Source organism: Staurois parvus, unplaced genomic scaffold, assembly GCF_062004578.1.
Source record: "Staurois parvus isolate SC_StPar_1 unplaced genomic scaffold, SC_StPar_1.0 ptg000414l, whole genome shotgun sequence".
Classification (NCBI taxonomy): Eukaryota; Metazoa; Chordata; class Amphibia; order Anura; family Ranidae; genus Staurois; species Staurois parvus.
The window spans coordinates 4,234,992-4,352,076 of NW_028318210.1; the positions used below are offsets into that span (position 1 = coordinate 4,234,992).

The window sequence follows — 117,085 nt, forward strand, 5'->3', positions numbered from 1 at the left end:
TGATGTCTCTGCACATGAAACCTGCGCATCAGTTTTTCTGCATGTATGGTGGCAACAAGGCCTTAACAAAATGCTTCCTTTCAAATATGAGGTTTTGACTAAGGTCATATTCATGGTTTTAGATTCCTGTTTTGTTTTTTTCTTCGCGTAATAAGCATGATTTTATGCAAGACTGCAACAAAACAGTATATGTACAATGTAAATAGGTGCCGTCTTAAAGTAGAAACTCTTCTGGATGCTTAGCCCCTGTAATAGTGATGCTGGGTGCAATTACTAAAAACAAGTCATATACACGCACACAATCAACATGCAGTCGTTCAGGTACTTTTAATCAGCATTTAAATGTTCTATGCATTGTGAAAGACCAACTACCAAAAGAATACCTGCCCTGGCACAACATAGCATTCACCCGCCACTCCAAGAAATAACAATCCAACTGCACTCTTTTCTTGTACTTGCATTGTCAAAACCTCCACTTTTATTATCACACGACACACAGGATAATATATCTTATATTCATCACAATCTGCATAATAACACACACCAATAATAATGTGAGCATTACAGTATGAAATAAACACATAATTTGACAGCGTCACAGCATAGAATGAATACATTACTGAAGCTATGTGGAAGGTGGGAAGAACAAATCCCATTGGAACCAAACTGCCCAGGGGGTCATGGAGAAGCCATAGGCGCGACCAGTTGATGAGCCCATATACCTTGGTAAAAATCCCAGCGTCAGAGCATCCTCTGGCTACTATCGGAGCTTCTACTGGTCTTGCCCAGACCTTCGCCTTATACACCCTTTTTCTGGAAGCAGTCCAATAGTGGGCGGTGCCACACCCACTATGGGAGTGGCTAGCAAAAGGGTTCCGTGAGGATAAACAGTCATGTTCAACCACCATATTCGTTAACTGAAAAGTCACACTTTTGCTTCTTATCTACCCCAAAACCTCTTTTCATCTCCCCAGACTTAAGGATTTCTAACTTAGATGTCCTTAAACAGGTTTTTATCTCCTAATGTGAGGTTACTAGATGTCATAAACACGGTTCATTCCATAAACAAGGTTTTATCTTGCTCTCAGCAGAATATCTTGTGACTCTGTTCCTTTGGCTAAAAAAATGACATCATCACTTCTCATGCCCCTGGCATTTGGGCGACAATGCTTTATTGTAAAAATTACCCAAGAAACAAAGGGTCCAAGGCCAACACGTTTCATATGCATTACAGCCCCTTAAAGTCCACCAGCACAGTAGAGTGTCACATGAAATGGGCAGGATGTGTCAGATTAAGAAGGGGTGCAATCTGTGTCAGACTGGCTTGTAGAAATGAGGGCCATTATGACAGATACAACCTCCCATCTTCCTCTAGAATTATGCTTACCCATTCCTACTCTTCCTGGGGTAGCATCATAATATTTGGCTATGGTAATCTTGCATTTGTAAAATAGGTTTACAGCCATTAAGCTCAAATCATCATGTAAGGCTGCATTATATAGTGTTATGAAATTCTTAAAAACGCATGCCACCCTTGCTGTGCCGTTCATTGTTAAGAGCACCGGAAATGCAGCAAGTAGGTATATGAAAAAAATTGTTCAAAAAGCGCAAAATGAGCATGAGCTACTTTGCCACATGTAGGACAGCCCATTGAAATTAATGGACTGCCTTATACTTGTAGCTCAAAAGCATACATATGCGCCATGCCTGGAATGTCGCATTATAGCATGTCTTTAGGGTCCTTTTACACTGGTGAGCTTAAAAGCGTATCGTTATTTTTCAAAAACATGTTTTTTAACACGCTTTTAATGTGTTTTCAATCCACTTTCTGGTTTCCTGACTCCTAGCATGCTTCTATAAAACATGGACATGTGACTCAAAAAAACACTCCAAAAATGTAAATGCAGTGCACTTTTGATGCCTTCACCTTGGCTTCCAATGGAAGGTGTGCTTTTCAAAAGCGCACCAAATATGCAGCATGCAGGACTATTCCAAACACAGCGCAGCAATGTGAAGTTATATAGAACTTAAGAGGGAATCATTTTTTATGTTCTTTTGTTGCACTAGAAATGTGTGATTTAGTTCAGTAAAAGCAGACCAGTGGGAGAAGGGCCTTAGGGACAGAGCATTGTCTATGGACTTCCATGCTGAGATGATATTGTACATCCACACTGATCATGTAACAGGTACATTGAAGGTGAGAAGGTAATATTTGGTTTTATACCTGTAACTTGTACAATTACGTATGATGCCTAAAGCTTTACTTGGCCTTCGTGTTAACAGAACTGTCGCTGCTGATTATAACAACCAGTAAACCTCCACCTTTTTGGTGTACGAGCAAGAATTTACAATACACAAAATGAAAAATAGACTGCTATGGCAGCACAGACTAGACATTCCATGATCTTTGTTTCCACAGCTTGTAAATTCACATACAAATTAGACTTTATGAAGAATGTAGACTAGGGTTGCTCAATCCGTGGCGCCCTCTGCGGCCCTTGACCTCAAACCAGGGAGGCAGATGCCCGGGGTCAGTAACTTGTTGACCCGCCATCACAAAGCATCAGAGTGCATCGATCCAGCGGAGGAAGCAGGCAGCCACAGAGGGAGCAGGAGCCACATATGCTTTTTTTTTTTTTTTTTTGTATTATATCTTTTTAGTAAATTTTTTTCATTACAAAAATCCACATTGTATCCAACAATGTAAAAAATACATAAATTCCAATTAAATTAAACCTATTCCTTTTCCCTCCCCCCTCAGGCCACTCCCCCCCCCCCCCCATTTTCCCCCAGTCCACATTCTTTCAATAACTTCCTGTATTTTTCTGTCTCCCATTTTCATACCTCCTCTCTCTCATTCCTTCATCAGAGGCCCCATATCTACTCTGTTAAACTCTCCCAACTCTTAATACCTCATTCCAATATCTTTTTAGGTGTTTTAAAGTCATACCATCTACTCCACAGTTTTCTGAATTTTTCCATTTTATCCTCCTCCATATTCTATAGCTCCTCCATCCTATTTATGTATTCAACTCTCTTTCTCCAATCCTTTATATTTGGGGGCTCTTGGGCGAACCAGAATTTGACCTTTAGCTGCGCTAATTAGGTGATATAATACACTATTTTTATATTGTTTCACAGATGTCTCAGTATTATAAAATACACAAACCCACGGCTCCTTCTGTATGGTAGTCCCCAATATCTTATATATATATTGGATTATTTCCTGCCAGAACTTCTGAATTCCCACCATATATGTTCCATTGTTTCCCGATTCCCACACCCTCTCCACCATAATGGTGAAACCTCTAATCGTTGTTTATGTGCCATATTCGGTGTAATATACCATCTAGCCAGACATTTATAGTTCATTTCAACAGTATTCATATTCATCACCTCATGTTTTAATATCTTATTTTTTTGTTTGAAGCACATTGGGATTACATCCAATATCTTTCCTGATATACTATATGAACATTTTTATGCCTATTTGACCTTATACTAATATATGAACATTTTTATGCCTTATTGACTTTATAACTCTATAATAGAAGTGTTATATATTAGCTTATTATGTATGGCGATACATTTTTCTGATTGATTTATATACTCTAGCGCTACATACCCCATTTATATTTTTATTTTTTTGTTGCTCATTTAATTTTGTTCCCAGCTCTTTCTCCCATTTCTCTAAGAACAGAGGCGGGTTAGATCCCGCAAAATCAATAAGGATCTTATAAATCCTGGAGGTCACATGTTTTGAGCTATATTTAAGCTCAACATTTTTTCCAATGGATACATCTCCTTCAGCGTCCTAAGTGGCTGTGGGAATGCTGCAACAAAATATCCTAATAACAAATACCACCATTCATCTAATGTGAAAAATAAATCTTTTTTTTTTTTTCTTTAAATCTTGAAAAGTGAACAATTTCCCCTTATCTATTATATCCTTTAAACATGCATTACTATCTTTTATCCATTTGCTTGTGCAATGCATCCCAAACTTTTAGTACCTTCCGTGTCAAAGTGCTAGTGTTTCCATCTAATATACGGAACTTATGTGGTATCCAAATAATCTTCTCTAATTGTGCCTTACTTTAAATACCTTCCATATTTACCTAACATTTCCCTTGTGAATTCTGTGCCCAATCTACGATTCGTGATAATATCACCGAGTGATAGTATTTCCTAAAGTTAGACAGGTGTAACCCCCTTTGCCTTATTTATTACACAAGACCTTGTATTAATGCTTTGTTTCTCATTTGCACATATAAACCTAAGTATAATTTTTTTTAACCTCCCTGGCAGTATTCCCGAGTTTAGCTCGGGGTAAAGTTTCAGTACCACAAGCGGTAACCCTGAGCTACACGCGGGCTTACCATGCGGCGCTGCTCCAGGATCTGTTCTTCTCTTACCTTGCCTTGCGCTCCCGCGATGTCCCTCCTGCAGTGTCCCCTGTAATGTCCTCCAGCAGATGCAGGCATATGTCTTCTGGGTTCCGTCCCCTGCGACATAAGGACGTACGGGGGACGGAACTGGCGGGAAATTTGAAAGTTCCAAAAGTGACATTCACTAAATTCACATAGTAAAACATTACTGTATCAAACCATTTCACATACATTTTGTCCCGAGCGCTTTGTCCTGTGCCCTGCCTGCATTTTTACTGTTGTTTCTGCCTGGAAACTGAGAAACATCCATGGCGTCCAAAAAGCGTACCTTTAGGTCAAAATTGGTTTTAGACCAGCTAGAGAACAGCGATAGTAAATTAGAACTACTTGCTGAATTGAGTGATGATTTGTGGGGAAATTCGTCATCAGACACTGAAAACGATTTTGCGACTTTGCTCAGTGATGTGCGAACTTGGCGCTATATTTCAAATTTCAGTGTTTTTGGTTTGATTATATTATTGAATTAAATGTATTATTATAATATTATTATTTTTTATGATTGTTTATTAAATTATAATTTATGATTTCGTGTTTCAAATTTTAACATACCCGGGATGTTTACTAGACTCTTGTTCGGACATATTTCAGTGAGTTATTCCTAAAAATTACAGGCCTACAATAAAAAAAATACATATTTCCATGCAAAAAAATGTACCGCTTTGAGCACAGAAATATGGACAGACCGAATCAGACCGCTAGGGAGGTTTATTATCCCAAAGAAGGACCCTGGTATATGCACTGGGAGCATATGAAACTTATACAAGATTTTTGGTACTATCACCATCTTTACCAGATTTATACGACCTATCCAGGAGGCCCATCCCCTTGAAAGTCTCCCCAATTCATCCTTTATTTCATTTATTAATGGGATATAATTTGCCTGATATAGGTTCTTTATTGATGACGTTAACTTTATTCCTAAATAACTTAATTCCCTATCCCTCTAAGTGAATGGAAATTCATTTTGTAAGGCCTGCTTCTCTATCTTTAAGAGGTAAATATTCAAGATCTTAGAATTTGAGGGGTTAATTTTCAGATTTGATAACTCTCCGTAATGTTTTAATAGTCTCAATAAATTTGGTAGCGATAATCTGGGGTTCACCATATAAAACAAGAAATCATCTGCGTAAACTGCTACCTTATGTTCCACTTCACCTATCTTAATTCTTGTTACATCTACACTCTTTCTTACCATCGCTAGTAACAGTTCCAGAGATGTTATATAAACAATAGTGCAGCGCTCAAAACTAATGCAAATGACAAAAAAACACATACAGCTGATAAATACTAGTGCCAACCCTTATTCAAAAATACGAAATTTAAGTGCCACTTATATATAAAATAGTGCAGCGCTCAAAACTAATGCAAATGCCAAGGGAAAAAAAACAAAAACATACAACAGTGATAAATATTAGTGCCAACCCTTAATCAAAAAATAAGAAATTGGAGTGCCAAACCATGACCATAAATACATTGTGCATAAATTAATGAGTATTGCTTCAAGAAAATGTCCAATAAGGAAAAAAAAAAAACTCTAACAGTGCTCACACAGTGCCACACAAATAAAACCACATAAGTGTTAAAATCAAGAACAATGTCCTATTAGTGAAAAAAAAATATTTATATTCATGCGATGTGCATCTGTGATGATGGATAAAACTGTGACTGTGTCCAAAAATCCTTCCGTGTATGGCTAAAATGCCTCCTCACCTCCTCCTACTGACCCCGAAGGGCCAACAGGCATGCAGGATCACCTGGATCCTTAAATTGTAAAGGCCAGCAGCTTCCTTTCTTTCTTGGATCTCCTCAGCAGGATTCCACATAGCCCCCAGTCAGTCAGGGCAGTCCTGGGGAGTAGTAGCTCACCAAACCGGTGAGCCAAAAAGAAACTCTCTAAGTGTAGTATTAAATTACTTGTGTTTATTTCCAAAGAGTAAAAAAAGGGGTTACACTCACATTGCAGACATTCTCCCTCCTCACTGATGTGTGGGTGTACTGCATGCGAATGGGACCTCTCGGGTGTAGCAAGATGGCGTCTCACGCCGGAAATGCGTCACCACGCACCGGAACTACGGACTCGCGTACCTACGCGTTACGTCACCGTCTACTCGTGACTTCATCTGGGTAATACCCTACGAGCGTAGTTCCTCCCTTTATATCGGACCCAAATGTAATAGCATCGCTGGAGGCCCGCCTCTCATACACTCCACAGTACCCACGCCATTTTCCCGACTACCTCTCACATTAACAACGGCGGCCATTTTCCCGTCTCCCTCCTATCGCCTAGCCTGCCGCACACTACAACATAAAATCAATGGGAGAATCTCCTAACAGGAGACTATTATAGGGGGACTGAATGCTAAATACTGCTGAATAATATTATACATAAATAAATAGTCCATCCGCATCACTAGGGGAAAAACAAACTAGAGGGATAACCTTTAATTAAAAACGATACATGAATAATCAATCTCTCTGGGGAATGTATTAAAATGATACCCATAAATAAAAAATTATTTTAAAAAAATTATTTTAAAAAACACTAGAGAAAAAATAAAATATATATATATCAACAATATATATACACATATGAGAAATGTATATATTAAAAAACATATATACATAAAAAGCTTTATATAAATACGCCATAATGCCCTACGTCATACAATCTACCCACACATTTACATAATAATTAAAAAAATATAAAATGCTATCAAAACATAGAATAACTATTAGAATCTAAACATGATTAATGATATTGAGAAATATTATCACAATAAATACTACTAATAGTAACAACTCACTAGGATATAGTGTATAACTATCCTTCACATATTAGTCCTCTAATTATCCTTAATGTGCAAACAAGGAGTGAAAAACAACCTCTCAGTAATCACTAATAAAGCTATTCAAATCAAACTCTACGTTTAGCCCTTTGGGGACTTGTGTATTCATAGAATAAATCCACCTAGACTCCGCCTGGCTAAGGGATTTAATTTTGTTAGACCCCCTCCAGTGTTTTTTATACCTTTCAATCCCCCAAAATTTCATTTTACTGGGATCTTTATTATGGCATAGTGCAAAATGTCTCGAAACACTGTGTTTTGGAAATCCTTTGTTAATATTCTGGACGTGCTCCCGTAGCCTTTTCCATAGTGGTCTCTTAGTCCTGCCTATGTATTGGAGCCCACATTCACATTCCAAGCAATAAACGACTCCCTCCGTTTTGCAAGATATGAAGTCATTAATCTGATACTCCTGGCCCGTTGTAGTGGCTATAAAGCTATTCCGTCTTTTGTTTGATCGTTTTGTAGCCACACATGTAAAACAATTTCTACATGGAAAAAAACCTTTTTCATTCAGGAAAGTAATGTGATTTGTCATTGGAGGATCCAGTACATTCTTGACCACCTTTGTCCTGATCGTAGGGGCTCTTCTATAAATAAATTTAGGGGAGTCGGGTAGCAAATTCCCTATGACCGGATCCAATTTTCAGATTTGATAACTCTCCGTAATGTTTTAATAGTCTCATTAAATTTGGTAGCGATAATCTGGGGTTCACCATATAAAACAAGAAATCATCTGCGTAAACTGCTACCTTATGTTCCACTTCACCTATCTTAATTCTTGTTACATCTACACTCTTTCTTACCATCGCTAGTAACAGTTCCAGAGATGTTACAAATAACAAAGGAGAGAGAGAGAGGACATCCCTGTTTTGTACCGTTATACATCTTAAAAAAACGTGAAAGGGACCCGTTAACCTTTAAAGCTGCTGACGGGCCGTTATAAAGCCCTTTTATCCACTTTAACATTTTGGGCCCCACTCCTAGAGTCTCTAGTGTGTCTATCATAAATCCCCAGTCTACCCTATCAAAAGCTTTTTCACTGTCAATCGACAAGAGTATTGTCGGCAGCTTATCTCTCTTCTTTTTGTAGGAGAAGTAGTGATCTCAGACCATTGTCCCTCCTTGTCTGCCAGGAATGAATTGCACCTGATCCAGGTGTTCTCTCAATCTAGTTGGTAATACTTTCGCATATAATTTTGTGTCTATATTAACCACCTCCCGTCCGGCCCATGTATATAAACGTCTGGATGGGAGCAGTGCAGGGGCGGGTGGCCTCCCCGCCCCCTGCTTGTGCGCGCACACAGCCCACAAGTAGTACAGTATCACCATGGTGACACTGTACTGCTAGGGTGGCAGTATGTAAAAAAATAAATATAAAAAAAAAATAAAAATGTAAAAAAAAAAAAAATGTTTTAAAGTATCATTTTTGGTTATAAACTAATTTGGGTTATTTTTTTTTTAACTAAAAAGATAACCGAATAAATTTTGGCCAAGATTTATGATGATATATTATTTATTTGCAAATTTTATAAGAAAAACACTTTTCAAAATGTTTGGACTTTTTTTATATAGCAAAAAAAATAAAAATCCCAGTGGTGAATAAATATAGGTGATATAGGTCTGTAGCTGACGCATTGAGCCCCATCTTTCCCCTCTAAGTATACTTGTTATGTATGCTTGCAATAATTCTTCTCTCATTCCCAGCCCCTCACCAACCGCATTTATATATGTACATATTCTCAGAACCAATAGATCTTTACATTTCTTATAATAGCCCACTCATCAGGGCCTGGGCTCTGTCCTGCTGCCATGCTCTTCAATACCAATGTAGTTTCCCCCTGGGAGATGACTCTCTCTAGGGCCTCTAGCTTTTCTTCTGAGAATCTTGGTAAGCCAACCTCTTTTAAATATTTCTGCCTTTTTCTCTTCCTTTCATCCTCTGTTTCTTTCTGGTTTCAAACTTTACATCATACAACCTGCTATAATATTTTTGAAAAGTGTTAGCGATATCAGTGCTGGAGTATAAATTTAAGATGATGGTGAAGAGCTATGCATATAAAACAATTCAATACATTTTTACACTGGGTATGCAAATATGCTGCCACTCGGCATCAAGGCCCAGCCGCTGAGAGGCCACATACACTATATTTCCAAAAGTATTGGAACGCCTGCCTTTACACACACATGAACTTTAATGGCATCCCACTCTTAGTCCATGGGGTTCAATAATGAGTTGGCCTACCCTTTGCTCAAAAAAATGTAACACTTTTTTAATCAGTGTAGCTGCAGAGTATAGCATCAAGTCAATTAAACTCCTGGGATTTTGATCTGGTCAGTTAGTAGCAGAGGGGGTTGTTAATCCGTTTCAGCTGCTATGGTGTTATTGAAATTTACAACAGGTGCAGTAGATGGGCAACAATGAGATGACCCCCCAAAACAGGAATGGTTTTACAGGTGGAGGCCACTGAAATTTTTTTCCCTACTCATCTTCTCTGACTGTTTTTCACTAGTTTTGCATTTGGCTAGGGTCAGTGTCACTACTGGTAGCATAAGACGAAACCTGGACCCTACAGAGGATGCACAGGCTGTCCAATTCCTCCAGGATGGCACATCATTACGTGCCATTGCCAGAAGGTTTGCTGTGTCTCCCAGCACAGTCTCAAGAGCATGGAGGAGATTCCAGCAGACAGGCAGTTACTCTAGGAGAGCTGGACAGGGCTGAAGAAGGTCCCTAACCCATCTGCAGGACCAGTATCTCCTCTTTGTGCAAGGAGGAATAGGATGAGCACTGCCAGAGCCCTACAAAATGAATTCCAGCAGGCCACTGCTGTGAATGTCTCTGACCAAACAATCAGAAACACTTCATGAGGATGACCTGAGGGCCCAACGTCCTCTAGTGGGCCCTGTACTCACTGCCCAGCACCAGAGAGCTTTATTGGCATTTGCCATTGAACACCAGAATTGGCAGATCTGCCACTGGTGCCCTGTGCTTTTCACAGATGAGAACATGTGACAGACGTGAAAGGGTCTGGAGAAGCCATGGAGAATGTTATGCTGCCTATAACATTGTTCAGAATGACCGTTTTGATGCTGGGTCAGTGGGGAGACATATCCATAGAGGGACGCACAGACCTCTACAGGATAGACAATGGCACCCTGACTGCCATTAGGTATCGGGATGAAATCCTTGGACCCATTGTAAGACCCTACACTGGCGCAGAGGGTCCTGGGTTCCCCTTGGTGCACGACAATGCCCAGCCTCATGTGGCGAGAGTATGCAGGCAGTTCCTGGAGAATGAAGGAATTGATACCATTGAATGGCCCCCATGCTCGCCTGACCTAAATACAATAGAACACCTCTGGGATATCATGTTTCGGTCCATCCGACGCCGGCAGGTTGCACTTCAGGCTGTCCAGGAGCTCAGTGATGCCCAGGTCCAGATCTGGGAGGAAATACCCCAGGGCACCATCCGTCATCTCATTAGGAGCATTCCCTGACATTGTCAGGTATGCATACAAGCATGTGGGAGCCATACAAACTACTGAGTACCATTTTGAGTTGCTGCAATGAAATTTCAACAAAATGGACTAGCCTGCTGCATAATTTTTTCACTTTGATTTTTTTGGATGTCTTTGAATTCAGTCCTGTGTAGGTTGATCATTTTCATTTCCATCAAATGATGGCTCATCCTTACGTTCCAAACATATTACCCAGCCCATAGCAGTATAGAAATCCAGCATGATATTTTTCCCCATTAAGATCTGATGTGTTTTCAAAGTGTTCCTTTAATTTTTTTATGCAGTGTATAACAGCATCAGGAGTGTGTCTATGGGAATGTTTGACCATTCTTCCGTAAGCAATTTGTCAGGTCAGGCACTGATGTCCATCGAGAAGGCTCGCAGTCTCTGCTCTAGTTCATCCCAAAGGTGTTCTATCGGGTTGAGGTCAGGACTCGTGTTCAGGCCAGTCAACTTCATCCACCCCAAACGCACTCATTCATGTCTTTAAAGACCTTGCTTTGTGCACTGGTGCACAGTCATGTTGGAACATGAAGGGCCATCTTCAAACTGTTCTCACAAAGTTGGAAATATGAAATTGTCTAAAATGTCTTGCTATGCTGATGCCTTAAGAGTTCCCTTCACTGGAACTAAGGGGCCAAGCCCAACCCCTGAAAAACAACCCAGCACCATAATCCCCCCTCCACCAAACTTTACACTTGGCATAATGCAGTCAGGCAAGTACCATTCTCCTGGCAACTGCCAAACCCAGACACGTCCATCGGATTGCCAGACAGAGAATCGTGATTCGTCACTCCAAAGAACACATCTTCACTGATCTAGAGTCCAATGGTGGTGTGCTTTACAATAATATCCATCTAAAATATTATTTTCAAAATTGTCAGCCTTTTTTTGTTTATAGCACAAAAAGTAATAAAAACATGCAGAAGCGATCAAATACCACCGAAATAAAGCTCCATTTGTGGGGAAAAAAGGACAAAAAAAATTTCATTTGGCTGCAGTGTTGCATCATCGTTCAATTGTCAGTTAAAGTAATACAGCGCGCTCAAAACACCATTCAAACTAGCTACCCATGTACTATTGGCGGCTAAACAAACCATAGCAACAGCCTGGAAAGAGAAATTCTTGATTTCTTTTTAATAAATGAAAAATTGTGTAGCATCCTCTCAGACACCCATGAAAAATTCCTTAAAGCATGGACTCCATGGATCCAACACACCCACCCTGAGCTAGCAGTAGACAGTTTCATCTCATTATAGCATTATAAGACCTCATAATCTGGACATTCATTCTCTGATCCCTCTCTACTCTCCTCCGCTTTCTTTTGGATTCTTATTTTCTGGCTCCTCCACAGGGATGCTTCATGAACCATGATATGTTCTATACATCTCCCATCTCAACAGCATACTAATATATCCTTAACGACATAATCCTTTTATTAATGTCGGCCGATGAGCTACAGATAGGCAGCCCTTCCTTTGTTCATTAACCGATCGACCGACATAAAATGACTGATATTTCTGTTCTCTTGATAAGACATTTATAACGTCACTTATTACAGTTATGCTTTATCTTTGTATGACCGCGTTTGATTGTTATCCTATATTACAACTTCTTGTTTATGTTCTAGACAGCGGTCGAGTTTGTACTCTGTACCTTATAACATCAAAACATTCAATAAAAATGTATTGAAAGGAAAGTAATGCAGCGCGTATCACAAAAAAATGGCCTGGTCTGGAAGGGGGGTAAATCCTCTGGAGGGCAAGTGTTTAAATTAACGTTTTCTTATAAAAAGATACAAGCTATGTACATGAATTGAATATGTTTACAATTCTCTTTTTTGAAAGAATATGGAAACCCAATATTTCATATTCCTGATATTTGCCTGCTGTACCATGTACTTGTAAGAAAAGGTATCCTGTTCTCTTTGTATGAAATATCTGATGATCCAGTCAGTCCCTTTGATTTCCTATTAAAAATTGAGCACACTAGGCAGAAGAGCACAGCATGGTCAGTTCTTTAGTTGTGCTGGGTACTCAGTTTGCTCTTCTCCAATGATCAGACTTCTGCTCACAAGGTCCCCCCCCACCACCACATACACAACCATTCACTGGGAAGGCCCCCCCCTTTCTCAGCTGCATAGGGAGCTTAGAGGGTATGTTATCACTTATGAAACAGGGAAGAAAAAAAAAAAAATCTATCTATATCTATACCCAAATGTTTTTCCTTTCATTTCTATTTTAAATTGAATGGGTTGTTTTACAAAGCGAGGATTTACATATATTTTAATTGTAAAAAGTTAAAATTCCTATCAAGAGTTGCAATAAATATTTTCCTTTTTTCCAAGACAATGACAGTAATTTAAAGGGAAACTAATAGTTCTAGGTCCGTTACTTTATTTTCTAGGTCTGTAAGATTTTAAATGGATGTTTAGATTTATTTTTACTTTTGTACGATCTTTCCTTTACAAATGTAATTTAACAAATTTTGAATTGAGCATTAAAAGTAGGCTAAAATTAAAAAAAAAAAAAAATTGAGTATTAGTATGCATATGGTTAAAGTAGTGACAGGCCATGTAAGGGCCAGTTCACGCCACAAAAATGCTTTCCGAATGCATTCCGGATACATTTTTGTTTACAGTTCACACCACAATCCAGTCCGATGCATTTTGCTGTTTTCCAGTAGAGTTCTCTTCAGAAAAAAATGTAGCATGTTTGTCATGTTTCACATGACTGTTATATGCCTTTAGGGGTTCTCTGTATTTTTTTTCTCTGCTCCTACCTTTCCTTTGGTTTAGTTAATGCTGTATAGATGACCCACTGTTTTTCCCAGTAAGGCATTGCAGTTTCTAGCCTCATGTCATGAAGCAGATCACATTATGATCTTTTGACCCATCAGATGTTCATTGTTGGAAGATTCTCTCAGTTTATGGAATAAACTTCACAAGATCTACAAGGTGTCATCCGATTGAGTCACTGCCTGTGGTATTCAACTAAGATTGGAGTTATCGATATCTCATCACAACTGTAAGTTACAGAGATCACACTTTCAATGCTTAGATTGGAGAGACAGAACAGTCAAAAGATCAGTGAAATGTCTTCATAGGATCCTTGCTAGCTTTGGATACATAGTGAGATGTTATAGGGACTGGATAAAGCAGCTAACAGAGTGCTGCCATCTCTACACAAGCCTGTACATGTCTGCAAGTATGTCTCAGCATAACACTCATCAGTGTCAGGACAAATTATTGATGTGAATGTCTTACAACTGCAAGTTTATGCACTGCATCTGTATGCATTAGCACATGGCTTGTCTGTGAAATCTTGTAAGAAAGTAAAAGAAAAAACTTTTCTGCAACCATTGCCTAGGAAACCTGAGCTCACCCACAGAAAAATTGATACATTTATCTGCAAACTTTCTATCAACCCCTATCCTTGCTAACATGATGTTTCAGGAAAGTAATATACAGTCTGGGGAAACTAATATACAACCACAATCAGAGCTTCATCCAGAGCAGGACTTATGCATTTTTCTCTTTTTTATAATTCAGGGTTTAAGAAAACCATCCTGGAAAATGCAAGAGAATCTTAATGCTGACAAGTTACAATTGCTGTCTAATATTAAAAGACTTATGGTGTAATATTGTTAAATGCATGTCTGCTCTCTCCCAACAATCTCATGAGCCAATACAACTAGAGGGCGCTATCCAGCAATTGAATGTTGCTTATGAGAATTATCAAAGACTGTGTGCTAAATATATTGCTCTCTTAAAGCGGTACAACACTCAAGGGTCATTGGAAGAATTAAGGAGTTTTGAGGAGCTTAATCTGGAAAGAGACAATTTAGTGGTGCAAACAAAGACAAAGGCAGAAGTGAGCATAACACAGCTCCATGAATCCAGATCATATCGCTCTGCATCTACTAGACATTCTTCAAGATCTTCCAAATCCATACAATCAAGGTCTTCTACACTCAGTCAACAACTAATAAAAGCCCGTGCTCATGTAGGCAGGCAGCTTTCGCCCAAACGAAAGCAGAAATGGAGGCTCAGGCCACAGAAATGGAGGTTCAGGCCGCACATAAGAAAGCAGAAAGGAAGGCTCAGGCCGCAGAAATGGAGGCTCAGGCCGCACATCAGAAAGCAGAGAAAGAAGCTGAAGCCACGCGCCAAAAGGCAGAAAATTAAGTTTTGGAAAAACAATGTGAGCATGCCTCAGCCATGGCAAGGTTAAGGGTCTTAGAACAAGTCGCTAGTGAAAACAAAAGAGACAACAGTTCCAGACACTCAGTTGTATCTTATGTCTCAGATTCTTCACATACCTCTCCAGAACGTCAACTCCGTCACAGCAGCCAAAGTACTCAAAGTCTTTTCTCTGCACCTACTGTACCTCAAGGCGATTTGTCCTTATATCCTCCAATGCATCAGACTGCAGCATCTCAGCTAGCCGCAGACACTGGTGTGTATTTAATAGACCGTCCATCATACTTTGGCACCAACAGAGTACCTCCTAGCAAACGCACTACTCTACACACCAACATGCCAATGGACTTGAAGCCAGTTCCAGCATTGAATGACTTAGCAGCAACAGATGTTCCCAAGTCACTCCACATAAGTCCACCAACCGTCACAACCAACTCCGTTCCACCTGCAGTCATGCACCCAAAATCCGAAAACACAGACATGTCACAGTTTGCTAAATACATGCTCCGAAAGAGAGCTTGTTAAGACAGGCCTCACCAAGTTTGATGACAAACCGGAAAATTACAGAGGCTTGAAATCCACTTTTAAAGCCACAATGAATGACCTAGACATCAATGCCACAGAGGAATTAGATCTCATCAGATTGCTAGGTCCCCAGTCCACTGAACGCATAAAGAGACTCAAAGCAGTTCATATTGACAACCCTGCTGCAGGCCTTAATGCTGCTTGGGGCAGACTTGAACATACCTTTGGCAGCCCAGAGGCTATTGAAGATACTTTATTCAAAACGTTGCCAAGCTTCCCAAGGATTTCTACTAGCGACAATCTAAAGTTTCAAGAACTCAGCAATGTTCTATTAGAGCTTCAACTTGCTAAGGCTGACATCAACTTACCTGGTCTCAGTTACCTTGACACCTCTCATGGCATCAATTCTATTGTTCTCAAGCTACCATATGGAGTTCAAGAAAGGTGGGCAGAGCGTGGATTAAAGTATAAGGAAGAACATAGAGTTGGCTTTCCTCCTTTTTCTTACTTCTGCAAGCTCATCAAAAGAATTGCAGACACTAAGAATGACCCAAGTTTTTCATATGTGGACTGTAACCTTCTCAGTACATTCTCTCCAAGACCTACAAACACACGTATGTCGCACAGAGACCATAGAGGTTCAGCGGTAGTGAAAAGGACCAATGTTCTACCTGCGCCTGCTACAGTTCTTGAAAAGACTGATCAAAACAAGAAAACTGAGGACCCAAATCGGCAATGTCCAATACATAACAAACCACATCCACTTAAGAAATGTATCGGCTTCAGAAAGAAAACCCTCCAAGAATGTAAGGAACTTTTGAAGAAATTTGGGGTTTGCTACAAATGCTGTGCCTCCACAGAACACTTTGCAAAGGACTGTAAAGTGATCATCAAATGTATAGAGTGTGACAGTGATGACCATGTGCAAGCTCTTCATCAATATTCGCACAACTCTACTACGCTCACAAACTATCTTCCTGAGGCAAAGCAAGGCGGGGAGCGCCCAGATCAAGCAGCACCTACCACCCCATTGTTCTCTACATGTACAGAGGTCTGTGGAAAAGGATTCTGTGACAAATCCTGTGCAAAGATATGCTTGGTCCCTGTATACCCCCAAGGTCAACCTGAAAAGGCCATAAGACTGTATACTATTCTGGATGATCAGAGTAACAGATCTCTTGCAAGAACTCGGTTTTTTGAACTGTTGAACATAACTGGAGATGCTCTGCCTTATACTCTAAGCACTTGTTCCGGCACTACAGAAGTCTTAGGTAGGAGAGCCAGTGGTCTTGTAGTTACTCCTGTGAATGACAATGTGGAAATATCTTTGCCCACTATCACTGAGTGCAACCAGATTCCAAGCATCAAATAGGAGATCCCTACTCCTGAAGCTGCTTTTCACCATTCTCATTTAAAGCACTACAGAAATCCACCAGAAATAACAGGGACTTATGCCAGCTGACCCTCAGACCCTTGTATCTGGAGAATGAGTTCATAAGGTGAAGGGCTCCCTGGAGGGAAGGCCCAGAATCATTTAGAAACAGTAGCAAGTCATCTGCATATAAGGCCACCCTTTCTTCCAGCCAGCCCACCCAGAGGCTAACAATTTCTGCAGAAACTTGAAGGGCTTCACCCATAGTATCCATCACCATAGCGAAGAGGGCTGGGGAGAGGGGACAACCCTACCTGGTACATCATTGTAATTGGAAAGAAGTAGAGAGAAGGCCACCCACCTGTATTTTAGCCAGAAGATTAAAATATAGGGTCTGTAGCAATTCTATAAACCATAAAGGGAAACACATCCAATGTAACACCTCCCAAAAGGTAAGCCCATTCCAGCGTATCAAAGGCTTTCTCTATGTCTAATGTGGCTATAGTCCTGAAGAGAACAGTCAGTATTTTCAGGTCACTATAAGAAGGGCTATGGGCCTGTATGAGGTACAAAGTTTGGGATCCTTGCCCAATTTATGAAGCAATACTATGTGCGCCTCTTGCATAGAAGGACGTAAAGAGCCTGTGTGCGGGCACTCCTTATAAAAGGATGATAATATAGGGGCTAAAAGCTCTATGTGAGTCTTGTAGAAGTCCATTGGTAGGCCCATCAGGTCCCGGAGCCTTGCTATTAAGAAAGGAGCCCACAGCCATAGAGACTTCCTCTGGGGTAATGTCCGAAACCAGCAGAGCACGCTCTGAGTCGGAGAGCCAACCAAGGGCTAAAGGATCTAATAAGGTGGTCAGACCAGAAGGGCTAAAATTAGGTGGTAAAGAGGAGGGTATAGAGGGAGGTGTAGTAATTTTAAATTCGTTCAAGATAACTTCTTGAGAGGACACTACCACCCCACCCGCAGCACAGATTTCAAGGATAATAATGAGAGGTCTATCATGATGAGCCATCATTGCCAATAACCTACTATTTTTGTCCCTGAATTCAAAATATACCTGCTTGCAAGCATGTACATCCAGCCTAGTGATTTCAGATATACAGGTGAAACTCAAAAAATTAGAATATCGTGCAAAAGTTCATTTATTTCAGTAATGCAACTTAAAAGGTGAAACTAATATATGAGATAGACTCATTACATGCAAAGCAAGATAGTTCAAGCCGTAATTTGTCATAATTGTGATGATTATGGCTTACAGCTCATGAAAACCCCAAATCCACAATCTCAAAAAATTTGAATATTGTGCAAAAGTGCAAAATTCTAGGCTCAAAGTGTCCCACTCTAGTCAGCTAATTAAGCCATAAAACCTGCAAAAGGTTCCTGAGCCTTTAAATGGTCTCTCAGTCTGGTTCAGTAGGAATCACAATCATGGGAAAGACTGCTGACCTGACAGTTGTGCAGAAACCCATTATTGACACCCTCCATAAGGAGGGAAAGCCTCAAAAGGTAATTGCAAAAGAAGTTGGATGTTCCCAAAGTGCTGTATCAAAGCACATTAATAGAAAGTTATGTGGAAGGGAAAAGTGTGGAAGAAAAAGGTGCACAAGCAGCAGGAATGACCGCAGCCTGGAGAGGATTGTCAGGAAGGGCCATTCAAAAGTGTTGGGTACTTTCACAAGGAGTGGACTGAGTCTGGAGTCAGTGCATCAAGAGCCACCACACACAGATGGATCCTGGACATGGGCTTCAAATGTATTCCTCTTGTCAAGCCGCTCCTGAACAACAAAAAATGTCAGAAGCGTCTTACCTGGGCTAAAGAAAAACAGACCTGGTCTGTTGCTCAGTGGTCCAAAGTCCTCTTTTCTGATGAGAGCAACTTTTACATCTGATTTGGAAACCAAGGACCCAGAGTATGGAGGAAGAATGGAGAGGCACACACTGCAAGATGCTTGAAGTCCAGTGTGAAGTTTCCACAGTCTGTGTTGATTTGGGGAGCCATGTCATCTGCTGGTGTTGGTCCACTGTGCTTCATTAAGTCCAGGGTCAACGCAGCCGTCTACCAGGAGATTTTGGAGCACTTCATGCTTCCTTCTGCAGATGAGCTTTATAGGGATGCTGACTTCATTTTCCAGCAGGACTTGGCACCTGCTCACACTGCCAAAAGCACCAAAACCTGGTTCAATGACCGTGGGATTACTGTGCTTGATTGGCCAGCAAACTCGCCTGACCTGAACCCCATAGAGAATCTGAGACATGAGACCGAACAATGCAGAAGAGTTGAAGGCCGCTATTGAAGCATGCTGGTCTTCCATAACACCTCAGCAGTGCCACAGGCTGATAGCTTCCATCCCACGCCGCATTGAGGCAGAATTTGCTGCAAAAGGAGCCCAAACCAAGTACTGAGTACATATGCATGCTTATACTTTTCAGAGAACCGATATTGTTCTATGTACAATCCTTGTTTTATTGATTGCATGTAATATTCTAATTTTCTGAGATTGTGGATTTGGGGTTTTCATGAGCTGTAAACCATACTCATCTCAATTATGACAAATCACGTCTTGAACTATCTTGCTTTGCATGTAATGAGTCTCATATATTAGTTTCACCTTTTAAGTTGCATTACTGAAATAAATTAACTTTTGCACAGTATTCACATTTTTCAAGTTTCACCTCGGCGAGCCAAGGAAAGTGGGAGCAGATGAGTATTGGTAGTTGCCTTTGACACTATGGACTGCAGCTCAGACGTGAGAGCAAAGTTACCTAACTTGATAGCGAAGATGACCAATATATAAAGCCCTCTACTATGAGCCGTAAAAGCATCCCAAACTGCAGCAGGAGAAGCTGACCCAGCATTGTGTTCCCAATAGTCTTGTAGGCCTGAGGGAACTTGGTCCTCAGAGACTGTATGGTGAATCTATTTGGGATAAAGCCTTCAAAGGGAGCCATTACAGGGACGCTGAGCACGGAGCATCAATTTAAGGGGACTGTGGTCTGATAATACTGCTGGGAGGTAACCAGCCTCCTGTATATCGCTCAGGAGAACAGGGCTAACAAATGTTAGATCAATACATGAGGCAGTTTTATAGGTCGAGGAAAAACAACAGTAGGCCCTATCGTGGGGATGAAGCCAGTGCCACACCTCAGAGAGGTTGGCAGTCTGCCCAGGTTACCAGATCGGGGGGGACTGGCCTATCCTGATATTATCAGAGGGCGGTATTGAAGTCTCTCATAATTAATATTATGGTGGGGCAATGCAAGGCTAGCTTCTCCAACAACAAATATAAGGGAGCCATATGGCTAGGTGGTGGCAAGTAGCTGTTAATGATGATATATTTTTGATTCCATAATAGCGCCACCAGCATGACATACCTCCATTGGGGTCGATTGCAACCTCTTCAACAACACACAGAACTTATTTACTAATCAAGATATACACCCTGCTGGAGTATGTAGAATAAGTGACGTGAAAACGTCTTCTGCACCCACGATTTTTTTAGAGCCATGATTTTGCTGCCCATAAAGGTGTGTCTCTTGCAGTAGGACTACAGTTGTGTTCAAAATAATAGCAGTCAGACATCACTAACCTGATCAATCACTGTTTTTGGTAGAAATGATATTTCTACATGGCAAATAATTTACTAGCAAGTTTAATAGAGTAATATAAATCCAACAGATCCAACAGTCATGACATGCATGCTGCTGATTCTGTGTAATTGAATCACTAATTGAAAGGGGCATGTTCAAAATAATAGCAGTGTGGAGTTCTATTAGTGAGGTCATTCATTCTTTGAAAAACAGGTGGCAATTATTGCCCTTATTTAAGGAAGGAAGGCAGCAAATGTTGTACATGCTGGTTACAGTGCATTTCTCTCTGAAATTCTGAGGAAAATGGGTCGTTCCAGAGATTGTTTGGAGAGGGGAAAACATATAAAGAAGTGCAGAAAATGATAGGCTGCTCAGCTAAAATGATCGCAAATGCTTTAAAATGGCAACCAAAACCTGAAAGACATGGAAGAAAGCGAAAAACTACCATTCGAATGGATAGAAGAATAGCCAAAAAGGCAAGGACTCAGCCAACAATCAGCTCCAGGAAGATCAAAGAAGGTCTAAAGTTACCTGTGAGTACTGTTACAATTAGAAGACGCCTATGTGAAGCCAAGCTATCTGCAAGAAGCCCCCGCAAAAGTCCCACTGTTGAAAAAAAGACGTGCTGAAGAGGTTACAATTTGCCGAAGAGCACATTGACTGGCCTAAAGAGAAATGGCGCAACATTTTGTGGACTGATGAAAGTAAGATTGTTCTTTTTGGGTCTAGTGGCCGGAGACAGTTTGTCAGATGACCCCCAAATGCTGAATTCAAGCCACAGTACACTGTGAAGACAGTGAAGCATGGTTGCGCAAGCATCATGATATGGGGATATTTCTCATACTACGGTGTTGGGCCTATTTATCACATACCAGGGATCATGGATCAGTTTGAATACATCAGAATACTTGAAGAGGTCATGCTGTCTTATGCTGAAGAGGAAATGCCCTTGAAATGGGTGTTCCAACAAGACAACGACCCCAAACACACCAGTAAACGTGCAACATCTTGGTTCCAGACCAACAAGATTGACGTTATGGAGTGGCCAGCCCAACCCCGGATCTTAATCCAATAGAAAACTTGTGGGGTGACATCAAAAATGCAGTTTCTGAGGCAAAACCAAGAAATAGAGAAGAACTGTGAAATGTAGCCCAATCATCCTGGGCTGGAATACCTGTTCACAGGGGCCAGAAGTTGGTTGAATCCATGCAACACAGATGTACAACAGTTCTCAGAAACAGTGCTTATACAACTAAATATTAATTAGGTGATTCAAAGGAAAGCAAAATCTTCCAACATTTTTCAGTTTATATAGTGAATGTTTGAGTTTGTAAAGAAGAATACAAACACTGCTATTTTTTTTTTTTTTTTTTTTTAACAGTCTAATATTCACTTTCCTTCAATTTTTTTAGAGGAACAACACAAATTTGATCTATTTTTCTTCATGTTTTGATTTGGAATAGAATGTGTAGTATTCCCAATGCATTTGTGTGTATGGAAATAAAAGCTATTAGAAGGATTTTGAGCTTCATTCACTTTTTTCAACACACTATTATTTTGAACACAACTGTATATCCGGGTTGTGCAATTTAAGGTACTGGAACAATAGTGACCGTTTATATTTTGAGTTTAGGCCCCTGACATTCCAGGAGAGGATAGAAAAGCGATATTTACTTGTAGATGCCATGGTGTTGTGTTACGGTGGACTTAACCACACGAATGCCAGGCGATATAGTAAAAGGGTCCCTATAGGCAGCAAAATCTGTCTAAGCCTTTGCATGAGCAAATCTAGGTGTGCATTACTATAGCAATACATAACTAATGTAACGAAATCCCCCCCAGTCCTCAAAAACAATTAAACCTTACCCTTGCACCATATAAAAATAAACAAAATTGGAAACTGGTGCAGGGTCTGTACCCAAAACCTAGAAATTGTCAGGGAGCAAGGAGCCAGACACACAAGGAGGTGCAAATAAAGGTAGGTTTATTAATATAAAAATAAGACAAGAGGAATCTATGCAAGTCCAACAGCGGAAATTGTAGCCAAAGCCGGGGTCAAGAGCCAGGAAGAATCGTTGCCAGAGCTGGAATCAGGAGCCAGGAAGAATCGTTGCCAGACCCGGAATCATGAGCCAGGAAGAATGGTCGCCAGACCCGGAATCAGAAGCCAGGAGGAGTCTTAGCCAAAGCCGAGTTGGTATCCAGGAAAGCAATGAGTAGCTAAACAGGAGCTTGCTGTTGTGCAACAGACAGGACACGAATGCAATGGACAGCCACAAACAGCAGACTTATATGTGATAAGCCGCCACCTCCTGGGGGAGGAGCCGCAGAGGGCTGAAAGCATAAAGGATCCCACAATGCTTTGCAGACACCTAAAATGGATGCCAGCACATGGAGCAGCACAAGGTCTGAGGAAAGGTAGGACCTTGACAGAAACAGATTGCGGACTCCAAATGTTCATCCGACAGGCTGCCTTGGGGAAGCTGACAATACTTATGCAGTCGAGAGTCTTCCACTCCTTAGATCATCATAGCGGGCTGGCGCGTTACACAACCCGAAGGGCATAACCAGGGATTCATAGTGGCCGGTTCTGGTGTTGAACGCGGTCTTCCACTCGTCGCCCTCCTTGATCCGTACGAGGTTGTACGCAGCCCTAAGGTCGAGTTTAGTAAAGACCGTTGCTCCCTTGAGGCGGTCGAACAACTCGGTTATCAACGGAATTGGGTAAGCATTCTTAATCGTGATTCGATTGAGACCCCTAAAATCAATGCAAGGCCTCAATTCACCGCCCTTCTTTTTCACGAAGAAAAAGCCAGCTCCTGCTGGAGAAGTAGACTTGCGAATGTGCCCCCGGGAAAGCGCATCCACAACGTACTCCTCCATGGCCTGATTCTCCGCAACCGAAAGAGGATACACCCTGCCACGTGGAGGAGTGGCACCGGGTTGTAAGGTTATGGCACAATCGTATGGACGATGAGGAGGCAGAGCACCGGCGCGCACCTTGTCAAACACGTCCAGGTACTCCCCATAGTCAGTGGGCAACACAGAGTCCGAGGAGGCGCACAACACCTTAACAGGTCCACGGATGCAACCGGCCCCACACTATGGAGACCACAAGAGAATCTCGGCCGACCGCCAATCAAAGGTCGGATTGTGCTTCTGAAGCCAGGGATATCCCAAAACCACGGAGTAGTGTGGGGAAGAAATTACCTGGAAACAGGCCAACTCCCTGTGAACAGCCCCAATAGCTACTTCCACCGGCAGGGTCTTGTGGGTAACCTGCGGCGGTTGCAGGGGCCTGCCATCTATCGCCTCGAGGACCAATGGAGTACTGGGCAGCAAACGAACTGTCCATAAACAACCCTCCAGCACCAGAGTCTACCAACGCCTGGGCTGTCACTGAGCCTTCTGCCCAAGAGAGGACAACGGTGATTAGCGGTTTATCTTTGCGGGAAACCGGGGACAAGGAAACTCCACCCAAGATCTGCCCCGACAGGATCAAAGGTGCAAGCGTTTCCCGGAAGGACCGGACAGGACTGCCGAAAATGCCCACCGAGACCACAGTACAGGCAGCGACCCTCCCGACGCCGAGAGGCCCGCTCCCCCTTGGAAAGATGAGCAAACCCCAGCTGCATGGGCTCACCACCAGACAAGCCATCCCCAGGAGGCGTGGAAGGAGAGGGAGGAATGGGTGGGACAGAAAACATAGACGCCAATCGGTTAGGAGGCCTCCGCAGATGCTCCTTAAGTGAAGGCCTCTCCCTAAGCCTGGTGTCAATCATGATTAGGAAGGAAATGAGTGCTTTGAGCTCCACAGGCAGTTCTTTGGCTGCAATCTTGTCCTTCAACGCATCTGAGAGACCATGAGAGAAAGCAGCCACCAGAGCCTCATTGTTCCAACCCACCTCTGCCGCCAGGGTACGAAATTCTATGGCGTACTTGGCAACGGTTTGTGAACCCTTATGCATGGACATGAGCAGCTTAGCAGCAGAGGCAGAGCGAGCAGGCACATCAAATACCGTACGGAAGGAGGCAACAAAACCGGCAAACTCGTGAATCACAGGGTTATTGTTCTCCCATAAGGGATTTGCCCAGGCCAAGGCCTTGTCCGAGAGTAGCGAGATTAGGAAGCCCACCTTTGACCTCTCAGTAGGAAGAGCGTGGGGTATCAATTCAAAATATATGCCCAGTGGTTAAGGGGGGCTGAACCAGTCATACCTCGGGGCACCGCAGGTGTGGCAGCAGCTGCGGAGGTAGCAACAGCGGGAGCGACCACAGGAGTGACAACCGGCCTAATAGCACCAGGAGCAAGGTGCGCTGTGCGTGCAAGCAGCATCTGCAACGCCTGAGCGAACTGAGCCAACAAGAGATCCTGCTGATCAAGTCTGGCAACCAACATAGGGAGCGGGGGCGTACCTGCACCGTCAGGATTCATGGCATTCGTGTAGTGTCAGGGAGCGAGGAGCCAGACACACAAGGAGGTGCAATTAAAAGGTAGATTTATTAATATAAAAATAAGACAAGAGTCTATGCAAGTCCAACAGTGGAAATCGTAGCCAATGCCAGGGTCAAGAGCCAGGAAGAATCGTCGCCAGAGCCGGGATCAGGAGCCAGGAAGAATCGTTGCCAGAGCCGGAATCAGGAGCCAGGAAGAATGGTCGCCAGAGCCGGGGTCAGAAGCCAGGAGGAGTCTTAGCCAAAGCCGAGTCGGTATCCAGGAAAGCAATGAGTAGCTAAACAGGAGCTTGCTGTTGTGCAACAGACAGGACACGAATGCAATGGACAGCCACAAACAGCAGACTTATATGTGATAAGCCGCCACCTCCTGGAGGAGGAGCCGCAGAGGGCTGAAAGAATAAAGGATCCCACAATGTTTTGCAGACTCCTAAGATGGATGCCAGCACATTGAGCAGCACAAGGTCTGAGGAAAGGTAGGACCTTGACAGAAACAGATTGCGGACTCCAAATGTTCATCCGACAGGCTGCCTTGGGGAAGCTGACAATACTTATGCAGTCGAGAGTCTTCCACTCCTTAGATCATCATAGCGGGCTGGCAGGATTATAGGAGAAAAACTAAAGTCATAGGAGTCCCAGTCCTATGCGGGAAGGAAATTTAATCGGTATAGAATAAGTTCAGGCATAACTCCAATCATGTAACGGTGTCTGACGAAAGATGAAGGGCACAGAAGAGAGGTCCGACCAGGGCATGGAATGTAGAGAAGGCAAGGGGAATAAGGGGAAGGTGAAAATAAAACAGAGTACTTACAGGGCTCTTGGAATCCGATGCCCCAGTGGTTTTCCAGCCAAGTATCCACCGCAGCAGGAGTGTCAAAATATCGGGTGCTACTGCCATCCAGGATCTGGAATCTGCTTGGGTAGAAGTGGCTTTACTTCAGGCTTCGGTAAAAGAGTGCCAGCGTTGCTGCGCTTCAGAAGAGTAAACAGGATAAAGAGAAATCTTGGTGTTTTCAAATGAAAGCTCAGGTGAATGCCACGCGGCCGATAGCAGCATATCTCGGTCCCAGTACATTCAAGAAATAATAAATTATTGTGGAGCCAAATACTTGATATAAAATAACAAATAAAGAATTAAATTGGTGTTTAATATTTACCCCCCAGAGGGTTTTACAGCTGCCCCTAAAAAGTGAAGGTGACACTTGTATGTGAATTAATAATGAAAAGAGAACAAGAGTTCACTCAAGTGAACCCAATGTAATTGCTGGATATTTGTTATCTGTGGGTGGATAACCTGTTGATGAACTGTTCATCAAACAATATAATCAATAACCGTATATTAATCCTATTTCCATAAAAAGTCCTTGTGCTTCCATGTGCTAAATAAACATAATGTGTAACAGTCCTTTTTCAGGGCTCAATAACGGTGACAAGATCTGTATATCCACACCTCAGTGCAAAGTCAAACGAATGGCTCACTCACCAGACCTATATGACCCCATTCTGGTGGTCATATATTGCATTGTGTTTTATAAGCCAAGACATTCTCTTAAGGTTCCTCCAAAAATGGTCTCCATCACCCACACTTCCTAGTTGTATAGCCAGAAAGACTGATGTAAAATTGCCAATAGATTTACCAAAAGATGTATAAAGGGATTATGACAAGTGATCCTTGCTGGTTATGCCATACCACTCAAAGGAATCAGAGATGGTAAAGCCGTTCTAAGTGTAGCATTTAATGAGGCAACAATAAAATCATAAACTCTGTACACTCACATATAGAAGTGCCTATGTAACAGGCACCAACATGTATTGCCTGTGTAATAAATTAAAATGGCCGACGTGCGCTCCAAGCCTCGTTTCTGCTCCGGCAGGATGTGACGTCACCGGAGACGGAAGCACATTTCTTCGACGTACGTTTCACCTGGCGGCTTCTTCAGGAAGTGCCGCCCACCATGTCCAGGCCAGTTTTATAGGGTAAACCCCTCCCTTTCTCCCTTCATCCATTCCCTCCCCTCCCTTCCCCCCATCCATTCCCTCCCCTCCTTCCCCCCCCCCCTTCATCCATTCCTTCCCCTCCCTCCATCCATTCCTTTTCTCCCCTCCCTCCCCATCCTCCCTTCATTCCCTCCCCATCCTCTCTTCCTTCCCTACCTCCATTCTTTCCCCTCCCTTCATCCATTCCCTCTTCTCCCCCTCCATCCATTGCCTCCCTTCCTTTTTTCCATCCTCCATCCCCTTCCTTCATCCCGTTTCTTCCTTCTTCCTCCATCCCTTCTTCCTTCCCTTTCTCCATCCCCCTCCTTCCTTCCTCCATCCATTCCCTCCCTCCTTTTTCTTCATCCATTCTCTCCCTCCTTTTTCTTCCTCCATCCATGCCCTCCCTCCCTTTTCTTCCTCCCTTTCCTCCCTTCTTTAAGCCATTCTCTCCCTCACTCCCTTCTTTCCTCCATTTCCATCCTCCCTCCATCCCCTTCCTTGCCTCCCTCCATCCATGCATTCTTTCCCTCATGCCTTCATTTCTTCCCCCCCCCCTTTCCTATTCGTCCTCCAACAATAGCATTCATGAGTGCAGCCAAAGAAGTTTAGTTTTGTGTTATCAGCCTATAGTAGTAGTTGGTCCCATGTGGGGACATCTGATGTAAGGGGGACTGTGATAGGGATGTGTGATATAAGGGGGTACAAGCTCTATTTATTCATTCCAATCTAAGGATAGCCCAATATATACTGGTGCTCCCTGTTCACTCTCCACTGTCCCCACAAAATCATTGTGTAAAAAAATATCCCAACCACAGCACCTTCTGCCTGGAGTTTGCATGTTCTCCCTATGCCTGCGTGGTTTCCTCCAGGTACTCCGCTTTCCTCCCACACTCCAAAGACATGCTGGTAGGTTAATTGTATCCTGTCTAAATTGTCCCTAGTATGAGTATGTATGAATGTGAGTTAGGAACCTTAGATTGTACACCCCTTGAGGGTTAGGGACTGATGTGAATGTACAACATATATGTGAAGCGCTGCGCAAATTGATGGTGCTATAGAAATACCTGAAATAAATACAAACAAAAAAAAAAAAAATTAAAATAATAAAAATTCTGACATCCACTCCATTGCTCTACTGACCCCATCCACTGGCCACCCAAAAGCATTTTGAAAAAATGATAAAAATAAAACATTAAATTGTAAAAAAATAATAAAATTGTAAAAAAATAAACTACTGACACCATATTGCACATACTATCCACCACCATACACTCCGCACTCCTCTCCCTCTACATACTACCCTCATACACTCCACGCTGTAAATTCCCTATTTAACATTACCACATTTGGCACTATGCAAGTCATCTCAGACACTAACCACACCCCTTTTTTGTGCACTTTAAACCACACCTACGCTTCATGCAATGCATTTTTTCTTTGACAATGCCTAGGGCCCAATTTTGATCTTGAATACAGGCCCACTGATTTCATGATATGCCCCTAGTTGATCCCCACACAATCCGACAAGGATGAGAGAGTCTCCCCATGCACAAACAAGGCATCCAGGTAGTCAATCACAGCCACCCTTTGTTGTCTCAGCAAGGCCAGGACCAGGGCCAAAACCTTGGTAGGCACTAAACGAAGCGGTGGCCTAAACGAAGGGTAACGCTGCACATGAGATTGAGCATCCCTGAAAAGAAAATCACTCCTCAAAAGAAGAAGATTCTGCACAGCCCTGTACAATGCCTGCAGATGAGTCAGAAAGAGCCACAGACTGGAGAGGGAAAAAAAAAAAATCTGTACGGCAGAAAGGGCAGAAAGCTACAAGATAGAGAAATTCTATCTTGTAGCTTGAGGGAATGCCATGGTGGACCCACATGTCAGGAACAAGGGAGGTCCAAGGGCCCAAAAATAAGCAAATGACCCCTCCACCCCACCCTGGAAGAGGGTGGATGCACCTTTGTGCTGATGGGGAGTAATCTGCGGATTAGAAAGCTTCTAGGGCCAAAGACGCTGGGAGCCACCCGTGGAGGTCTTGAAGGGTGTAAGTTTCTTGATAATATCCTCCCGTGTAGCTCCAAACAGACAGACACTCCAGAAGAGCAGGTTCGCCAAGACCAGCCTGGAAGTCTGGTCAGCCACACAGGAGCCAAAGGACCCATCTCAATCCCACCTCTGAAAACTGAAGGCTTAGAGAGAAACAGAGCTGCGTCATGCGATGCATCACAAACATTTTAGACCATGGACCATTGGTTCGCCAGCTCCGCATACGCTTGGGGCATCTGGCTAGAAACCAAGGCTGGTCACAAAACCTAGGCCCATTCAGTCAGCATCTGAAGTCCCAAGACCGTGACCAACCTAGGCCGAAGCACTGGCCCAGCAGTGGGGAACCTAGACTGAGCCTCCAATGCCAATTGAAGGCCCCCTCTGGAGCACCGAAGGCACTAGGGCCCAAGGCTAACCTGGCTGCAGCCCTTGCTTCCTGCCAACACAGGTCAGCTGGTCAAGGCACTGTGGGACTCCCGCAGTAAGAGACTGGTGAGGCATAGCTGCAGCCCCCCCCCCCCCCCACCATCCTCGACAAGCCACAACCCAGCCTAGCCTATTGGAGAAAACTGGGGAAAGTGCCAACAAGCATGGTGGTTTCCCAGAGCACCTCCACAGAGCCCCACCCCCTCAGCCCCACCCATCAGCCTACCCACTGTAGGGGTAGTATGGTAGTTCAGGAGCCCAGGCCTGTAGGGTAGGAGGGGACCCTGCAGGATCGACCACCCCCAGGGAGTACACGCACTTCAAACCGTGTCCGGGGAATGGAGGGGGAGGCATCTACTTACAAATCCATTGGAGCGTGCAGGTAAGGCTCCTGTGACAGATCCTCCTTTCCACCAAAGTGGGGGGCTTTCAGCCAGGGGTAACACTGTGACACAGACTATAGGCGCCTGGTCATACGTTTCCCCACGTGGCTATTACCTCACCGCCCCCCCCCCCCTGGTCCAGAATGGTGCTTTGTCGAGCACTGAGCTAGCAGTCTGCGCACGTCAGACTGGTTGACCACTGGATCTTTATTATCCAGCTCGACTGTTGACAGAAGATCTAAGGCTAAAGGACCAACAGTCCCAGCAAAAAAAAAAAAAAAAGTCATGTCCATATTCCTGAGACACTAGGTAGAATGACTGGAGTCTCATATCAGAAAGGGGGTTTTATGCCCAGAGAGGACTGCCAAAGCAGGAGGCGAATTTTTTTTTTCTGCCTAGTGTCCTACTCCTGTAGGTGGGACTATAAAACACTGTTTTGCTATAGATTAAGAAGAAGCAGCTGTGTCCATCAATGAACGCAAGAGAAAGCATATTTGCAGCTCAGTGGAGAAACCCTTTTAAACCAAAAATGCCCTAATTCACCATTAGCATACTAATACAATGGATGTTACAACCAAATCAGTAGTAAGCATACTAAAACAACATTGTTATGCGTTCTGAACCTTTATGGATGTATATCTGCAAAAGAAGGTGGAGAAATAAAACGGATGACTTTTCTCTTTACAAATTGCTTAAAAGGCACTTACAGATAAAATAAAACAATTTACTACTCCGTCATATATGAATAAAATGGATTCCAACAAGACAGTATGTAACAATAAATTAAATACAAGAAGCCACCTGTCATATCAAAACAGAAAGGAATGTTCTGATACATTTTTGGACTCCCCATTGGCCCAGACCACACATTCTAAAGCTTGAACTACAGGGATAGAAAAATAGCTTTAAAGGAAAGCTGTAAGAACGAAATACCAATGTAAGAAATTGGCCACAGCTAAAGAAAATTATAAGTCTGACAACCAATACATAGAATGGAGAAAATCAAAGAAGTAAGGCTTCAATGGTTGACAAGTCAAAATATGAAAAAAAATATAGTAATTTAATACAGCTCCCGCTTTAGACAAAAGATCAGTAACCGGCAGGCCCACTTTCTGGTCATGTGACCACCATGACAGTCACATAATCGCCGAGTGATTCAGAACGATTTAAAGGGATGCTGGGGTGGGCCGGAAGGGATTAATAAAAATTAATTTTTTTGCCCCATACAACTAGTATAAGCATCTGAATGGGTACTACTATCAGAGAACAGATTTAGGATTGTGTTGCTTTGTTGTCCAGTCAGCAGGAGGCGACACCGCTAAATGCCTCAAGGCAAAGAGTAAGGGTGTCACTCCCCTAGCTGTAGGACTCACAAATATAGCTATACAAAAATGACAAAAGCTTTGGAAGACAGCACAGTTCACATATATGTGTTTCAACTGTGGCTTTCTAGCCATTACCTAGAGTTAAAATATATCTAAATCCAAAAGCAAAAAATTTAATATATTGCCATTTACCAATCCTAAAGGGCCACCCCTTGTATGTAGCCATCACATCTAAAGGATTGCTAAGGTGCAATATATGCAATTGTTGTATTTGAGTTTTGATATACTATAGTCATTAGCATTTTCTTCCTTTGTTTTATTTAGCTACCCGAGTACAGTGTGGGATACGGTCACATTCTTACAACGCCTTAAATAAAACAAGAAATTTAAGGACAAAGACCACCTTGGAGTACATTATTACACTAAAAACCATGATTCAAGTAATTTTTTATATTTGTTTATATATTCTGGGAACACGGGCAATAAATATACATTTCTAAAAATTTGGCTTGATATTCATACATAGCAACACAAACATTCACCTGAATAATCCTTGTTACAATAGCTAAATGATCACTGGGGCAAGGCAAACTTGTTTTTTTTTCTCCCTAAGAATATTAACATTAATGGATAAAGCCTTTAAAATATAGCCCCCATGCGCACACACACGCGCACACACACACACGTGCACACACACACACACTGAACTAGAATTTCTATCCATGTGATCAAATTTAAACAATGTGATGCTGCAAATGTTGAAGAGGATCCTCTTAAAATGGTGATAAACTGAACCGGACAGTAAGGGTACGGTGATTCCAGCCTTCTTACTGAAGGATATCATAAGGGTATTGAAGATGAGATCCAGCATCCAAGGTGCATATGACAATTTCGTACTGATTACCAAGTTTACATTATACTTTATTTTTCTTTCAACAATAAAAAAGTGCAGATTATATGCTGTATTGTCTCCTGGACAGAGCGAGTTTGGCGCCATTTTGTTTAATAAGACGATACAGTCATGGGGGAGACTACAGCTGACAGGTCAAGCATGCAGTGGCACAAAAGCCTAAAGGAGGAAGATTGGATCCATTATGATCTAGCCCTGAGTAGGTACTGCTGGTAAGGGGAAGAAAGTGTTATAGATCGCCAGGCTTCTTAGTGCAGTTAATGCAGACACGGACAGGGTGGTCCCAACCGCGAGAGGGCACTGGTCTTCTATCATTTGAACAGTCACCACAGAAACCTTGACCACAGGCTCTGCAGTGGTGTTTAGAGAGTTTGACATTGAATTCCTTCTTGCAGTTGTAGCAATCTGTGATCTCATGGTCCGGAATCCAGTACGTAGGTCTTGCAGCATCTTTCATAAGTCCTAAATTTTTATTAAGAAAATGTTACAAATAATCAGCAAAAGAACTCTAAAAATTCAAAACAAATCTCTGGCCTTAAAAGTGATTCTCATTCAAAAATGTAATTGCTAATAAAATGCCCTCTGCAAAAAAGGAAATAAAAGAACCCCACAGTAGTAATATAGGATTTGCAGGAAGAATAACTGAACAGAGTGGGAACCTGGAAGTCTGAATTTTTGGGAGGCAAATAGGTGTGTGGGGGGGTTATTTCCCCCCATTTACTTTGCAGGGAACACTTACTAGCAGTTTGATTTTAAGGCAAGAAGTATGTGAAAGTATGATGAATCTACTTAACTGACAGCGAAAGATCTGATTTTGCAAGATTAAAGCAGATATCCAGCGAGATATAAAAGACACATTAAGGCCTGGTTCACACCTATGCGTCTAGTGCTTTTTGTGTTTTGCAGAAACTCACTACAGTTCATTTAAAATGTTACTAAACCCAAGACCCTAAAAAGTACACAGAACATGGAAGTGCAATTATTTTAGTAAATATAAACTGCTAAATAACTTTTCTCATCAGCAGTTAGAGCAGTCTTGTGACTTCAGCAGAGCACTAGTTAGAGCAGAAAGAAAACTCCTTCTACAAGCTTTAAGAGGATGTAAAACCCCTGACCTCTGTCTGGACAGTGCTGATTGGCCCTGTGCTGATCACATGCACTCTCCCAAGAAAAAAAAAAAAAAACACCTCTCTAGCAATGCACACTAAACTGAGCATGTCCATGTGGCTACGGGTTCAGTCTGTCTTATCAAGAGATGAGACGTGGACATTTGACCAAGAGGAGAAGCAGAGAAGATCGGATCAAACAGCCTTTTTACGCAGTGCAGAGGATTAACCCCTTAGGCTCCACAGTGAGTTAAAAGGCATGTTTTACTGCATATACAGACTGATTTTACGGTTGTGGGTTTAGTAACATTTTAACATGGTTTCCTATGGGACACGTTCACATATGTGTTTTCAGCCACTGCGTTTTTGGATAGGGTCAGGGACTTTTTCCCTGCAGCAGACTGCAACACGCATAGGCCTAAGGGCATTGCCATCCTGTACAGAAGCACTCAGATTGAAAGAGAGGGGCAGCACTAGAAACCAGACAGGTGTGCTGCATGAAAATACGTTGTCAAGGAACATTCTAAAATTAGGAGAGCACAAAGTAAAGCTGTGGCCATACATAAGGAGACTTTTTACACAAAAATTTGTTCAGAAATCTAATCTACATTTGATGACCTGATTAATGTTACATTAAAAAAATCATTTCATTTTAACACTCAATATTGGAGTGAATGTATTCTCTCAAAACGAAAATCATATTCACTGTTGCTTGTTTGGAAAAAACGTTCCATCCCGCTCCTTTGAATTTTCTCATCACTGCTGTCGATAAGCACCGTCAAATTTGAATCTAATAGTTTGAAAAGTTTTGTTTTAGGAAGATTCGTTCAGTTTCTACTGAACAGAAATCTACTAGTGTATAGCCAGCTTCAGCTGAGAGATGACCTTGACAGTCTGCTGCTGTTCTTTCACTGTCTAAAGTAGTTTCTAATTGTTGATATGTAACACAAAAGGTGCTGCAAACATAAAATGTGCATTATATCAAATAAAAATTAAAAAAACAAAAAAAAAGTGAGCAGGTGTGTGACAAAAAGATTGGTCCATCCTGCCACAGTTCTAAATAAATTCAAAAGTTCAGTCATTCCACCATGAATGAAAGGCTTTCCAGTCGTCAAATAATGATTAGTCCAGCCTGCAACAGTGGCTGCAAACCCTCAGACATGAAATATGAACAAATCATATCCCTCTATAGTGTGTACTTCTCACTCCAGGGCACAAAGTGTCATTTCTGTCTGCTACCTCCTTCCTCTGCCATCTCTCCGAGTCACTTCTGACAAGTTTTCCTGACACCAAGAGGTAAAAAGGTGACAGGGGAGGAAGCTCCAGCTGATTGACAGCCTCAGCTCTCTTCCTGTGTAAATAGGAGTGTGTCCCTTCCCTCCAATCAGCTCTCCTCCCCCCGCCTGTTTTTCAGCTGAGAGGTCCTGTGTAAATTCTGTACTTTGAATGGATGTAGGGGACAGATGGCTGTAGATAAAAAAAACAGGTAGAACTTATATAGGAGTATTTCTTTGGGTATGTGTAAGGGTTTACAACCACTTTAAGTAAACTTCTCAAAAAAGTTCACTCTCTCTGCTGTGTCAAGGGATCCATCCCCTTGACAAAGTCAGAATAGATGAAACACTGGGGTGCTGGTCGAGCAGCAACCAGATTTAACACGAGTGGTGGTGCCTGAAGAGATGCAGTGGATATCGGATGAGACGGAGACCACAGTTTAATGTTCCTTGTGGCACAATACGTCATGCAGGCTGAGTTACTGGATTAATGCTGGATTGTTTTAATTTCTTGTGAGTGTCTTTTTAATATATATAAAGCGCATTTTAGGTAAACAGTTTTACACTATTGGAGCCCCTTTTTTCTTTCTTGTTTATCATATAGGGAGTTCCACAAGAGAGGAGGAGTCAGGACCGAAAGCCGTATTAGATGGATGTCATCTGTAGAAGCGTGATATGCCAATCCGTAAAAAGAGAGGCATTGGTGTCTGGTGAGTCCTAGTTGGCTGGGGAGAGGTATTTGAGCTCTGGAGTACTTTTTTTCCAAGGTGGAGAAATTGAACTTTCTTGAGAAGTTTATTTAAAACTGTTGCAGGCTGGACTAATCTTTATTTGAGAACTGGAGCACTTTTCATGGTGGAAAGAGTGGACTTTAAAGTTTATTTAGAACTGTGGCAGGATGGCCTAATGTTTATTTTTCATACACTTAATCATTTTAGTTTTTACAGTGGTTCTTGATATAACACACATTTTTTTATGTTTTTATGGTTATATGGTTATATATTTTGGATAGATTGAATTGAAGGCTTCAGCGATATTGCACATTGTATTAATATTTTTGGGGTATTGTATGTCTGTAGCGCTTAGTTGGGTGAATATATTTATCTAATTGTTGATTGGTTACATTCATCCTTTGGACATTTTTTGGAGCAGAGACTGGTTTAAGATACCTGAAATGTGCAATAATTGCATGACCAGAATTAGTCGATGGAACAAATGTTTATGGTCTTTACCACTGCTTAAGAGGAGCAAGTATTAAAGGGGTTTGGGACACTACTTTGTTAGTACACATAAGATTGGGGATTACAAAAACCAAAAGTCCATTACATACATTTTCTAGATACACGGTTTACTTCAATTTAGTGCCACTCAGCAGCCTATAAAATTTTGACTTCTATTTACTTGGCAGGATGATCACGTTGTACACCAGTGTTTCCTAGGGACAGGTCATGTTTTCCTGACTTTCTGGCAGCTACACAATCAATGTAATTATTTTGTCTGCATATGAAGAGATCTGGGAAAATGTCATCTGTCCCTGACAAATGGTTTTGAGAAGCTTTTTCTGTACAGGTGTGGAGATAAAAGAAAATATGAAGTTCGAAAAAAAATGTTCTCAATTAAAATGCATCTATGCCCAAAAAGAAACATGTAATATATTGCAGCTTATTACCCCTTACATGTGGTGGTTGCACTAGTTTTCTTTTTTTAGGCTCTCTCTTCACATGTTAATCCAATGAATATAACACTTCCTGTGCCCGTATGGCACACTCCACTGCTCTATGGTTGTCTCATTAGGCTGAAACATGAGTGCCTTTTGTTAATCTTTTTACTTTCAATTCATTTCACATGAAGGACACTGCATTTCTGGCAAAATCAACAGGTATTTTATAGACATGCCAAAAAAAGCTTGGGGGGAAAAAAAAACAAAAACAAACAAAAAAAAAACGCAGCCACCACATCTACCAATTAGTAATCTGCACTATAATACCATTTGGAGTTTAGTTATCCTTTTATGAAAAAGAGAAAATTAAAGGTAAGAATTAATCAAACTAATTAGGATCCAGCCAATGGACCTTAGTGTTTGTCTCTGGAAATAACAGTCAAGTGTAACCTCTACTGTGGCTGGGACTGATGTGAATAATCTATGCACATGCAAAAAGTAGTACTTTACAAACATGATAACATACCCAGAGGAATGTCAATGGCTGTAGCAACAGCTCCCAATGTATTCTGTACAGCTTCTCCAACTTTCCTTGCAATGAGAGTGCTACCTTCGTCATCCTCACCGCCATCGGAGATTGCTGGAAAGAACAACCAGGATACTACTCAAGATTTTTAGGACATGCAAATTTGTAAACAAAAGCCTTGCACAACATATATATGATGTATTAATTGAACACTGAGTTACAAAAGTATACAGCGCCAGACAGCTATAACAATAATACTACAAGCTACAGTTAGCAGAAAGGTTTTGTCTTTGGTAAAGGTGCTCTTTTATAAAGCAGGATGACTGCCATAAAAGTGTCAATTCACTGTGCAGTGTGAAATTATTAACAAACAGTTTCTATGGAAGCCTGCACTGCTTACATCTAAACCCTACCTTTAACATTTTCCCTCAACTCATGACTAGATCTAGGTGCCATATATTACAGGTATGGTGTTAACAATGGAACTCTAGTCAAAATTTTATTTTGTTTGGGTCAGCACAAGGCTTTGTGTCAAAGTTATCTGCCATGCAGATTCTTCCTTAAACTTGTGACACTAGAGTCAGCAGACAGTAATATAAAACAATTTTAGAAGATACAGAAGGTTTTTATTTTTTTATTGGAATTTTGTACTCACTTGTGAGCAGGGCTGCTGTTAGAAACCACAGGGCCCCATACAGCCAACCTGACAGGCCACTGACACCCCCCCCCCCATAAACTGAAGCAGTTTACTATGCTTCAGTTATGAATGAACATAGTGTGTGACTGGTACCGTTCACGCATTGTGTTCATTCATTCAGGAAAGGAAGGGGCTGGTAAATGTGACATTTAGCAGACCCTTCCCCCACTCTCCATCCTGATGGATCCTATTGTGTACTTGCAGCTGCCGGTAGAAAAGAGAGGAGGTAAGCCGGCAGCACTGCAGGGGTGATGGGTGCACCGGGGAGGCAATTGCTGGAACCGATCCCTTGTATGGAGGGAGAGGAGCTGCTGCAGAGAGCCATACAGGGGATCAGTTCCAGTAATTGCCCTCCGCGCAATGCTGATCACCCTTCTTCTCCACATCTGATTCACCCAGCTGCCTGGGCCCCCCTGCTGACCTGGGCCCCATAGAGGAAGACTGGTGGTACTCTCTTATCCACGGCCCTGCTTTGGAGATTGCTACTCAATTGCTGCCCTGGAGCCAGAAATTACTGGGACAGAAAATAAGTTAGCATTTCCCCACTGGGGACAGCAATAAAAACCTGACAGAATTTCTAATCTTTCCCTAATTTATCTTAAAATCTAGTTTCATTACAAGAAACTTACATACAAATTGCCACATTAACAGACCATTCACAAACATTTAAAGTGGTTGTGAAGGTAGAAGGTTTTTGCATGCTAATGTATGAAGGTACACCTTCTAAGTGCAGCTTTCCCCCTTAACACCCCCCCCCCCCCCCATACTCACCTGATCTTGATCCAGCAATGTTCATGAGAGCCAAGGCTCTCTCACTTCTCATTGGTTTAGAGATAGCAGTGGGAGGCATTGAGGAGGGAGTGTGGGGTGGGGCTGAGTCACAGTCTCTTATAGACACACACAGCCATCTCAAGAGCAAGCCCACACAAGTGACCCCATAGTAAGTAGCTTTCTATGTTGGACACTTGGTGTGTGTGGGGTAAACGGGAGTGGGGGAGATAAGGAGGATTGGGGCTGTTCTGAGCAGGTAAGTATGACATCACTTTAAATTAGGAGGTACAAAAGCACACACAAATAAATAGAAGTTTATAAAAAAGCAAAAATACACTAAACCATATATACATGCAGTGTAAAAGGCACACTGCAAAATAACAAATACACACAAAAATTTGTAAGTTACATGATTGTAGGTGCTACAGCTAATAGAGAGCAAAGATTTCCAGGCAGAAACACCCTTCATTTATTTCTGTCCTCGAGTACAGATCAGCATCACCAGAATAATATAGTTCTTACAACATTAATGGTGATTTTTTACCCAATACCGCTTTCCTGGGTTCCCTATGGCATAAGATCTAAAAGTCACACAGTCAATATGTCCAGCCCTTTTTAATTATTTTATTCCTGACAGCCTAGTACCGTTAGCTTTAATAGTATACCCCAATTTACAAATTTTGCTTTTAAGTATGCCTCCCAGAATGTACTAAATCACTTTCCTTTGAAATAAAGCCATTTCATATCTGCTTGTAACTTGTAGAACATTCAGATCCATTTATGACATTTGATCTTACAAAGAATGTATACAATCTCACCTTTGTTGTGTTTGACACAAAACTAGAGTTGACCTGTTTTAGCAGACTATAACATCTTTTGGCAATCATACATGCTTTACTTTCTTTGCCAAGATCATTCTCTGAATTACCTTTGTATCAAGGTAAGAGAAGCATTTCACTGGTTCTATTCATGTGAGTCGCACTGTGGGGTATGAAGGGAGGGGGGGGCTTGTTTTTTCCATTTCTGTGCCTTCTAGACAAATACTTTTCTCCTGATGGTCCACAAAAGCCACCCTAAGAGTTTGGATTAGCTTAGATCTTGAAATAATGTTTATCATCAAAATGGCCCAGTATCTGCACTGATAAAAATGTGTCCTGTCGTTTGTATGCTTGCCTCTAATACAACTTTCTTCAGTGCCACAATAAATACCTAGATAATATCCTGCCTCAGTCAAGTAAGAATACTCAGGGCTTCTGAAGTCTGGATTTGTATGTGTGCTGTCCTGTCTACCTTTATGATTAGTTTTTTTTGGTGTGCCCTCATTCCTCGAGGCAACTGTTTTCATATATTATGCTGCTCTAAAATCAGCAGAAATAATATGTTTGTAGTTCATGCCTGCTTGATATGCGCCTAGTTCCTTTATACAAAATGTATTCATGTGGTTATAATATCAGAAAGAAATATACTGTATATGTAGAGCTTAGCAAGGAAACTCCTGCAGGTTCTACTATCCAGGATGTCTCCTTTAATAAGCAACATAGAATATTTGTGATCCATTCCAGCGGTAGTGTTTTGTACACTCAGATCTTTATTAGGTATGCCTATTCAATTATCACCATCTACTGTATACAACAGCAATAACTATAAAGTGCCTCAATATAGTGCAGCTCATACACTATACAACTATTAAGATAGCATCCGATAATAGACTACAGTCCTTCATATGTGAAACATTCAGTGCCTATAACCTAAATCTTCTACAACAGGTACTCATTTTTTCTTGTGTCCACAAATCACACTTATATATGTGTTCCTCCACCAATGTCATACATTTGTACCCTCACCTCCTTGTTTGACCCATGTTACATAGGTCAAATAGCGCTTTTCCCTTTTAACCTGGGTTGTATGAGGCTTTTCACAATCCACTCTCCTCCTCACTCTGCTCCGAATTACTTCACTGCCTTCTTAACAAACATATCCTCCATATATGCAAACAAAAATGCTTAAACATAGTGTAGTATTTGAATACTATATTTATTTAAAACAAAGAGTGCACTCACATTAAAAGTGTCCTGCTGGGACACTGCAGTGAAAACTGAGGAAGTCACATGGTGTGACGTAACGCGTAGGGTGGGCCGATGATGTCAAGCTGCTATACCGGAAGTTTACGAGCCGCCATCTTGGAATTTTTTCTGAGCATATTGAAATTAGGTTTCCAGAATTTACAGACAGTTTCACTCCAGTGTCCCAGCAGGACACTTTTTAATGTGAGTGCACTCTTTTATTAAAAGAGGTATAGACTCTAGAGAGAGATATTCTACTCCTGTACAAATCATTAGTAAGAGCTCATCTGGAATATGCAGTTCAGTTTTGGGCACCAATTCACAAAAAAAATATTGGGCAATTTGAGAGGCATGGAGGGGCTCATCTATGGGGAAAGATTAGAGGAACTGAATTTATTCTCTCTTGAGAAGAGGTGATTAAGGGGGAATATGATCAACATGTAGAGTTATTCACCATGAGGTCATCACAGAGGACAAGAGGCACTCTTTACGTCTGGAGGAAAAGCGATTTAATCTCCAAACATGGAAAGGTTTATTCACAGCAACAGCTGTAAAAATGTGGAATAGACTCCCTCAAGAGTTAGTTCTCACCAGCTAAGTAGATTGCTTTAAAAAAGGCCTGGATTTTTTCCTACATACACATAATATAACTGGATGCGAACATTTATAGTGTGACACTATGAAAGGCGAGGTGATTGATGGACGTTTTGTGTCACTTCACATGCGTTCATATCTGGGAGACTAAGGTGGAGTCTAGTCCAGGTTTTCCAGGCCACTTTTGCAGAGTTGGTTCTGGACCGGATTTTGTGATCCAATGATGACCACCAGCAGGTGGTATAAATCAAGCAGGACTGGAGCAAGAGGTTTCTCTTGTCCTGGGACTCAGAGAGCCACACCTAAGAGAGCTGTGGATGAAAGTTTGCATTGTACACGAAAGGAAAAGGTTTGCATAGCGTTCTGTTTTGTTGGTGACAGGGAGAAGCCCTTCACCTGTGAGATAGGAATCTCCTCTGTTTAGTTAGTGCCTGGATGGCAAGGGTTTATTTTCTGTTCTGTTTTATGATGCTTGCAACCTTTTAAATAAAACTGGATGCAAGTCTGATTTTAAGAAGGTAAATTTGATCCAGGGAATGTCCAATTGCCTCTCAGGAAGGAATTGTTTCCCCTGCAGGAGCAACCTGGATCATGCTTTGCTGGTGTTTTTGGCCTTCCTCTGGATCAACTGTGGGTATAGGAATATAAAAGTTTTTTAACCACCTTAACCACTTGCCTACCATGCACCTATACCCCCTTCCTGCCCAGGCCAATTTTCAGCTTCCAGAGCTGTCGCAATCTGAAGGACAATTGCGCGGTCATGCAACACTGTTCCCATATGACATTTTTAGCATTGTTTTCACACAAATAAAGCTTTCTTTTGGTGGTATTTAAATCGCCACTGGGTGTTTTATTTTTTGCACTATAAACAAAAAGAAGAGCAATAAATGTGGAAAAAAAAAAGTTTCTATTATAAAATTTTGCAAACAGGTAATTTTTCTCCTTCACCGATGTGCATTGATGAGGCTGCACTGATAGGCAGCACTGATGAGGTGGCACGGATAGGCAGCACTGATGAGGTGGCACTCATGATGCTGTACTGATATGCAGCAATGATGGGCACTGATAGGTGGCACTGCTGGGCACCACCACGGCACTGCTAGGCACTGAAGGGTGGCACTGCTGGGCAGCAATGATCATCAGTGCCTGTTTTCTGACAATTGCCGGTTATTGGCAGTGCTTTCATCACGCTGTGACAACGTGAGGAAAGTGCAGCCGATAACCGGCAACTGCATTTACCCAGTGACCTGCTGTGTCATTGGACACAGCTGATCACGTGGTAAAAGGCCGCTGTGATTGGCCTTTTACCACATCACGTGATCAGCTGTGTCTGTATGACACAGCGATCTGCGTGCCGTTCGGGGCGCATTCTGGGAGGACATCATGTGACACCCTCCCAGAACTGGACAACCTCGCTGTAGCCATCATTCGGCTATAGCGCGGTTGCCAAGTGGTTAATACCGGGTACTTTCATCCCCTTCCTTCCCAGGCCAATTTTCTGCTTCCAGCACTGTTGCACTTTGAATGACAATTGTGTTGTCATGCTGCACTGCACCCATATGAAATGTTTATCTTTCTACACAAATAGAGCTTTCTTTTGGTGGAATTTAATCACCACTGGGGTTTTAATTTTTTTGATAAATTAACAAAAAAAGACTGAACATTCTGAAAAAAAAAAAAAAGTGTTTTCCGTAATTTGTTATAAAATTTTCCAAATAAATAATCTAATCTTTCTTCATAAATATAGGGCAGAAAGTATTCTGCTACATTTCTTTGGTGAAAATAACAAAAATCAGTGTATATTATTTAGTCTCTAGGAAAGTTATAGAGTCTACAAACACGGGTATACAGTACATCTGAAAATTGATCAATCCTGATGTACTGACGGCTGATCTAATTTCTTGAGGCTCAAAAATGCCAGGACAGTACAAATATCCCTCAAATACCCCTTTTTGTTAAGTACACAGTCCAAGGTATTTAGTAAGAGGCATATCGAGTTTTTAAAATTGCAATTTTTTGGAAAAATGAAATGTAAAAAAAAAAAATTTTTTTTCCACAATGTGAACACAGCAATACAGTGTTATTATAGTAAAGGGCCTGGGCAGGTCTGTATCAAACCTCAAAATGCTGGAGTACATGAGAATGCCATGGACAGATCATTATTTACTAACTTCTAAGATACATTATTATTATTATAATACCGGATTTATATAGCACCGACAGTTTGCTCAGCGCTTTACAATATAACAAGAGACAATACAGTTCAATACAAGAGGGATAGGAGGGTGCACATATCTCCAGTGTTAGATAGTCCAGACTATAATTATAGCAAGATGGTTAGGCTTTACTGGTGTCATCAACTAAATGCATGTCAGTTCCTGACTAATAGAGTGCCCCCTAATGTGTTCTCTAAAAAGACAGCTCTTGTACCACTTTAGTGTTCTGTCAGCAGTCAACCTTTTCATCCAGCTGAAGGCTCTCACAGCAGAGCCCTGAGCATCAAATCAGCTCACAAAAATAAAGGCCCTTGCACAGCTGAGATTAACTGACAAGGTCTTGCTACCAGGAAAGATGTGGACCTAGACAAAGAGGCTTTTTTACACTCAAAGCCTTTAGGCATCGCACCAGACAAGACCGATTTGGATTCTGAAAAACAAAAAGCTTCATTTTCTTCATAGCAGCCAACATCATTTGTAGGCGAGAATCCTAGCTGACTCGTGTACAATGTCCACAATCCTGTGCTAGCCTGTGCCTCACTATATTTATATAATATTACTACCCACTTGCCCTCCTGAGGTTTTACCTCCCTTCCTGACCAGGCCATTTATTGCGTTCCAGCGCTGCGTTACTTTAACTGACAATTGCGCTATTAAAAAAAAAAAAAAAAAGACTGAAATTTTTGAGAAAAAAAAACCCAATATTTTTGACTTTTTGCTATTAAACATTTCCAGTAAAAATTATTTTAAAAATCAAATTTTGTCATAAATTTAGGCCAAAATGTATTCTGCTACGTCTTTTGCTAAAAAAAAAAATCCCAATACGTGTAAATTAAATGGTTTACATGAAAGTTTTAGCATCTACAAATAGCGGTATAGATACTTTTTTTTAACTTTTACTAGTGATGGCGGCGATCAGTTATTTATAGCAGGACTGTGGCGGGCATTCTGACAATGGGGAGAACTGACTTGGTGTCACTGACATCCCCAGTGGCACCAATACAGTTATCAGTGCTAAAAAAAAAAAAAAAAAAAAAAAAAAGCACTGACACTGTACTAATGGCACTGGGCACGAAGGGGTAACATGAGGGGCGATCAAAGGGTTAACTGTGTGCTATTTTACTTGTGTCTGTTCTTCACTGTAATCACACACTGCTATGGATGGCTGTGCACAGCCGCTCAAAGAAGTGTGAACGAGCTGTCAGGGAGAACTGTATTGTTTACATACGGTTCTCCTCCCTGCCGGAGATGCTCGGCAATCACTGACTGACAGCTGCAAATGGTGGCGCAGGTAGAGCGTGCTGCCCCCTACCCGGAAATGCAAAATCACGTATATATACACACACATGGTTTTGAGCACCCATGCCACCCTGTAGCAGTATATCTGCTATAGGGCAGTTAGGAAGCGGTTAATAATAATCACACGTACACAGGTGTGATCAATGTCTGTGAATGCTGAGGAATTAGAGGAGTTATTCAAGCTAAAAAACTTACAGTGGATCTCAAGACCCTAAAGTCTCCATCAGTCAACCAGTCAGACTGATGTGTTACAAATGGAAGAAAATAAGCACTGCTGCTACTCTACAGAGCAGTGGACATCCTAAAGAGATGCAAAAGCATGCAGCATAATCAAAAAAAGAACCCTTTGAGAACATATATGGATAATCAAGACTCTTTTGTACTGGAGAACATCCACATAGGATTAAAAAACAAACAAACACTCTTATAAAGTGAAAAAAGTCCAGTGATAGAACAGTGTTTTGTGGACAGATTAAATACATTAAACTGCAATATTCAATTAATGTACTCACCATTATGTTCATATAAAACATCCATCATAAAACCAAAACTAACTGAGGAGGAAGGAGGAGTATAATAAAATGGAAGGGGCCAATGAAGTCTAAGATTTATTAAGAAGTTCTATAGCCACATGTCAGGGTGCCCATCTGTGATCCATGACTTAAAATTAGTTTTGTCATACAACGTTCATTGACAACACAAAATATTTTACTGCAAAGCAAGTCCCAATCAGTCTAAAGCAGGCCGTTTAAGCCAGACATCTCTAAAGCAATTAAAAATGGACCAAAAACACCCAATTCTGATCAGCCACTAAAGGAAATCAATATACATATGATGGTTCCTTCAGCTTATCCATTAATGGCTTGAAACCTTCTGTTTACTGGATACTGCAATGTAAAATGCAGTGTGTTGTCCATGAAATAAAACAATCTACATAAAATGACCAAGGCAAAGATCAGATCACATAAAACCATTTATGCCGCAATTGAGAAAAGTTTCAAAAAGCACTGGCAACTCAGAACTTGCCTGTATATGAAGGAGAATAGCATACAAAAAAAAAAATCCCAGAATTAGGATTCTGACCATAAAGCTGACCACTTGATTGTCATATATTCAAAGATCTTTCAGCAGACTGGAAGCCAGCATTTAATCCTCGTCTTACTTACTGTTGTACACTTGAAGCTGCTAGAACTCAGCAGAATCTCAAGCCTTAAACAGTTTTTAAAGGCCAACATGTTATATATGAGCTAGACAGAGCTGCAGTCCAAGTCCAGCCCTCTTCAACATCTACATCAATTACCTGGCTGCAGTTCTACAATTTCCTCAGCGCCTGGACTGAGTTTACACAACACCGAGGTGAAGTTCCCGTTGTATGCGGATGACTTCCTACTACTGTCACCAACACAGAAAGGCCTGCAAAACAACCTGGAAGTGCTGGAGAAATACAGTGCCACATGGACACTACCTATCAACTGAAAGAAAACAAAAATCATTGTGTTCCAAAAGGAAGAACACAAAACAAAGAGCCTTTCCTTTGCATTAAACAACTGCACTCTTGATGAAACTAACAGCTACACATACCTCAGCCTAGAAATTAACCAAAATCAGAACGTTTCAAGCCAGACATAAAGGCCCTAAAAGACAAGGCATGCAGAGCCTTTTATGCCATCAGTAGACACCTGCACCATCTAAAACCACCAGTAAAAGTCTGGCTTAGAATCTTTGACAGAGTCATCAGCCCAAGCCTTCTTTATGGTAGTGAAGTTTGGGGTCCTGTCAGCTACCAATACCAATCCAAATGGGACCCCAGCCTGCCAGAAATATTTCACCTTTAATTCTGCAAGCATCTACATCAAGTCCATCAGAGCACCTCCAACAGTGCTTGCCAGTTGGACAGATTTCCCTTACTTCTCGCAGTACAGAAGAGGGCGCCATAATACTGGGACCACCTACAAAACAGCAGTCCTAACTCATAACACCATAAAGTTTTACTGACCAATAAGGAGCAGTCCAAGCCATCCAGTCTGCAACAACTCATCAACTCCTTGTCCACCCCAAACGCCCAACAATCTGGCCTGACAAAATGTCAAATAAAAACTTAATGAATGATTCCAAACAATATATTGGGGAATGGAGAAATGAAATAAACTCCAAAAAAACATTTTACCAGTCACTGCAGAGAGACTACAAATTGGCCCCATACCTGGAGGGAGGGAGGGAGGGGGGGGGGGGGGGGAAGAGAGAGAGAGAGAGAGAGAGAGAGAGAGAGAGAGAGAGAGAGAGAGAGAGAGAGAGAGAGAGAGAGAGAGAGAGAGAGAGAGAGAGAGAGAGAGAGAGAGAGAGAGAGAGAGAGAGAGAGAGAGAGAGAGAGAATCATACATTCCACATTAGTTATGCTACCAAAATTAGTGTTTGCTGTAAATTGCCTCCAGCATTGTTCCAGTTTCTTCTTGCTGGAGGCTGCCATTTTTCTGAAGCTCACAGCCCTGGGCAGCATTAAAAATTTAGGCCTCTACAAATTCGGCACATTGCCAAAAAAATAGAGCCACTAGAATATGCAGAGCAGGATGAGATGAATGTATTAAAATATTTTAAACAGTGTAGGCACTTATTTATGTTTTACATAGATGTACCTACAAAAGGCACCAGGTAAAAAAAAAAAAGTAAGATTTCTGAACCAATTTAAATCAAATCAATTCATGAGCAGACTGAGCGCTCAGCACCAATGATCCAATCCTCAATTGCAACAGTTAACAATGGAAACAAAATGAACAATTACCATTCTGGGTTCCTCTAAGGTCATAGCAGCAATCACAAACGCGCACAGGAGATAGACCCCAGCCTCGTTCAGGCACTGGACGGCTTTTGGATGAACATCTATCACAGAAACCCTCTCCGCAGGCCCGACAGTGATGTTTGGTGTCATTTTCCTTAAAAGTTGTTCTACACTTGGTGCATTCCTATACAAATAATAAGTAATAAGGCTTTTAGGAAAGACATACAGATTTTTCATAATCAAAGAACTCATGTACAGTATATCAGTGCAGCAGAAATTAATGCATCATATCTACAGCCTTTTGATAATCTAAGTCAGGCTTTCTCAACTGTTAGCTCACAGGAGCCCTTGAAATAACTGTCACGTCTCAGGGAACCCCTGCTAAGATTAGTTCCTTGGAAATCATTGGGAAAATGCCCCTTACATTGGTGATCAGTGGGGTGAATGTCCCCTTTACACTGGTGGACAGAGCATTACCCATCACCCTGAGTCAATTAGCCCCCAGCTCAAGGAACCCCTAGTAACCTCTGGAGGAACTAGTGTTCCTCAGAACCCTGGTTGAGAATGGCTGATCCAAGTATAAAAAAATAATGATACTATACCAGAATTTGGGAATTAGGCTTCCAGTAGGCTGGGGCGATCTGATCAGTTAACCAAGATGTGACTGCTTTTGTAGGACCAATACTCAGCTCGGTTACAGACTGGGCCATAAAATTCATACCATCCAAAAGACGCTGAGCAGCATTGTTGTTATCCTTTAGAAATCCATCAGCCTATAAAGAGAAATGATTACTGGAAAAGATGGACCTGCTATGATTTAGCAATAAATAATCTTAGACTTATGAACCACCAATATCTTAAAAGGAACCCGTGGTTTGAGTCCACTGGGTGAAGTAACAGATTTGCTACATAGCATGTACCATAAACTTCCTGTATTTACCTCCCCTGTACTCTGACCCAACCAAAGCCCTGGAAAAAAAAAAAATATCAGTATTTCAAAGTATGGGGCACATGCTACTCTCCCCTTTTCTTCACAATCTAGCGATTAAATTAAAATCAAACAAGTGCTAAGATCCAATCCTGTATTGTGTGAGCAAGAGGGAGGATTCTTAGACCAGTGCAATTCTTGACTTGAATTTAGGACTTTGGCAATAGATCAAAGGGGGAATGGGACCACATGGAAGCTAGCTACAAGTAGTTTATGATGCCTTAACCACTTAAATGCCCACCCAGGGTACTGTTGCTGCAAGTGGGCAGCACAGGCAGGCACAGCGACATACTGGTACATCACCTGGCACATGCGCACAAACGTGTTGGGGCATGCAGCAGCAGTCCACTGTGAGCAGCTGGGGTATCATGTGATCCCTATGACTGGTCATAGTGATCACATTACAATGTAAACAAAACAGTCATAAATGGTTTCCATTTATGACTGCTTGCTTTCTTATGTGAAGCTGTGATTGGCCCACATCTATCACATCGTACATAACACACTGTACCATGTGATTTACTGTAGCCAATCACAACATGTCAACAAAAAGCAAGCTGTCATGAATGGAAAGCCATTCATGACAGGTAACTTGCTTATACCAGTGGTCATTACGGTTATTAGCAACAAGAGTGTCAAAAAAAAAAAAAAAAAAAAACCCAGATCACCCCCCCAAAGTAGAACAGTGTCACTATGCTGAAATAAATAAATACACTAGTAAAAAAAGAAGGAAAAAAAAATGATACAAAATAAATATGTTCATTTTTTTAAACACATATGTATTTAATTTCTTAATTTTCAAAAAAATTTGAAAAAAAAAAAAAAATACAAAAATTACAACTTAAAGATAACCTGCCATGCTTCTTACGGAATACCTTGGACTGTCTACTTTCCAATAAGGGGTCATTTTGGGGGGGGGAATTTGTACAATCCAGGCATTTTAAGGGCCTCAAGAAATGAGGCCACCACTATATCAGGATTGATCAATTTTTAAATACACAGTATATACACACACACCATAGTTTGTAGACTCTAACGTTCACACTGATTAAATACACACTAATCTGGGTGGAAAAAAGAGAGGATATAACATTTAATTTAGGTACAGTGTTGCATAACCAAGCAATTGCCAGTTAAAGTAGCACAGTGATGAATAGCAAAAAAATGCCCTGGCCATGAAGAGAGTAAAACCTTCTGGAGGTCAAGTGGCTAAAGGGGAACTACTGGTGCAATAAGAATCTGGTGAAAACAGCATTGTGTGATTGGCAGGCCACATATTAGTTCTTTGGCTGTGAAGTTGTATATATTAAAGAATATGTTACCCTAGCACAGCGGTTCTCAACCTGGGGGTCGCGACCCCTTTGGGGGTCGAACGACCATTTCCCAGGGGTCGCCTAAGACCATCGGAAAACACATATTTCCGATGGTCTTAGGAACCGAGACGCCGCTCCTGTCTCCGGCGATGTGTGGGCGGGATGATATGCTGCCCCTGTCACCGCCTCCTCGCCGCTGATTGGCCACCGGAACTGTAGCTCAGGAGAGGCACACAGGCGGCCAATCACCGGCGAGAAGGTGGAGCTTGGAGAGGAGGAGCCGAGCGGCAGCGCGCGGAGATCGAAGAAGATCGAGGGAGCTGCAGGAACGAGTGAAGAGAGAGGCCAGAGAAGGAAGACAGCTGACAGGTAAGTGCAAATTTTGCTGCTGCAGCCAGGTATGCAGGCTGTAGATGGGAGAGGGAGAGAGCGAGCCCAGGCTGGAGCAGGGGTCAGCAAGGTAAGTATCATTGGTGTCAGTGGGAGGGATAGTGCCCCATCATTTGTGTCACTAATACCAATGATGGGGCACTATTCCTCCCCCCACTGACACCAACGATGGGGCACTATTCCTCCCCCCACTGACACCAACGATGGGGCACTATTCCTCCCCCCACTGACACCAACGATGGGGCACTATTCCTCCTCCCACTGACACCCACGATGGGGCACTATTCCTCCTCCCACTGACACCCACGATGGGGCACTATTCCTCCCACTGACACCCACGATGGGGCACTATTCCTCCCACTGACACCCACGATGGGGCACTATTCCTCCCACTGACACCAACGATGGGGCACTATTCCTCCCACTGACACCCACGATGGGGCACTATTCCTCCCACTGACGCCAACGATGGGGCACTATTCCTCCCACTGACGCCAACGATGGGGCACTATTCTTCCCACTGACGCCAACGATGGGGCACTATTCCTCCCACTGACACCAACGATGGGGCACTATTCCTCCCACTGACACCAACGATGGGGCACTATTCCTCCCACTGACACCAACGATGGGGCACTATTCCTCCCACTGACACCAACGATGGGGCACTATTCCTCCCACTGACACCAACGATGGGGCACTATTCCTCCCACTGACACCAATGATGGGGCACTATTCCTCCCACTGACACCAATGATGGGGCACTATTCCTCCCACTGACACCAATGATGGGGCACTATTCCTCCCACTGACGCCAATGATGGGGCACTATTCCTCCCACTGACGCCAATGATGGGGCACTATTCCTCCCACTGACGCCAATGATGGGGCACTATTCCTCCCACTGACGCCAATGATGGGGCACTATTCCTCCCACTGACGCCAATGATGGGGCACTATTCCTCCCACTGACGCCAATGATGGGGCACTATTCCTCCCACTGACGCCAATGATGGGGCACTATTCCTCCCACTGACACCAATGATGGGGCACTATTCCTCCCACTGACACCAATGATGGGGCACTATTCCTCCCACTGACACCAATGATGGGGCACTATTCCTCCCACTGACACCAATGATGGGGCACTATTCCTCCCACTGACACCAATGATGGGGCACTATTCCTCCCACTGCAAAATTACAGTTATGAAGTAGCAACGAAAATAATTTTATGGTTGGGGGTCACCACAACATGAGGAACTGTATTAGGGGTCGTGGCATTAGAAAGGTTGAGAACCACTGCCCTAGCATTTCATATTTCTGACATGTATCTGTTGTACCATGTATTTGTGTTAAGAGGTATCCTGTTCTCTTTGTATTGCTTCCTTTGTGTGAAATACCTGGTAGTCCTGCCAGTCCCCCTGCTCTTAGATTTCAAAGTGACCATGTTACACATGAGAGCAAACCTCAGCATGGTCAGTTTTCTGCCTGTCCTCCAAGGATCGTTATATAATGGATAATGGGCTGAAAGTGAACACTCTCAGGTTTAATATGAGGGTATGTACATCCAAACTGAAGGCAGGGTTTAGGAATCACTGCTCTTAGATCCTCCCCCCCCCCCCCCCAACAAATTCCAAATGCAAAATATCACACTTAGAATCAACTCCAGACCTTTTACCTGCTTAACTGATGAAGAAATAACGAAGGAGTGGCCCACACCTGGCCATGAAACAGCTTTTGATTCAACTGTCCAATTACTTTTGGTCCCTTGAAAAAGGGGGGTGGCTACTCTTATGAGCTGAAACTCCTAAACTCTTCCTACAATTTGGATGTATATACCCTCAAATTAAACCTGAGAGTGCGCACTTTCAGCCCATATCCATTATATAACTATAGCTTGAATATGTTTTGGTCAATACCTAAAAAAAAAAAAAAAAACATTGTGCCTGTGTCCAAATATATATGGACCTAACTGTATTTATTAGGTACACCTGTTCAATTGCTTGGTAACACAAATTCCTAATTAGCCAATCACATGGCAGCAACTCAATGCAATTAGGCATCTAGACATGGTGAAGACTACTTGCTAAAGTTCAAACCGAGCATCAGAATGGGGAAGAAAGAGGATTTAAGTGACTTTGAACGTGGCATGGTTGTTGGTGCCAGACGTGCTGATCTGAGTATTTCAAAAACTGGTCTACTCGGATTTTCATGCACACCCATCTCTAGAGTTTACAGAGAGCGAGCGGCAGTTGTATGAACTAAAATGCCTTGTTGATGTCAGAGGAGAATGGGCAGACTAGTTCGTGATGATAGAAAGGCAACAGTAACTCAACCACTTGCTACAACCAAGGTATGCAGAAAACCATCTCTGAAGGCACAACATATTGAACCTTGAAGTAGATGGGCTACAGCAGCAGCAGACCACACCGGGTGCCATTCCTGACAGCTAAGAAAAGGAAACGGAGGCTACAATTTGCACAGGCTAATCAAAATTGGACAACATAAGATTGGAAAAAACGTTGCCTGGTCGGATGATTCTCGATTTCAACTGTGACATTCAGATGGTAGGGTCAAAATTTGTCGTAAACAACATAAAACAATGGATCCATCCTGCCTTGTATTAATGGTTCAGGCTGGAGGTGGTGTAATGGTGTGGGGGATATTTTCTTGGCACACTTTTGGCCCCTTAGTACCAACTGAGCATTATTTAAATGCAACGGCCTACTTGAGTATTGTTGCTGACCATGTCCATCCCTTTATGACTACAGTGCTCCCATCTTCCGATGGCTACTTCCAGCAGGATAATGCACCATGTCACAAAGATCAAATCATCTCAAACTGGTTTCTTGAACATGACAATGCATTCACTCCAATGGCCTCCACATGAATGAATGTACTCCAATGGCCTCCACAGTCACCAGATCTCAATCCAATAGAGCACCTTTGGGATGTGGTGGAATGGGAGATTCACATCATGGATATGCAGCAAACAAATCTGCAGCAACTGTGTGATGCTATCATGTCAATATGGACCAAAATCTCTGAGGAATGTTTCCAACACCTTGTTGAATCTATGCCACAAAGAATTAAGGCAGTTCTGAAGGCAAAAATGGGGTCCAACCCGCTACTAGCAAGGTGGACCTAATAAAGTGGCCAGTGAGTGTATGTACATATATTACATACAAACACACACATGCATATATACAGTGGTCAGCATAAATGATTACACCACAACAGATTTTTCAGAAAACCTTTACTATCCGTTCAAAATCAACATTTTCTATGGGACACTATACTACAAAACACTTCCACAAATTCAGGCCATTGATTGCAAACATGATTTGTTAATTTGCACACATAAAAGCATTTTTTCCAACAAATTCATTCAAGGCCATGTTGCAAAAATGAAGACTCCCCAATGAAAGTCCTAGGAGTAAAGCTAATATCAGACAACAAAATCCTAATGAACAAGAATTCAACTACAGGTGAGTCTAATTATTCAGTAAACAGGTGTCCAGCACACAGTTGATTATAAAAGGGCGTTACTTAAAGAAAACCTCTTCCCATTTCATGCTGTCAGCAATGGCACCACATGGAAGAGAAAGGTCACAGGGCCTGAGAAAGAAAATTACTTCTTTACACAAAAAAGGTGAAGGCTACAACAAGATCAGTAAAGCTTTACTTATCAATCAGAATACTGTAGCAAAAGCGATACAAAAATTTAACAAAGATGGAATTGCAACCATCTCACAGAGTCGTCCATGGCCGTTAACTCCGTGACAGGAGCGTCTTCTGATGAGAAGGGTTGAAGTAAATCGCCATGCAACTTCACTGTACTTAGCTAAAGAAGTAAAAAGCCAAACTGGGGCAATTGTTTCCCATGGCACAATACGGCGTACATTGCAGACGAAGGGCATGCATGAGTGTCATCCATGAAGGAACCCTCTCCTAAAGCCCATGGACAAGAAAGCCCACCTGGAATTTGCCAGGGCCCATGCTGAAAAAGAAGAAGAGTACTGGGACTCTGGAGTGATGAGACCAAGATAAATGTTTTTGGAACTGATGGCTTCAAAACTCTGTGGCGTTGCAAAGGTGAGGAATACAATGAAAAATGCATGGTGCCTAGAGTTTAACATGATGGTGGCAGTGTCCTTCTGTGGGGCTGCATGAGTGCTGCTGGTGTCGGGGAGCTGCGTTTATTGATGGTATCATGAATTCACAGATGTACTGCTCTATATTGAAAGAGAAAATGCTACCATCACTCTGTGCCCTTGGTCATCATGCACTTTTCAAACATGACAGTGATCCAAAACACACATCTAAGGCCACTGTTGCATTTATGAAAAAGAACAGAGTGAAAGTATGTCTCCTGATCTGAACCCAATCAAACACCTATGGGGAATTCTGAAGAGACAAGTTGAGCATCACTCTCCATCCAGCATCCAGATTCTAAAATAGGTCGTTCTTGAAGAATGGAAATAGATAGATATTGCAATGTCACCAACTTGTTCATTCCATGCCTAGAAGACTTGGAGCTGTCCTTACAAATCATGGAGGTCATAGAAAATACTAGTTGTAGTAATATTTGTTGTGGGGTGTATTCATTTTTGCATCAACTAATTTGAGTAAAACTGAAGATTTTGTAATCTAAGTTATATAATTAATCTTACTTTCATGTAATGAGCTAAACAAATGTTCTATAAAACTTTTGGAAATTGTTCTTGTGTTCGCTAAGAGATTGATTAAAATCTTACTTTTCAAAAAGGGGTGTACTCATTTATGCTGAGCACTGTACATACAAATATTCTGACTTTCATTTCTATTTTAAACTGAATGAGGCATTTGTTCACATATACTTTAACCCCTTCCCGACGACCATATGCATATATGCAGCCTCACGTAAGTGGGTCTTTTCGCGGGGCCACATATGTGTATCTCGCTTTGTGACAGAGACCGGGCTCTCACCGAGATCCCCGGGTCTCATACCAACGATCAAGACCCAGGACTCCCGATTCAGGGTCAACTGATTGCTGTGATAGCCTCCGATTGGCTATCACAGTGATTAGTCACTGTGAGCCTGCCCCTATGTTTATTTCCTCTTCTGAATGAAGAGGAAGATATGTTGTACCTTACTCCCCTTGCAGGAGATGAAGCTGTAAAAAAAAAAAAAAAAAAGGGGTGTAAAATAAATACGTAAATTAAGAAAAAAAAAAAATAAGATCAAGGTTTGCCAGGGTTAGTGTTAGGGTCAAGTGTTTTAGGCAAGATTAAAAAAAGAAAATGCACACCAAGGTTTCTGGGTCGTACTACGGGTGCAAACAACAATTATTGCTGCGATCGTCAGGAGCAGCAGAGTTTATTTTGGGTTGTTCTTTGGTGGTAAATTATGGTAATATACAGCTACATTTAAAAAAATTTTTTTTTACTACTTTGGCCCAGTTTTCCTTTGATGGTAATAAAAATAAATAAATCAATCAGGAAATACCCGTTACCATTTACCACAAAAAGAAATCCAAATTTGTCCTGGAGAAAAAAAAAAAAAAAAAACAAGTCAAAGTTGCAAAAAACTGTACTTAGGCATTGGTTTCACCCTTAGGTGGGAAGGGGTTAAGGTTCCCTGCAAGCAATGTCCCTGGCTTGGGGTTTATTCATACAGGAGCCAGAGACTGGCATAATTCAAGACTGATGCTCTAAACTATCTCGTAAATTAACAGAAATATTGGGTTTTCTTGGGCACTACAAAAAGTAATAAATTCAAGTCTTACTCCAGGCCACACATGCTGTATTTCAGTGCGCACAATAGTGTCCACAGGGTCCTGATTTCCAAACCAGTACTGACGGCTGCGATAGATCACTCCACAATTCGGGCACTCTATCACGTACCTACAGGTAGCAAGTGACAACTCTGTAATTAAATAGACTTACAAAACCAACAGTGAAAGAATGTGTTAAAATTAGACACTGGATAAAAACGCTTACCCAGACCAAGCATATTTGGCAAGGCCTAACCATGGGGAGTCAGTAGACGCAGAGGTTTTAGGTACCACATTCACCTCCTTTCCACTTTCATAACAAGCCTAAAAAAAAAAAAAAAAAAAAAGTTAAAATTACCTATCTTCTACTACACTTATGCTCATTTACTGTACTGCACTGTAAAAGAACAGTGGTGTTATGTATTATCATGGTATTTGGACTATCCCTACTGCTTACCAGTTCAATCACCTGTGTAGGTGTACATTGCTTTCTATTACTAAAGTTGTCACCTATCCAGTAACCGCCTGATTTTTGGGTTGTCATTTCCTCGTCTCTCCTTTGCTTACCTTACAAGTGTACACTCTGTTGTCAAATTGGTGGGAGTATCTGCAGCGTCTTGGAGTTTCATGTGGAAGTCCTTCCTTCGAGTGGTTCATGCTATTCTTACACCCAGCTCTACATAGCAGAACATTACAGTCAGATTGTGAGAACCAGACACATTCAAGATCAGCTATTACTAAAAGTAAACATTTCAAATTTAGAAGAAATAAAAAAAAAGAACAAAAAAACATCCAAAAAACACATAAAGAACACCTCAATTCAACATTGGATACATTATACAGCAAGCATTAGTGCCTAGAATTCTGCAAAGTAAACACAGAGGAACAGGGGCTCCATGTCCAAGAGAGTGTGCTCCTTATCAGAAAGGTGTTTTCTATAAAAGCAAAAAATCCATTTGATTGATAAAATCTTTTTCAACAAGCAATTTTAAATTCTTTGGAAGAAATATCATGTTATTCTCCATAGAGTATGTTTTAACCACTTGCCCTCCTGAGGATTTACCCCCCTTCCTGACCAGGCCATTTTTTCGTTACAGCGCTGCGTTACTTTAACTGACGATTGCACAGTCATGCAACACTGCACCCAAATAAAATGTACACCCTTTTTTTCCCACGAATTAAGCTGCCTTTCAATGGCATTTGATCGCGTGTACGTTTATTTTTTGCGCTATAAATAAAAAAAAAAAACAAAAAAAAAAACACAATTTGGAGAAAAAAAAAACTAATTTGCTATTAAACAGGTCCAGAAAAAAAAAATAAAAAAAAATAAAATTTTGTCAAATTTTAGGCCAAAATGTACTCTGCTACATGTATGTAAGGCAGAGGGGAAGCGGTTAATATATTATCACACACAAAAGTGCCCATTGTGGATCTACACAGTAAAAACTGAACAAAAAATTTCAAGCATGTGAGAAGTACAGTAACAAAAAAAAAAATAAAACCTAAAAATTATATAAAAAAAAAAAAGTAGAGAAGAAAAAGAAAGATGAAGATGATCAATTTTCTGCAGAAGAAAACCCAATTTTTAATTCCTAGAAGTTAACACCTACCCACAGCTTAGGCACAGGGCAGAGCAGGTGAAATACTCATCAGGGAAGAAGCAGCTATGTGTCATTTGATCATCTGGTATCTCACCACTGAATCGATCACTCAGTGCCTGAAAACCAAAATACAGAAGGCTCATATTAAAAAAGGAAAACAGTCATGATGCCACCTACATCAAAATAATTGATAAGCAACTTAAATATTATAACATAAGTAATTGCAGGTTTAAATATATACTAGGAAGCAACAATATATTAAAAAAAAAAATGTATAATCAGTGATCTCCTAATGCAGCCCAGATAACACTGTAACTGGTCTGTAGTCAGAAAGTGCACTCAGCTTATATCAAACACTACCACGCAACAGGGGTAAGCATTCATGTCAGAATGTGAGACCATTCTACCAAGTAAAACAGTGAAATTATGCTAAAGTAAATTCACACAATTTACGTTAAAGTATAACTAAAGACAAAACCTTTTTTTCTGTTTTGGATAGAGTGCAGAGGGATTAGAACCCCTGTCAGTTCTTATTGCAGTCTGTACCCCTGTTATGGAGATTTGCACTCTCTATTTGTCCTGTTTACCAATATCACTGAGAGTAAAAGAAAATCCCAAATTTTGGGTTCTCCCCAGAAAAGTAATACAATGGAAATTCTTCCAATGGGGACACTAGTTCTGATGACCTGGGGATCCCCAAGAATTTCCATTAATTTGCTGGGATTTCCTCTCCTTTCCTGTTTGGCTATGGGACAGGAAATGAAAGTGGTAGTAAAGCGCGCTCTTTGACGTTTACCAACAGGTAAGCACATGATAAAGCTTACCTGTAAGTAAAATAAATATCTCCTAAAAGTGCACAGCTGAAGACATCACTGCCATAATCTCTGCAATTGGACATAGATGGCAGAAAAAAACCCCCAAAAAAAAACAAAACACAACACCACACACAGCGGTTGTAACTGTTTGCCAGCTCTTCAACAAAAAACATCAGTACAATAAGGTCCATTAACACTGGCTTAAAAAAATGCTTCTTCGCCAGGAGTTTTGTGTTTTGCCTGTAGAAGCAACTCAAAAGATATCCTGTGTGTCCATCAGGGGCGGACTGACAACTCATGGGGCCCCCCGGCAATAGGGGATCATGGGGCCCCTGTGTCCTTGCCCAAACTCAAAAAAGCCTATGAAAAAAAAGGTACCAGGGGCATCTCATGGGGCCCCCTACTGACCCCGGGCCCTCGGGCAGTGCCCAAGTTTCCAAATGGTCAGTCCGTCCCTGGTGTCCATGCATGTTAGGACATTTAAAGGCATGTTTTAAGCAGAGTTTAGAGACAGAAAAAAAAAAACCCTTCTGGTTTGCTTTTGAGAGGAGTTTTCTGGCAGAAAAAAAAATGCTAAAAAAAAATACTCAGTTTTTTTTTTGTCAAAGAAACTGTTTTTTTTTTTAAGCCCAATGTGCGTGGACCCAAAGAGTTTCCAAACAAAAAAAAAAAAATAAATATTGGACCAAGTTGACAATGTGCCCTGTATCAAATGAATGGTGCATTTTAATGTTTCATTGAAGTATTCCTTTAAAAGACTGCTTGCAACAATAATAAAAAAAACTTTGGGAAAGGTCCTTTTTTGGCAGCTTTTTGGCATATTCATGCCTTTGGAGCAGGGAGGAACTGGTAAAAGCAGACACTTTCAGCGTTTGCATACCTCGGTAAGAATAACTGCAACTGCACAAGTTCACAAACCCACTATCCAAAATTTGGAAGCTGGTGAAATCTGCTGGTGGCCATCGACAGAATATCTGATATTAGCAGGATTCTGTGATAATCATCTTATGTCAATGCACAGCTTTAGATTCTGCAACAACTTTCATACTAAGGTGTCAAAAGGAGTCAAATTTGTATCAAAGTACATTTCCATCACACCTTATTTTTGGAGATATCAAATCTGAATGGACTAGATATACGGAATTAAGGATGGGAATCACAGGAGATCCTTACATGAAATAGTACAAATTTTGACAAATATTTTAGGATGTGCCTGAAGACAATAAAAAACATTGACAGAATAAAAACCCCAAAACAAGAAATAAATTAATAAAAAAAAAAAACCAAAAAAAAAACCCCACACATTATAATATATCTGTAAACTTCCGTTAAAAAAAAAAAAAAAAAAAAAGCAAAAAAACACACACACCACTTGCATTTGAGCACAATACATCACTTTTATTATGTTACCTTCAGTGCCTTATATATGACACCAGGGTGGCGTGAGGAGCGTGTGGTGTTATTCTCCAGCTGTTGCTCAACAGCACGTCTTAAGCCTGAGAAATCTGTAGGAGGGTTGTAAGTACGTGTCCCTTTGTAATGTATAGAGCTGAAGGCTTCTGGGAAGCGACCAAGTTTACGGAACCGGTCTTGAATCACTTTTTCTGGTATTTCTGAAGCCTTTTCTACAACAAAAAAGGTAGAATATTAGTAGTGGGACAGAAAGCTAATCGGTTATGAACAGCATACAGTATGCCACACAAAGGCTAGAGTTAAAGATAGGAAGAAAAAAAAAAAAAAAAAAAAACACACACAAATCTCTGACACTAGAAATGCGTCAGACATGTCCACTGATGCGTTTCGTCACTTACGGACTTCTGGAGAGCCCTTCAGAAGAAGTCCGGAAGTGACAAAACGCGTCAAAGGACGTGATGTCTGATGTATTCACGCAACACCGGAAGTGTCGGCACGGCCATTTTGGAATCTGGAAAACATGGTTTCTTAACCCAGGAGGCTGCAGAGGCTGGTTTGTTGGCACAAAGATGATTTTTACTTACCCCAATGTAAGATTTTATATTAAAATGTCTTTATACTTCAAAATATATACCACATAAGTCTCCTTTTTGCTTTATGGAGGAACATGGAGGATTGGCAACTTAAGTGAATGAAAGCCTGGAAGTGGTTGCTATATTTATCAAGAACATCCAGATAAGCTTGACATTACTCCCTGAGGGTAATTGCATTCAATCTCACTATTTGGAGGTCATCACAGAGTGTTCACTGTATTAATTGGAGTGCTCACTATTATATTTGATTTGTCTCACTTTATTTATCTATTTGATAGTTTTATGTATTTAGATCATCATTTATGTATTTTTAATTAATTTTAAAGAATTTTTTTGTTTGTTTTTGTTTGGGGTGTACACTATTTTCATTTATTGTTGGAGTGTACACGGAATGATTTTTGCATGATTCACGGGTCACTCACAGTTGAATCTGAGTATATTTTGATGCATTTATTTATTGTTTGCACTGATTTAGTACATACATACGTTTAAGGTATATAAATTTATTTGATATTTAGAAGGTAATAAACTATTATAGTATATTGTTTTCGAGGTATCACGAGGTTTGGGATGAAAATTGAAAGTTCAAAACACTGGATTGAGATATTTTTGGTGGACTATTGACTTATTGGACTTATTACTTTTGGACATTTTTTTTTTTTATTATTATTTTGGAGTATTTGATTGTAATAAGGTATATTTATATTATTCATCTTATTTTATATATGGGGTGTTGGAGTATAGATGAAGGAAAAAGTTTATTATTACATGCAGAGTTGTTTGCTTTTTTACTTTGACTAGTTGCATTTTGTCTGCAATAGTTTGTCTTTACCAGAATATACTGGATATTCTCTGCCACTTCTGAATCCATCCTGCTATCCTTAGGGTGGCTTGTAGCAGGTTTACTATGAAGGAGCACGGCCAGGGTGAGGAATGGCAGCGCTGGTCGATGAAAATAAGATGACTTGATCAGTGTCAGGATTCAAGGATTCAAGTGTCAGGAGGATTCAAGGATGATGGGCCAGGCCGGTTTCTGTTAGGAGGTGCCCGGTGTATGCTACGGAAGTGGAGCCCCAACAGGAGCGAGATCTGAAGTAAGCCAATCCAGGACAGCCACCGGAGTAGTATGGAGAAAGGAAAAAGCCTCAGGGAATCGATCCTGATCATTCAAGAAGAAGCTTTCATTATGCAGACAGATACAGTTGCAAGAAAAAGTATGTAAACCCCTTGGGATTACGTGGAGTTTTGCATGAATTGGGCATAAAATGTGCTCTCAACGTAATCTAAGTCACAACAATAGAAGAACACAGTCTGCTGAACATAATACTACACAAACATTAGATGTTGCCATGGTTTAATTGCACATAACATGTAAACATTCACAGTGCAGGGAGGAAAAAGTATGTGAGGCCCTAGCTTAATGACTTCTCCCAGAGCTAATTGGAGCCAGGAGTGAGCCAACCTTAACTCCAATCAGTCTGATGATATTGGATGTGTTGCCGACAGCTGTCCTGCCCTTAAAAAACACACACCAGTTTTGGGTTTACTGGTTTCAAGCAGCACTGTCTGATGTGAACCATGCCTCGCAGAAAAGAGCTCTCAGAAGACCTACGATCAAGAATTGTTGACTTGCATGAAGCTGGAAAGGGTTACAAAAGTATCTCCAAAAGCCTTGATGTTCATGTGTCCACGGTAAGACAGACTGTCTACAAATGGAGAAAGTTTAGCACTGTTGCTACTCTCCCTAGGTGTGGTCGTCCTGTAAAAATGACTGCAAGAGCACAGCGCAGAATGCTGCATGAGGTAAAGAAGAATCCCAGAGTGTCAGCTAAGGACCTACAGAAATCTCTGGCACATGCTAACATTTTTGCTGACACATCTACAATAAGGAAAACATTAAACAAGAATGGAGTACATGGGAGGACACCACAGAGGAAGCCATTGCTGTCCAAAAAGAATATTGCAGCACGTTTGAAGTTTGCAAAAGGAGCACCTGGATGTTCCACAGCACTACTGGCAAAATATACCGTGGACAGATGAAACCAAGATTGAGTTGTTTGGGAAGAACACACAACACTATGTGTGGAGAAAAAAAAAGGCACAGCACACCAACATAAAAACCTCATCCCCACTGTAAAACATGGTGGAGGGAGCATCATGGTTTGGGGCTGCTTTGCTGCCTCAGGGCCTGGACAGATTGTTGTCATTGATGGGAAAATGAATTCCAGAGTTTATCAAGACATTTTGCAGGAAAACAAACGACCATCTGTCCGCCAACTGAAGCTCCGCAGAGGATGGGTGATGCAACAGGACAATGACCCAAAGCATACAAGTAATTCAACAAAACAATGGCTGCAACAGCACAGAATACGCCTTCTGGAGTGGCCCAGTCAGAGTCCTGACCTCAACCCAATTGAAATGCTGTGGCATGACCTTAAGAGAGCGATTCACACCAGACATCCCAAGAATATTGCTACACTGAAACAGTTTAGTGAAGAGGAGTGGTCCAAAATTACTCCAGATCGTTGTGCAGGTCTGATCTGCAACTACAGGAAACGTTTGGTTGAGGTTATTGCTGCCAAAGGAGGGTCAACCAGTTATTAAGTTCAAAGGTTCACATACTTTTTCCTCCCTGCACTGTGAATGTTTACATGTTATGTGCAATTAAACCATGGCAACATCTAATGTTTGTGTAGTATTATGTTCAGCAGACTGTGTTCTTCTATTGTTGTGACTTAGATGACGTTGAGAGCACATTTTATGCCCACTTCATGCAAAACTCCACGTAATCCCAAGGGGTTCACATACTTTTTCTTGCAACTGTAGTAAGGCCAAGCGGATTGGATAGCTCCAGACATAGGTGCTGCCACAATTTCTGATGGTGTCCAGTAAGGACTGTAGCAGGTGGCGCATAAAGAGTCCTGTGCAAAAGGTCTTGAAGCAGTTGAATGGAGATACCATCAAATTGCAGGGGCAATAGTAATAAAAAATGTACACGGCAGAGTACGTCTCTGGGTTGATTACGTTCGATTCCCCCGGGAGAGTTGGTACAATGTATCCTGTCAGTCAATTTCTATAGGGGAAGCAGCAGGTTTGTCTAGCAGATCACTGAATATACCAAAGGGACAGTGGCTCTCAGATCTGCCGGGCCAGTATCCTCAGGCAGCCTGCAAATTTTAATGTTATTCTGGCAATTTTCCAGATCATCGTGTTGCAAGCAGATTCGGTTCATAGTAGTGGATTGCTGCCTATTGAATGTTTCAAGGGACTGTAGCCTTTGTAAAATGGAGTCCCTGTCAGTAGACAAGGTATTGATGGTCTGCTCCAGATCTGACAAACTTTGCTTCACTGCACTGAGGTCTTGTCTCAGAGATGATTCAATCCTAACCGCAATATTGTTACAGTCTAGGCTGGAATAAAAGCCCTGTTCACCTACCTGGACAGTCGTAAGCTGGCCTGAGAAGGATGCTTTTAATTTGAGTTGTTAAAGTAAACCTTTCCCAAGTTTTGGACTGATCGCACCCGAAATGTACAAGAAAGTTTTGATGGCTATGCCTCCTGATCTCCATAATTGACTTTTAATTAGACTTCAGGGTATACCCCAGTAATGGAATAATACAACCCCCAGAAAGTGACACAAAAATGAGGAAAATACTATACTTCATAAAAATAAGGAATCTGCACAACGTAAACTAAAATCTGAAATTGGGGGACAAATTAATGCTCTTGTTTAACCTGTGGGCTGAAAGAGGGAAAAAAAAATGTAAGAGATTCCTGCATCCATACTAAAGGGCAATAATAGAGCAATCCTCTCCTGCCAGGTGTTGCATTCTGGCAGCTGGTACCCATGGCTGTCAGAATACCCATACAGTGGCTGCATCTGATTGCCCTGTTCAACCAACAATTTTTCACCCAGCACCTTTAATAAAAGGTCTTTTGAAAATGTGACTTTTGTCAAGCCCAGGGGCTGCCAAGCAGTAATTGGCCAAAGTTCGAGCCATCTACGGCAGCCCTGAGGGGTTGTGCCTTTTGATTTTCTTCCTTCAAGTTGGAAGAACAAACAGGTTTCTGTATACAAAAGCCATAGAGCATACAAAAACACAGTCTTTTTAATTAAGAAGTGTGATGTGTAAATGTAATAAATTCACTTAGGTTTCCTAATCGTTACCTAAAACATAAATATCACTGGTATATAAATACATGCATATTTATATTTCAGGGTGTGTTCTCTGACTCTCTCAGATTTTTCACACTCTGATTAGAAAGAGGGACAAGTAGTTATTTTGTAAAATAAACTTTCCTTCTAAAATGTATACCCTTGTTATGCTAGAGGACACCCCTTCTTAAGAGATTTTGTACTATAGTTATAAAAGCCACCGATCAGCAGTCTAGATCTTTTTAGAACATAATGATGGAGTACAAATTCAAAAAAAACCTCAGAATAAGATACACGATGGCTCAAAAGGAGCAGTGGGACTTGTAAACCTGAGCTTTTACAGCTAAATCGGAGATGGTGCACAAAACATCCTATACAATATAAGAATCTAATGTTCAAAAATAAATAATAAAATATAAACCAATATCTGACATCTTTGGCTAAAACCTGTATTCTCTCTCCTTTCTGCCAATTCTACAAAGAATAGTTTTACTTCTTAGGTACTTAAAAAATTAAATATTATTATTATTAATCTAGCACATTTCCTAGGGAGGCATTTTCCCCTATTGAAATGTATTTTATATACCTGGCAAAAATGCCTGAGTGCTATTATTGGCCCATTATTTTTCCCTACACAAAACAGGCAAGAAAAACACTGCAAGCCAATCATACTATGTTGCACTGCACAGTGATGTCCACATAATACTTGAAGCCTAATGGCAGGAGGCGAGGAGTGATGCATTAGAGCATGTTCCCACGACAGCGTTGCATTAATGCACATTATAATGCGTTGGCACCCCAATGCACATTCCAACTGACATGAGCTGCAGTGAAGAGGAACACATATACATGTGCTGTGCTGCATTGTAGTATAGTAATGTGCACGTTACTGCAACACCATAATATGAACAGGTCCTTAGCGTCCTATTGCTACTTTCTTATCGTCAGTTCATTGGCTGGGACAGGTCCTACACTAGGCTTTATTGCTTTACTGGAATATACACATAGTGCCAAAAGTATTGGGACACCTGCCTTTACACGCACATGAACTTTAAATGGCATCCTAGTCTTAGTCTGTAGGGTTCAATATTGAGTTGGCCCACCCTTTGCACTTCCTGAAGACTATTGGTTGAAACGCGTTGAGGGCTTATGACGCAACTTCTGCCGACATCATTTCCGCCTTTTGGAATGCACGCTGGAACGCGGTGGCCATTTTAACTCCCATTCATATTAACAAGCCTGAATACACATAGTGCCAGGAAAGGCACTTTTTTTGTGAGTGGCATTTTATTGTTTGACCCTATTAAAGCTCTTACAGTTTTACACTAAGGGATGTTTAGTTTTGTTTTATTTTATGCTGAGAATATGAATTACTGCCTGTGGAGGGGAGGAGCTATTATTGATGCAGCCCTAGTAGAGAGTTACCACCAGCAACCACGGTTATGAGTGTGAAGGAATACTGGCCAACAATACCATATTGCATATTGGGATAGTCCCAAAAGCGCATTTGACTAACCTAGAGATAGGTGGTCATGGGATGACAGTGAGTTTACATCCATGTGGGGCACCAGTGTGAGCACAGTGAAGCACTGGTCACCTCAGTACGGAGGTTCGCCATTAAGGATACAGCACCAATGCACTTAAATTCACATGTTGGGACTGAATACCAATATTTTATTTGTTTTTGTTTATGGTTAGCACTTTAATTTGTACACTGGCATTTAGGTGATTGCATGACCTTAGTGCGGTCTATTTGAAATATCTATGCCTTTGCAACTATAACAGCTTCAACTCTTCTGGGAAGGCTGTCCACAAGGTTTAGGAGTGTCTATGGGAATGTTCCACCATTGTTCCAGAAGTGCATTTGTGAAGTCAGGCACTGATGTCGGACGAGAAGGCCTGGCTCACAGTCTCCACTCTAATTGATTCCAAAGGTTGAGGTCAGGACTCTGCAGGTCAGTCAAGTTCCTGCACCCCAAACCTACTCATTCATGTCTTTGTGTACCTTGCTTTGTGCACTGGTGCACAGTCAAGTTGGTAGAAGAAGGGGCTATCCCTAAACTGTTCCCACAAAGTTGGGAGAATGAAATTGGCCAAAACGTCTTGCTTTGTCGACTTCTTAAGAGTTCCCTTCACTGGAACTAAGGGACCAAGCCTAACCCCTGAAAAACAACCCCACACCATAATCCCCCTCCACCAAACTTTACACTTGGCACAATGCAGTAAGGCAAGCACCATTCTCCTGGAAACCGCCAAACCCAGACACGTGCATCGGATTACCAGACAGAGAAGCGTGATCAGAGAACACATCTCCACCGCTCTAGAGTACAGTGGCAGCATGCTCTATACCACTGCATCCACCGCTTTGCATTGCACTTCGTGATCTAAGGTTTGGATGCAGCCCATTCCATGAAGCTCTCTACACACTGTTGTTGTGCTAATGTGAAGGTCAAGTGAAGTTTGGAGGTCTTTAGCTATTGAGTCTGGAGACAGTTGGCGACTTCTGCACACTGTGAGCTTCAGTATGCACTGACCCCGCTCTGTCATTTTACATGACCTATTACTTTGTGGCTGAGTTACTGTTGTTCCCATTTGCTTCCACTTTGTCATAATACTGCTAACAGTTGACCATGGATTATTTAGTAGCAAGGAAATTTAACAGATGGACTTCTTTCGGCAACCTATCACAGTACCATGCTTGAATTCACCGAGCTCCTGAGAGCAACCCATTCTTTCACAAATGTTTGTAGAAGCAATTTGCATGTCTAGGTGCTTGATTTTATACACCTGTGTCCATGGAGGTGATTGGAACACCTGAATCCAATGATTTGGAGGGGTGTCCCAATACTTCTGGCAAGATAGTGTAGTTTGAGAGAATGCTCATGGAGTGCAGGACATTACAATGTTTTCATGCAACAGTCCCTAAATGTGAAATGACAAAATCTACTGGCAGGTAAGTTACACCATTTTAGCTGTTTGCTTGAAGGTCAGCTTTAAAATGTTAAAATTAGATCTGATTATTGTAGGGCTCAAAGAGGAAGGAGATAAAGTTAGGTATAAGGAGGCATAAAGCATGCTGGTTTTTTTGTTAATCTTGCAGATTCTGAAACCTCTATGCACAGAATTACCAGGCACTATGTTCTTGGCATCCAAAAACCCACTGCCAATTTTGGGTGGGCTGCTCTTTCAATAGTTTGCTACATACTAGGAAATCACAGACTTCTATTAATTTATTTTGCTATACAGTACTCAGTTCACCATTTTACAAACAGTATACAAACAAAATTAATCAAACTAAAATTACAAATAAAAAAAAAATTCATAAAAGGTTGAACTAAATTTACATAATGGTGACAGTTACTCAGCTGTATTCCTTAATATAAAGAAACATAAATATAAGAGTAAACACTTAGCTGGCATTTCATCAGGGACATAATATTGCAATAAGTCATTTCCTGCAATGCCAGTAGTGAAAATTCCACATTCAGTTATATCATCAGAAGTAATAGTGCCCAGTACTATACAAAATTTTTCTTGCCTCTCAACTCTACTAGGGAGAGAGAAAATATGAGGACCTGTGCAATAGGTTTATAATAAAAAAAAACAAAAAAAAAAAAAGCCAGGTCTCTGTTGTATACATTTGCAAATATGTGATTGCTGCACATCTCATCAAGGAGTCTATGTACTGTGCAATCTACTCTTTTCTACAAGAACACCAAAAAAAGAGACATAGCAGTAAAGCAGACCTGTCAAAGAAATACTGGGACTTCTGTTGCGGACCTCAGACTAAAAATGTACATTGCCTGGCTGCTTTCACAGTAACAATTTTACACCCACCTATATCCTGCTCTATTATGTCTGGCACTACTTGTTCCCCAGAAGCCCTGGGAAAAGCTAGAAATGTTTCAGAGGATAGATCAAGATGGAATCCAGAAGAGCTCCACCCACACCTTCAGAGATTACTGCCAGAGATTACTTCAAGGCAATCACTTTCTCTCAGGTCAGGTTGAGCTTCATAATTTATGAGATTAGATTAGGATAGATGTTGCTCTAGAAGCTCATGTATTTCTATGGCAGTGTGAGAGTGCAGGAGACTTATTAACCGACTTGAAGGCTCCCTGACCCTGATAACTACAGGTGTTAGGCAAGCTCTGCAAGAACTTCAACAACCAAGAGACTAGGCTCTGGTGGTCAAGCATCAGGTGTGGTCATGCATCAGGGCTGTAAACCTGCCATAAAAAGCACAGGGCAGCATCTGAAGCATTTGCCTGCTTGTGAGCCTTTATCTGTACTGCTATGGTTGAACTGGATGGACTTTTGTCTTTTTTTCAGCCAGACTAACTATGGAAAGACGGGCCCACAGAGTTTTTTCTACAGCACACCTATCAACCCATTCCCCCTTAGTGTGTTCGTCAATTTATTAAACTATTGGCATCAAGGTTCTTCTAAAACCAAGAGAATTAAAACCACAATGCTCTTGATTTATCAGGTCTACTCTCTTCAAAAAAAAAAAAAAAAGGGGGGGGGGGAGTAGGATCTAAAGGCAATGTTTGTTTTTAAATAGCATGGAGAAGACCCCCCCCTCCCAGTTTTTATTGCAGTCTGTGTCCCGTTGGGGGTATTACCATTTTCTCTCTCTTGTAAACCATTGTCTTGAGACAGACAGGGAAGTGAAATCCCAAGAAATTATAAATTATCAAAGCATGTCAGAAAATAATCCTCCATTGGGGACAATGGTTTGTGTAACAATTCTCTAAAAGGTTTCTGTTTTATCTGCAGGACCAAAAATGAAAATAAAAATGCTCTGCGCTAGGTCATATCTCTTAAAACCTCAGGTCTCAGACTATGGAAGATTCCTATTCTTCGAGTCACTTAAAAGAAGTACAATTTCCACGAATACCATGACCACCAGTTCCATGACATTAGCTTGGAATGTCCTGCAAGGAGGGGTGGAGTTTATATTCATTTGCTCACTGTTTTGTGATTGGCAGTCTTTCCTCAGGGTAATATGTTATACCTTTTATGTACCCTAGTTTTCAGATATTTGGTTTACAACCCTTTCATCAAACCATATACCCCACTTTCCCATACTGAAAAGAGACAACTGATATGCTGTGTTACAAAATACTTGTTTATAAGGTTTATTTAGGACATGTGATTATTTTGATCTGGAGTAATATCTCTTGACAGCATTTATCTCTTCACTTAAAATTGATTGTATAGGCAAAAGGTTTTTTTTTTTTTAATAAAAAAAAAAAAATATATATATATATATATATATATATATATATATATATATATATATATATATATATATATATATATATATATATATATAAAACAAAAATTATAAATGCCTGCTCTGCACAATCTTCCTCTTCTCGGGTCCCCTGCTGACACTCCTTGCTCCTCCCCCCTGCCAAATGCACTCATGCGTACTTGCTCCTGAGCCAATGCTGTGTATCCATTGATACGCAGAGTGAGCCTTGGTCCAGCTCCCCCCTCACTGGCTGTGACTGACACACAGCTCCTGCTGCTGTCTTTGAGCCAATGAGGAGAGAGAGCAGCTGCTGGATCAAGATCATGCTTTGGGAGGAGACCTGCATGCAGAAGGTTTTTTCCCTTAATGCATAGAATACATTAAGGTTAAAGAAAAACAAAAAACAAAAAAAACACTTTTGCCTTTAGAACCACTTTAAAGCAGTACTAAAGTCACATTCAGTACATTAAATATTAATAAAGAGCCTTAGTCACCGACTCAAAACACTGTAATAGCTTTTTTGAAATAGTTATTCTTATTTTGAAAATATGTGCATATATTCAGTCCATCCCTGTATATGCAGCTGCTGTTTTAGTATTTCTGACTCCTCATAACACCATTTCATGGTGTGAACTTTAGCTATGTTGTCTGCCCATCAGTTGTTTGATTACATTCTTAGACCTGCTCCTGGAGCAGTATTCAAGCAGAACAGTACTGCTAAATCCGACACCATCCAGTGGCCAATATGGAGGATGTGTTCTTTCACTCAGGCTCATCCCTCTTCATCAGTTACATTTTATGCTCACATAAAGGGAAATGAATGCATATGCAGGTCCCTGAAACAAATCGAAGCTATTTATGTGGGCTAAATGCACACATGATTTTACAGAAACCGTATGAAATAATTGAGAACGTTCTATTTATTTTAGCTTACCTACTACAGCCACCTATCAAATTTTGGTATTCCTGGGTGACGCTGAAATGTAAAAGTTCATTGCACAGAAGTCAAATTATGCTTTAGATTCCCTTTTCTTCACCGTAAGCCTTAATCTTAGCAAAAAAAAATAGCTCTCCATTACAGGCAAAATGCTAAGGAATGTATTTTTTTTTTTAGAAAAGTTTACTGTGTTACAGGTTTTTGTTTTTTTGTTTTTTAACTGGTCCACCTAATCAAATCTTGTTGCTGTTGTGTTTGTACCTATATTTTACCTCATCTTTAAAAAAGGGTGTCCTGGTTCAAGCTCTTCTATTAGCTGCCTGGGATGTACAGTTCCTTGAAAAAGTATTCATACCCCTTGAAATTTTCCACATCTTGTCATGTTACAACCAAAAACTTAAAATTTCTTTTATTGGGATTTCATGTGATAGACCAACACAAAGTGCCACATAATTGTGAAGTGGAAGGAAAAATGATAAAAATATTTTCAAAATTTCTGTACAAATAAATATCTGAAAAGTGTGGATTGCATTTGTATTCAGCCCTCCTGAGTCAATACTTTGTAGAACCTCCTTTCACTGCAATTACAGCTGTAAGTCTTTTTGCATATGTCTCTACCAGTTTTGCATTAATATAGAGAAATATTTGCCCGATCTTCTTTGCAAAATAGCTCAAACTCTGTCAGATTGGATGGAGAGCGTCTGTGAACAGCAACAGCTCTGGCTTTATGTTTAGGGTCATTGTCCTGCTGGAAGGTGAACCTCCGCCCCAGTATTAAGTCTTTTGTAGACTCTAACAGGTTTTCTTCTTAGACTGCCCTGTATTTAACTCCATCCATCTTCCCATCAAATCTGACCAGCTTCCCTGTCCCTGCTGAAGAAAATCAACCCCACAACATGATGCTGCCACCACCATGTTTCACGGTGGGGATGGTGATGTGCAGTGTTAAGTTTTCTGCCACACATAGCATTTTGCTTTCAGGCCAAAAAGTTCAATTTTGGTCTCATCTGATCAGAGCATCTTCTTTCACATGTTTGCTGTGTCCCCCACATGGCTTCTTGCAAACTGCAAACAAGACTTCTTATGGCTTTCTTTCAATAATGACTTTCTTCTTGCCACCCTTTCATAAAGGCCAAATTTGTGGACTAATAGTTGCCCTGTAGACAGATTCTCCCACCTGAGCTGTTGATCTCTGCAGACTTAACTCTCCAGAGTTACCATGGGCCTCTTGGCTGCTTCTCTGATTAATGTTCTCCTTGCCCGGCCTGTCAGTTTAGGTGGACGACCATGTATTGGTATGTTTGCACTTGTGCCATATTCTTTCCATTTTCAGATGATGGATTGAACAGTGCTCCATGAGATGTTTAAAGCTTGGGATATTTTTTTTTATAACCTAACCCTTCTTTAAACTTCTCCACAACTTTATCCCTGGCCTGTCTGGTGTGTCCCTTGGCCTTCATGATGCGGTTTGTTCATTAATGTTCTCTAACAAACCTCTGAGGGCTTCACAGAACAGCTGTATTTATACTGAGATTAAATTACAAACAGGTGGACTCTATTTACCAATTAGGTGACTTCTGAAGGCAATTGATTCCACTAGATTTTAGTTAAGGGTATCAGAGTAAAGGGGGCTGAATACAAATGCACACCAAACTTTTCAGATATTTATTTGTAAAAAAAAAGTTTTTTTAATTATTTATCATTTTCCTTCCACTTCACAATTATGTGCCACTTTGTGTTGGTCTATCACACAAAATCCCAATAAAATACATTTACATTTTTGGTTGTAACATGACAAAATGTGGAACATTTCAAGGGGTATGAATACTTTTTCAAGGCACTGTATACACACTGTATACACTGTATACAGAGTGGAAAAGCTCGCTATCTGGAAGCAATGGTTTTACTGCAGACATCCGACAATTCATGCTGAGGCAGACCTATAGCTCTGGAACCAGAAAAGTTCATACTCTCTGCTACTGGACAGCTATGGCTCTGACCTGAGAAGGGAAAGCAGAGAGACCATTGCCATCACACAAAGAGCAAGGATCCTGCTCTAACGCATATTGGCTAAAGATAAGATTTGCTACCCAGGCTATTGGTTCTCTCTTTATAAAGCGAACCTAGAATGTATTTGGTGGTTGTTAAAGTTAATTTAGGCTTTAACCACTTCCTGTCCAGCCCATCTACATAAACAGCTGGACGGGAGCAGTGCCGAAGTGGGTGGCCGTTTATAAACGGCCCCCGCATTCACTGCCTGTGCGTTCTCCCTGGGAGCACGTGGCACCGTGACACAGTGCCTGCTGTGTCCTCCAGACACAGCTTAACACCGATCACTGTACGGGACCCTCTGTGTGAGGTCCCAATTCATGTGATCCCTGACTGGCCAATCAGCGATCACATAAATAGTAGTAAACAAGATGTCATTTCCTGACATCATTGCTTACTACTAGTGATATCTGAATGATCAGAGGTCACATGGTACAAGGCTATTCACAACAGCCTTGTACCATGTGGCAAGCTGTGACCAATCACAGCTCTCACAGTATTTCTCAATGGCTACAAGAATGCAGCTAGAGAGAAGTAGAAATGATTGCTTTTACAACCTTTATGGGTGTAAAAGCAATTAGTGTAAAAAAAAAAAAAATCTTTATCACCCTCCCACAAGTAGTACAGTGTCACTATGGTGACATTATACTGCTGGGGTGATGGTATGTTAAAAAAAAAAAATAATAATAATATATAAAAATGTAAAATAAAAAGAAAAATTTTTGAAAAATTATAATTTTTGGTTATAAACTATTTTGGGTTATTTTTTTTTTTACTAAAAAGATAGCTGAATACATTTTGGCCAAGATTTATGAAGAAAGATTATTTGCAACATTTTATAAGAAAAAAACTCTTTTTTTTCCAAAATGTTTGGACTTTTTCATTTATCCTAGATTGTAAGCTCGAAAGAGTAGGGCCCTCTTACCCCTCGTACGTTGTTTGTTATTGTTGTACTGTGCCATGTATTGCCCCCCCCCCCTATTGTACAGCGCTGAGCAAACCCTTTGGCGCTATATAAACTCGATGTAATAATAATAATAATAATATAGCAAAAAAATTAAAATCAAAGGGATGAATAAATACCACCAAAATAAAGTTTTAGCGGTCTTAAAAAAAAAAAAAGCTAAAAAATTCATATGGGTACAGTGTTGCATGACCACGCAATTGTCATTCAAAGTGTGATAGCGCTGAAAGCTGAAAATTGGCCTGGACAGGCAGGGGGTGAAAGTGTCCAGACTTGAAGTGGTTAAGCAAGCAGTACAATTTAGGAGTCTTGTGTTTAAAAAGTGATCTAACACTTCACCATGATTCAAGTTTTATATTTTTTTGTTTTGGAGGATTTATCGTGACATTTTTTGACTATTAAACTCCCTGGCGATATTCCAGAGTGTAGCTCGGGGTAAAGTTTCAGTACCAAAAGCAGTAACCCCAAGCTACACTCAGGAATACCATGAAGCGTTGCTCTGGGATTCCCTGCAGCACTTACCTTGTCCTGCGCTCCCGCAATGTGTCCCCTGCAGCGTCCCTGGCCAGCTCCTCCGGCCGTTGCCGACATACGTCTTCCGGTCCCTGCGAGCGTCGGGACGTATGGGACGTACGTGGGCCGGAACCGGCGGGAGATTTGAAAATTTCAAAAACTGACATTCACAAAATACACTAAAATCACATAGTAAAACATTCCTGTATCAAACCATTTCACATAAATTTTGTCCCGAGTGCTTTGTCCTGTGCCCTGCCTGCATTTTTACTGTTCTTTCTACCTGGAAACTGAGAAACGTCTATGGCGTCCAAAAAGCGTCCCTTTAGATCAAAAGTGGTTTTAGACCAGCTAGAGAACAGCGATAGTAAATCAGAACCACTTGCAGAATTGAGTGATGATTTGTGGGGAAATTCGTCATCAGACACTGAAAACGATTCTACGACTGAGCTCCGTGATGTGCAAACTTGGCGCTATATTTCAAATTTCAGTGTTTTTGATTTGATTATATTATTGAATTAAATTTATTATATTATATTATAATTTATGAATTCGTGTTTCAAGTTTTATTATACCCGGTATGTTTACTACTCGTTTGGACAGATTTCAGTGAGTTATTCCTAAAAATTACAGGCCTACAATAAAAAAAAAACTACATATTTCCATGCAAAAAAATGTACCGCTTTGAGCACAGAAATATGGACATAATCATACCACTAGGGAGGTTAATAAAGAGGTAAAATGAGATCCTCCTGTAGTTTGCTATGTTTGGCAAGCGTGAATACCACGTGGGGAGAGATAGACAGCTTCAAACCCAGGAATCTTTCCTAGGGTTAGTTATATGCTTTTGGAAATGTTTGGGTCATATCCCCTACACCTGTTAATAGGTGATCTGGTGCTCAATTACCAAATTCCCTGTTGGGGGTTATCTTGTTTTAAAAAAAATTTAAGGCAGAAAAAGAGTCCATCGAGTGAAGTATCATCTTAAGAGCTTACCTGAGCCAAGCAGCTTGGTATGTACAGTCTCATGAAAGATAATGACTCCAGGACCCAGTGTTGAAAGAGGCACATCTAAACCACAACGTGCTGTAGTGGCTTTCAGCTCTTTAGTAAAATGTTTCAAGTAGGCTTCGGAGGCATCACCAAGAAACTTGAATAGGTCATTGTGTAAACGATCAGCATGAGTTCTATAGATAACTAGATCAGAAATGGCTAAGACTTTGAGCAGTAAACGTGTCCTCTGACTCAGGTTGACAGTAGCTCCGAGCAGTCCTTCTGTGTCAATGACCACAACCTTATGGACAGGATCGAATGCAGCCCAGACACCAACCGTGCAGGACTCCTGAGCCGGGGAGGTCTTAAAAACTTCACGCCCATAGAAAAACGTATGGTTAAGAGTATGTGACTTCCCGTCACCAGTGTTTCCGAATATTGACACTACTTTCAGTAGATTATCTGTGCTGCAATCCAGTTTTTTCACAAATTCATCTTCATCCTCCACCTGAGGAATCAAGCAAAAGCCAAGTTACACACCACTGTAATTTTATAGTATGTTATATAGCAAAATATATTTATTTAAATATAGAAACAAAAATATACTGGAAATAAAACCCAAATTTATTTTCAGCTGTTTATAGGACAGTAGGAATTCCTCAGCATTGCATGCAGGCATCAGGACACTACCTGCAAACAGTTCATATTTGCAAATTTAGTCTCAATACATATTTAAAGGAGAAAGTCCACACAAAACTGTTTTGAAAGTAGATGATTGGAAGTTAACCCTTCTGTGCCAACTGCCTCCTTGCCCTTTAAGGGTTTTATAAGCCTGGAGTCAGAGGCGGGGATTCAGGTCATGTGACTGCTGTGATTGGTTGTAAGAGGACTCACATGATCGGAAAGCTCCCAATCGCAAGTATGCATCAGGAGCTTACCAGAATCTGCCGGTTACCATGCTGAGAGCGTGCAGGGAGCATGCTCTTATCACAGTATGTAGTTTCAACAGGGCTGTATATATGCCGGCATTACAGACCACCTGACAAGCAGCTGTATATATGCTTACTGCCGGCGCAAAGAGGTTAAAATAGCTGATGGTTTCTAAGGACTCATTCACACTGGCAAAAAAAAAAAAAAAAATGCTGTGCTTAGATGTGCACAGTGCATAATTTTGTGTGCATCTAAACTCAGCACTGCAGTAGCCAATGAGTCCATACACACAGCTATGTCTACATGGCAAAAAAAGTGCCCTGTGTTTAGTCGCGAATTAATAAAAAAAACAAAAAAAAAAAAACAGGACTTTGATCTCTGCAGATTTTTCGCACATACAAGTGTAGACTTTTCATTTAAATTAAAGAATTGTATGCGCTTAAACTAATTTTGTGCCAGCTCTGCAAGCAAGAACCTGTGTTCATGCAGAAAATATGCATATGCCATTGTGAATGGACTCCAATAGAGCTTTGAGATTTCAATGGCAATGACCGCTATAAGGAGACTTTATTTGAATGCCTTTTTTTTCCTTTTTATTATTTAGAATGACCCAATTTATCTGACCAGGTGTTTTTTTACTAGAAAATTACTTCGAACCAACAAACATTATATATATTTTTTAACAGAGGCCCTAGAGAATAAAATGGTTGATGTTGCAATTTTTGATGTTACACAGTATTTTCACAGCAGTTTTCAAAAGCAATTTTTTTTCTGCAAAAAAATACACTTAAATTAATTTTGTTTCACACAAACACTTTAACATACCTAATTTTTGTTAAAATGTTTTTTTAAAAAATGTTACACCGAGTAAATAGATAGCCAACATGTCACGCTTTAAAATTGCATACACCTGTGGAACGACGCCAAACTACGGTACTTAAAAATCTCCATAGGCAACGTTTTAAAAGCCTTTACAGTTTAGGGGGCATATCATTCTGCCACCCGTTGTTCAGCCACTCGAATCACTTCTGATTAAAAGAATTGGAGGGCAGAAAATTTTGATACCAGGATGATGCTATCATCACTTCAACCCAAGGGCGTCATATGATATCCTAAGGGTGGGAAATAGTTAAAGTGATATAAAATCTTAAATTTTTTTTAAATGACATAACAAACATGTTATACTTACGAGTTATACTTACCAGTTAACAAAGCAGCCCCGATCCTCCTCTTTCCAAGTCCCCCCACCAGAGCTGCTGGCCCCTCCTCTTCAGTGAGTGCCCTCATAGGCAACTGCTTCCTATGGGGGCACACATTCAGGCTTACTCCCCAGCCACCTTGCCTGTATCTATAGACACAGTGTGGCTCAGCCCCACCCCCAGCTCCCTCGTCACAGAATTTGATGAACATGCTACTATCAATCTGCCCACTGAGGAGGGAGAGCCGAGAGCACTGCTGCTTTCGGGCACAGCACTGGATATCGGACTCTGCCAAGTATATGGGGGGTGAAGGGAAGAATCCTCTGCCACAGAAGATTTTTTATCTTAACCACTTCAAGTCCGGACACTTTTACCCCCTTCCTGTCCAGGCCAATTTTCAACTTTCAGCGCTATAACATTTTGAATGACAATTGCGCGATCATGCAACACTGCACCCACATGAATTTTTTTGAGACAGATAAAGCTTGATTTTGGTGGTATTTATTCACCACTGGGATTTTCATTTTTTTGCTATATAAAATGAAAAAGTCCAAAAATTTTGAAAAAAAAAGTTTTTCTTATAACATTTTGCAAATAAATAATATTTCATCATAAATCTTGCCCAAAATGTATTAGTTATCTTTTTAGTAAAAAAAAAAAAAATAAAATAACCCAAAATTAGTTTGACAAAAAATTTTTTTTTTTTATATTATTTGTTTTTTTTCTACATACTGTCACCCTAGCAGTACAGTGTCACCATGGTGACACTGTACTACTTGTGGGGGGTGATGATTTTTTTTTTTTTTTTTTTTTTCAACACTGATTGCTTTTACATGCATAAAAAGGCTGTAAAAGCAATCACTTCTCCTCTCTGGCTGCATTCTTGCAGCCATTGAGATCTACTGTGTGAGCTGTGATTGGTCACAGCTTGTCACATGGTACAAGGCTGTTGTGAATAGCCTTGTACCATGTGACCTCTGTGATCATTCACAGATTTCACACGTAGTAAGCAATGATGTCAGAAGTGACATCTTGCTTACTACTCTGCATGTGATCACTGATTGGCCAATCAGTGATCACATGATCGGGACCTTGCACAGAGGTCCTGTATGACGATCGGTGTTCCACTGTGTCCGGAGGACACAGCGGGCACCGGATCGCAGTGCTGCGTGCTCCCAGGTAGCGCACAATGGCAAATGACAATGTCACAAAATGGCAATGACACAATGACAATGTCCAAAATGGCAGGTGCCGTTTATGAACGGCAACCCACCCCTAGACTGCCACTGTCTGGCCATTTATATACAGTGGCCGGACAGCAAGTGGTTAATGCATTAAAAGGTAAAAAAAACCTTAAGGCTTTAGAACCACTAATAGGGTAATGCACAGATGTGTAACGTGCAGTAAAACCATAGGAACCAACCAAAATCATCTCTCAGCTTAAAGGATAAGTACACCTTTGGGAATATGTTACAGGTTATACCCTTATTTAGGGTGGAACATGTAACATGTCCCTGCTCCTGCAGTGGCTTGGCAACACAAGTCCTCTGTGTGACAGAAGTACAGGGAGAAGTGCCCTGTACCAGCTGTCACTTTTTGAAATGAGCGTGCCAAGCAGGGCTCCACCTACACGGCCAAATCATTCAGAGTTCTGTGAATGAAACAAATTTGAATCCTTTGCGGATGTCGGCTTGTAGTCCCCAGTGAACTACCAATATCGTCCGTTTATGATTTCATTTTTAAAAAGGCTAGCTTGTGCTTTAAATGACTCCAGTAAATTGAAACTGGATTAGTTGTTCTGAAATGGTAACCTTTGCACAATTTCTCTTTTCACATGTAAATGAGCAGCTATCAGGTTAATACTTTACCAGAAAATGTATTGATACTCTCCATGACTCAGCCTTATGTATGAATGCACCACAGGTAGTGGAAAGTTGCTTGTTAAAAACAGAACGACTGGTGCATAGACACACAAACATTTTTCTATAACCTGAAAAATGTCTTCTGCCTTAATGATATATGATGGTGAGAAGTACTCGTTAATACCCTCCATGGCCAAACTTCAAAGCTTCAGAAACATCAATCATTGGGTTTCCATAGTCTTTAAAGTGTTACTAAACCAAGGACCCTGCATTCACTATATCTGCTCTTACACAGAACATGGAAATGCAATTATTTTAGTAAATATAAACTGCTAAATATCTTTTCTCAGCAGCAGAGCACTGTCTCATCAGCAGAGCAGTAGCATTCTTGTGACTTCTATCAGTGTCCAGCAGAGCACTAGTCAAAGCTTGTAGGAGGAATTTTCATTCTCCTTTGAATGTCCTATGAAGCTGCATAACCCCTGACCCTCTGTCTGGACAGCGCTGATTGACCCTGGGCTGATCACATGCACTCTCCCAAGGGAAAAAAAAAAAAAAACTCTCTAAATACAGACTAAACTGAGCATGTGCAGCTTGCCCCCAAGGCTCTGTTCTACCAGCAGATGGATTGGAGACTTTAGAAGAAAGGAAGGATCAGAGAAGACAGGATCAAACATCCTTTTTACACAATGTGGAGGATTAACCCCTTAGGTTCCACAGTGAGTATAACAAGCATGCTTTGCTGCATATACAGACTGATTTTACTGTTGTGGGCTTAGTAACACTTTAACATTAAGAGGACTATTTATAAAAAAACTTTCAGACAAGATTCGCTCAACTTTCAGCCAGGATACACACTTTTTTCCAATAAAATCCAGTGGGAAAAAGGTGTTTATTTTGGTTGAAGTTTGTGTGAAAAAACAATCAAGACATCTAAATATAATGCTAGCAGGCTGTATTTTCTGTACATACTCAAATCCTCACCATCAGGAATGACTGCTAAACTCAGGAGAGTACTGAAGCATATGCTTTAGGTCCCAGTGCTTAATCTAATGAGTCTCTAGGCCCTGTAGACACCCAAGTTCCTTTCCTTGCATTTATCTGCCATAGCAGTGCAAACAAAAACAGAATTTTATATTATAATTTATTTCTTTTTTTTTTTTTTTTTTTTAAACACACACACACACACACACACACACACACCTATATCACTGCGGTCTACAGATAGTAGGATTCCATATGTAGATGTGAGACATTTCCTCTTATATGATATATGATGCAAGAGTAAATGTCACAATATATGAAAAAGCTTGAACCGACCCATAGGAACTTACCTGAATTTGTTCGGTCTCGTCCACTAGAAGAAAACTGACAACTTTCTCCGTCATCCTTTTTCTTCTCAGTTCCTCATCCATCTTTCCTCCTTCTTGAGATTCTGGGGTGTTCATGGTTTGGTAATAGGCCAATGGATGCTTTCTTTTGTTCCCTCCAGAATGATTACGTTTTTGACAGTCGGCGCAGAGGTCAACTTTACAAGGGCCGCACCTCACCACTGCCCGCTGTCTAGTGCCGTTTGTGCTATTGTGCATAGTAGTCGCTGCTTTACAAAAGGAGCAGAAAGGGACATAACCAGGTGGTATGCGGTTTCTCTCATGATTTTGAAGTTTCTCTTGTTTGTGCAAAGCTTCCTCACATCGCTGACACTGTAAGCTATTACACTCATCACATTCAAATACGGCTGCATTATTGCCAGAACAGGCAAAGTTTTCTTGGCAGGTCAATCCGGCTACAACAGATTTTTCAGACATCGCCCCCTGGGTGCTCATCTTCTATCTATGGGTAAACACCTAGATGAATTCAGACTGCAAAGAAAAACTATGCCCAGATTTAAAGATGATCTCAGCAACTTTACCAAAGGAAAGCGATCCTAATTATGCTGATAATCATGAATTCCTAACTTAGTACCGAACTACGATGATATTACCAACTACACGGAGAATCACAGATTGGAATTATGATGAAAATAATATACATCCAATGTTTCCAATTCTGTTTGCTTTTGAAAACTCTAGACAGCTACGCTAAAACAGAGGCTGGATATATAAACACACCTTAAAAATAAAACAAAATTATTATTAATAATAATAATAATAATGATCCTCTAAAACATTGATCACAAACTTCAAAAACTAGCAATGAACAATGGAAAACACCAGGACAGATGTTGTTTTAGAGTGAAAAAAAGGCAAAGGGTTTCATAAACAAAAAAGCCAAAGGATTAAAATGACCCGTGACAAAAACAAGGCTTCAGTCTGGAGTAGTGACACCTGAGATGTAACTTCCTGCTTTGACAACGAATGTGTCATTAGGCAGTAGGTCCAGTGTTACCAGGAAGAGGAGTCATCTAATTATTGTTTATATGTTGCTGGTAAATAAGTGTTCCTCCTGGCCCAAAACAGTTGTCCTTTCAAATCAAAAATCAGTTAGATTAAAAAAAAAAGAAAAAAGAAAAAAAAAGGAAAATCAAATGGCAATTTCCTTGAGATATATCAACAAACAGACTGCAGATAGTGAGCGTTTACTGTGGGAGTCTTGCGAGGCCCCTGTCCCAGACAGGCGGGAGTCTTGCGAGGCCCCTGTCCCAGACAGGCGGGAGTCTTGCGAGGCCCCTGTCCCAGACAGGCGGGAGTCTTGCGAGGCCCCTGTCCCAGACAGGCGGGAGTCTTGCGAGGCCCCTGTCCCAGACAGGCGGGAGTCTTGCGAGGCCCCTGTCCCAGACAGGCGGGAGTCTTGCGAGGCCCCTGTCCCAGACAGGCGGGAGTCTTGCGAGGCCCCTGTCCCAGACAGGCGGGAGTCTTGCGAGGCCCCTGTCCCAGACAGGCGGGAGTCTTGAGAGGCCCCTGTCCCAGACAGGCGGGAGTCTTGCGAGGCCCCTGTCCCAGACAGGCGAGAGTCTGTCGAGGTCTCTGTCCCAGACAGGCGAGAGTCTTGCGAGGTCTCTGTCCCAGACAGGCGAGAGTCTTGCGAGGTCTCTGTCCCAGACTGACAAGATCCTTCAGGAACACTTCTTCAGCTCCTCCTTCAGTGTTGTGGGGTCACTCTGTCACCTGGATGGGACCAGCGGGGAGAATCCAGCTCCACCTATTAAACTTCAGGCCAGCCAGGTGACCTATGTATATGTAAGGCTGGGGATCAGTGACAACCCGGGGATCAGTGACAACCCTGGGAGCAGCTGTCCTCAGGCGAGGTAAATAATCAGGAGAGGGCAGGCAGTGTAGCATAGGCCACAATGGGTTTAATATGGAAGATCCGGCTCTTTGCACCCCTTAGCAGGCTGAGCCAGGACCCCCGGCATCCCCTCCTGAGGAACGATCCTCCGCACAGCTATTGTTTACAAGAGAAGCCGGCAGTGACTCAGGGATCCCAGACAAGGTCCTTCTGGACACGGGCCACAGCTTCCCGCCTACAACGGGCACAAGGTTACCGGGCGATGAGCGAACACCGTCATGAAGAGGGGGTGACAGCTGCTCTCAGATCGGGGCCCCCCCGACACCTCCAATCAGCTGATCGTCCTGAACTTCCAGCTTATTTACCGTGACAGAATTGAACATGTGACGTCATGGGAGGGCGGGGTCGGGGATGGCCGGGAGGTGTAGTTTTCCCGTCCTCCTCGCTGGTGTGATCAACAGACACGGAGGACTTCCTTACCCATCATGCCGTGCGGCGAGCGGAGGACGATGGGAATCTTAGTTTCTACTGACCAATGGTTATGGGATGTGGACATGTCATCATCCTGCGATGTGTTCATACTGAGCTGCGTGTATACATGTCCAATACACAGGAACCCTTCATGGCTCCCACAGACTAGAGTGTCCCTACAGGCAGAACGTTTCCTTGTGGACAGAGTGGAGCATAGTTGACGACATTTCAAAAACAATTTTAGGGACACTTTTTCCCTGTATGTCCAGAAAGACAGTGTAGGCGGAGCAGTATGTTAATTAAGTGCGGGGCATTCACTCATGGGTGTGGCTTACCATGAAAAAAGAATGCCAAAGCGCACCAAGCCAAAAATGGGTGTGGTTTAAATTATGCTAAATATCGGGCGTGGCTTAAAGGAGGCGTGGTTAAACAGAGTCTGAGATTCTCTTGGGCTATTCCCATGCAATTTTGCTCTCCACCCCAACATCCCAAAAAACAAACACAATCATAGACTTATCTAAAAAAAACAAATAATCTACATATAAAAAACTGGTCCACACACTGGTTGCTAGAGGTTAGTGCACATCATTATTGCTCACTGATTGGTTCCTAGAGGTTATTGCAGTTAGTACAGGACTATGGTCAGAGACTGCAGGAGTACTACAGGAGAGGGTCAGAGACTGCAGTTGTAGTACAGGACTATGGTCAGAGACTGCAGGAGTACTACAGGAAAGGGTCAGAGACTGCAGTTGTAGTACAGGACTATGGTCAGAGACTGCAGGAGTAGTACAGAAGAGAGGGTCAGAGACTGCAGGAGTAGTACAAGAGAGGGTCAGAGACTGCAGGAGTACCACCAGCCTAGAGCAACTAAAAAATAAAAATGTTCCTGTGTCCATTTGCTATGCAGGAAGGGGGGAAGCAGCAGACTGGGGATTATTTTTTCATTTTTGGGGCCGTTGAACTAATCTGCAGTGCAGAGGCTCCCATGAATTAAAGCAATGTCCCAGCCTTTTCTACATCAATCTGCCATGGCAATCTGATACAAAAGTGGCCAGGAATTTTGTTTATTATTAAGAAAAAGCGGCACTGCAGATTAGTCCGCTGGACCCAAAAATTAAAAAATAGTCCCCAGTCTACCGCGGCCCCCTTTTCCACACAGCAAATGGCAACAAAAAAGTTTTTAATTTTTTTCACTGCCTAGGCTAACATAGAATTAAGAAGCACTATCTGCGGCTGTCCCTGCCCTGATCTCAGATTTATGGCTGGGACTGAGCAATGGGTAATCCATGACAGTTGGCAACTATGGTGCAGATAGATTAGACCACCTGTCAGGTTTTTATTGCTGTTAGTGCCCCCATTAGGGAGAGTCACCCTCTCTATCCTGTTTACTGTTATACTCTAGTGTGAAAGTAATGAGGACCCTAGCTGTGGGAGGTGGAAACCCATCACCACTGTGGGGGCGAAGAAGGGAGGGATAGGGGAGCACGCAGAAGCCTGGGGCAGCAGGACAGGGATAGGGAGGCAAGGGGACAGCATGTAGAGCAACCAATGCCCTCCACGTCACTCTTGCAGCCACTGAATATCTGCGGGAGAGAGAGGAGGAGAAGCAGGCATTCAGTGCCTGCATGGAGGGATGGGTTCCTCTACATGCCACCACCTCCCCTCCTATCCATGTATGCAAGGGAACCGCATGGCCCCCTGGAGCATGGGGCCGGGTCACAATTGCAACCCCTGCGACCCCTGTACATACACCCTGCAAAAAAGTTGGGATGCTGTGTAAAATCTACATGAAGATGCAATGATGTGCAAATACCATAAACCCACCATCAATGCTGAGGGATATATCCAGGTTTTAGAGCAGCATATGCTCCCATCCAGACAAAATCTACAGGCGTACCTAGGTTTATGAATTTAATTTGTTCTGTGGGACTTTTCATATTGCGAAAAATTCGTAAACCAAAACACAGTTTCCCATAGGAATGCATTGAAAACCAATTAACCCGGCGTTCAAAACTCTTTATAAAGTGTACTTTAAAGGCATAAATACTGTACAGGGAAGGATTAAAAATAAATTTGTAAATGTATTGAAAACCAATTAATCCGTTCCAGAGGTAAAAAAAAAAAAGTAAAAAAATGTCTTATCTGTTCAAAACTCTTTATAAAGTGCATTTTAAAGGCATAGTACTGTACAGGGACATGATTAAAAAAAAATCGTAAATGCATTGAGAAACCAATTAATCCGTTTGTATTGTGAAAAAAAGTTCATAAACCAAGGCATTATTTTCAATGGATTTTCATTCATAAAAATTATTAAATAATGTTAACCGAAGCATTCGTAAACCGAGGTACGCCTGTATTTCAGAGAAGGCCTTGCATATTTCAGAAGAATAATGCTAAACCACACACTCCATCTATGACAACAGCATGACTTCGTAGTAGAAGAGTCCAGGTGCTTAACTAGCCTGCCTGCAGTCCAGAATTTCCACCAAATGAAAATATTTGGCGCATCTTGAAATGAAAAATACGACAAAGAAGACCCAGGACTGTTGAGCAGTTAGAAACCTATATTAGGCAACATTCCTCTTTCAAGACTCCAGCAACTGGTCTCCTCAGGTCCCAATCATTTATAGACTGTTGTTAAAAGAAGAGGGGATGCTACATTGTGGTAAACATGGCCCTGTGATAACTTTTTTGAAACATGTAGCTGCCATCATTTTCAAAACGACCTTATTTTTTCTTAAAATGGTACAGCAGATCGCAGGTGCAATGATAGAATTCTGCAGACTTTCAGTGCGCTGTCTGCTCATACCTCCCATATGGGTAGGCAGTTACTGATTGGCAGGAAGAATCAAAGAACTAAGAAAGCGCTCACTGGCATCCTCACAGTTCATTGAGAACTACAAGTTGTTGGTCACAATGGTTGATGGTACTTGTAGTCTGTTATTTCCACTAAGAGGATAAGCCAGCCATAAGTCACTAAACCTGGGAAATATATAACCGACGTGGGAATTTATCCTATTTCATAGCATGTAGCAACAGCCCTGAAGAAGGGAGAGTCTTTTCTCCCAAAACACGCTGGCTTGATGTACTTGTCGTTAATCGCAATAAATGCCTGCTAATCTACCATCAAAAGTGCATTCTTTGGACATCGGGCTCTCCTTCTTTTCTACTATTCCATGTGTACGTGTGGAAACGACCTCAAGGCCGTACCAGAAAGGTACCAGAAAGACAGCAGCCCAAACCCTAGGAGGGTTTACCACCAATATTCACCATTGGGTACAACTGACTGGAAGAACTTTCCCCTACCCACCCAATCAACCACGACCAGTGACTGATCCAGTCCGTCCAGTGCAGTCTTCAGCACAAACAAGGGAGATAACATGGCTTTCTATGGAGGTCATTCACACCTATGCTTTCCAAATGTGATGTGATTTCCAAAAGGGTCCTGTGCATGTCTGGTGCGATGCGTTACTTTTTGAGCCACATAGACTTAAAGTGTTAATAAACCCACAACAGTAAAATCAGTCTGTATACGCATGCTTGTTATACTCACTGTGGAACCTAAGGGGTTAATCCTTTGCATTGTGTAAAAATGCTGTTTGATCTTGACTTCTGTGATCCTCCCCTTCTTCCAGTGTCCCCCTCTTATTTTCTGATAAGACATATGTGTGGAGACGCTCTGCACATGGTCAGATTGGTGTGTATTGCGAGAGAGTTTTTTTTTTTTCTTGGAAGAGTGCATGTGATCAGCACAGGGCCAATCAGCACTGTCCAGACAGAGGTCAGGGGTTCTGCAGAAAGAAAACGCTTGCTACAAACTTTAACCAGTGCTGTGCTGAACACTGATAGAAGTCACAAGACTGCTCTAACTGATGATGAGAAAAGGTATTTAGCAGTGTATATTTACTAAAATAATTGCATTTTCATGTTCTGTGTATTGTGGGAGACCAGATATAGTGAATGCAGAGTCCTGGGTTTAGTAACACTTTAAATGGAAATAACAGTGAAAATGCATAGGTGTTAACATGCAATGCAAATTCAGTGCAAGATACACCTATTTCTAATGTCACAAAGTTAGCCAGAACAGAAATCACAGCTGTGTAAAATTGCTGCAGAATCGCATCACAAATGCTCCTGAAATTGCACTTGAAAAATGCAAAGAAATTGCACCGCATCAATTTTAACTAGGGCTTAAAATCACTAAGCTGTAACACAAGGATAAGGATAATTTTTGAACCATGTAACTGTCATTATCAAATCTCATTGGACTCAATGGACAGTAAATTACTATTACTTATGGTTAGTGGTTGTGAAGGCTTAAGGTTTTTTACCTTCATGCATTCTATGCATGAAGGTAAGAAAACCCTCTCTGTGCAGCAGCCCCCCTAATACTCAACTAAGCCCCCTCTCCATCCAGCCATTGGCTTCCGCTGCTGTCAATCACAGCCAGTGAGCCAACGAGTAGAGAGAAGGGCGGTGTCGAGCCGCGGCTCTGTGTGTGAATGGACACACGGAACAGCGGCTTGGGAACACTTCTGCTCTGGTGTCGCCATAGGGGCACCAGAAAGGAGGGAGGGGACAGGAGCACCGGCGGGGGATCCGAGAAGAGGAGGATCCAGGCTGCTTTGTGTGAAACCACTGCACACAGCAGGTAAGTATAGACATGTTTTTTTAAGCCTTTAGTATCACTTTAAATAAGGATTCTTTTCCCGGTGCTTTAGCGCTTTGAGCTGAGCCTATAGAACATTTCTTCTGCTATAAGGAACCTACCTGCTCACAAATGTTTTATTCTAAGCCAACGTTTCACTTTAAGTGAATAAACTTCATAAATAAAATACATAAAATGAGGGGGTACATTTGTAGTTGTATGGTAATCTTCTTTATTATGTATGTAATACTTAGTTTAAGAAGCATGACAAAAATAAATACAGGTCTGTACACTCATGTTGAAATGTATTAGCTTATCAAATGGAATGGTATTGAAATTTGGGGAGAATCTCCTCTTTATTCCTTGCTTTCCATCTTCTCTGCTACTCCCCTGGTAGAAGCCCGATTTGTGGGTGTTACTAATGTTAATCACAGGCAAAGCTCAGTTGCCACTATCCCCTGTTCAGTGAATGTGCCTGGAGAGTGAGCATGTTGGCTCGAAGGCTTGCACCCAGTCTCCCTATTCCAGCACTGTTTATTTGTTGCTAGAATGCAGGCAACCTGGGCTGGACAGTGTCATTGGTTGTTATGACACAAGTGGCTAACTGTGTCCTAACAACCGAGGATGCTGTCTGAGAGGGACCACTTGTGTCCTAGCAACCGATAAGACAGAGTAAGTGGAACAGGGAAACTCCTCTCCCTCTGCATGCCTAGTGACATTAAAGTAACTGGTTCCCTCTATTTTCATCTGGCGATCTGACCAGTAGCACACCTTCTGTAATGGAGTCCAACTGTGGAAGAAGGTACACAAAACACCTTTGGATAGAAGCATTGTCAGTCAGGAGGGAGGGGAGTGTTAGATATACTAGCAGGTTTAAATACACTAACAAACTGAAGCCAAACTCCAGCTAATACTGTATATGCAGTTACAACAAGCAGTTTTTTCTTTTTTTCGTTCTTTTTTTTTTTTAAAAAGGTTTACATAAATAAATAAAAGCTGTAAGTACCCCGTCAGAGTTAAATGGTTCATCTCAACCCTTTGACTGCTACATCTTTAAGATTGCTTGTTCTGTTGAAAAACATCAGACTTGCTGGCAGGATCACAAGGTGAAAATAAAGTAAATAAAGCCTAAAAAATGCTGTAATTTAATATATATATTTGCTTTTGAGTTTACTACTATTTTAATAAAATATTTGTCTCCTTGCTAGATGCATTGGAAAGCAGTGGGGGGAGGGGTCCCGACGATCATGCTATCTGAATAGCTAAATCTTGAGTCATAAAGAAAAGGTGTGCAAAGTCTTAAAGTTTGTTGCCTTTAGAAAGCAGCCACAGCCAGGGGCCCGTTTACACTGGTTGTTGCCTCTGAAAAGCAGTCTGTGGTGGATTGTTTTTCAGAGGGTGTTTGACAGGCAGTGAAGAAGCATTATGGTTGTCGAGCGGTTGGGATGCTGCCCCATTCAGCTGAAAAGGCCACGGTCGGTGGGTAGTTCTGCCAGCCGAAAATGACTAGGGAGATCATTTTCACTGCAATGCACACCCCTTCATGCTGCCTTTGCATCTTTAGGGGGAGAGGTTGGGGGCAGTAGAAACAAGGCTTAACCATGTGTTTTTCCCCCACCAAGTCGAAATGTAAACACAGCCCTAGAAAAAAGCTTGTCCTCTGATACAGATCGCAGAAAAGGACTCTGAAATGTATTTATTTATTCAAACTGAAGGCTCAATAGGGTTTTAGTGTAATGATTTGAGTTTAGTGTACTTTTTTTATTGTAGTGTAGGAATTCATTTAACCCAGCAATAAGAGTAATTTACAGAACCGTTTTACAGTAGCTTCTTATCAACCTGGGTATAAACAGTGTGGGTTGATTTCAGAGAAGCAGTGTGGAGTGTCCAGTCTCTGGATTTCTTCCAAATTTGATATTATCTTTGGAAGACCATTACCTTGTACAGTACATGCGATCAGCTGTGATTGGATACAGCTAATCACATGACAGAGCCGAAGTCATCGGCTCTTTCCACTGATTGGTGATCCACTGTGTCCAAGGGACACAGCACACCAATCGCTGCACTGCTAGCCCCCGGGGGAGCGCACGAGCGGTTAGAGTTGGAAGACATCAAATGATGTCCTCCAAGAACAAAAGACCCACCGCCCGTCCATTTCCTTATATGGCGGGCGGGAGACGGTTAAAAAAATATATATCTTTTTGTATTCTAATAAATATGATGATTTTATAAAAATACACTTTTTTGATATGTTATGATATATATGCCTTTAAAATCCCATCAACAGAGATGTGCATGTGCCAGCGGCCAGTACGCATGCTCCGGTAATTGGACTGCACATCCCTGGCACTTACTGAGCCCATAATCGGGCACCGAGTCCCACGAGCACCACGATTTTCTCTGGTCCGGGTCGGGACCCCCGGAGCCTTGTCCCCATGCCAAGACAGGTAACAGGGAGGGCTTGCAGCGGCTCCCAGCACCAGATCCCTGTGGCGGGCAGGGGACCTAAGATGGAGCCCAGCTCAGCTCCTGCGGCTTCCACTGCATCCCTGCAGACAGCACCTCTCCCTCAGCGGGCAAAACTTGGCCCTTCTGCAGCAACAGGCCGGGATTGTGACATGGTAGCCTCTTCTGCTGGGGTGAGTGACCCTCTGCGGCCCCCCCATTCTTCTCCTAGCCCTGTTATACCAGAGTCCCAGGCTTCGGCCTGCTCACTAGGGCAGGACTCCCCAGTGTCTTCTCCGTTAGACAATGAGATGGCAGCTATCTTTTTCAGCCAGAGCAGTGGTGTGGAACCTGACCCTGATAGCCCTGAGAACTCACCAACACTCCCTCTGGCTCCACCACAATACCGGGAAATGCGACCCTTATCGCTCGTTTTGCTAATCTACTACAACGCGCATTAGATAGAGCTACTACTAGATTGGTAGCTGATCTCAAGCAAGATTTTCAGGAATTGGGCCACCTTTTGACAGTATTGAAGCTAAAGTTGATGCGACAGTCCACGTATCCCAAAATTCCAATATGATTACCGACTTACAGGATCGGTTGGAGGAAGCTTTTTCTAAAATTGATGATCTAGAGAACCAGGCCAGACGTTATAATTTCCGTATCGGAGGACTGCCTGAATCAATAACAGAGCTCACTGGCTTTGCCCAATCTCTCATGTGATCCGTGATGCCTGAAATTGATGATCTTCATACAGAAATTGATCGTATACATAGAGCATCGATACCCCCTAGACAGGGGGTTCCTCCTAGGTATGTTATTGTTAAACCACATTTTTTCCGGGTCAAGGAAGCTTTCATGAAATATAGTAGAGAAACTCCGGAGCTGGAACTTGTGGGACATAAAATACAAATATTTGCGGATGTTTCTCCGACCACCATCCAGAAGCGGAGGTCCCTCAAGCCACTACTTTCCCATTGGATGCGGAGGGATATCCGCTATCGGTGGGCCTACCCTTTTCACCTACAATTTACCTATAGTGGAAAACCTTATGGGTTCTCTACATTTCATGAAGGTGAAGAACTCCTTCAACCAGGCATCATTTCTCATAGTCCTTCATCTCACTTTCCATAAGGAACTGCTTCTCGTCCACCACCACTTTCACCACTGTGGTCTGCTTCAACTTCCAAGAAAACAAAATCGCATAAAAAAAACTTCTTGAGGTTTACATTTTGATTTTCAGGCTTTGTAATATTGTCTATTATAATGTGGTGGCTTCTCAGTGGTTCCCTTGGGAACATTAGCCGCCACTGTTAGGCTAATTTGGGAGGAGTGGGGGAGGGGTGAAGAGAGGAGGGGAGGAAGGGGGAGGGAGTAGGGGGAGAGGGAGGGAAGGGTAATAAAAAAAAATGTTTTTTCCCTCTCCCTCTCTATATGGCTGTTTGTGCTGTTGCGATATGTCTGTCTGCTGACAATGGTGCTTGTGGGGTTTGGGGTACTTTAATGCTGCATTATGCTGATATTAGGGTTTTTTTTGTGCAAGGGGTGTCTTGGCCCTCCTAGATTTGGAAGAGTCTTCCCTGAGTTAATTCTCTGGGTAGACCCATTCCTTTGCAGGGTTTTAGTCCTGATATTTCTGGTTTACTGTTTGGTTTGTTTATATTATTATGTGTAATACCAACCGTTACTGGACTTGAGGGTTTGAATACTCCAAGTGTCTTCTTTCACTTCTTTTTCTTTGGACTATTTCTTTTTCTCTGTTTTTTTTTTTGAGGGTCAGCCGTCCTTATTACTGGTTAATCCTGATATTTCCTGTGCTCTGAGAGTGGATAGCTCTCACCAACTATAGCTCGTCAATTATTGACCATGTCTCCCCAACGGTCTGACAGAGGGGTTATCCGATTGCTGTCTCATAATGTTCAGGGGTTCAATTCTCCCTCCAAACGTATTAAGACCTTTAATTCATACCACTCTTTTGGGGCGGATATTGTAACTAGAGATGAGCGAATTGAACATGACGAAGTGGAATTCGTTCTGAAGATTTGGAAAAATTCGATTCGCGACGAATCCGAAAATTAGCAAACTTCGGATGCACGAATCGAATTTTCCCAAAAATGGCGGCGACATGTGTGGCGACAGGAGAAAATGGACAGAGAAGATGGGGCGGGGATCTCTGGGAAGGCGCGCAGACAAGGCGCACTGACCCATAATGCATTCATGAGTCATGAATCATGACATGTGATCGCATTAGCCAATCAGCAGCCAGCCAGCACTGTGTAATGGTGGAGCTATAAATCGCGGCCATCTTAGAATTCTCCATTAGCCTCCAGTCATTCAAGAGAGACAGACCTGTCTGTATTAAGGGACAGAGTTAGGGCCACAGAGACTTTAGGGCCACAGAATCGTTACTCAGGGACACAGCTATCAAAGAATCGAAAATTTAAAGTGACATACACCCTTTTTTTTTTTGGTGGCTGTCGTGCACAGTTGGTGCTGCAGTTTGCCGATTGTGCAAAATAAACTGACTTTCTGCTTCACAACCACTATTGTACGTTCAAAGAGTTAGATCCATTTACACGCCGGGTGGCGGTAATATTTTTTGGGTGATTAGTGCATTCCAGTGACATAAACGTACAGTTTCCAGCCAACGGCAAGCTGCAATTGACCGATTGTGCTAAATAAACTGACTTTCTGCTTCACAACCACTATTGTACGTTCAAAGAGTTAAATCCGGTTTTATTTTTGGGGTGCTTATTGAATTAAAGAGTATGTCAGACAACACGCAGAGGAGTGGCAGAGGAGGCAATGTTTCAGGAGTGAGCAGACGTGGCAGCAGAGGAAGGGGTCGAGGCAGCACTAGTCGCAGCCAGAGGCCAGTGCTCCCGGTGTCATCCAGCATCGTGTCTCCACCGACAACCCTGCCGTCATCGATTGGTTGACTCGGTCGTCTTCCTCTTCCCAGGTCACCTCTGACACCTACAGCCAACGGTCGGTGGGTACGTCAGACACAACCGTTAGTTGGCATGGCCCGGGAGCAAGCCCACTGAAATCACGTGTCCTCGACCTGCCCCTGTCCTTTGGTGTTCCCTCACCAAGCGAAGTATCGCATGCTGTGGGCTCAGCCCCACTGTACAGTGAGGAAGAGCTAACAGAGGGCGGTCAGGAACGGGGGGAGACATCCGCCTCTTCAGCAGCCAGGCGAAGAAGTACTGGCGAGGAGAGTGGCTCGGTAGCCGGTCTAGAGACAGGTCTGTCTCCTGACCCACACGCAGCCGAGGGGGCTAGTAGTGACGCGGAGACCCTAATTGATGATGATGAGGCTGATCGCACTTGGCAGCCTCGTCGTCATCAGGCTATTGCTTCCGCATCATCAGGAGAAGAGGGTGCCAGCTTGCCAGCGAGCAAAACAGTCGGTGGGTTGCCCAGGAGGCAGCAGGGTCGCAGCAGTGTCAGTGGAGCCAAACGGCCATGGAGTAGAGCACCAGCTCCACTGCAGCCTACCACCACGGCCAGTAGTGGTGCCGGTGTGCACGGAGGAAGTAGCAGTCAGCCAGTGAGGAGTAGCCGGGGCAAAGTTTCCTACTCGGCGGTGTGGCAATTTTTCGTCACGCCGCCCGAGGAAGTAAACGTAGCCGTATGTCGACTATGTGGCCAGAAAGTCAAGCGTGGCCAGGGGGCCAATGTTGGGACTACAGCGTTGCGTCAGCATATGCAGCGTCGCCATTCGGTGGCCTGGGAAAACCGTGATAAAGATACGGCGGTTCTGCCTGCCCCAGCCCCCGTTCCGGTACTTGCTCCGTCACCCGACGTCAATCGCCCTCTATCAGCCAGTCAAGGCTCCAACACCTCTGCTGAGGGGAGTTGTCGCTCGTTGGCATCTTCCGCTCGTTCAGATGCTCCTTCTCCTGCTACTCCTCTTCACGGATTCCGTCAGCAGTCTTTCTTGGAATCCGTTTCCAAGAGACAACAGTTTGCGAGCACGCACCCGACGGTGCAGAAGCTGAACGTCCTCCTGTCCAAGTTGCTGGTGCTGCAGTCCCTCCCTTTCTAAGTGGTGGACTCAGCACCTTTCCGAGAAATGATGGCTTGTGCCGAGCCGCGGTGGAGAGTGCCAAGCCGGCATTTCTTCGCCAAAAAGGCAGTGCCAGCCCTGCAGTCACATGTAGAAGAGATGGTGGGCCAGTCTTTGAGCATGTCGGTCTCTGCCAAAGTGCACGGCAGCGCCGACGTGTGGAGCTGTAACTACGGTCAGGGACGGTACATGTCATTTACGGCCCACTGGGTGAACGTGGTGCCGGCACAGCCGCACCAGCAACTTGGACAGGTCACACCGCTTTTGCCTCCACGTTTGCACGTCCTTGGTCCAGCAAAGATGTCCGCCTCTACCACCTCTTCTTCCGCCGTGTCCTCAGCCGCCACCCCCGTGCCAAGTCCCATTACCCGACCGGCATATCACATGTGCAGGGCGCAACGGTGTCACGCTGTGCTGCACCTGGTATGCCTTGGCGAACGTAGTCACACAGGGGAGGAACTTCTGAGTGTAATGAACAGAGAAATCGACAGTTGGCTGTCTCCGCGCAAACTGAAAATCGGAACCATGTTGACCGACAACGGAAAGAACATGGTGTCTGCTCTGCGTCAAGGAAGGTTGTGCCATGCGCCATGCATGGCTCACGTGTTCAATCTGGTTGTCAAGCGGTTCCTAAAATCCACCATCCCACTGCAAGACATCCTTAAAATGTCACGTAAACTTTGCATGCATTTCAGCCATTCCTACACCGCAAAGCACACCCTCCTTGAGCTGCAGCGGCAGAACGGAATTCCACAGCATCGCCTGATCTGCGACGTTGCAACAAGGTGGAATTCAACCCTATATATGTTAGACCGCCTTTACGAACAGCGAAAGGCCATCACCAATTTCCTGATGTTACAAGCGGATAAAGGTACTCCCCTGTGTAACTTAGATGTCAGCCATTGGCAGCTCATGCGTGACACCTGCCGCTTGCTCAGGCCCTTTGAAGAGGCCACGCTATTCGTGAGTTGGCAGGACTATGGGATGAACGACGTCATTCCTCTGTTGCACGTCCTGGAACAAATGCTGTTAACAATGGCTGGTCAGGGTGCGGTAGACGTGGCGCACAGATCTCAACGCCACATGACCCCTGTGGGGGCAGGACAGGAAGAAGAGGAGGAGGTAGAGGAGGACATTGGTGCTCAGGAATTATTGAGTGAAATGGGTGGTTTTTCCACTCAGCGGACAGGAGTGGAGGAGCAGGAGCATCTGGTAGAGGAGGAGGAGGAGACAGAGGACCCAGACGCACCGTGGCAGTATGCTGTGGAGATGGAGGCAGGGAGTCCCTCGCATTCCTTGGCACAAATGGCTCATAGCATGCTCGGTTGCTTGCGTAGCGACAGCCGAATAATAACCATCAGACAGAGGGATGACTTTTGGCTGTCCACCTTGTTGGACCCTCGCTACCGTTCAAAAATGGTGGCCTTTTTCACACCTGCTGAGAGGGAGGCCAAAATAAAGTACTATAAAAACCACCTGTGTAGTCATGCAGTATATAGCCCTATCGACCACTTTCTGGCATCCAGTTTCTGTAGCCCCCATCACCACACTGTGCCACGGGCCCCTGTACCGCCTTCTCATACTGCTGCCAGATCCATCCTCTGCCATGTGCGTCTTTTTTCGTCTGCTCACGCTGCTGGGTTCCAGTTTTAAACCTAGGCCTGTGTATGGCTTCCGAATACTGCTGCCTCCACCGCCACCCTGCGCCATGTGCCTCTGTCGTCTGCTCACGCTGCTGACGGCTTCCGCTTTTTAACCTAGGCCTGTGTATGGCTTCCGAATACTGCTGCATCCACCGCCACCCTGCGCCATGTGCCTCTGTCGTCTGCTCACGCTGCTGACGGCTTCCGCTTTTTAAACTAGTCCTGTGTATGTCTTCCGAATACTGCTGCCTCCACCGCCACCCTGCGCCATGTGCCACTTTCAGGTCTCCTTACACTGTTGGTGGGTTCCATTTTGTGATAGGGTGCTGTATGGCCTTCCATTGCTGCTGCCTCCACCGCCACCCTGCGCCATGTGCCTCTGTCGTCTGCTCACGCTGCTGACGGCTTCCGCTTTTTAACCGAGGCCTGTGTTTGGCTTCCGAATACTGCTGCATCCACCTCCACCCTGCGCCATGTGTCTGTCGTCTGCTCACGCTGCTGACGGCTTCCGCTTTTTAACCTAGGCCTGTGTATGGCCTTCAATTGAAGCTGCTTCTGCTCCGCCACTCTGCCATTGGACTCTTGATAGTCGTCTCCCCACGCTGCTGCTGGGGGGACTTTTTAACATAGGCCTCTGTATGGCCTTCAATTTTAGCTGCTTACGCTCCGCCACTCTGCCATGGGCCCCTGTACCGCCTCCTCATGCTGCTGCCAGGCCCGTAATCTGCCATGGGCCCCCGTACCGACTCCTCACGCTGCTGCCAGGCCCGTAATCTGCCATGGGCCCCTGTACCGCCTCCTCATGCTGCTGCCAGGTCCAGAGTGTGTCATGGGTCCCTGTACGGCCTCCCATTGCTGCTGTCTCCATCGCCACACTCTGCCATGTGCCACTTTCAGGTCTCCTCACACTGCTGGTGGTTTCCATTTTGTCATAGGGTGCTGTATGGCCTCCCATTGCTGCTGCCTCCACTGCCACACTGTGGCTCCACACTCTGGTTTTTGCCCCGTGACTGCCCAAATGAGTGAAGTGTGCGGTGATTCTAAGATCAACGGCACTCATCTGCATGTCATACTGACTGACAGTATTATTTCTCTTCCCCAGCAGACTCCAAGGGCATTTAAATTAAAGGTACAGTGTTCTGCACTAATATAAAGGCTCTCTGAAGCCTAGAAACACCCTTTTTATAAGTTAAATTCGCAGCGAATATATTCGGCACGAAGCGAATTTAATCGGCGAATTCCGCGAATCAGCCGAACCGAATTTTTGAATAATTCGCTCATCTCTAATTGTAACCTTTCAGGAGACACATTTTCCCTCTTCTTTTACCCCACGATATGTCCATAAAGACTATCCCCTTTGTTACTTTACTAATGCCACAGAGAAGAAATGAGGGGTTGCCCTTTGCTTATCCCACCGCTTGTTGTTCACTGAATCTAAAATTGTTAGGGATCGGGAGGGACGATCTTCTGGTGAAAGGTCACTTGGGTGGAAACTTACTCACTTTTTTAATATACAGTCAGGTCCATAAATATTGGGACATCGACACAATTCTAACATTTTTGACTCTATACACCACCCTAATGGATTTGAAATGAAACAAACAAGATGTGCTTTAACTGCAGACTGTCAGCTTTAATGTGAGGGTATTTACATCCCAATCAGGTGAACGGTGTAGGAATTACAACAGTTTGCATATGTGCCTCCCACTTGTTAAGGGACCAAAAATAATGGGACAATTGGCTTCTCAGCTGTTCCATGGCCAGGTGTGTGTTATTCCCTCATTATCCCAATTACAATGAGCAGATAAAAGGTCCAGAGTTCATTTCAAGTGTGCTATTTGCATTTGGAATCTGTTGCTGTCAACTCTCAAGATGAGATCCAAAAGAGACATCACTATCAGTGAAGCAAGCCATCATTAGGCTGAAAAAACAAAACAAACCCATCAGAGAGATAGAAAAAATATTAGGCGTGGCCAAAACAACTGTTTGGAACATTCTTAAAAAGAAGGAACGCACTGGTGAGCTCAGCAACATCAAAAGACCCGGAAGACCACGGAAAACAACTGTGGTGGATGACCGAAGAATTCTTTCCCTGGTGAAGAAAACACCCTTCACAACAGTTGGTCAAATCAAGAACACTCTCCAGGAGGTAGGTGTATGTGTGTCAAAGTCAACATTCAAGAGAAGACTTCACCAGAGTGAATACAGAGGGTTTACCACAAGATGTAAACCATTGATGAGCCTCAAAAACAGGAAGGCCAGATTAGAGTTTGCCAAACGACATCTAAAAAAGCCTTCACAGTTCTGGAACATCCTATGGACAGATGAGACCAAGATCAACTTGTACCAGAGTGATGGGAAGAGAAGAGTATGGAGAAGGAAAGGAACTGCTCATGATCCTAAGCATACCACCTCATCAGTGAAGCATGGTGGTGGTAGTGTCATGGCGTGGGCATGTATGGCTGCCAATGGAACTGGTTCTCTTGTATTTATTGATGATGTGACTGCTGACAGAAGCAGCAGGATGAATTGTGAAGTGTTTCGGGAATATTATCTGCTCATATTCAGCCAAATGCTTCACAACTCATTGGACGCTTCACAGTGCAGATGGACAATGACCCAAAGCATACTGCAAAAGCAACCAAAGAGTTTTAAAGGGAAAGAAGAGGAATGTTATGCAACGGCCAAGTCAATCCCCTGACCTGAATCCGATTGAGCATGCATTTCACTTGCTGAAGACAAAACTGAAGGGAAAATGCCCCAAGAACAAGCAGGAACTGAAGACAGTTGCAGTAGAGGCCTGGCAAAGCATCACCAGGGATGAAACCCAGCGTCTGCTGATGTCTATGCGTTCCACACTTCAGGCTGTCATTGACTGACAAGGATTTGCAACCAAGTAATAAAAAGTGAAAGTTTGATTTATGATTATTATTCTGTCCCATTATTTTTGGTCCCTTAACAAGTGGGAGGCACATATGCAAACTGTTGTAATTCCTACACCGTTCACCTGATTTGGATGTAAATGCCCTCAGATTAAAGCTGACAGTCTGCAGTTAAAGCACATCTTGTTTGTTTCATTTCAAATCCATTGGGGTGGTGTATAGAGTCAAAAATGTTAGAATTGTGTCGATGTCCCAATATTTATGGACCTGACTGTACTATGCTCCAAATACTAATCAGGTGGAATTTCTTCATTCTTTATTGAGCTTTTTGGCCTTAGAGCTTGAGGGTGATGTTATTATGGCTGATGACTCTAACTTAGCATTAGATCAGATACTGGATCGATCCCGAACCGCCATGCTTCAGTTCCCTTCTAGACAGAGCCGTATGTTTGCCCAGCTTTTATATCATTATGATCTCATCGATGCCTGGAGAGAAACTAACCCAACTTCTTGAGATTATTCTCATTTCTCTAGGGCTCATAATTGCTATTCCCACATTGATCACATATTACTCCATACACGTTCACTTTCTAGAATGCTCACAGTTAAAATTCTTTCCACACCTTGGTCCAACCATGACCCGGTTTATTTAACACTCTCATCCTAGACTCATGGAAGGACTGCTCCTCATTGGCGCCTTAATGAATCTATCTTGGGCAATGCTTCTTACTGTCAGGATATTTCTACACATTTGCAACTGTATTTTGAAATCAATAAGGCAGATGATACAACTCTGGCTATTAATTGGGCAGCCCATAAGGCCTCTTTCAGGGGGTTTCTTATTCAACTTTCCTCACGACTTAAAAAGCTTGCAATGAATTAATTTTAACTAAAACTCGAGTATACACTGACCTTGTTACTCAACATAAACAGAATCCTGATCCGGATTTATTAGTTAAACTTGACCAACCCAGGTTAGAACTTAACCTATGCCTTATCACTACAGCCGACAATTACGATGGTCCTATCATACATTTTTCACTTGGAGAGACAGGCCAGGCACCTTATTAGTGCGTAAGCTCTCTCCCAAACATTCTCAAGTGGCTCTCCCCAAAATCAGATTAAATACTGGTACTCTGTCTTAAGAACCCAGTAAGATTCTGCAAGAGTTTTACTCTTTCTATATTGATCTGTACCATTCGCCTCAAGGGGACGTCTCTTCATCTACCGAAAGTTTCCTGAGATCTGTCACTCTTCCTTCTCTTCAAGAGGCCCATAGAAACTTAATGGAACAGCCTATTACCTGCAAGGAAATTCGGAATGCCTTAAAAACCCTTGCTCCTCATAAATCCCCAGGACCGGACAGCCTTCCTCATACCTATTATAAAGCTTTCCCTGACCTCCTGATTCCACATATGGCCCACTATTTTAATTATATACGAGATGGGGGAGTGGTACCTTCCGATGAAAATAAAGCGTTCATAAGTGTCATTCCTAAACCCAACAAAGATACTACTGTAGTCTCTAATTATCATCCTATTTCCTTGATTAATTGTGATCAAGATCTTTACTAAAGTTTTGGAATTACACCTTCATAAATTTTTAGCTCTTTATATTCATGATCATTAATCAGGATTTCTTAGCGGTCGACAAACGCTGGATTAAATTCGTCAAACTTTGGCACTGCTGTCAGCTGTACAATCCAATTGGGACAACTCCTTACCGAGGGAAGTCCTATTGTTATCGTTAGATCTCCATAAAGCATTCAACAGCCTATCTTGGGACTATCTATTTCAGATGTTGGGTGTGTTTGGGTTTGGCCCCTCCTTTTTTACTTTAGTGCAGGCTCTATATTACAATCCTTCAGCTCAGGTCTCTATTGGTGGATACAATTCAGCCCCTCTATCTATTGAGAGAGGTACTAGACAGGGCTACCCCCTTTCCCCTCTACTTTTGTATTATCAATGGAGCCACTTGCTTTTGCTATTCGTTCTGACCCTACTATTTCTGGTATCTATTGTGGCCAACGAGACCATAAATGTGCCTTATTTGCTGACGATGTCCTTATGTATGTATCTGCCCCTCGAACATCTCTACCTTGTCTCCTCCATTTAATTCATCGATTTTCTATGGCCTTGGGTCTTATTCTTAATTCCTCTAAAACAATTGCTTTAAATATTTATTTACCTAATTCAGAGGTTCAATATCTTTAGGACAACTTTGTTTTTCAGTGGGCCCCCCGCTCTCCCCCCTATTTAGGGATTCATCTCACGAGCTCTATCTCGTCGCTATATAATGCTAATTACCCCCCTCTTTTTAAATGACTTAAGACTCACTTACATGACTGGGCGGATCTTCCCTTATCCTGGTTTGGTAGAATTAATTCCATTAAAATTACTTTTCTGCCAAGACTATTATATTATTTTTGGACTTTTCCGATCACGGTACCAAGATGGGAAATCTTACTCTTACAATCAGCAGTCTTTAGATTTATATGGAGAGGTAAATGTCCTTGGGTCAATAATTCGACTTCATTTTCCCTAAAAAAAGCATGGCAGTTTGGAACTTCCTAAACTTATGACTTATTTTCATGCGGCTCAGATAGCACAGATCTCCTGTACTACTGCTATGGGCTATGTACCTCAGTGGGTTGGCATTAAGGCCCTATCTTGCCACCCATATGCTGTTTGTTCCCTTATGTGGCTTCCCAGTCGGTCGCGTCCTCCCATCCTTTGCCCTACGTTGTCCTACTCTTTAACGGTCTGGGATAGATGGCGGGCCCGCAAGCCTTTATTGTCCTTACATACCCCTCTAGCTCCAGTTTTTTGTAACCCTGAGTTTACACCCGCTTTAACACCATCTGTGTTTCAATGGTGGATCAATAAGTGTTTTTTGCGTATTGGAGACTATTTGGATGGACTTCGTCCTTGTTCTCTCCAATATTTTCAGACAAAATGTCAGATGCCCTTCAGTGAAATGTTTCGCTATCATCAAATTATATCTTTTGTCACTAGTAAACTCAAATTACTAATATAACCCTGTATACTCACCCCTCTAGAAATCTCCTGCCGGGCTACTGGGATGTTGAAAGGTCGCCTATCTAATATTTATGCTTCCCTTGTTGATCCACATATTAAGCTTTCTTATATGGTACAGTGGGAAAGAAATTTGAATAGTTCTCTAGATTTGGACACTTGGCGGACTACAGCTAATGCTCTATCTAAAATCTCGATTAACACCACACTTATTGAATCTAATTACAAAACGCTTCTTCGATGGTATCTAGTTCCTACACGTATTGCTAAAATGTACCCATCTGTGTCACCCAGCTGTTTGACACTGCGGATAAGAGGGTACTATGCTCCACATTTGGTGTAAATGTCCTGTAGTGAATAGATTTTAGATCCGTTTATTTAACTTCATTTACTCAGTAACGGGAATTAATATCTGCAGATTCCCTGAAATAGCCTTATTTCATCTATTGCCCACTGATATTCCTAAGAATTCAGTTAAATTAATTATTTATATTCTGTTGGCAGCAAGAATTACTATAGCTAAACATTGGAAACAGTCAACAATTCCGCTGGACTTGGTCAAACAGAAACTTAATTGGATTTTGATTAATGATAAACTTACTAGTATAATTAACAATAATACCTCTAAATTTGAGATCACTTGGGGAGCATGGATTAGGTATCTTTCTGTTAATTAATGGACTTTTGGCTGGCCCTCCTTCTTTCTCTCTTTCGATTTATTCTTAACCCTCTTCTTCAGTTCTCTCTTTATTTTCCGGTCTCTCTACCTTTGTTAACTGTTTATATGATAATACCCATACCTTTTGATTGATGGAATAGTTGCTTAAACTCAACCAAAGCCTACTGAGGTTTCCAGTTTATTATTCACTACATTATTGGTCAATATATTATGTAACTACACATTCCATGACGTTGATTGTTTTACTACAACTCATCATGTGGGTGGGTTATTTTTCCTATATTTCTGTACATTGTTTCTACAGATTTTCAATTAAAATATTGAAATATAAAATCCCATCAGAATTTTTGTACAAGTCAATACCATTCCAACTACAGTACATCATGATACACACTTTTATGAAAAATCGAACGATTCATTGTCGGATTTTCTCATATTGTTTACTAGGCTTAAGATGTCAAAGCTGGACACTAACATTCTGGTAAAGTTGTGAAATATATCAGGATAGGTTCTGATTTCCTCATAAAGATGAAATATCCTCTAGTTAGATGCTAGGATGTTAGGGGATTTATCCTTCATTACTTAATTTGCCTCTCTTTCTCTGCCTCCTTATTTGCCTCAGGACAGGTTCATACCAGAATGCAGTGTGGAAAAAGTGTGTTCTATGCGTGGTTCCTGCACCACAGGTAACTGCACTGCCATTCCAGTGCATTTACAGACCCCAAATCGTATGGTAAAGCAGTACCATGCAGTTTTGTGTGGTATGTGATTAAAAGTAGTGCATGCACTACTTTTTACACATTCCATGGAGATTGGAAGCCCATTGAAATTAATAGGCTTTCAAACTGCACCTCACAGAATAGGAGAATCGTACAGAAACGCAAGCCATGTTCCCGTTGTGAACCGACCCTCAATCTTCTTGCAAGCACGCAATGGTAAGCACCAGCTTTGTTCTGTATTCCATTTCAATTGGAAAGTTGTCTCCTTGCTCAGAAAACTATCCATAAAGAAGAGGAGGATGTGCCTGGTGTATAACAACCTCCCAAGAATGGGGTATTGGAAAAAACTGCCTGAAACCACTGATGCACCTAAGTGCAGCTAAAAATGTTTAAAAACCACAACTATCTGCAGGAAACATTTCAACTTTTTTAAGTGCTGTTTACTAGCTTTTATCTGCTGTCAGATACAAATGCATCTCTTGTGTTATTGTAATAATACAGTAATATAAAAGACTGGAGAACTCAGTCCAGCTGCTCCAAGTCACCTAAATGCTAGATTATAACTGCGAGTTGTTAATTTTTCCAACCTCATAGACTGAGCTCAGTGAATCATTCTCTGACATGTAGGATGGGTATTGTACTCCAGTGTCTGGGGATCAGCATCCTTTCTACAAAGAGGAGAACTCTTATATTGCAGCTTACCAATTCTTAGATGTGATGGGTGCATTAGCGTTCTTTTTTTAGGCTCTCTTTTATTCTGGTGATCCAGCCAATAAGTCTTGTTTTTCAAAAGAACAAGCTCTATTCAGGGGCGGACTGATCATTTGGAAACTCGGGCACTGACTCGGGGTCAGTAGGGGGCCCCATGAGATACCCCTGGTACTTTTTTCATAGGCTTTTTTGAGTTTGGGCAAGGACACAGGGGCCCCATAATCACCTATTGCCCGGGGGCCCCATGAGTTGTCAGTCCGCCCCTGGCTCTATTGCAGTTACAGGGTTGGGACAAATCATTTACTGCTGACAGGAGTGCTTTCAATGACCAGTTTTTCTTTATGTAAAACCTTTATCCCAAAAGGAACAAAACTGTTTGCTGTAACTACTCATAAAGTATTAACTGGAGTTTGGCTTCAATTTGTTTAGTGTATCTAAATCTGCTAGTACATCTAACACTCCCCTCCCCCAGACTAACAATACTGCTATCTGCTGTGCTCCTGTGCTCATATATCCAGAGTGGGGGCACTTTAATACAGGAGGTGTGATAGTGGCCATGTCACGATATAAGGTCAGGTTCAGAGACCAGTTGCTACAGCAGTTGTAAGGCTTACCTGAAACCAGCAGGATTGGTACACCAGCGGCCCACCCTGGGAATGACGTAGGCTCACCTGAGGTGCGGGGTCTAAGCATCCACCGGTCTTCCCCAGAGCTCCTAATGGTGGAGATGGATTTGGCTGCGTGTGAATGCCAGGTCGCAGATCTCAGGATCACCCCACCAGGGAATGAGTAGGCTGGAAACCAAAAGCGGATCAAACAGTTCAGGGATCAAACAGAAGCGGAGTCAGTCACAAGCCAAGGGTCGGTCACCAATGGTAGTAGATAGGATGAGGCAGAATCGTAGTCAGTAGCAAGCCAAAGGTCGGTAACGTAGATGAAGACAGCAGCAGGAACAGTAAGCAGGATATTGGCTGGTAAGGCACAATAATCTGGCAACCAGGAAGTGCAGAGACATGGCTTTTATAGGAAGTTCATGGGAGGAGCAAGGAGTTCAAGGTTCAAGACAAAACAGGGCAAAGGCAGGATCATCCAAAGAATTGTCAAGGGAGCTGTCCAGCATTCCAGGTGGCTCAGCGAGAAGATACACTGTCTCTCACCGCAGAAGGCCCAGGTTTGATTCCAGGCTCTGAGAGTACTCCCCTCCTCACAGGACGTCCCCTGGACGTCTTAGGACCAGGCTTGTGGGGAAACCTCTGATGGAATTCTCTTGTTAGTCTAGGAGCATGAACATTTTCCTCAGGCTCCCAAGAATTTTCCTCTAGCCCATATCCTTCCCATTGGACCAGATATTGCAACTTTCCTCTAAACATTCTAGAATCAAGAATCTTCTCCACCACATATTCTTCTTCGCCCTGTACCTCAACAGGTGGAGGAGGTGGAAGAATTCTTCCAGAGAAAGGATTTTCATGAAATGATTTGAAAAGCGATACATGAAAAACCGGGTGAATCTTCATACTGTCAGGAAGTTTTAAGCGAAAGGTAACTGGGTTGATCTGAGCAGAAATCTGAAAAGGACCAACAAACTTTTGACCCAACTTAGCAGATGGCACATGCACCTTCAGATTCTTCGTTGATAACCAAACTTTGTCACCCACATGAAACGTAGGAAGTGCTCTCCGGTGTCTGTCAGCAGCCTTTTTGTAATATTCCTGAGCTTCCCTCAAAGTCTCAATCAATTTCTCCTGAATCTCCTGCAATGTAGTTAGTCTGTTGGTAACAGCAGGAATTGGAGTTGTGATAGGGAGATAAGGAATAAAAACTGGATGATAACCGTTGTTTAAGTAAAAGGGACTTTGAGAGGTGGAACTATGTTTAGAATTGTTGTATGCAAACTCTGCAGTGGAAGACAGTCCACCCAGTCATCCTGAAGATAAGTGACAAAGCATCGAAGATACTGCTCCATTGTTGGATTAGTTCTCTCAGTCTGACCATTAGACTGGGGATGAAAAGCAGAGGACAGATTGATTGTAACACCCAAGGCTGAGCAAAAGCTTTTCCAAAATTTCGAAGTAAACTGCACACCTCTGTCAGACACCACATCATCAGGGATTCCATGCAGTTTAAATACTTCTCGAACCATTAGTTCTGCAGTGGGCACCCCCTTCACTGGAACAAAATGGGCCATCTTTGTGAGACGGGTAACCACCACCAAAATGGTGGTCATTTCTTTTGAGGGAGGTAAATCTACCACAAAATCCATAGAAATAGACCCCCATGGTCTCGATGGAACAGGGAGTGGCTGAAGCAACCCCAAAGGAGAGGCTCGGGGAGTTTTATTGCGTGCACAGGTCAAGCATGAGGCCACATAGCATTTGACATCCTTCTTGTACCCCGGCCACCAAAAGGAACGTGACAACAGTTCTTCGGTCTTAGTAACTCCAAAATGCCCAGCAAGTTTGGAATCATGAACCAACTTGAGAACTTCCACCTGAACAGATTCAGGTACATAAAGATGATGTCCTTGAACCCAAAAGCCATTTTTGTACACCAGGTTCATGTCCCTAGGAGGATCATTGAGAAGTGGGTCATTCTCATACCCCTCTTTGAGAAGACTCAAGAACGTCTTTGCACTTGTGGCCCCTAGGAAGTTCTTTTGTGTTAGGATGGAATATTCGGAGTTGCCCTCCAGGAGAGGCTCGGACAGCATCCTTGATAAGGCATCGGCCTTACCATTCCTCGATCCCGGTCGATATGATATAACAAAATTAAATCTGGAATAGAATAGAGACCAGCGAGCTTGTCTAGAAGACAATCTCTTGGCCGAACGAATACATTCCAGATTTTTATGGTCTGTGAGAACAGTTACAGGATGATTAGCTCCTTCTAGCAGATGCCTCCATTCAGAAAAGGCTTCCTTAATTGCCAGTATCTCTTTATTCCCAATGTCGTAATTTCTTTCGGCTGAGGACATCAAACGGGAGAAGGCACAAGGATGAAGCTGCATCTTTTCAGGATCGCTGCCACGGCAGAATTGGAGGCATCCACTTCCACTGTAAAGGGTAGTTCAGGATCCGGATGTACCAAAATTGGTGCAGAAGTGAAAAGAGTTTTTAGTTTTTCAAACGCAGCTTGTGCCTCAGAGGTCCACACAAAGGGTACCCCTTTCTTTGTAAGCTGTGTGATTGGAGCTATCACTTTAGAAAAGTTTCTTATAAATTTTCTGTAAAAGTTGGCAAACCCAACGAAAACGTTGAATTTCCTTAACATTTCCAGGTGCTGACTAATCTACCACTCCTTTGATTTTCTCGGGATCCATGCTCACGCCCTCTGGAGAAATGATATAGCCTAAAAACTGGATCTGGGTTTGTTCAAACTCACATTTTTCCAATTTAATGTAGAGTCTATTCTTCCTTAATCTTTCAAAGACTGTGCAAACATGTTTGCGGTGCTCCTCCCAATTATTGGAAAAGATAAGGATATCATCTAGATAGGCTATCACAAATTGGTCCAGCAGATCACGAAAAACATCGTTGACAAAATGTTGAAATGTTGCAGGGGCATTGCAAAGTCCAAACAGCATCACCAAGGACTCGAAATGCCCATACCTAGTTCTGAAGGCAGTCTTACATTCGTCTCCTTGATGAATGCGGACAAGGTTATATGCCCCTCGTAGATCAAGCTTAGTAAAGATCTTGGCAGAGCGAAGTCTTTCCAACATTTCAGAGATCAAAGGTAATGGATAGCGGTTTTTAATAGTAATTTTATTCATGTCTCTGTAGTCAATGCATGGACGCAAGGTGGAGTCTTTTTCAACGAAGAACAGGGCTGCCCCCGCTGGAGAAGTTGAGTGTCTAATAAAGCCCTTCTCCAAATTCTCATCGATCCACACCCTGAGTACTTTTAATTCAGGTTCCGACAGATTGAAGAGGCGGCCAAAAGGTATTTCTGCCCCTGGGAGCAGCTCAATGGGGCAATCATATGGGCGATGAGGGGGTAATAGATCTACATTCTTCTTGTCACAGACGTCCCGGAACTCATGGTAATGTGTGGGCAAGTTGTCATGACTGGGTAGCCACTATATCACCTTGCGCTTCCTTGGTCGGTGATGAACTTGGTCGGCAAGGTTTTTTGCAATGTTTTTCACAGTGGGAGGACGTAAAATCTATAGTCCGTGCTCCCCAGTTGATGGAAGGATTGTGAGTGGAGAACCAAGGAATGCCCAGGATGATGGGAAACTTGGGTGATGTAATCAGCTGAAAGCTGATGGTCTCACAATGGTCAGCCTCAAACAACAGTTTCAGGGGGACCGTTTTATGGGTAACAGGTCCTGAAGATAAGGGTGACCCATCAACTGTCTCCATATCAATAGGGGTAAATGTGTCTCTTGCTTGAATATTATTGCTGTTGGCAAACTCTATATCCATAAAGTTCCCCCCCCGCCCCGGAGTCCAGCATAGCTGAGCAGGAGATTTCATGGCCCTCAAATACAAGTTTAATAGGGATAACAAAGTGAGAAAGTAGGGAGTTCACTTTATTCTCTTCAGAAATCAGTGGGGAGACAGACTGGCTTATAGAGTTTATGTGTTCAGGCTCAATCACATCAGTCACAGCAATAGTTCTTTTAACCTTGTTAGGACAATTAATTGCATAATGACCAGAATCCCCACAATAAAGACATAAATTCTCTGAACGTCTTCTCTCTTTCTCCTGAATGGAGATGGATCTCTTGATTGCATCAACCTGCATAGGCTCAGGAGTGTTAGAACCCAGAGAGACTCTTGAATCCTGCTGAACAAATGGACTAGCAGAGAGATGCATGCCCCTATTACTTCCAAGTATTCCCAGCTTCTCCTTTCTCCTTTCTGTAAGTCTTTGATCGATTTGGATACACAATTGGATGAATTCCTCAAGATCATTAGGAGTATCACCTCTGGCAAGCTCATCCTTTACCTGTTCAGAAAGCCCTTGGCGGAACTGGCTCTCTTGTGCTGCAGGGTTCCAAGTGGTATCTGCAACCCAACTTCTGAACTCGGCTGTGTATTCAGCGACCGAGCGTCTACCCTGCCTTAGACTACGTAATTTTGCTTCGGCAGAAGCACAACGGTTGGGATCATCAAAAACCTGATTCATCGCGGTCAAAAAGGTATCAAAATTATTTAGAATGCCATGGTTTTGCTCTATATAAGGGGGGGCCCAAGCTAAAGCTTCCCCAGTAAGAAGCCCAATAATAAACATTACCTTCTTTTTCTCTGAAGGAAACACAGCAGGGTACATTTGAAAATATATGCGACATTGATTAAGGAAACCCCTGTATTGGCGGCGGTCTCCATTAAACTTAGATAGCTGGGGCTGGGGCATATGTGAGCTAGGATCATCACGGTTCAGCAGTTGCCTCTGCAGAGCCTGAATCTCTCCCTGTTGCCTATCCACAATGCTTTCCAGTTTGGCAACTTTTTCCTGATGGGTAACCCCAAATTCCTGCAGCTCAGCAATTTGCTGCCTAAGAGCATTCACAACATTTGCTACAGCGGCCTCCATGTTTGGGCCAGATTATTCTGTCACGATATAAGGTCAGGTTCAGAGACCAGTTGCTACAGCAGTTGTAAGGCTTACCTGAAACCAGCAGGATTGGTACACCAGCGGCCCACCCTGGGAATGACGCAGGCTCACCTGAGGTGCGGGGTCTAAGCATCCACCGGTCTTCCCCAGAGCTCCTAATGGTGAAGATGGATTTGGCTGCGCATGAATGCCATGTCGCAGATCTCAGGATCACCCCACCAGGGAATGAGTAGGCTGGAAACCAAAAGCGGATCAAACAGTTCAGGGATCAAACAGAAGCGGAGTCAGTCACAAGCCAAGGGTCGGTCACCAATGGTAGTAGATAGGATGAGGCAGAATCATAGTCAGTAGCAAGCCAAAGGTCGGTAACGTAGATGAAGACAGCAGCAGGAACAGTAAGCAGGATATTGGCTGGTAAGGCACAATAATCTGGCAGCCAGGAAGTGCAGAGACATGGCTTTTATAGGAAGTTCATGGGAGGAGCAAGGAGTTCAAGGTTCAAGACAAAACAGGGCAAAGGCAGGATCATTCAAAGAATTGTCAAGGGAGCTGTCCAGCATTCCAGGTGGCTCAGCAAGAAGAAACACTGTCTCTCACCGCAGAAGGCCCAGGTTCGATTCCAGGCTCTGACAGGCCAGATCACCAGGTGAAAATAGAGGGGGAAAAGGTCCCATTGTAGTGATTCCCAGTGAGCTAAGATGTACAGTATGTAGAAGTATCTGTGGGAAATAGTTGAGCTACCTGATGGGTGGGGGTGATCTGTGGGGCACACTTCTGCGAGTAGTTCGAGGCCAGTACCATTTACAGCTTGAAATAACTGGAAAGGGTTTGGAGTTATGCCACCTCAACAATCTGGGACAATGCATGCCAGAGAGGAATTCTGAGTTTCCAATGAGATGGAAATTTGAATGTCATCATCCCTTTTCTCCACCTCATCCAATCAGAGAATATTTATTAAGGTGCTGTGTGATGACTGCATTAGTATTCTTTTGTTTTAGGATTTTATCCTTTATTTTCACCTGGTGATCTGACCAGTGAAGCTGGCCATATACAGATTGGAATTCAGACTGTTCAGGAGGGACTGGCCGGATTTCAATCTATGTATAGACAGACTGGTTGTACACAAGTAGATCTATCCTAGGGCTGTTTTTTTTTCAACTTCTTTTAACAGACCTTAGTTGTTCAGAGAAAAGGCAGTTAGAGGATTGAGACAAACCATTTATCACTGTTGAGGGGGTGATCAGCTTTTATTCATTTATGTAAAATCTTTATCCCAAAGGTTAACAAAGGGAGAAATAAAGCAAAAAAAGCCTGAAAAAAACGAATGCAGTAACCAGATCTAAGAATTGTTAAGCTTCAATATGTTACATTTTTGTTTATAAGTTTAATATTGCTTTAATGGCTCTGTAATCTATTTCTGTCTCCTTGTAATGTCCTCTGTGAGCTCCCAAAAGCGCTTCTTTTCCCTTACACTTCCATTTGTTTACAATGAGCAAGACACATTAGGTGTGGTCATGTCCCCTGTTCTTTGCACACTACAAATCCCATACTACCCAATCCATCTTCAGAGCGATCAAGAGAGGTGACTACTTTTCAACGTTCAGTGGGACCATGGAGAAAGAAAGTAGCCACCCTCTATTAGGTAGCCAGATGACAGCAGCAAAAATAGGAATTTGGAGATTTGTAAGAGGCTGTGAACAATAGAAGGTACTTTTCTGAGTTAGGAATACATACTTTTTCTTTTTAGAGGGGTTTGTGTCACTTTAAGCTGCAAGGGGAGCCTATACCCTCTTCACTGCTAAGGCAAGCGATAGATGATGTGGTTTTATTTCCTTCCACCACGGGTTGCAGGAAAAGAAATCGCTCGGTTCCCCCATCAACACAGTGTTGATGGGGGAATCCTTCATGCAGCGCTATTGTGTTCTTCTGACAGAGCACCTTCTCTGCCAGCAGAATACAAAGATCACTGCTGGGGCCTATAGCCTCTATAGCAAACAATCAGACAGACTGGTTGTACTGAAGTTGATCAATGGATCGATTTCAGTAAACCAGCCTGCCCATAGATGGATCAAATCTTGATTGGTCCCTGCTGAGTTGGCTGATATTTGGTCCATTTATGTCTGACTTGAGGATCCAGTACAGTAGTACACTTGTGCCTAGTACACACAATTAGAAAATCATACGAAAAATACTGCTTTTGAAGCAATCGTACCATAAACTGATTGTTAGTACACATCTTTCTTCTGAAATTATTCGAAGGGACAAGCACGAAAATGTTTCTCGTGTGATACCAAAACATACAATTTCCATTTAATCAGTACAGTTTTCGTCCAAAAATACAATACAATGCATTACATCACTTCCAAATTTTTATTCTGTCAAACAAGAATTTTTGTAACTTTAGTAACCTCTTCACTTTTAATGGAATGGAGGAGTATAGGCTGCTAATAGTCTCTTGTATTTTGTCTAGACCAGTGTTTCTCAACCTTTTTTCAGTCAAGGCACCTTTTAAAATTATGGACAGTCCCGAGGCACCCTTTAAAATTATGGACAGTCTTGAGGCACCCCATTCTAAAATGTGAAAAACTATTCTAATAGTTTTATATAACAGCAACATCCACACATGTAGGACTCCCAACATTAGAGGTGATTTATTCTTCCAAAACAAATACACTTTCGCACACTGGTACTGACTAGTATTTCAGTGTTTCTCTTCTCCATCAGTGTTTATCCATCACTGAGCTAATGTGACCACAGCACTGATGGAGAAGGACAGGGGAGGGTCAAACAAGGATTCTGTGCAGGCAGCTGGCATCTTCCTTATCAACTGAAGATGCCATTGGTTGTCAGGACGCCGATGGCTAGAAGGTTATAATGGTACACAATGAAAACCTGTGGCTCTGTGTAACTAAAAGGCAGGCTTGTTCCACCCACTGGCTTGTTTACAAGTTTTGGGCAATTTTTAGACATTTTGCCAAGGCACCCCTGAAGAAACCTCAAGGCACCCTAGGGTACCTGGGCACCCTGGTTGAGAAAGGCTGGTCTAGACTGACCATAGAGAAGGCACTATGACTTCACCTGGCAGACAAAAGACAAGATTCTGTTTTTTAGCAGCAGACATTGTTTCATGTATCAAGTTGAACAAGGACAACTGTGCACTTCAGGTCTCTTATCAGAGTTTAATTTTCCAATTATATTATTTTTATTTGGATATGTTTGTTATAACCCCAAAACTTTATATGAAGCAGAAGTAACTTTTTTTTTTTTTTAGAAAAGCTCAAATGTTCTATTATATAATCGCATCAGTCATAAAACAATGTTTTACAATACATGAGTTCTATTTTTGTGATTTCATTTTTATATAAAGTAATATTCACATACATGAGGACACAAACATGATTTTTTTTTTATTTATATCTGACTTTTGTTGCACACTGGGAGTTGTAGTCCCTTAGCTTGCACCCTTATTAAAGTGATTGTAAAGTCTTCATTTTTTTTCAACCACTTTAAGTCAGGGCAAATTTTGACATTCCTCTCTTACATGTAAAAACATCATTTATTTGATAAAAAACACTTAGAGCCTCCAAATATTATTTATATATATTCATATTTTTATGTCACATGGTATTTGCTTAGCGGTTTTTCAAATGCAAATTTTTGGAAAAAAATACATTTTAATTAATTTGAAAGTACAAAAACACAATATAATACCCAATTGTTTGGTGAAATGTAAGTACCTAGGGATTAATATACAGCTTCCGTTACAATCATACCTAGACAATAATCTTTGGCCTATAGTAATTACGTTTAAAGACAGGGTTTGTAATTGGAAGGAATTGCCCTTGACACTGCTAGGCAGAGTAAATTTGTTTAAAATGATATATCTACCAAAAATTTTATATCTCCTCTCCAATGCGCCCATTTATATTTCTAAACAAATTTTTAAATGTATTAACTCCCTGCTTGGCACCTTTTTATGGGGTTCCAAGCCTCTTCGGGTGGCCCTGAAAATACTACAACTACCAATACACAGGGGGGGACTAGCTTTGCCTGACTTATGAATATATTATTTTGCTTCTCAGTTAATGTACTTACACTGGAGGATGTTTCTTCAATTGAATAATTCGGCCACGGCTGTGGAGGTGGCGTTGGCTACCTCATATAAGGCTTTATTGAACCATTTTTATAGAGGAGAGGTTCCATCCAAGGATGGTATGGCTATACTATCGGTGTCCATAAAAATTCTTGAGGTATGTGCGAAACATATTTCTGATACAGGCCAAGCCATGTCGCCAAGTGCACTTCTTTGGTGCAATCCAAATTTGCCTGAATTTTATAAGATGAAGGGGGGACAACAATGAGCCCAATATGGTCTTAAATACGCACATCAGCTTTTTGTGCAGGGACGGCTGGAGTCTTTTTTGCAAATGAGGTCGGAAAGGGGAGTAGTGGGTTCTTGGTATTTTCAGTATGCTCAGTTAAGGCATACAGCAGTAGCTCAATATGGCCCTGGGGATGTTACTCTGACAACACCAGACTGGAAAACCTTCTCATACAAACGCAACACACTAAATTGGTATCGTCATACTATGTGGAATTGACTCTAATAGACCGTAGGCAGTGTCATCACACACGTGAGCGATGGCTTGCTATTGTCCCAGAGTTAGGAGGAGAACTGGAAATATGTTTTGGCCACCTATGTGAGTACAGTTATCTCTTCAAGGGACAAAATGATTCAATTGCGTTATTTACATCAAATGTATTATACACCTCAGTACCTCTATGGTATGGGACGATGTAACACAGCCATCTGCCATAAGTGTCAGGTTAATACGGGATCCTTTTTACATATGGTTTAGGAATGCTCTAAAGTTAGGTCCTTGTGGTCTGCAGTTACAGCGTTTATTTCCAATACATTTGACTTGCCTAATGTATGTAGGCCCATGGTATGTCTTTTAGGAGTGCTTGAAGATGAGCAGATGAATAACGCTACCAAACTTTTTCTGAGAATTTTATTATTTTATGTACGTAAGCTGATAGCGTTACACTGGATACGTTCTGATACTTTGGATTTAAGGGCATGGAAAAAATTGGTTAATATGGATCTTCAGATGTATGAGATGACATATGAAGCAAGGGGGTGTGCTGGAAAAATTCAGAAAGATATGGTCCCGGTGGGTGGATTCCAGGGAAACGGTACCGCCGGATGATTCTTGAAGGATCAGGATGGGGTTTTTTTTTGGGGGAGGTGCTGGACAATATTTGTTACTGAGAGGTGTGATAAGCCCCAGACATATTATTTATTTCTTCTTTTTCTTTTTGGTGGAAAAGTGCTATCCCGGCTAGTTTTTCTCTTTTTTTGTCTGTTTGAAGTGGGGGAAGGGGTTCTTTTCTTTTCTTTGGCTAATGGGTTCATGTTTACAGATGTAATAAAAGCTTTTATGCGACTATGATACTAATCACCATATACTTAACTTTGATATGTTTATATCGTTACTTCCATACAGTGGTTGGATATATGATAGATAGGTCATAAATCTTGGAAGAATGTAACATTCCTACTGTTGGATGGATTGCTAATGTATTTTGATATGTATGCATATTTGGATATGTATTTGTTTGCATATGGCAATAAAAACATTTAAAAAAAAAAAAAAAAGCTCCACTTTAACCATTAGCCGCCCGGCCAATGGCCGTTTGGCAGCTTGAAAAGCGCTGCTCCCGCACATGCGCGGTTTGCGCGGTTGCAGAGCGACGCAGCAGTGCGATCTGTCACCGCCCGTGCACCTCGGACACGGCCGATGACAGATCCGAGTACCGGCTCCCGTTGCCGGTACCATGTGACCTGCTGTGACCAATCACAGCAGGTCACATGACAGTTGTATACAATGGATGGCTTCATTCATGATGCCATCCATTGTATACTAGTGCCTAGCTGTGAATGGTTACAGCTAATCACATGCACATGTCATGTGATTAGCTGTGACCAAATCACAGCTAAGCACAAAAAAAAAAAAAAAAAAAGCTGAATGAATCGATTTCATTCAGGTAAATGCTTGCTTATAGCAAAGTAATTCTTTGCTATAAGCAAATTGTGTAAAAAAAAAAAAAAAATACTGATCACTTCCCCAAAGTAGTACAGTGTTACTATGGTAACATTGTACTATTTTGGTCATAGTAAAATATGAAAAAAAATCTTAAAAAAAATAAAAAAAAATGTAATAAAAAATTAAATATAATAAAAAAATAAAAAAAAATAAAAAAAATATATATATATTTTTTTTTCATACTGTCACTAGTCAGTGTCGCTGTTCACCGCCATGCCAGTTATATGATGACGCTGTACTGCACTGGTGACAGTATGTAAAAAAGAAATAGTGAAAATAATTTTTTTAATTTTTTAATTTTCCAAAAAATTATGACAAAAAAATACAACTTCAAAAAACTCTCCATGCCTCTTATGAAGTACGTCGGACTGTCTACTCTGCAAAAAGGGGTCATTTGGGGGATATCTGTACTGTTCTGACATTCTTGGACCTCAAGAAATTAGATTGGCTGTCAGTACTTCAGGATTGATCAATATTCAGATCTATACCATAGTTTGTGAACTCTATAACTTTCCTACAAACTAAAAAATACATCCTAATTTGGGTTATTTTCACCAAAGACATGTAGCAGAATACATCTGGGCCTAAATTTATGAAGAACAATTATTTATTTGTAAACTTTTATAACAGAAACAAAGAAAAATGTGTTATTTTTTCAAAATTTTTGGTCTTTTTTTGTTAATTTAGCAAAAAATAAAAACCCCAGCGGTGATTAAATACCACCAAAAGAAAGCTGTAGTTGTGTGAAGAAAATGATCAAATTTTAGTTTGGGTACAATGTTGTATGACTGCGCAATTGTCATTCAAAGTGTGAGAGCGCTGAAACCTGAAAACTGGCCTGGGCAGGAAGGTGTAAAATTGCACGGTATTGAAACAGTTAAGTTAAAAAATGTTTAGGCTTTAGAACAACTTTAATTTATTATCGTATATAATAGCTGGGATTGTTAGTTGATTTGCAGGATTTAAAGGATAAGTTCACCGTTCATAACATGTTACACTCATATTTAGGGTGTAACATGTTACAATCGGTCCGGCTCCTGCACCCCCCCCCCCCAATCCCCATTGTGAAAGCTAACAGGGGACCTTCTCCTCCCCGCTAGCTGTCACAATTTTTTAAAAAAGTTGCTGTGCGGGGTTCTGCCTGCCTGGACACGCCACTAACTCACAGTATTCTGTAATTAAGGACACTACAAATTCCATCAGCCTTTGTGTCTGTCAGCTTGTAGTTGTCAATGAACTATCACGGAGCTGTGGAGCGCTGTTGTAGTTGAGTCTACCTGTCACTAGGTATCTGCTTGTCCGTAGGGGATGTACGAGCACACAGATACAATGACAGGTCAGAGGGAGAGCTGCATGGCACCAGCGATCTATAGACAAACTTTCAATGAACAACCATAAATAGAAATATATTATTCAATATTGCAAACAAAGTTGAAGATGAATAAAGCAACCAAACGTGCAAAATGTCCATACAGATGATTAAACATCCTGGTGTACAGTCCAAAATCAAGATGGAAAATCCCAAAGGAAAACAAGACACGCTTAAAAGTGTAAGACGGAGAGCTTTCAGTGCTGCAGGAATAGAGGGTGCCAGGAAATCCCACCACCCATGTGTCTGGTGAACTCCTTACCAGAAACACTGATCCCACATAGAGATCATGGAGCTCCTTGCTGTCCCACAGACCCGTCACTCCACCTGGAAACGATCCTGTGTAAGTGTGCTCAGCGCAGAGGAGTTAAGCAAGAAGGGGCCGCCATGGTGCAGTATGTTAAAACCTAGGACTTTTAATATGGTAACGTACGTACAATAAGAAGACATCACAAGCATATAACAAACGATGAGCATCATCGGATTCCGCCAGCATGCATAATAGCGTCACGTGTTTGGCCCTGCCCTAACACGTTTCAGTGTAAACAGTGTCTTTAGAGGATAGAGGCATGAATGAATGCAGATAAAGAAATTGTAAATAAAACAATCTTTGACCACAGTTGAATAAGGCCCTTAGGTTTAGGCCATTTACGTAGCTCATAAAGCCAGATTAGAAAGCTCCCAGGGCATTGCTAAGGACGTTGCTAAGATGTACCAAGCTGTTACTGTTCACCGTCACCATCACAGGAGTGAGCTTTTTC

The 117,085-nt window shown here is 42.0% G+C and overlaps 1 protein-coding gene across 1 annotated transcript; it reads right to left on the bottom strand.

Moving 5' to 3' along the window:
* Positions 1 to 31,568: 31,568 nt before the first annotated feature.
* Positions 31,569 to 82,378, bottom strand: ZFYVE1 (zinc finger FYVE-type containing 1). The gene is made up of 11 exons (XM_089686866.1): positions 80,088 to 82,378; positions 74,766 to 75,270; positions 59,295 to 59,509; positions 57,079 to 57,185; positions 56,036 to 56,144; positions 55,695 to 55,792; positions 55,481 to 55,598; positions 47,622 to 47,792; positions 47,023 to 47,203; positions 36,604 to 36,717; positions 31,569 to 32,499 (listed from the first exon to the last, which is right to left on the bottom strand). Exons 1-11 carry the CDS (start codon positions 80,577 to 80,579, stop codon positions 32,267 to 32,269), a joined length of 2,343 nt encoding a protein of 780 aa, XP_089542992.1. The 5' UTR covers positions 80,580 to 82,378; the 3' UTR covers positions 31,569 to 32,266.
* Between the last annotated feature and the right edge of the window lie 34,707 nt (positions 82,379 to 117,085).

Excerpts from the sequence above, each read along its gene's own strand:
- ZFYVE1 (XM_089686866.1), bottom strand. The coding sequence starts at position 80,579 with ATGAGCACCCAGGGGGCGATGTCTGAAAAATCTGTTGTAGCCGGATTG. Across the intron at positions 55,599-55,694 it reads GCCAAATATGCTTGGTCTGG|GTACGTGATAGAGTGCCCGA; the intron begins GTAAGCGTTTTT and ends TGCTACCTGTAG. Across the intron at positions 47,204-47,621 it reads AGCCTAATTCCCAAATTCTG|GAATGCACCAAGTGTAGAAC; the intron begins GTATAGTATCAT and ends TTATTTGTATAG.